Source organism: Erythrolamprus reginae, chromosome Z, assembly GCF_031021105.1.
Source record: "Erythrolamprus reginae isolate rEryReg1 chromosome Z, rEryReg1.hap1, whole genome shotgun sequence".
Classification (NCBI taxonomy): domain Eukaryota; kingdom Metazoa; phylum Chordata; class Lepidosauria; order Squamata; family Dipsadidae; genus Erythrolamprus; species Erythrolamprus reginae.
Genome location: NC_091963.1, coordinates 121,625,412 through 121,769,590, shown reverse-complemented (window position 1 = coordinate 121,769,590; position 144,179 = coordinate 121,625,412). Strand labels below are relative to the sequence as shown.

Below are 144,179 nucleotides of genomic sequence, written 5' to 3'. Positions count from 1 at the left end.
TCTTCTTTTTGGTATAAGTTTTTATAAAATTCTAATGCTATCTCCTTTTTCTCTGCAGTACCATGTCTGGATATACCTTTACTATTTTCTAGTTTTTTTTTTATTATTCTAGCCTCTTTTTGGTTCCTTAATTTATATGCTAGCCATCGACCTGGTTTGTTAGCATGTACAAAATATTCCTGTTTAGCCTGTTTAATTTTTTCTGTCAACTGTTCTTATTCTATTAAATTTATTTTGTGTTTAACTAATTCCCTTTTCTTTTTATTCTCGTCTTCGCCCTGACTACTTTGTGATGATACTTCTAAGGCTTTTAATTCTGCCTTTATTTTTTGGAGTTGTTTTTTTTCTCTTTGTTCTTTTTTGCAGTGTAGAATATTGTCAGTCCACGGATGTATGCTTTTGTTGTGTCCCATACATTTTGTGGGGAAGTATCTGTATTATTATTTAAGTTTAAAAAAATTCTAATTCTTTTTCTATCCAATCTTTATATTGGGGATCTCGCAAAATATTTCTATTCATTCATTCCAAATAATTGTTAGTGGATTATGGTCTGCCCAATTGTTTGTTTCAATTTCAATATTTGAAACATAATCAGAAATCTGGGTTGAAATCCATGCCATATCTATTCTAATCCAAATTTTGTGTGGGTTTGAATAAAAAGTATATGGTTTGTCTGTAGGGTGGCGATCTCGCCATATATCTTGCAATGTTAATTCTGAAGTCAATTTCCAAAATGTTGTTAGTTTTAGTATGGTAACTTTTAGAACCTGTTGCAGGGGAAATTTCGTTAGGAGTAAAGATGCTGATTTATTGCAAGCATACTTCCCATACATAGATAAGAATCACTTCAATTATTAAACTATATTAAAAATGGATTACAGAAAAAATACCACACTCACATACATTTACAAATGTTGAGACCCATAACAGGAACTGCCTTTTTTCTTCTCTTTTACAGAACAACCCTAATGCAGGAAGTAAGAGAAAATGAGACTGAAGTGACTGAATTTATCCTCATTGGCTGGTCCAATAGACCCAAATCAAGGATGATTTTAATACCAGTTTATATTGTTTCCTATTTTGTAGCAATTGCTGGAAATGGTCTCATTGTCTTAGTAGTCATATGTGATCCACGACTCCACAATCCCATGTATTTTTTCCTATGTAATCTCTCTTTTATTGATCTTGGATTCACAACAGCCATATCTCCTCAATCCATTTCCAATTGTTTAGTAGATAGGCCTGTGATGTCTCTGGCTAGATGTTATATGCAAATGTATTCTACTCTCCTATTTGGAACAACAGAATGTTTCTTCCTAGTAGTCATGGCTTATGACCGTTTAATTGCCATCTCCAGGCCACTGCACTATACTTTCATCATGAACAGCACGGTTTGCATTGTGTTGGCTGCTATTTCATGGTTTCTAGCCTTTCTGTTTACAGCGATTCCTTGCCTTGCAAATCCACCCAGATTTTGTGGAAACAATGAAATTGACCACATTGGATGTGAAGTTAAATCTATTATGAAATTGATTTGTTCTGATACCTCTTCAAGGCAGATACAGATTTTTTCCTTTAGCATATTTATTCTCGTTCTTCCCCTTGCCTTTATCTTTTTTTCTTATATGCGCATTCTTCAATCCATCCTAAGAATGCCTGTAGAAGGGGGCAGAATGAAGACTTTTTCAACATGTGGGTCCCACCTGTCTGTAGTGACTATGTATTACGGTTTTTCCATTGTTACATATCTTCTTCCTTCAAATGAGAATTTGCATGAGACTGAAAAAATACTTTCTATCTTTAATACTGTACTAATCCCCGTGTTCAATCCCTTAGTTTATACCCTCCAAAATCAAGAGGTTCTACGGGCACTAGGAAGAATTTTAATGAAGAACAAGTCAGACATGGATTTTTGAACTCTGATGTTGCTCGTTCAGCTGTCTAATTTCTTTGAAATTAATTTTACAATTTTTCCTTAGTTATCTGTTGATTACTTTCCATATGAGAAATGAGGACCTGGATCCTCATACGCTGGCTCTGTTAAAAAGTGCTATTGCTAACATATTGTAAGCTGCCCTGAGTCTAAGGAGAAGGGCAGCATAAAAATTGAATGAATAAACTCTGTTTCTGAGTAGTCTAACACATGGCAACTCCAAATCTCAACTGGCAAATGCTCTGTCCTACACATTGGGAAAAGAATCTGAACTCCAAATAGGAACTGAATAATCAAATTATCACAGATACCCCCCCCCCCCCCAGTTAAAGACCTTGGTATACTAACAACAAAAGATATTATTATTATTATTATTATTATTATTATTATTATTATTATTATTATTATTATTAAAAATTATACATAAATGGTAAAACAAACAAACAAGTAAACAGATAGACACAATAACTAAAACAAAACAATAACTAAAACAAAACATATACATAGAAACATTTTGGGGGAAAATGTTTCCCCACTATCTTAGAATGTTCAATCAGAGGATTTTTTTCTCATAACTTAGTATTCTTTTATTGACATATTGCTTTGCTTTACTTATAATTTAATCTGTTTTTTGAAAATTTACAATTTATTTGTTTTATCATTGTTCTTTTCTCTAACCAATCATAGAGGTTTCCCCATATCTTGTAGTATTCTGAGTCTCCTTTTCCTTCCATTTTTTTTGTCATCCTACCCATCTCTGCACATTCCAGCACCTTTTTAATTATCGTAGCTTCCTCTGGTGTTCCATCGAATTTCTACTGTTGTGCATAGGCTATCCTAGCAACTATCAGAATATGAATGGCCAAATATCTTATTTCTTTTCTATTTTTTTTTGTTGAAAATGCCCAATAAATATAATTCTGGTTTTTTTCCCCAAATTCTTCCTTTGTTATTTCTTTTAATCAATATGCTATTTTATTCCAATAATTTTTAGCCTCTGAGCAAGTCCACCATTGGTGGTAGAATGTGCCTTTTTCTTTTTTACATTTTCAACAAAGTGGTGAAATTTTTGGGAACATTTTAGAGAATCTTTCCAGTGACAAATGCCACCTGTAGAACATTTTACACTGGTTTTCCTTGAATGTAAATGATTTAGTCATCTGCCAATTGTAAATCCAGAGTTTTTCCCACTTTTCCAATTCAATCGTGTATCCAAAATTTCTTCCCCAGGTTATCATATTTCTTTTTACGGTTTCCAATTCTGTTTCGTAATGAATTAAATATTTATATATTTTACCTATTAGTTTTTCATCATTCTCTAAAAGTGTCTTGTCCAGGTCTCCCCTCCCTACTTGAAAACCATGTTCCCTTTTATCTTTTTGGTATGCATCTTTTATTTGTAAATATGTCCACCAATCTAATAATTTGCCATTTTGTTCTAATTCTTCCTTTGATTTTAAATTTGTTTGCTGATCTAATAATTCTTTATATCTAATTGTATTTTGAGGTCTAATTAAACTTGGATGATACTTTAATTCAATTGGCAAAACCCACTCTGATATATATATATATATATATATATATATATATATATATATATATATATATATATATAGTTTTGTTTTTTGTTGAATTTGAAAATTAAGGGAGACTAGGATAGATCTATTTTGGCCTATTTTGGCCTCATCAGCTAGCCATACCCTCACTGGGACTTGAACCTGCAACCTTTGCCTTGTAAGGCAGAGAATTAACCTCTAGGCTACAGTATCCAATCCTTTCAGCTCTGTACCAGGGAAGGGTTACATTTTGTGTCGAATCACCCTGGTATATTGAAGGAACATCACAGCTCCTTTTTTGCCTCTCAGCCCAACCCAGGGCCATTTCCAAGGCATTTAATTTTATTGATAGCCGACAATTCTATCTATATGTGTTGTTTTGTTTTTTGCTGAAATTGAAAATTAAGGGAGACTAGGATAGATCTATTTCGGCCTATTTTGGCCTCATCAGCTAGCCATACCCTCACTGGGACTTGAACCTGCAACCTTTGCCTTGTAAGGCAGAGAATTAACCTCTAGGCTACAGTATCCAATCCTTTCAGCTCTGTACCAGGGAAGGGTTACATTTTGTGTCGAATCACCCTGGTATATTGAAGGAACATCACAGCTCCTTTTTTGCCTCTCAGCCCAACCCAGGGCCATTTCCAAGGCATTTAATTTTATTGATAGCCGACAATTCTATCTATATGTGTTGTTTTGTTTTTTGCTGAAATTGAAAATTAAGGGAGACTAGGATAGATCTATTTCGGCCTTATTTTGGCCTCATCAGCTATATATATCATCATCATATATATAATGTTGTTTTTTTATTTCCTTCCAAGTTTGTATAAGAGAGTTTCTTAATGTATGTTTTTTGAAATATTTATGTATTTTGTCCCTTCCATACCATAGATAGGCATGCCAACCTAAACTTAAATCATGTCCTTCTATGGTTAGTATCAGTTTATTTTCTAATGTAATCCACTCAAAGTTAATGATGCATAATAATATAACTTAAAATTTGGTTATCCCAAGCCTCCTCTTTCTTTCATATCTTGTAGTGACTTCAATTTAATTCTCGATTTTTTTGCCTAGCCAAATATAATTTAGTACTATTTTAGTAAGTTCTTTGAAATAATTTTTGCCTGGATTTATAGGAATCATTTGAAATAGGAAGAGGTGCCTGGGCAAGACACTCATTTTGATTGAATTAATTTTCCCTAATAGAGAAAGTAGTAAATTTCTCCAATTTTTTAAATCAGTTCTAATTTGGTTCATTAAGTTAATGTAGTTATCTTCTTTTAATGTCGTCATTTTGGCTGTAACCCAGATTCCCAAATATTTAACTTTTTTGACTATTTTCATATTAGTAATTTGTTCCAAATAATTTACTTGTTTTTTTTGTGCAATTTTTAGTTATAATTTTTGTTTTTTGTTTATTAATTTTTAGTCCTGCCATATCGCCAAAATCTTCAATTTGTTTAATCAATTTAGGAGCAGTTATCAAAGGTTCCTCAATTATAAATACCAAATTGTCTGCGAAGGCTTGGACTTTGTAAATTTCTTTTCTTATTCTTAAAACTTTTATTTCTTCATCTTCTCTTATTTTTACCAGTAGAGTTTCCATAGTTAGTATAAATAAAAATGGGGAAATAGGGCATCCCTGCCTAACTCCTTTTTCAATTTTGAACTTTACTGTCTGTTCTCTATTGATTATAATTCTAGCGTCTTGCTTAGAATATATTGCCTTTATTAATTTAATAAAATTTTGTCCAAATTTCATCATTTCTAGTTGTGTTATCATGAATTTCCAATCAACATTATTTAAAGCCTTCTGGGCGTCAAGGGAATCCAGTGCCATCTGCTTCTCAGGGTGCTCTTCGTAATATTCTAAGGTGTTAATTATTATCCTCAAATTGTCTTTAATTTGCCTCTTGGGGAGAAAGCCATTTTGGTCTCGATGTATTAATTGATTTAATTTTTTTTAATCCATGTTGCATACATTGTAATAAATATTTTATCATCTGTATTCAGTAAAGATATGGGTCTGTAATTATGGATGTTTTCTTTTTCTGTCTCCATTTTTTCTTTAAGTGATATTAATGCTTCTGACCATGTTTGGGGTAGTTTTGCTTCTTGGGCTATTTGATTGTAAATTTCTAACATATTATGTTCTAATGTTTTTATTTCTTGTTTATATAATTCGGCAGGTAAGCCATCTGTACTGAATGCTTTATTATTATTATTATTATTATTATTATTATTATTATTATTATTATTATTATTTTGTTTTATTGTTGCCTATAATTCAACTAAAGTAATTGGTCTATGTTAATTCTTATTGTTGCTCCTCTGTTAGTATTGTCATATTTGATTATTCAATATACTTTTCTATTTCTTTTTATTTTTTCACATGCATATAGTTTCTTATAGAATTGTACTGCTATTCTTTTCTTTTCTTCTTTATCACATTTAATAACACCTTGTTCATCTGCCAATCTATCTATAATTTTTCTTTCTTTTTGTTTTCTCAATTTGTGAGCAAGCCATCTACCCGGTTTATTGGCTTGTTCAAAATATAATTGTTTGATTGCCTTGATTTTATCTTCTATTTCTTCCTGTTGTAAAAGGTTAATGACATGTTATTCATGTGTACACAGTATAGTTCATCTATTTCCAGATAGATCTCTTGTTGATCTTTATGTAAAATTTTCGCTAATAATTGTGCGATAACTTGCTCCATATTTTTGGTGGTTGTCTCTTTTTTTTTTTCTTCCACCCTTTCCACCTTCTTCTCTATTTTACCACCTTGTCTTCTATTACCTTTATATTTTGTTCATTTTCCTTCAGTATTTGTTGCATATCTACTATTCTTTCACCGATTCACTTAACCTTGTCTTTCACTTCTCCCATTTCTGTTTTTAATTCTTTGTGTTCTTTTTTAGCTTCTTCTCTGTTATTTTCTAATGCTTTTGTCATGATTTCCTGTAGTTGTATTAGCATCTCATGTATTGATTGTAAACTAGTTGAAGAACCTGATTTTTCTTTTTATTTATTTATTTATTTATTGGATTTGTATGCCGCCCCTCTCCGTAGACTCAGGGCGGCTAACAACAATGATAACAACAGCATGTAACAATCCAATCCAATACTAAAATAACTAAAAAAAACCCTTATTATAAAAACCAAACATACATACAGACATGCATAAATTGTAAAGACCTAGGGGGAAATAATATCTCAGTTCCTCCATGCCTGATGGCATAGGTGGGTTTTAAGAAGTTTACGAAAGGCGAGGAGGGTGGTGGCAATTCTAATCTCTGGGGGAAGTTGGTTCCAAAGGGCCGGGGCCACCATAGAGAAGGCTCTTCCCCTGGGCCCTACCAAATGACATTGTTTAGTTGACGGGACCTGGAGAAGGCCCACTCTGTGGGACCTAACTGGTCACTGGGAATCGTGCAGCAGAAGACGGTCCCTGAGATAATCTGGTCTGGTGCCATGAAGGGCTTTATAGATTATAACCAACACTTTGAATTGTGACCGGAAACTGATCGGCAACCAATGCAGACTGCGGAGTGTTGGTGTAACATGGGCATATTTGGGGAAGCCCATGATGTTCTCACAGCTGCATTATTTTGTTAACATAGTATCAAGTGTCTTTTGATGCATTGGTGAATCTAGATTCGTTGAAGATGTTTGTTTTTTAGTAGCCTTCATTGTTGTGGACATACTTAAATTTTTCCACAATAACATAAACTTTCCTCAATTTAATTAACCAAATTATGTTTTTCTTATAAAATTAATCAATGCTAGACAATTATACACTTTTATCAAATTAGTTAATTTACTTAAACCTCTTTGCTTAGACCTAATATATAACTTAAAAATTAATTCAACTTTTTTACAAAGAAGAAGAAAAAAGAGAAAAAATCGGGGGGGAAAGAAGCCAAATATAGGATTTATATAAGTTCTACTTCTAAATAATAACTAGACACTTGATATAATTAAATATAGTAAATTAATATCAATAAACAATCAATATACCATAGACAGTCCTAAATCAATCTTAACATACAAATTTTATATATTATTTAACTTATTTACTTATTTAAATATTAACTATTAGATATTAACTATTTTAACTTTATAATGAATATAGTGTATATATAAATTTATAATAATTTCTTAAAATAGTAGAGTTAGCAAGAAAAAATTGTGAAGATAAACATAAAAATTTGGGGGCAGCATTAATATCAGAAAGCCTGGAAATAAAAATCAAGCCGGGGAGGGGGAGGAAGAAAGTAAAATATTTTAATTACTCATAACATATATATACAGAGCTGGTACAGAGCTGGAGGGATCAAGGTCTGGTGGCTCAAATGCCAGATCGAATCCCAGTAAGGAAGGGTGTGGCAGGCTGATGAGGCCAGAATAGTCTCCCTTAATTTTAAAAATTTCAGCTAAAAACATTTGATACATATATATATATATATATATATATATATATATATATATATATATATATGTGTGTGTGTGTGTGTGTGTGTGTGTGTGTGTGTGTGTGTATGTATGTATGTATGTATGTATGTATGTATGTATATATGTATGTATGATGAGGCCAAAATAAGGCTGAAATAGATCTATTCTAGTCTGCCTTAATTTTCAAATTCAGCAAAAAAACCAAAAAAAAACAACATGTGACACATACAGATAGAATTGTCGGCTATCAATAAAATTAACTTCCTTGGAAATGGCCCTGGGTTGGGCCGAGAGGCAAATAAGGAGCTGTGATGTTCCTTCAATACACCAGGGTGATTCAACACAAAAATATGTAACCCTTCCCTGGTGCAGAGCTGAAGGGATTGGATACTGTAGCCTAGAGGATAATTCTCTGCCTTACAAGGCAAAGGTTGCAGGTTCAAGTACCAGTGGGTATGGCTAGCTGATGAGGCCAAAATAAGGCCAAAATAGATCTATCCTAGTCTCCCTTAATTTTCAAATTCAACAAAAAACCGTGACTGGACATATATATTAACTGAACCTCTGAATTCCTCCAGACTGAGGTGCTTTTTGTTTCCTTTCAGTCTGCCTTTCGGGGGGGAAAGGTCTCTTCCCCAATGGTTGGGCAATGGATTTGTGCAGCCATTTCTTTATGTTATGACCTTTTTGCTTTGTCTCATCCTGGAGGTATGGGGTCACGGTCCATTCGCTGTGTAGTGTAGAAACTTCGGCTGCTTGGACTGCTCCAGCATCGATTGAAGAGATCTGCCACCTGAGCCTCCCCTACTTCATTTGTCCACCATTACAAACTTGACTCTTTCACCATAGGTAAAGAGCAGGCAGTAATGGGCCACAGGGTTCCCAGACAGAGTTGAATGCCCTCCCTTGTTGGGCTGCTTTGGCATTTCCCATCTTTGGAGGCTAGCTCCACCCACTGTGGAGAATGAGCATTGTTACTCACCTGATACACCCATTCTCACATGGTAGAGCTAGCCTCCAAGTTCCAACTTTTTGGGGGTTTGCCGGCTGTAATTATTGTGTGTAGATACTATGTGTATATATTGTGTGTATATACAGTGGTACCGCTACCTAAGAACGCCTCTGCTTACAAATTTTTCTAGATAAGAATCGGGTATTCAAGATTTTTTTGCCTCTTCTCAAAAACTATTTTCCACTTACAAACCCAAGCCTCCAAAATTGTAACTGGAAAGGCAGGGAGAAGCCTCCGTAGGGCCTCTCTAGGAATCTCCTGAAAGGAAACAGGGCCAGAAAAGGCTTGGAGAAGCCTTTGTGGGGCCTCTCTAGGAATCTCCTGGGAGGAAAGAGGGGCAAAAAAGGCAGGGAGAAGCCTTCACGGGGCCTCTCTAGCAATCTCCTGGGAGGAAACAGGACCTCCACCCTCCCTGTGGTTTCCCCAATTGCACACATTATTTGCTTTTACATTGATTCCTATGGGAAAAAATGCTTCTTCTTATAAACGTTTCTACTTAAGAACCTGGTCATGGAATGAATTAAGTTTGTAAGTAGAGGTACCACTGTATAATGCTGTTTTTTCTGCTACGTGTTTGTTACTTTTGTTTTTTTGTTATAAAAATTTTATCTGTGTTGGAAGCTGCACATAATACTGAGTCTGTATTTCACCCTTCATCGAAAGAAGGGGAATCCGAGATGAGAATAAGATATTTATACATTTTCAGACTCAGTCTTGATTGCCTAACGGACAAGGCCAACCCATCCTTGGAAGAAAGCACCACCATGTGAGAATGGGTGTATCAGGTGAATCAAAACCCGTTCTCATTTTTTTAATTAAATGGTTTTTTTAAAAACCATATGTGTTTTAGGTTTATCCCCCCCCCCCCCCTTGAGTACATTATTAATAAAATCTAGAATGGTTTCCTAGGTTTGGTATTTGAAAAGGACAACTGACTAGGGGAAGTAGCTAGGTAACCCAATGAATATTATTGATTCAGCATTAAAGCTGTCTCTTTCTTCTACCATCCTAATTAGTTTAGTGTATTTATATTACATGCTGTCCCCTGAAATTTTGTTTGTTTGTTTATTTATTTATTTAAATAGAAAGGGACCTTGCAGGTCATCAAATCCAACCCCCTGCTTAAGCAGGAAATCCTACAGCACCCCAGCCAAATGACAGTCCAATCTCCTCTTGAAAATGTCCAAAGTTGAGGAGTTCACTGGCAGGCCGTTCCACTGGTTGATTGCTCTGACTGTCAGGAAGTTCTTCCTTATTTCTAGGTTGAATCTCTCCTTGGTCAGCTTCCAACCATTGTTCCTCATCTGGCCCTCTGGTGCCCTGGAAAACAGCATGACCCCCTCCTCTCTGTGGCATGACCCCCCTGGTCCTTCTTTTCTATAGGCTATCCATTCCATCTTAATTAAGATAGAAATACTTCATAGTCTTAAATATTTCAATATTAAATAATCTAATTTAAACACTAATTCAATCAAAAATTCTGTGAATCTTCTTAAAATGTATTTTTATAAAAGAAGTTTAACAAAGAACACACTGATTAAGAAAATGCCTCTTTATAGTCATGTCCAAATTTGAAGCAACTCTAACATAAATTACATTGGGAAACCTAATTACCAAAAGAATTGTAAACAAAGTTGTTAGCTAAAAACCTTTCAATTATGAAAGTATATATGAAACATATTAAAACAATATCATTTTTGCTCCTAAGAATAAGCTCTATTCAAAAGAATTGCATTTAACCAGACATGTACATATATATTATTCAGCAATTGAAAGGTTTCATTATAAGATCAGTAAAACCTTTTTTGTCTTTATACCTAAAATGTTAGTGACTTTTAGGAAATGTAGTGAATATTTTCTTCACTGCTCCCTTTACTTCCTTGTTCCTTAAACTATAAACAATGGGATTTACCAAAGGAGTAAGTAGAGTGTAGAACAGGGAAAAGAGTTTCTTTAGGTTACTCAGTGAACTTAAGTTTGGTAAAACATAAACTATTATAAGGGAGCCATAGAAACAACCTACCACTGTGAGATGAGAGGAACAAGTTGAGAATGCCTTTTGTTTTCCTTTTATGGATGGGATTCTCAAAATATTCTTAATTATGCAAATGTAAGAGGTCAAAGTTATAATAAATGGAGCCAGAGTTCCAATGAAGGAGATAATGAAAGCTGTAATTTCCACCAGTGTCGTAGCATCACACGAGAGCCTTATCAATGGAATCAAATCACAGAAAAAGTGGTTAATTTTGTTGGGTCCACAGAAATTCAGTTTAGATACAAGATATATGATAAAACTGATAAACAATGAACCACTTATCCATGACCCAGTAATAAGCAGGATGCAAGTTTTACTATTCATAAGCATTGTGTAATGCAATGGTTTGCATATTGCTAAATAGCGGTCATAAGACATTACCGCCAAAAAATAACATTCTGTAGTTGCAAGATACCCAAAGAAATAAAGCTGTGTGAAGCATCCTCTAATAGAAATGGTGTTATCTCCACTAAGAAACCTGACCAGAATCCTTGGCATGATAGCACAACTGTAGCAAGTCTCTAGGCAGGACAGGTTTCCCAGAAAAAAATACATGGGTGTATGAAGTTGTTGGTCGACAATCACTAGAAGGACAATAAGAATATTTCCAGTCATAGTTATAAGGTAGATGAGTAGAAAGAATGTAGAAAATAAAGGCTGAAAATTCCCAGTGTTGAAATCCAGAAGAATAAACATCATGGGAATTGTTTGATTTTCTCTGTCTGGATTACTTTTTACAGACATCTAAATAAAAACAAACAGCATAAACAAATTTAAAAGAATTATTTTAAATTATTTTCTAGGATTTTTACTTGAAAATATGCAAAGTTAGGTTGAAAGTAGTCAATAGTGATGCAATTCATTGTATTATTTTAATAAACTCTAACATATATACAATTAATTATTTTTTTCACTTTAAAATTAGGTATGAAGAGAATAAAAGCAGTTCTCTAAGGAACTCATGCATCTAGCATATATTTGAGACCAGGGCCAAACAAAGAATGAATAAATTGTTTCCTTAGCACAAACAATTGTTGGATCCAAGAAGCACAGACTGAATTTTATGTTAGGGCAAATATTGTTCTCCAAGATTTTATTTTACCATTTTCTGACTATTTATAATAACAAAAACATTCAATTTAGATACCATCAGTTTTTTTTAATGTGCATATTGACATCTCCACTCATTTTAATTTTATATATCTTGTACAGCTGCCAAAAAAGTCAACACAGCCTTAGGCTGCATTAGCAAATGGATAGAATCAAGATCACATGAAGTGTTAATACCACTTTATAAGGCCTTAGTAAAGCCATACTTGGAATACTGCATTCAGTTTTGGTTGCCACAATGCAAAAAGTATGTTGAGACTAGAAAAAAATGGAGAGAAAAGTGGGGAAATGATTAGGGGACTAGAGGCTAAAACATGAAGAACGGTTGCAAGAACTTGGCATGGCTAGTTTAATGAAAAGAAGGACCAGGGGAGACATGATAGCAGTGTTCCAATATCTCAGGGGTTGCCACAAAGAAGGAGCAGTCAACCTATTCTCCAAAGCACCTGAAGGTAGAACAAGAAGCAATGAATGGAAGCTGAACAAGGAAAGAAGCAATTTAGAACTAAGGAGAAATTTCCTGACAATTAATTAATAATTAATCAGTGGAACAGTTTGCCTCCAGAAGTTGTGAATGCTCCAACACTGAAAGTTTTTAAGAAGATGTTGGATAACCATCTGTCTGAAGTAGTGTCAGGTTTCCTGCCTAAGCAGGGGGTTAGACTAGAAGATCTCCAAGGTCTTCCAACTCTGTTGTTGTTGCTGCTGCTGCTGCTGCTGCTGTTATAGAAACATAGAAACATAGAAGATTGACAGCAGAATAAGACCTCATGGTCCATCTAGTCTGCCCTTATACTATTTCTTGTATTTTATCTTAAGATGGATATATGTTTATCCCAGGCATGTTTAAATTCAGTTACTGTGGATTTACCAACCACATCTGCTGGAAGTTTATTCCAAGTATCTACTACTCTTTCAGTAAAATAATATTTACTCACATTGCTTCTTATCTTTCCCCCAAGTAACCTCAGATTGTGCCCCCTTGTTCTTATGTTCACTTTCCTATTAAAAACACTTCTCTCCAGAACCTTATTTAACCCTTCAACATATTTAAATGTTTTGATCATCATCATCACCATCAACACCACCACCATCATCATCATTGCAGAGGACTATGTGGGAGATTATTATCAATTAGATGTTTACAGAGTTGCTGGATAAACAGATTCAATTGGTTGTGACAAGAATACTTCCTTCATAACCCTACCCCCTCCCCAAATCTGCAGGTAAGCTGTAGAGATATATGCCACTGTAATATAATTTCTTCTTTTACCACTTGACAATGCTTCCAATTGTTAAGATGGAAATCCTAGAGAGAAAAACTTGACTGTTTAAATAAATAAATAAACAAATAAATAAATTTAAGTGTTTTAAATTAAACAAGTAACTCAAGAAATATTTCTTTCTTTCTTTCTCTCTCTCCCTCCCTCCCCCCTCACAAACGCACATTACCTTAAAATCAATGTGTCCTAAAAAGTTGCTAACGTTTTACTAACTATAAAATATTAAGATTATAGAAAGAACTGGAAAATATGGTAATTTTGTGAAGTTTTTAACATACAGCTGCTCACTATAGAGGCTGCTAGAAACCATTCTGTTAATATCCACTCTGTATTGAACATCTACTTCAGAACATCTACCCCGCATATTCTTTGAAAATGTGTTTTTATCAGAATGTAGATGAAGATGTTCAGTGTCTGTTATTCAGTTTCTGTGAACTGAATAACATTCATTTATGTTTTAACACACATATCTATTAATCCTTTTTAAAAAAAACTTGGGAAACTTCCACATCATTAGTGTTAACTCCCAATGGTTTCATTAAGTCAAAAGGCATGAAATGCCTGTCTAAAAATGAATGGTTTGTTCATTTATTGTATTTGTATGTACATAGCTGTTTTATTTCCTCTTCTTTTGTATTTCCTCATATATGTCTCTGCATAGGGATATATAATCCAGATGCCCTGATATAAGCTGAGATTCACACAGGTGTAAGAAGAGAGTCCATGTCTGTATGCCTAGCCTTTTGGGTCTCTCTTGATTTCTAATAGATGTGATACTTGAAAGATCAAATTATGCTTCCGGACATTCTACAGTATTTACATTTGTTATGCCTTACTCAGTCATCAATTGCTATATAGAAAAAATAATGTCATCAAGATATCTAACGCCTTTTGCAGCAGGAAAAAAATGAACACATTTTCAACATCATGAATGTATTTTATAGAACTTCAAAAGTCATTTATTTTTGTAGGTACAAATCTTCTTTATACTAAGGGCACAAGATAAAAGCATAATTTATTAAGAATCAATATTGAAACTGAAGTTGTAAAGTGCCCAGCTGGCAACTTGTATGCCGCCCCAAGTCTTCGGAGAGGGGCGGCATACAAATCCAAATAATAAATAAATAAATAAATAAATAAATAAATAAATAAATAAATAAATAAATAAATAAATAAATAAATAAATAAATAAATAAATAAATAAATAAATAAATAAATAAATAAATAAATAAATAAATAAACAAACAAACAAACAAACAAACAAACAAACAAACAAACTTAACGCTGGCCAGGATTTGCGGCATGGACAGGGAAACGTGACCCTCGGCCTCAGCTGCCATTTTGAACGGCCGGGATCTCGTGAGATTTCGCGAGATCCTGGCCATGATTTGTCATCGGCGCTTGCCGATGACGTTGCCGGGGCGGAACCTGCCAGCCCTATATAAAGGGCTGCACAGGCTCGGGGCCTCCTTTTCACCCTGGACAACGAGCAGGCGAACACCTGGCTGGGGTTCACCGAAGACTGGGGGCCATTTTGACGGGCCTCGTGGTGTCGGCCATTTCATTAGCGTGAGGAGCATTGGGGCCTATAGGCCTTGCTGGGCATTCCTCCCGGTGGGGGCGAGAAGGGACTGGGTTTCCCCCTATATTGGGGGGGGGGAATCCTGTAGGCAGTAGGCTCCCTTTGCTGGGGCTGTAGTCTCTTTCGGCCTTCTCAGGCCAGAAAAGGGTGGGGGTGTTTTGGACAGGCCTGCAGGCCTTGCCATGGCCTGCGGCTTTGTGGTCTTTGGGACTAAGTGGGGTGCCACGGGGGACCCCCCCTTTGTCAAGGGTGTCAGAGGACTGTCATTTTGGTGCTCAATTTAAATAATAATAAATAATAAATAATAATAATAATAATAATAATAATAATAATAATAATAATAAATAAAGAGGATAAGGGTTGACATGGCTCCTAAGAGGCAAAAGGCTTCCCCTCCTGCCCCGGAGACGGTGGCTCAGCCTCGGAGGGCTTTGAGGCCCTCGGTTAGGGCCCAGCTGGCCAATGAAGAAGCCCAGAATAAGGCCAGGAGGAGGGGTAGGCCCCAGGATTTTCCAGCAGGTGATTCTAACTTGCCTGCTCATTCCTGGTCCAGGGTGATAGAACGCCTAGACGAGCTGGACATGCAGTGGTGGTCAGTATAAGGGCCGGGGGGCCATCCCATCAGCTCCTGTGGCTCTTGGATGGCGCTCCGAGGGAAGTGGCGGCCCAGACCAGGCAAGTGTCAATGGCAGCTGGATCAGTTGCCATGGGATCTCCTTGGATGACACCTAGTGCTATGGTGTCAGGTGAGGCGGTTATGCATCCACAATACACACTGCCCTTCCCTTTATCCGGGCAGGCTTTTATGCCACTGGTTTCAGGGAGTGGGGTCACTTCATACACCACGGTTAGTCCCACACTTACCTGTAATCAGGTGTGGGCTATCCCCGCTGCTATGGCGGCGGCCCAGGCCCCTACGGTGACCATGGGCCCCATGGTTGGGGTGGGCATGGGGACTGGGGTGGCAGCCATGGTGCCGGATCCTTTGGCGTCCGTGTGGGCTGTGGCCATCCCATGGGGGTTGCCTTCCACCCCTTTGGGTTTTCACTTGCATCCCTCCATTAGGGAGCAGATTTGGAAGTGAGAATATGTTGATTTGTTCTCCCTCCTTAATAGGGAAGTCCCTAAAAAAGAGAAGGGTGAGGAGGCAAAGACCGATAGGCCCAAGAAGGTCAAGGTTAATAGGTGCTTCAGCTCATAGCTGTACGTCTTTTTAACCTATATGTCAGTGGTCATTGAGAGGGAGCCCGCATGGGCTGCCTTTATGATCAAATACATTGACCTCATTGCTCATGCTCATTTTGAGTACAGGGGTACTGCCTGAAGGGAGTACGGTGAATCATTTAGAATGTGCATGGCATTTGAATGCACACTGCCTTGGGATATGGTGGTCCCTGATTTATGGTTCAAATCTACACAGCTTGCACGGGTTGATGGTGGTGACCGCACTGATAGCGGTCATTTCATGGAGGATATGCCGCCGGCGACGCCTGCGGCTCAGGCAAGTGGGGGAGCAGGGGCAAAGGCTGTCCCCCCGTGTCATGAATTTGTGGCCAAAGGGTCATGTTTTCATCCCTCATGCAGATTCAGACTTGCGTGTGGGAACTGTGGGGGCTCCCACACTACAAGCGCTGTCATCAGGCCCAGGGGCCACAAGGATAGGAAGGATGGCAGCCGCCCTCTGGGGAAAAAGGGCCCCAGCACAATTAGGCTTGGGGTATTGGAGGATATGCTTAAGGATTACCACCCACGCAGGAGCACGGCTGCGCTCCTGCAGGGCTTTACGGAAGGTTTTAGGATACCATATTTTGGGCCTAGGTAGGCCTTCATGTCCAACAACCTTAAGTCAATTGTGGGTCATGAAGATATTGTTAGGGCTAAAATTCAGAAGAAGGTGACCGAGGGCAGGGTACTGGGCCCCTTCCCATGCCCGCCTTCACCCACTCTGCGGGTGTCCCCTCTGGGGGTAGTTCCCAAGAAGGCCAGTGGTGAATTTCAGTTGATTCACCACTTGTCCTTCCCAAAGGGAGAATCAGTGAATAATTTCATTCCTGATGAACTTTGTTCAGTTTGCTATGCGTCCTTTGACGCTGCGGTGGTTAGAAAGTGTGGTGTCGGAGCTCTAATGGGTAAATGCGACATTAAGTCCGCATTCCAGCTCCTTCCCATACACCCAGATGATTTCAAGCTCCTGGGTTTTCACTTCGAGGGGGGCTACTATGTGGATAGAGCACTACCTATGGGCTGCTCCATATCATGCTCCCTGTTTGAGAGCTTCAGCACCTTCTTGGAGTGGGCTCTCAGGAGGCGATCCGGTTTGGATTCGGTAATTCACTACCTTGATGATTTCCTGTTGGCCGGGCCTGTGCATTCGGAGCAATGCTTGGCTCTGATGTCGGCCTTTGAGACACTTTGTGCTCACCTGGGGGTTCCTTTGGCCCCCGAAAAGTCCGAAGGCCCTGCCACCAGGATTACCTTTTTGGGTATTGAATTGGACTCTGTCGAGCAATCTTGTAGATTGCCCATAGAAAAGCTACTTAAGATTCAAGGTAGACTGGACCAAGTCTTACTTAGCCATAAGGTGACCCTTCGCCAGCTTCATGAGTTAGCCGGGCTACTTAATTTCGCCTTCTGGGTGGTGGCTCCTGGCAGGGCTTTTTCCCATCATTTGTATATGGCGATGAAGGGGCTTCGATTGCCCCATCATCGAACACGCTTGCATGCCGGAGTCAGGAATGACCTGCACGTATGGCAAGCCTTTTTAGCCCACTTTAATGTTCTGTCCTTCTGGAGGCACGAGCTTCTATTGGAAGCTGAGCTGCAATTGTGTTCGGACATCGTGGGGACCTGCGGGTTTGGGGTAATTTTGGGCGACCAGTGGTGCTATTCTATGTGGCCTCCAGAATGGAGGGCCTCTCCAGTTGTTAAGGATCTGACATTTTTGGAGCTCTTCCCACTGGTGGTGGCGTTAGACCTTTGGGGGGAGCAATTTAGGGACAAGACCGTGCACTTTTGGTGTGACAATCTGGCTGTGGTCCATGTTGTGAATGCCCTGTCTTCTAAGAATGACAGGGTCATGCGGCTTGTCTGCCATTTTGTGCACAGGTCCTTGTCTCTAAATGCATTGTTTTTGGCCCGTCACATGCCCGGGGTTGATAATGAGATCACTGATGCCTTGTCCTGTGGTCAGTTATCCATGTTTCGGATGCTGGCTCTGTGGGCTTGCGCATCACTGGAAGCCTTCCCTTGCCATCTGTGGAACCTGGGTGGGCTCAAGAGCAGTGGAAGATCGAAGCAGGCAGGGCTATGGCCCTCTCAGTAGCTCCCAGCACCTTGAGGTCGTATCAAAACTCAGATAAGGAGTTTTGGAAATTTAGACACTCTAGGAGTTATCCACACACCTGGCCCATCCCGGTTGATCACCTGATAGAGTTCTGTGTCATGCTTAAGCAATGCGGCCTATTGGTAAAAACTATTAGGGCTAGACTGGCAGGCCTGGCCTTTCTTTCCAAAGCCAGTGGATTTTCTGACTCCTCTGGTGATTTCCGCATTCGTAAAATGCTAGAGGGATAGGTTAGGGAGCGACCTGCACCCCCAGTAGACAGTAGACAGGCACTAACTGTACAGCAGTTGTCCCTCATTAATGGTGTATGGAACAGCCTGTGCGCCTCTCTGTACGAGGCCCACCTTTTTCAGGCGGTGGCCAGTGTGATATTTTTCGGGGCCCTTCATGTTAGCGAGCTTTGGCCTCCTCTTGTGGAGACGGGTCGCTTCAAGCCTTCCAGTTCTCGCACCATCAATTTGAAGGTACCATAATATCCCTATTAGTGAGACAATCTAAAACTGACCAGTTAGGTAGGGGGGTTAGGATAGTGTTGACAGCAACCGCTGATCACTCTGTCTGTGCGGTGGCGGCCCTCTCCTCTTTTTGTAGTCTGACAGGAATGGGACAGGGGTACCTTTTTAGTCATCAGGATGGTTCCCCACTCACTCGCTATCAATTTTGGGCAATTATGACCAGGGCACTAGTTGCGATTGGCCTTGAACCTGCCTGGTACAGAACACACTCGTGCTGTATTGGCGCTGCCACTAGTGCAGCAGTTTCTGGGTTCTCGGGTCACAGGATTCGGGAGATTGGTCACTGGAGGTCGGCAGCCTATTTAACTTACGTGCGGCCAGCTGATGTTGTAGGGCAGGATTTCACGCTCGGTAACCTTTCTCTGCCCTCTTCCAGATACCCCCGTGGGGACCCAGCTGTCTTTGGGCCGTTGGGTCAACATCACCTGGCTTGGAAGAAGAGGCTTGTGGTAGGAGGGGCTCCTCCCTCTGCTCCTGGGAGGGTGCCACAATGTGGTTGCACCCAGGTGGCTGGTCTTGCACCTTGGGGGCAATGACCTGTGTGTACTGGGTGGCCTGGCATTGATTTGTCGGGCCCGTGAAGACCCGCATGTTCTTCGCATGGCTTGGCCAGCCACGCAAGTGGTCTGGTCCGAAATCCTTCCGAGGATTGTCTGTAGGGACACCGTTTCCCTTAGGGCCATTCACAAGGTCAGGAGAAAGGTTAATAAGGCCATTGGCAAGTTGGTTAGAGAGTTGGGTGTGGTAGTGGTTTCCCATCCCAATATCACTATTGATCAACCGTGGCTTTACCACGCTGATGGCATTCACCTGTCAGAACAGGGGAACGTCATCTTTTTACAGGACCTGCAGAGGTCTCTGCGTGAGTTGTTGCAGAGAGAGAGGGGAGTCGGGGGGCCAAGATAGAGATCTGACCCCCCTCTGTGGCAGGTTAGGGGCGGAAATTGGGAGGTGTTTAGCAACTGCGTGTTCTCTGTTGGGCATCTTTGGGGATGATTGGCAGACTCTCTCCAAGGGCTCATGGTGGCTTTTAAATCGTCCTGAGCAATTGGGGAGAACCTGCCTCTGGGTCTTGCCCATTTCAATTCCCTTTCAGGAATTGGACGGCGAGACCTCCCATATGCATGGCATGGCTGGGATCCAGGTGAGGGCGCGGCCCCTTCACCTGGATCAGCATGGAGCTATGCCCTATGTTGCCCCGGAAGTTTTTATTATGTTATTATGCCCCGGAAGTATTTCAGTTGACCTCTGCAGGTCCATGTTAGGTTGAAGTAAATTAATTTTAATTTAATTAATAAAAATGACCCAGTTTTAAATCCAGCTCTGTGTCCGCGTTGTTATTCTGCTTCTGCTGCAATGGCCAGTCGGCGACTTACCGCCGGCCAGGATTTGTGGCAGGGCCAAGGATATGTGGCTCTCGGCCCAGCCGCCATTTTGAATGGCTGGGATCTCACAAGATTTCGCGAGATCCTAGCCATGCCTTGTCATCGGCGCCAGCCAATGACGTTGCTGGGGTGGGGCCTGACAGACCTTTATAAAGGGCTGCATAGGCTCAGGGCTTTCTTTTCAGCCCTCCCTCCCTATCTTTCAGTGTGCTACAGGGGTCGCCCTTAGGGGGCTGAATAGGAATTTTTGGTGGTCTCGGTATTTTCTGCAACCATTTTTTCACCTATTCCACACTGCGGTGCGGGATGGATGGTTAGGGGGTGCTTCGCTCCCCGATTAGTTCTAATTGGCTTACCTCTGGTCATTGGTTTGGCAGGTATGGGGTGGAAATTGGGAGGTGTTGAGCAACTGCGTGTTCTCTGTTGGACATCTTTGGGGATGATTGGCAGACTCTCTCCAAGGGCTCATGGTGGCTTTTAAATTGGCCTGAGCAATTGGGGAGAACCTGCCTCTGGGTCTCACCCATTTCAATTCCCTTTCAGGGATTGGACGGTGAGACCTCCCACATGCATGGCATGGCTGGGATGCAGGTGAGGATGCGGCCCCTTCACCTGGATCAGCATGGAGCTACACTCATATGTTGCCCCGGAAGGTTTTATGACGTCATTTCTGCCCCGGAAGTATTTTATTTGACCTCTGTGGGTCCATGTTAGGTTGAATTAAATTAATTTTAATTTAATTAATAAATATGAGCCAGTTTTAAATCCAGCTCTGTGTCTGCATTGTTATTCCGCCTCTGCTGCAATTCTTTATTGGCCAAGTAAAATTGGACATACAAAGAATTTGTCATTGGTGCATGTGCCTTTCAGTGTACATAAAAGAAAAGGGTACAATGTTAATATAAATAAGGATTCAGGCAACCAGTTACAGTCATACAGTCATAAGTGGGAGGAAATGAGTGATAGGAATGATGAGAAGACAAATAGTAATGCAGCCTTAGTGAATAATTTGACAGTGGTGAAAGATTTGAATCTGTCAGTTGTTGGCATAATGTAGACAAGCATTAAGGAACCATAGAAAATGGAGACTACAGGGAAATGGGAAGAACAGGTGGAAAACACTCAGACTGAATTTTCATAATTGCTTGGATGATTATTTATTTATTTTAAAAGATTTGTATGCCACCCAACTCCAACTGACTCTGGGCGGCTAATAACATATAAAACAGTATAAAAGTTACAATATCAATATAAAATATAATGACAATTAATAACCCTTTTAGTAATATTCATACAATCATTCATGGTTCCAGGCCTCTCAGAAAAGCCAGGTCTTAATGGTTTTAAAAACATAATATGTGACAGTTATAAAAAAAATGTAGGTATAATTCCTAGAGACGATATTATCAAAGCAATCAATCCTTCAAGCACCACTGCAAGAAAGTTGTATTAAGGGTGTGAAATAAAAAAAAAGAAATGGTTAATTTTGTATTGATTACAGAATGTAAGTTGAGTCAACAAGGATGTCAAAACACTGCTAAGCATAAATCCTATTATTCATGACATTGAAACTAGCAAAACACATGTTTTGCAATTCATAACCCTAACCCTAGTCATTAATACTTCACAATGCAGTGGTTTGAAAATTAATAAGTGACAAACTACAAAAGTTTACTTTAAAAAGTGACATCCGATGCACCAAAGGAATCAAAAGAGGCACAACTGGATTGAATAGTTATTTATGAATATTTATTTCTCCAGCAATAAATACATTAATATATTAATGACTAAGGGAAAACTGTTTCTAGAAATGAGTTGAAATAAAGCGATTTTATTTATTTTATTTATTTATTTATTTTGTCAAGTACATGTTTTGTCAAGTACAGATTGAAAGGAAACATTTTCAAACTGTATTTTTTGATGTTAATGAGTGTTGGAAAATTTCCCATATTTGAAAAATTCTTTTCTAAGGATTTCTTTTATGTCTTTATTTCGTAAACTGTAAATGAAGGGATTGACAATGGGGGTAAGAATTGTATATACAAAAGAAAAGCCCTTTTTCATATCTTCAAATTTTCCAGTGGTTGGCAAAATGTAAACAAACATTAAAGATCCATAAAAAATGGAAACTACAGTAAGATGGGAGGAACAAGTTGAAAAAACCTTTTTCCTTCCATCCAGAGATGGAATTTTTAAAATTGCTCTAATAATAAGTGCATAGGATGAAACAGTTATGAAAAATGTAGATAAAAGTCCTACAGATGATGTTATCAAAGCAACACGTTCAATCATCCAAGTATCACTGCAAGAAAGTCTTACCAGAGGTGTGAAATCACAAAAGAAGTGGTCAATTTTGTATTGAGTACAAAATGTGAGTTGGGTCAACAAGGATGTTAAAATTGTGATAAGAAATGAACCATTTATCCAAGATACAGTAACTAGCATGATACATGTTTTGTTGCTCATGATAAGGACATAATGCAAGGGTCTACATATAGCTAGATAACGGTCATATGACATTGCTGCCAAGAGATAACATTCTGTAGCTCCCAAAGTACAAAAGAAATGCATTTGTAAAATGCAACCCCAAAGAGAAATTGTTTTCTTTCCAGAAATAAAAATAGCCAGCATTTTAGGTATTATAACTGAGGTGTAGCAGATCTCCAAGTAGGAGAGATTAGAAAGGAAGAAGTACATAGGGCTGTGGAGATGCTTTTCTATCATAACCAATGTAATTATGAGAAAGTTTCCAGATAACGTTACAATATAAATTATTAGAAATAATATAAAGAGGAGAGGATTAAACTTTTTAGTATTCCCAAATCCAAGAAGGATAAATTCTTTTATCCTTGATGTGTTCTGCCATTCTATAGATTTTTCAGGCTGCATCTATTAATAAAACATCAAGCATTCATTATTTGGAAGTATATGAAACATATAAGCATACTGAAATATTTCTCAAGTTTGTATAAAGTCAGAACTTGTTTAATTCTATGAAACAATTTTTGCACGCATTTCCTCCCTTTTATGAATTGTAGCAAAATTTACATGGGTTCCACACAAAAATGTAAAACATTCATATATAAGAATAACTGAAATTATAGACAGGACTAAATTGATTTCTTTGTTTTGAAATATTGTCCCCAAAAATTATTTACAAATTCCATATGTGTTGGATTTAAAGGAAAATGTATTCTTATTGCAATATATGTTAGTAACATCTTAACAATTAACAAGAAAAATATATAAAATATATGCTAGTGACATAATAACAATTAACAGACACAAAAATCATTAATTTCATTGTAAATATTGTTGTTTTAAAATTAAATATGAGTAAATTACCTAAGGTTCTGGTTCTCAAATTATGTACCAATGTCCCAGTTTATATTTAAAATTAGTATTCAAAGATGTGACATTTTATTGGTTGTTTCTTTTGGTACACTATATTTTGTTCACCTCTGAAGCATCCTTCTTTTGTTCTCAGTGGTATGAGACTATACTAAATGCAAAACAACCAGAATAATCTCAAGAGGGTGAGAGAAATGCTTCTAGAAGATAATTGGCCTCATGGAAATGAAAGTTTGGAGAGAGACTTGGAAAGAGAGAGAGAAAAAAAAACCAGTTCTGATAATATAATTTTGCAGGAGACTTGACCAACAGCTGATAATATGCAAAATTCTCTTCTAACTTTTAGAACCTGATATTTGTCAGCAATAACACTCAAGCAAAAAGCAGGCCACAGGAAGGATTACTCTATCTCTAAGGATAGAGATAGAGATATAAATATTTAGGATGGCAGTACAGAAATTGACTTATGAGGTACTTATATCTTTGCCATAGTTTTCTCCTTAATTTGGGTTGCTTGTCTCCTTAATTAATTTTCATCTATTGCTTCTTGTCATTCCTTCATGTGCTTTGGAGAATAGGTTGATGCCTTCTTGTAGCAACAAATATTGGAACACTGCTATCATATTATTCCTAATTAATTAATTTATTTTTATTATTTAGAAAATTTAAATTGCTGCCTACTCACACATGGTAACTCTAGCGAGTTTACAGAGACATAAAAAGACTGCATAAAAGAAATAAAAAGAAAAATAATAAAAAAGAAAAAAGAAAAATAATAAAATAATAACTCTCTTACTCCTTCCTAGTGAGAACACACATTCATACCAGCCATTTAATGGGCTTCATCCCACTATGGATTCCCCAACACCACAGGCAAAACCACATCTTCAAGGCACACCAAAAGAGTTTAGAGTCAGGGCCAGTCTAAACTCTGGAAGGATGATTTTCAGAGAGAGGAAGCTACCATGGAGAAGGCTCTTTTTTGGGTCCCACCAGAGGTTCCATAAAATTCCTTGCATCACTATTCTAGTGGATCGGGTAAATATGATCAGCAAGAGATGATACCTCAGTTCAGTGATGGCGAACCTTTTTTTTCTTGGGTGCCAAAAGAATGTGCACATACGCTATTGTGAGAGCGCGAGTGCCCACGTCCATAATTCAATGCCTGGGGAGGATGAAAACAGCTTCCCTCACCCCTCGGAAGCCCTTTGGAGGCCAGAAACTGCTTGTTTCCCAACTTCTGGTGGGCCCAGTAGGGTCGTGTTTCACCCTCCTCAGGCTCCAAAAACTTTCCTGGAGCTGGGGGAGTATAAAAAATACCCTCCCCCGTTCCCTGGAGGTTCCCTGGAAGCCAAAAACAACCCCCCGGAGCCTCTGTGTGAGCCAAAAATTAGCTGACTAGCACACATGTGCATGTTGGAGCTGAGCTAGGGCAATGGCTCATGTGCCAGCAGATATGGCTCCATGTGCCACCTGTGGCACCTGTGCCATATGTTCGACATCACTGCCTCAGATGATCTGGTCCCAAGCCATGAAGGGATACCTCCATATAGAGGCAGTTCCATTAAGGGCCAGACATTAAATATTATTGGTCAACCAGTTACTAATCCATCTACAGTTATCGGTTTCTCATTTTTTTAATGTCTTACCAACTAGTGGTTATGGTTTACTTTATCAAATAGCTTGCTGAAGGCCGAGTAAATTATGTGCATAATATTTTGTTGGTCCACTGATTTAGTCTTCTAAATTTGTCTGGTATGATCTGTTTCTGACAAACCCATATAGGTTTCTGGTTATTACTTATTTACTTCTTGATGTTCATACATTGCTTGATTATCTTTTTCAGAATCTTCCCAGTATTATATGAGGCTGATAGGTGGATCCATTTTTCACTTTTTTAAAAAAATAGAAACTATGTCAGTTCTTTTCCAGTCCTCAGTTATGTCCCTGGTGCTCCAGGATCTTTAAAAAATATTGTTCAGTTATGTTGAGATCATGTCTGCTAATTCTTTCAGAATTCTCATATGTAAGCCATCTGCACCTGGTGATTTGAATCATCTAGAAGATGGATCACAGTGGTATCACATAATATATTGGCACACCTTTGGCTAAACTGGATGTGGGTATGGCCAGCACATAACAAATCCGGCCCATGGTCTAGGAGTTTCCTAACCCTGATCTAGAATGTATAGGTGTTCTCTAACCTTTTTCTTGCTTATTTTGACTTGGAATCCTGATCTGTCTTTTACAGTACTACTTTTAATATGTTGAGCAATTTTTTTAAAGTACTGTAGTTGCAAAGAATGGAGTTTCACTTTCTCCCTACTGTCCACCACTTCCTTGCCATCTTCTCCCATTATTTATTTATTTATTTATTTATTTTATTTATTCATTTGTCCAATACACAAATACCGTATATGTGCTGAAAAATCCAACCTCGTCTTATACTAGAGTCACTGACTTTCACTGACCTGAAAAATGTCCCAAAGCTCCACAGTTCCGATGTGAAAGGCAGGAAAGAAAGAAACCTCATAGCTGGCAACAGGAGGGTTTTTTTTCTTTCTGCTCTTGCTACCCCTCAGCTGCCTGATTGGCAGCAGGCTGAACCAATCACAGCTCCTTCTCTACACAGAAAGGAGGCACTGAGAGAACTATCTGATTGGCAGCAAGCTGTACCAATCACAGCTTCTCCTCTACAGGAAGCACTGGGGGAAGGGGCGGGAGGGTTGAAGAGACTTTCAGAAGGAAGGAACCATGGCTTTCTCTTCTGATCAAGCCAACAACGATATTTTACAAGTAAATAAAATGTACAAGTAAAATGTAAGTTACCCATTTAAATTTGATTAACAGGATAGGTTATTTTGTAAGAAAATGTTGCTTCAAGTGGGGATAACTCTGTGTAATTAAACTTTTTCTTCCAACTATACTTATCCTACCCAAGAGGATTATTAATGCTGACTTGTTTAAAACAATACAAAGGTTAGGATAATATAATAGTATGAATTTTGTCATTAATCATTTGTTCTACATAATTAATATGAATAGATTTACCTTTTTTTAAGAGTATGGTTTCTCCTTATGCAAGATAAATATCATGTAGAAGATTTTGCAATTAATGATTGAGTAACCCCCAATTGTTATTTACTGATCTATTGAGATAGTAATAATAATTTTAACTTATGAAATGCGTTTTAAATGGAAAATCTGAATATTTATCACATGGAAGTTTCATTTAAGCAATTGTTTTGAAAGAATATATGAAATCCCAATTATTAAGAAAATTATAATGATATTGTAATGAAGATTAAGATAACATGTTTTAAGATTAAGATAACATTCCTAAAGATATTTTAAGAGGTTTTTGGAATTTAAAAAAAAGAAAGATTTTGGAAGGGGGGGGGGGAAGAAAGATGCAATAAATAAAAAACATTTTGGAAGGAAAAAAGTTATATAATATAATAATAACAACAGGGTTGGAAGGGACCTTGGAGGTCTTCTGGTCTAACCCCTTGCCTAGGCAGGAAACCCTATACTACTTCAGACAAATGGGTATCCAACATCTTCTTAAAAACTTCCAGTGTTGGAGCATTCACAACTTTTGGTGGCAGGCTTTTCCACAGATTCATTGTTCCAACTGTCAGGAATTTTCTCCTTAGTTCTAAGTTGCTTCTCCCCTTGTTTAGTTTCCAGCCATTGCTTCTTGTTCTGCCCTCAGGTGCTTTGGACAATAGGTTGACACTTTCTTCTTTGAGGCAAACTCTGAGATATTGGAAGAATGCTATCATGTCTCCCATGGTCCCTTTTTTCACTAAATTAGATATACCCAGTTCTTGCAACCGTTCTTCATATGTTTTTTTATTCTCCTACAAAAACAATTTTAAGAAGCTACAATAGAAGAATATTCCATTTTTATAAGTTACCAGTAGCCACTGTATTTTCCACCCTGGACTTATATTCGAGTCAATAGGTTTTCTCAGTTTTTGTGGCAAAAACTGGGAAAACGGCTTATAATGGGGTCGACTTATACTCGAGTATATACGGTACATAGGAAGAAAAATAGATATGTGGTAATATATATAAGGGTAAAAGTGAACTTAGAGGAGAGGATATATGAAAAGAAGAGAATGTATGTGAAGCAATTGTTTCCTTAGCTTTTTTCTTATATTTCAACATCTGGAAATAAACTTTTTTTATTAGTATTGACATTTGTTGACAGCTTTAGATCATTCTGAGCCTTAACTTTCCTAACCTCATTTTTGCATATTCAGGCTACCATATTTTTTCAGAGTATAAGACACACCTGAGTATAAGACACACCTTAGATTTGGGGGAGGAAAAAGGGGGGGAAATATGCCTACTGGATATTCATCTGGCTAGCATCCTTAGTCTGGTCAGATCCAGCACAATATTTTATACCCTGGTTAGGGCTTTTTAAAAAAAACTTTATTTGGAGAGAATAACAATGAAAGAGCTTGTAAGCTGCTAAGAGCCGGGAACATCATTAACATCTGATTAGGGTTGGAAACAAACATTCTGAGTAATTGAAGCAATGGGGAAAAAAACCTGCACAGACCTAGGGCTTGGAAAGCATTCTTTGCAGAGAGTAACAATGAAAGAACTTGCAAGCAACTAAGAGCTGGGAACATCATTAGCATCTGGTTAGGGCTGGAAAGAAACATTCTGAGTAAGTAAAGTAATGAAAAAAACCCCAAACCCTGCACAGATGTAGAGCTTGGAAAGCATTCTTTGTAGAGAGTAACAATGAAAGCTTGCAAGCCACTAAGAGCTGGCAACATTATTAGCACCTGGTTAGGGCTGGAAAGAAATATTCTGAGTAAATAAAGCAATGAAAAAAACCTGCACAGACGTAGGGCTTGAAAAGCATTCTTTGCAGAGAATAACAATGAAAGATTGCAAGCCGCTAAGAGCTGGGAACATTGTTAGCACCTGGTTAGGGCTAGAAATAAACTTATTCAGAGCAAGCAGACCAATGGGAAAAAACCCTGCAAAATCTTAGGGCTTGGAAAATATTCTTTGCTGAGAGAAACAATGAAAGAGCCTGCAAGGTAAGAGCTGGGAAGATCCTTAGCATTAGTTAAGGCTGAAAAAATGGCTACATTTGAAGTATAAAACACACCTGAATTTTCAGCCTCTTTTAGGGAGTAAAAAGGTGCATCTTATACTCTGAAAAATATAATATATAATGGCATTCTGCATTATTTAAGTATCTATCCTTCAATTTTTTAAAATACTTTTTTTTGTCTTTCAGTTTATTAGAGAGTTTTTAATGTAACAATACTTATTTCTTCTTTGATGTCTTCTTCTTTTTTTCCCCAGCAGTAATGTGGAGGACTGGAATTTTAGAATTACATTTAGGGGACTAGTTTACAATTTTGAATCTACAATTAGGGGACTAAAAGCCAAGGCTTATGAAAAGAGATTGATGGAACTGGGCATGGATAGCATAGAGAAAAGAAGGGCCAGGGGGGACATGATAGCAGTCTACAGCAGTCCAGGGCACCAGAGGGCCAGGTGAGAAGCAAAGTTGGAAGCTGACCAAGGAGAGATGTACATAGTATGATAATCTATTCTGCTTCTATGCCTTTTTTGTATTGTACATAATGCCTCATTTCATACCTTCTTGAAGGTTCATTAAGAAAAAAAAACACTGAGTTGAAAGTTATGAATACTGAATCTTTTCCAGCTATTGCAAGAACTATTCCGTATTCAATTTTACAACATCAGTAAAATAGACTTCTAAAAAACCACATGTGACACTATGTCTGAAACCACAGGTATGTGACACTATGTGACTGTTCAACTTCATATGGCATTCTCAGATACTCTAATATTCAAATAAAAAATAAATATTCACAAACAAATATAAATTAATTACATTATGTTTATTTTGTATTGTATTTAACATATTTTAAAGATATTTTACAACATTAATTTATTATTAATATATTTATTAATTAAATTTATATGCACGGGGGACTCTGGGTGGCTAACCTTAAGTATCCTCCGTAAAAACATCTTTGCCTTTATTTCTTTTCTGTAAAAGTTATCTACAGAAGTGACAGCCCAAAGAAATGTAGAAAAATAGATTAAGTGCCTGTTTAGGGTTGTATTAGTGTGTGAAGTCTCCATCTTCAATTTCAACCATCTTCAATCTCAATAGGGCAGGCACATAGTTTCCTATATTTCTGACAATTCAGTGAAAGGAGATATTACATTTTTACCACTTGCATTTCTACACGTACCTATTTGACAGTGAAGATTGTTACACTAATTTGAAATAAACATGAACAGAAAAGAATCTTAACACGGAATCATACAAGTTGAAATCAAATAAGAAGCAAATTGTAGTAATTTAACTTGTTGAAGGCAAGAAGGCATTCCAAATGATCCAATTCACTGTAAATAAAAATCAGTTATTCATAGAACTGAATATAGCTACAATTAGAAGGATATTGATACTATATACCAATATACTGTATAATGATAGATATTTTGATAGTATAGTTAAGGATAGTATAATGGAAATTGGGAAAATCATTATTTATAGTCCGAGATTTACCAGGAAACAAGACTGACTGAAAGACAATCACACACACATACACACGCGCGCCGGGGGGGGGGGCGGCTTGGATACACAAATACACATACATAATTAATTAATTAATTATCTCCATCAAAAAAACTCCTTAGCACAGAGTGTTTCTAATGATTATCTTTATTTCTCTATTTCTTAAACTGTAAATAAATGGATTGAACATGGGGATTAGAATGGAATACATGAAAGAGAAGCTCTTATTCATATCTTTAAATCTGCCAGTTGTTGGAATAATGTAGACAAGCATTAAGGAGACATAGAAAATGGAGACTACAGTGAGATGGGAAGAACAGGTGGAAAATGCCTTTTGTCTCCCATTCACAGATTGGATTTTCATAATTGTCCGGATGATAAAAGCATAAGATGAGACAGTTATGAAAAATGTAGGTATAATTCCTAAAGATGATGTTATCAAAGCAACTCTTTCAATCACCCAAGTGTCACTGCAAGAAAGACGTATTAAGGGTGTGAAATCACAAAAGAAGTGGTCAATTGTGTATTGACTACAGAATATGTGTTGTGTCAACAAGGATGTCAAAACTGTGATAAGTAGAAATCCTATTATGCCTGATGTTAAAACTAGCAAAATACATGTTTTGTCATTCATAAGTGTGACATAATGCAAAGGTCTACATATGGCTAGATAACGATCGTAAGACATTGCTGCCAAAAGGTAACATTCAGTAGCTGCTAAAGTAGAAAAGAAATGCATCTGTAAAATACAGCCCCAAAGAGAAATTGTTTTCTTTCCAGATAGAAAGGTGGCCAGCATTTTAGGTATTATTGTTGAGGTGTAGCAGATTTCCAAACAGGCTAGATTAGAAAGGAAGAAGTACATAGGAGTATGAAGATGCTTCTCCCTCATAACCAGTATAACTATGAGAAGGTTCCCAGATAGTGTTATACTATAAATGATTAGAAATAATAGGAAGAAAACAATGTCCAAGTTCTCAGCATTCCCAAATCCAAGAAGGATGAACTCTTTTATCCTTGTTGTGTTCTGCCATTCTGAAGGTTTTTCAAACTTCATCTATAAGTAAAATGTCAACTGTTGTGGATTTGGTCTATATACAGAAGGTTCCTATGAAATGTGTTGCAATGTATGAAAAAAACATTTACAAATATATTCATTTTTCATGGGATAAGCAAAATTTGTATTAATTCAACGAAAAATGTAGATCTTTCTCCACATTAAATCACATTCACATGCGACCCACAGTAATTATGAAGGTCTGATAGCCAAAACTATGTTGATTTACTTTATTGTAAATATTTCCTCCAAATAAAATTAATATACATAATTGTTTACAAATTGCACGTGTGCCATGCAATTAAAAACAATAATTTAAAATTATTTCTTTCAAATATTAAAATTGTTTCATTAAAAATATTGTATTTTAAAACTTTCTTAGCTTAAATCTTGAAATAAAAACATATTTTCAATATCATTTCTGCTTATCAAAAGGATAAAAATATTATAATAATAGTGAAATACCTATGATTCTTGATTTGAATGGTGAAGTTCTAATGTTCAGGAGTCACAAAAATAACTCTTAAAAAGAATGCGTCATTTTAAAAAACAGACATTGTTGGCTACTAAATATAACCATTCAACTCAGTTGTAGCCTTTTTCCCCCCCAGTGGAATGAACCTACACTAAGGACAAAGTAATCAGAATGGTCCCAAGAGAAAAAATTGCTTCCAAAAGATAATTTGCCTAGTGGAAACGAAAATTTAGAGGAGGTAACAGAAAGAAGTAAGACAGCAATAAAAGTGTTCTTTTTTTGCTTCTGCCTTATCTACTTTTTTCCCTTAATATTCCCAGTAGAACCTGGAAATGTTAAGAAGGTTTTCAAAATGTAATATTTTCAATGAAACATGTAATTTTCAATTATGATTTTTATTTACAAATAAATAATAAATAATCTAGTCCATTAATTCTATTCAGAGAAAATATTTACAATAAAAGAAAATGTAATAAGAACAGCTGTAAAAGATTATTTCTTTCAATCCTGATGTCAGCAAAAAGTTTGTAGTGTTATTACTGCAATGCTGATCAAATAAACCAAATTTATGTCCCTCTCTTTTACTTTTAACAAACATAATAATTAATTCTTTATTATTGTAGGATTTTATTTCTCCTCCATTCTTTTTTATTTCACTTTGTAGGATTTTTCAAGGCTTTAACAGACACTTTTGTAGATTTAAAATCAAGTTGCTGAAAAGGAGTGGATACCAAATGTGAGTTTGGCTCAGCAACAGCAAGGGCAAGGATTTGCACTTGAGGATGCAGCTGGATTCATATCCATGAACATAATCAGGCTTGAAGCCAGGAGGTGGAGTGCTCCACTTACTCTTCCCTACAGCGAGGCACCAGGCAACCATGCCAAGAGCAGCCTTGGCAGATGCAGCACTGCCTGCAGCTGAGCTTGGTCTGGGGGGGACGGTAGGGGTTCCATAGGTGCCAGCAGCAGCAAGGGCAGCAGCAACACCCGCAGCTCCTCAGCCATCCCCGCCGAGCAGAAACCTCTCAAGCGGAGGGGCAGAAAGAGTGCATGTTAAGATACAGCACTGAGACAACGGACCTTTTGGCTGCACACTGCATTGCAAGAAATCTTTCTCCACTTTTGCTCTGAGAAGGCTGTAGAGGCGTGAAGGCTCATTTCAGGTGGACTTTGGGAGAAAGATTTCTTGCCTGCAGCCAAAAAGGTTCCTTGTTCAGGGGCTATATCTCCCCCACCTCAAGAGAATGAGGGAAAGAAGAAGGGAGGAAAGGCAGATGCTTTACCTCAGGCAGCCTTGGCCCACCTTCCTGGAGAATTTCTTCCCGCTGGTGGCTCACAGGCAGGATTGGCCACTTCCGCTACCTGCACGGCCAGAGGTGCCCTGTCAATCATGCCCAGAAGCCACCAGTGGGAATAAATCCTCCAGGAAGGTGGGCCCAGAAAGCGTGCGCTTTCTGGGCCCACCTTGCGGGAGGTGCTGTTGCTGCTGGCCAGGGAAACAAGATTCGGCTTCTGCACGTGCACAGAAGCTGAATCTCGTGTGTACTATGCATGTACTATGCATGCACTACGCATGCACACGCATGCATGGCCGGCAATGATGGAGCTGCGTGCGCAGCTTTGTTTTCGCCGGTGGAGCGGCGTTCCACGCCGTTGTACTTGCTGCCCAACCCTGCATATATATATATATATATATATTTGTTTTCATAGATATATATATATGTATACAGTATATATACACTTGTGTGTGTGTGTGTGTATTGAATATATATATATATATATATATATATATATATATATATATATATATATATATATATGTAGATTGTTCTGAGTTCGGGTTTTGCCCTGTGTAATGTTTTGCATGTCTATGCGACGTTTCGGCGAAATCACATTCACCATCATCAGGCTGAAGTTCCAATCTTTGTGTTGTTGTAAAATGGATCCATTTTACAACATTTTACAACAAATCCATTTTACAACAACACAAAGACTGGAACTCCAGCCCGACGACGGTGAATGCGACCTCGCCGAAACGTCGCACAGACATGCAAAACATCACACAGGGCAAAACCCGAACTCAGAACAATCCACATACATATACCCGTGAAAATTTACGAAAACAAATATATATATATTCACGGGTATATGTATGTGGATTGTTCTGAGTTCGGGTTTTGCCCTGTGTGATGTTTTGCATGTCTGTGCGACGTTTCGGCGAGGTCGCATTCACCGTCGTCGGGCTGGAGTTCCAGTCTTTGTGTTGTTGTAAAATGGATTTGTTGTAAAATGTTGTAAAATGGATCCATTTTACAACAACACAAAGATTGGAACTTCAGCCTGATGATGGTGAATGTGATTTCGCCGAAACGTCGCATAGACATGCAAAACATTACACAGGGCAAAACCCAAACTCAGAACAATCTACATACATATACCCGTGAAAATTTACGAAAACAAATATATATATATGTCACATGTTTAAGCTGAATTTGAAAATTAATATAATGTTTTTAGCTGTTTTTAGAATTATATATTCACTTGCTTGCTTGCTTGCTTGCTTGCTTGCTTGCTTGCTTGCTTGCTTGCTTGCTTGCTTGCTTAGTTACTTACTTACTTACTTACTTACTTACTTACTTACTTACTTACTTACTTACTTACTATAAATTCAGTATTATCAGTGTCTTAAAACATACCGCAGAGTAGTGGAATATTAGATATTAGATATATAACTATTGTGTAATGATTATTTTTAAGACATTTTATTACATATAGCTATATTTTCTTTTGTTAGTTATATTAATAAATTTTAAATAAATCTTAAAATAATTTGTAAAGTGTCAAAGGAAAATAAACAAATAATAAATGCCTGAAAAAAGTAAACATAATAATGCAAATAGAAACATATTCTTGTTTAAATTAAGAATATTAATGATAGCAGCACTAGTAACTATAGCCATCTTTCTAAAGACTATGAAAGTTCTTATATTTTTAATACAAGGAATTCTTCCAAGCTATGACATTCCGTTCTTGCAATATATTGTTTTCTAGCTATAATATTTAATCCCATCTGGTAATTAATCCCAAAAGCTTAAATTGTTTGTTTTTTCCCCTCCTTAATTCTTTTCCTATGACTATTATTCTTACAGAAAGTATTTAAAAAGCCTTGAAGTAATTAAATAATCATCATTTTAAAAAGGAAAGTATGGAAGAGGTACAGAAGAAAAAAATCACATGGGATAGCATAATTTATTATATTAAATACAGGTTTGTCCATTAAAGTGATTGTTGTTTAGGTTTGAAAAGTTTATGAAATTTATAGAATTGGCTTGTTCTGATGGATATTTTGGATGAAACGAAAGCTAGATCACTATTTTTCATTTGAAAGATTTTCTTTCTTTCTTAAGCTAAACCTCCTAATGATCTTGATGTTTTTTATCATTTCTATAATTTTTCAAACATAATCACAGCAATTTGGTAATACATAAACAGAGAGAAAGACAGAGACAGTGGTTGGAGAAGGAAACTTTATTAGTTCTCTCTCCCCGCTCTCTGTGTATCTATATATGAGTGTAAATATCTACTATTTCTTCAGATTCAGAAATCATTCACATAATATTCTTCCTCCAGACGCAGACTGGTGCTTTTGAAAAAAGAGAAAATGGAACATATGTTACCGAATTTATCTTACTAGGTTTGGGAAAACTTGAAGATTTTTCAGTGCTTCTTTTCTTTGTGTTTCTCATGATCTATACTTTGATTCTGACTGGAAATGTTTTAATTATTGTCTTGATTGTATCTGAGCAGAATCTTCATACTCCTATGTATTATTTCTTAGCAAATATGTCCTGCTTGGAAGTTTGCTACAGTTCAACTATCCTACCCAAGATGATTGCAGATTTTCTAAGTGATAGCAAGTCAATGTCTGTCTGGGGCTGTTTCATGCAATTATTTTGTTTTGGTTATCTTGTCATTGTGGAATGTTATCTCCTGTCAGTAATGTCTTATGATAGATTTGTTGCCATCTGCAAACCATTGTATTACTCCATGATTATGAATAATAGAGTCATTTTCATTTGCATAGCATCATCATGGTTGTGTGCAACATTAATTTTAGTGATAATCGTATGTCTGGTAGCACAACTATCATTTTGTGGGCCCAAGCAAATTGATCATTTCTTCTGTGACTTCAGTCCAGTACTCCAACTTTCTTGCACAGACACAAGTAATGTCAGACTTTTAGCTCTTATATTTGGATCAATTGATATTTTTCCTCCATTCATTCTAACCATTGCATCCTATGTTTGTATTATTACTGCCATTCTGAAAATTCCATCCACAACTGGAAGACAAAAAGCATTTGCCACATGTTCCTCTCATCTCATTGTGGTCACCATTTTTTATGGAACTCTGACAATTGTCTATATTTTACCAGACACTGGCATATTCAGGGATGTTAAAAAGATTTTCTCGATTCCCTACACCATATTAACTCCCATGATCAATCCTCTTGTTTACACTTTGAGAAATCAAGAGGTAAAGAAATCTTTGAAAAAGGCATTAAGTAATTTCATTTAGTTCAATGAAAAGAAAATATAAAATATTTGGATAATATCTGAACAAAGTTTTAAGGTATAATTGAAGAGGTTATGACTTTGATCTGCAAGAGCAAAAAAAATGCATTCACTAATATTGTCCTATCATCTCCAAATTCTATAAATTATATAGAGAACTTTTGCAACAATAAATGCTTGGAAAAACTTCAAAACTTTTTCATTCTGATTCTTTGATTGCAGAAAAGGAGAAATAAAACACAAATATTATTTTCATCCAATGTTTTGGCTTCCCTGAGTACACCCTGAAACATAACTTATCCGAAGATACTGTATGTTTCTCTTTTTACTTACAGTACATAAAGTTGTATCATAACTGCAATAAATTTCATTGGTCAAAAATTGTGATAAGGTTAGTTTATTTAATTGAAATACATTATTCTAAAATGTATTGAACAATTTCTTTGTTAATGGAAATCTTTCCCTATCTGAATTCTGCTAATCTATCATAAGACTGATTATACCAGAAATACTCATTCCCATGTTCTTCAAAATCTGATGTTAAGTTTGGATAATACAGTGTTTTTCAGCTATTTACTCAGTGACCAATAAAGTAATGATAAATATTCTTAAATAGCTTCAAAATCGTGCCTTCCTATTAATGTCTGATAAGATGTTAAATCTATTGATTTAATTGAATTTATTTCCACTTCTAGTATGGGATACTTTAATGCCTTCTAATAGTTAATGTAAAATTATTCTAGGATAAACTCTCACATACTATTAATGTCTTTTAATAGTTAATGTAAAATTATTCTAGGCTAATTTGTTTTATTTATTTTAACTCATTCATCTTTCTTATAAAGTTTAGCCTACATTATGAAGTCAATCAGTTTCATTGGTACAATCATCTGCTGCAAAAATTAAATATCTTATTGTATATTTCCAGTACTTTATTTGTTTTATTCAGTTTATACAACCCCACATATAGTGACTTTAACCAGCTAAGAGAAGGTGAAACACAACCAACAAAAAATAAGGACATAATTGTTACTAAAATATGATGAATCAAGTTATAGTTAACATAATGATGTAAAAGGGTCTAACTGACAATCCAAATTTCACATTTGAGAAGTCAACCACATTTTCAGCACCCTGCAGAAAGCAAGCATGGTGAAGGACAATCTAATCTTTGGGAAAATAGTGTTCCAGAGATCATACTGCAAATATGAAAAGTTCCAGTTCCTGAGTCCCACTGGATAACAGTTGGTGGAACTCATAATAAGTTTCTTCTGCCAGTTCTGATATGACAATCAGTAGGAGGTGACCCTGCTAATAAGTAATGGGGAGCTTTATACTTTTATGTGACAACAAAACCTACATAAACTTTGATAATACCCTAACCCTGATAGGTCTGAAGAAATTTTCCTTTGAAATTATGATTGTTAAAATGATTTAAAAAAAAAAAAAAGAATTGTTGCTTTCTTGCCGATTTGTGTATTGATTGCTGTAATAGTTTTCTGCAGGGACCATATGAAAACAGAAATGTTAGCAGACTTAACTATTTTTAATATTGTTCTCTACATTTCTCATCTTTTCTTAAATGAATGTGCTGTATGAATATTTGTAAAATCAATAAAAAAATTAGTCCAGTTTTCCCAGTGTTATCATTTTATCTTTAGTAAAACAAGATATGTCTTTACAAGCCTTGAAGCTTATTGGGTAACTTAGTGCTAGCTTTGTGCAACGGTCTTTTCTGCCCTCTAGTGGCCATCTAGATTTGTAAAGCTCAGGCATGATAGTCCTAATTATTACCTCCTTTATTCTGGATTATAATTAGGACTATCATATCTAATGCTCCAGTCGGTTGCAGTCAGTGTTAGTGGGGGCTCAGAGGTTGACCTCTACATCTCTCCCTTGTGGGATGCCTCAGGGGTCGGTCCTCTCCCCCCTGCTATTCAATATCTACATGAAACTTCTGGGTGAGATCATCCAGTGGCATGGGGTGAGGTATCATTAGTACGCTGATGATACACAGCTGTACATCTCCACCCCATGTCCAGTCAATGAAGCAGTGGAAATGATGTGCCAGTGCCTTTAGGCTGTTAGGGTCTGGGTGGGTGTCAACAGACTCAGACTCAACCCTGATAAGACGGAGTGGCTATGGGTTTTGCCTCCCAGGGACAATTCCATCTGTCCATCCATTACCCTGGGGGGGAATTATTGACCCCCTCAGAGAGGGTTCGCAACTTGGACGTTCTCCTCGATCCACAGCTTTCATAAGAGAACCATGTTTCAGCTGTGGCAAGGGAGGCGTTTCCCCAGGTTCGCCTAGTGCACCAGTTGCGGCCCTATCTGGACCGGGACTCACTACTCACAGTCACCCATGCCCTCATCACCTCGAGGTTCGACTACTGTAATTCTCTGTACATGGGGCTACCTCTGAAGAGTGTTCGGAAACTTCAGATCGTGCAGATTGAGAGAGCAATCATGGGCTTCCCTAGGTATGCCCATGTTACACCAACACTCCGCAGTCTGCATTGGTTGCTGATCAGTTTCCGGTCACAATTCAAAGTGTTTGTTATGACCTCTAAAGCCCTTCATGGCATCGAACCAGAATATTTCCAGGACTGCCTTCTGCCGCACGAATCCCAGCGACCGGTTAGGTCCAATAGAGTTGGCCTTTTCCGGGTCCAGTCGACGAAACAATGTCGTCCGGCGGGACCCAGAGGAAGACCTTCTATGTGGTGGCCCCAACCCTCTGGAATCAACTCCCCCCAGAGATTAGGACTGCCCCCACCCTACTTTCTTTTCACAAACTCCTCAAAACCCACCTCTGCCGTCAGGCATGGGGAAATTGATTCCCCTGGGCTGTTTCAACTTTATTTATGGTCAGCATGAGACGTATGATTGCTTTTATGTTAACGGTTTTAAAATGTTTTTTAAATATTGGATTTGTATTTTTTTTCTTGTTGTGAGCAGCTCCGAGTCATCAGAGAGCAGCGGCATACAAATCTAATAAATAATAATCAATAATAATAATGATGATGATGATGATGTCTGGGACAAGACTGCTTAGCTTAAAAATGTATACCAGAATTGATAGTTATTTCAAGACAATATTCAGTTGAAATTAGTCTGCAAACTAATTCTAGCTAAAGTAACAGGCTTGAAAACAGAAGACCACAAGTTCTAAATCCATTTTAGGCCCAAAACCAGAGGAGAGAGCTTGAAACAGGCATTTTCTACGGTCTTTTCTGCCCTCTAGTGGCCATCTAGATTTGTAGACCTCAGGCATGATATTCCCAATTATTACCTCCTTTATTCTGGATGATAATCGGGACTATCATATATAATGGACCTTTCTCAAATGTTGGAAAGGATCATAAAAAGAAAAAAAAGTATGCAAATTTCTTCTTTGAAGTTTGGTCATCCTGGAGTCAATGTCTGGGACAAGGCAGCTTAGCCTAAAAATGTATATGAGAATTGATAGTTATTTCAAGACTATATTCAGTTGAAACTAATCTGCAAACTATTTCTAGCTAAAGTAACAGCTTTAAAAACAAAAACCATCAGTTCTAATTCCATTTTAGGCACAAAGCAGATGAGAGAGCTTGAAACATGCATTTTCTACGGTCTTTTCTGCCCTCTAGTGGCCATCTAGATGTGAAAATATTCAGGTATGATAGTCCCAATTATTACCCCTTTCCTTCTGGGTGATTATTAGGACTGTCCTATCTAATGCTCCTGGATGAAAGGATCATAAAAAGAAAAAATAAAGGTATGCAAATTAAAACATTTCCTTCTTGAAGTTTGGTCATCCTGGAGTCAATGTCTGGGACAAGACTGCTTAGCCTAAAAATGTATAGACCGCAGAAAAGACTGTAGAAAATGCCTGTTTCAAGCTCTCTCATCTGATTTTGTGGCTATCATGGGATTAGGACTCATGGTCTTTTGTTTTTAAGACTGTTACTTTAGCTAGAATTTGGTTGCAGATTAGTTTCAACTGAATATAGTGTTTAAATAACTATCAATTCTCATATACATTTTTAGGCTAAGCAGTCTTGTCCCAAACATTGACTCCAGGATGACCAAACGTCAAAGAAGAAATGTTTTAATTTGCATACCATTATTATTTTTTTCTTTTTATGATCCTTCCATCCATTTGAGAAAAGGAGCATTAGATAGGATAATCCCGATTATCATCCAGAATAAAGGAGGTAATAAAAGGGACTATCATGCCTGAGCCTATACAAATCTAGATGGCCTCTAGAGGGCAGAAAAGACTGTAGAAAATGCCTGTTTCAAGTTCTCTACTCTGGTTTTGTGGCTAAAATGGAATTAGGACTCATGGTCTTTTGTTTGTAAGACTGTTACTTTAGCTAGAATTTGTTTGCAGATTAATTTCAACAGAATATAGTCTTGAAATAACTATCAATTCTCATATACATTTTTAGGCTAAGCAGTCTTGTCCCAGACATTGACTCCAGAATGACCAAACTTCCAAGAAGGAAATGTTTTAATTTGCATACCTTTTTTTTTTTTATGATCCTTTCAACGTTTGAGAAAGGGACATTATATATGATAGTCCCGATTATCACCCAGAATAAAGGAGGTAATAATTGGGATTATCATGCCTGACATTTACAAATCTAGATGGCCACTAGAGGGCAGAAAAGACCTTAGAAAATGCCTGTTTCAAGCTTTCTCATTTGGTTTTGTGGCTAAAATGGAATTAGAACTCATGCTTTTTGTTTTTAAAACTTTAACTTTAGCTAGAATTTGTTTGCAGATTAATTTCAACTGAATATAGTCTTGAAATAACTATCAATTCTCATATACATTTTTAGGCTAAACAGTCTTGCCCCAGACATTGACTCCAGGATGACCAAATTTCAAAAAGAAGAAAAATAAAGGTATGCAAATTAAACATTTCCTTCTTGGAAGTTTGGTCATCCTGGAGTCAATGTCTGGGTCCAGACTGCTTAGCCTAAAAATGTATATGAGAATTGATAGTTATTTCAAGACTATATTCAGTTGAAATTGGTCTGAAAACTAATTCTAGCTAAAGTAACAGTCTTAAAAACAAACGACCACGAGTTCTAATACCATTTTAGCCACAAAACCAAATGAGAGAGCTTGAAAAAGGCATTTTCTACGGTCTTTTCTGCCCTCTAGTGGCCATCTAGATTTGTAAAGCTCAGGCATGATAGTCCCAATTATTACCTCCTTTATTCTGGGACTATCATATATAATGTCCCTTTCGGGACTATCATATATAATGTCCCTTTCTCCAACGCTGAAAGGATCATAAAAAGAATATAAATAAAGGTATGCAAATTAAAACATTTCCTTCTTGGAAGTTTGGTCATCCTGGAGTCAATGTCTGGGACAAGACTGCTTAGCCTAAAAACGTATATGAGAATTGATAGTTATTTCAAGACTATATTCAGTTGAAATTGGTCTGAAAAATAATTCTAGCTAAAGTAACAGTCTTAAAAAGAAAAGACCAGGAGTCCTAATCCCATGTTAGCCACAAAACCAAATGAGAGAGCTTCAAACAGGCATTTTCTACGGTCTTTTCTGCCCTCTAGTGGCCATCTAGATTTGTAAAACTCAGGCATGATAGTCCCAATTATTACCTCCTTTATTCTGGGTGATAATCGGGACTATCATATCTAATGCTCCTTTTCTCAAATGGAGGAAAGGATCATAAAAAGACAAAAAAATAAAGGTATGCAAATTAAAACATTTCCTTCTTGAAGTTTGGTCATCCTGGAGTCAATGTCTGGCACAAGACTGCTTAGCCTAAAAACGTATAGACTGCAGAAAAGACCGTAGAAAATACCTGTTTAAAGCTCTCTCATCTGATTTTGTGGCTATCATGGGATTAGGACTCATGGTCTTTTGTTTTTAAGACTGTTACTTTAGCTAGAATTTGGTTGCAGATTAGTTTCAACTGAATATAGTGTTTAAATAACTATGAATTCTCAGCATACCTGAATTTGTTTGCAGATTAATTTCAACAGAATATAGTCTTGAAATAACTATCAATTCTCATATACATTTTTAGGCTAATCAATCTTGTCCCAGACATTGACTCCAGGATGACCAAACTTCAAAGAAGAAATGTTTTAATTTGCATACCATTATTATTTTTTTCTTTTAATGATCCTTCCATCCATTTGAGAAAAGGAGCATTAGATAGGATAATCCCGATTATCATCCAGAATAAAGGAGGTAATAAAAGGGACTATCATGCCTGAGCCTATACAAATCTAGATGGCCACTAGAGGGCAGAAAAGACCGTAGAAAATGCCTGTTTCAAGCTCTCTCATCTGGTTTTGTGGCTAAAATGGAATTAGGACTCATGGTCTTTTGTTTGTAAGACTTACTTTAGCTAGAATTTGTTTGCAGATTAATTTCAACTGAATATAGCCTTGAAATAACTATCAATTCTCCTATACATTTTTAGGATAAGCACTCTTGTCCCAGACATTGACTCCAGGATGACCAAACTTCCAAGAAGGAAATGTTTTAATTTGCATACCTTTATTTTTTTTCTTTTTATGATCCTTTCAACATTTGAGAAAGGGACATTATATAGGATAGTCCCGATCATAGTTCCCTCTAAGCTGAGCAGTGAGCAATCGCTCACTTAAAAATCATCATCAACTCAGAGTTTTCCAAACCTGCCCAGAAGCCGAGAGGGAAAGAGTGAGAGGGAAGGAGAGAGAGAGGAAGAGAGGAAGAGAGAGAAACAGATAGAAAAAAGAAAGGAAGGAAAAGAGCAAGAAAAAGAATGGGAGTAAGGAAGAGAGAAAGAAAATCAAAATCTAGTTTGAAACTAGCTCAACTATTTAAGTGGCATTTTGATATTGATAGAGTTGCCCTATTATGAGCTCACTGTTATAGACACACAGGACAGTATTTTATTTTGAAATTCTCTGAGGCAAAACAGGGTGGGGTTTTTTTTTTTTTTTTTTGTTTGTTTATTATTTCTGTGGCGCCCAGACCCAAAGGGACTGCCGCTCAGACACTATACTTTTCCGCCCTCCACACCCCCCAAAAAAAATATTAGAGGGAACACTGGTCCCGATTATCACCCAGAATAAAGGAGGTAATAATTGGGATTATCATGCCTGAGATTTACAAATCTAGATGGCCACTAGAGGGCAGAAAAGACCGTAGAAAATGCCTGTTTCAAGCTCTCTCCTCTGGAGTTGTGGCTAAAAGGGAATTAGAACTTTTTGGGTTATGTTTTTAAAACTTTCACTTTAGTTAGAATTTGTTTGCAGATTAATTTCAGCTTAATATAGTCTTGAAATAACTATCAATTCTCATATACATTTTTAGGCTAAACAGTCTTGTCCCAGATATTGACTCCAGGATGACCAAATTTCAAAAAGAAGAAAAATAAAGGTATGCAAATTAAACATTTCCTTCTTGGAAGTTTGGTCATCCTGGAGTCAATGTCTGGGTCTAGACTGCTTAGCCTAAAAATGTATATGAGAAATGATAGTTATTTCAAAACTATATTCAGTTGAAATTGGTCTGAAAACTAATTCTAGCTAAAGTAACAGGCTTAAAAACAAACGACCACGAGTTCTAATCCCATTTTAGCTACAAAACTATATGAGAGAGCTTGAAACAGGCATTTTCTACGGTCTTTTCTGCCCTCTAGCGGCCATCTAGATTTCTAAAGCTGAGGCACGATAGTCCCAATTATTACTTCCTTTCTTCTGGGTGACAATCGGACTATCATATCTAATGCTTCTTTTCTCAAATGTTGAAGGGATCATAAAAAGAAAAAAAAAGGTATGCAAATGAAAACATTTTTTCTTTGAAGTCTGATCATCCTGGAGTCAATGTCTGGGACAAGACTGCTTAGCCTAAAAATGTATAGACCGCAGAAAAGACTGTAGAAAATGCCTGTTTCAAGCTCTCTCATCTGATTTTGTGGCTATCATGGGATTAGGACTCATGGTCTTTTGTTTTTAAGACTGTTACTTTAGCTAGAATTTGGTTGCAGATTAGTTTCAACTGAATATAGTGTTTAAATAACTATCAATTCTCATATACATTTTTAGGCTAAGCAGTCTTGTCCCAAACATTGACTCCAGGATGACCAAACTTCAAAGAAGAAATGTTTTAATTTGCATACCATTATTATTTTTTCATTTTATGATCCTTATCACATTTTAGAAACAAAATCAGATGAGAGAGCCAGAAAGAGGCATTTTCTATGGTCTTTTGTGGCCATCTAGATTTCTAAAGCTCAGGCATGATAGTCCCAATTATTACCTCCTTTTTTTTGGTTGATAATCGGGACTATCATATATAATGCTCCTTTTCTCAAATGGATGAAAGGATCATAAAAAGAAAAAAAAATAAAGGTATGCAAATTAAAACGTTTCCTTCTTGGAAGTTTGGTCATCCTGGAGTCAATGTCTGGGTGAAGAGTGCTTAGCCTACAAATGTATATGAGAATTTATAGTTATTTCAAGACTATATTCAGTTGAAATTAATCTGCAAACAAATTCTACCTAAAGTAACAGTCTTAAAAACAAAAGACCACGAGTTCTAATCCCATTTTAGCTACAAAACCAAATGATAGAGCTTCAAACAGGCATTTTCTACGGTCTTTTCTCCCCTCTAGCGGCCATCTAGATTTCTAAAGCTCAGGCATGATAGTCCCAATTATTACTTCCTTTATTCTGGGTGATAATCGGGACTATCATATATAATGTCCCTTTCTCAAATGTTTAAAGGATCATAAAAAGAAAAAAAAATAAAGGTATGCAAATTAAAACATTTCTTCTTTGAAGTTTGGTCATCCTGGTGTCAATATCTGGGACAAGACTGCTTAGCCTAAAAATGTATATGAGAATTGATAGTTATTTCAAGATTATATTCAGTTGAAACTAATTTGCAAATAAATTCTAGCTAAAGTAACAGTCTTAAAAACAAAAGACCATGAGTTCTAATCCCATTTTAGCTACAAAACCAGATGAGAGAGCTTGAAACCAGCATTCTAATTCCATTTTAGTCACAAAAATCAGACCAGAGAGCTTGAAAAGGCATTTTCTACGGTCTTTTCTGCCCTCTAGTGGCTATCTAGATTTGTAAAGCTCAGGCATGATAGTCCTAATTGTACTTCAATTCTCATAACAGAAGTCAATTACAAAAATGGAAGAATGAAGAATAGGAGTCAAGAAACATTTCTTGAAAATCTTGCCATCCAAACCAGTTTAACTGTTGCTCAGAACCAACCTCATAAAAATATTATAAGAGTGGTACATTTAAAAACAGCAACACCTTCCTTTGTGAGTTGTAGGATGATAATGATGAGATGGAGAAGTTTTTTGTTTTGACAAGGAAAGATATAGTTCTATTGAAATATTTTAACACCAAGAATGATTAAAGATAAGAAACCTCATGATCAATCCTCTCCAAATTATCAATACGTTAAATTCAAAGAAAAAGTGGACCGGAGTATAATGGAAATCATTTCTTTGTTCCATCCATTTTCTAAAACCTCTATGAACCCAGCTGATTCTTTACCAGAATTAATAAAAGAAAATAATTTAAAAAATCAATATTTATGCAATTGCATATCCTGAGAGCAATTTTCATATGGTTAGTACAACAGTTATTGCAAATGAAATAATACAATAGTTCAGTAAAATTGGCATATCTAATAAGATTCCCGCACACCATATGACAAACATCCAATCTCTTTGGTTGAAATATTTGTATCTATGCAATCTATGGCTGTTTTGATTCACACCAATAAAGCAAAATAGTGCTACTGAATCATTTTTAAATACTGATATGGGAGAAGAGTCTAGAAGAAAAATAATCAAGCTCTGTTTTGCATTGCTAGGTTTTGATGTGCTGGCAAAATTTTGATTATTACTAAAGGATAATTAGAAACTACTTTTAAATATTCAATTATTGCTTTCCATCATTCCAAAAAAGGATCATCAAAATACTACCTCCATTCTATTTGTTTGTCCTATCTCTCTTCCTTTCTACCCCTATCCCTATTCATCCATCCATCCATCCATCCATCCATCCATCCATCCATTTATTTAGTTTGTTTGTTTGTTTGTTTGTTTGTTTGTTTGTTTGTTTGTTAGTCATACAAATATAGTATTGTATTGTAGTATGTTTAACATAATGTAAGTATAAAGTAGAGATAAAAAATATAAAAATATAAAAAAGACATTAGGACAGGTAGGCACAAAGATGTACTTATGCACACCCCTTACAGACCTCTTAGAAAAGGGGAAAGATCTATTGTAGATAATGAAAGGTTGAAGATTTTGGGATTGGGGGAAGAAACAACATAGTCCGGTAGTGAATTCCAGGCGTTGACCACTCTATTGCTGAAATTGTATTTTCTGCAGTCTAGTTTGGAGCGATTTACATTTAGTGTTTATCTATTGCATGCTCTTGTGTTGTTGTTGTTAAAGGTGAAGTAGTCACTAACAGGGAGTACATTGTGATGTATGATTTTATGAACAACAGTTAAATCAGTTCAGAGGCAGCGTAGCTGTAATTTTTCTAAACATAGTAATTGAAGTCTGGAGGAGTAAGGTAACTTGTTGCGTGAGGAGGAGTGGAGGACTCTTCTTGTGAAGTATTTCTGGACTCCTTCAATTGTATTAATGTCTGTTATGCAGTGTGGATTCCATACAGGTGAGCTGTATTAAAGAATTGGTCTGACAAATGTTTTGTAAGCTCTAGTTAGTAGATTGTGCTTCTAGAGAAGAAGCTGCGTAGAATGAAGTTTGTGACTCTTAGTGCTTTTTTGGCAATGCTGTTGCAGTGGGCTCTGGCACTTAGGTCATTGGAAATGAGTACTTTGACTGAGTGAGGGTCTTCTGTGAGTTCAGTTTGTCCAAGTGTGTATTTAGTATTCAGATTCTTTTTACCAATGTGTAGGACAGAACATTTGTTGGATGAGATTTGCAGTTGCCAGTTGTTAGACCATTCAGCTACAATGTCAAGGTCCTGTTGAAAGATAGAAGTATTATCAGAGGCATTAAATAGCTTAACATCATCAGCAAAGAGAACACAGTTGCTTTTAATATAGTCACAGAGATCATTTATGTAGAGTATAAAGAGAGTAAGTCCTAGAACACTGCCTTGGGGAACACCACTGTTAACTGGAGCAGAAGTAGACATGGCATTACCTATTTTGACCACCTGTTGTCTGTTTGACAGGAACACTGATATCCAATTGTGCAATGGTCCTGAGATGCCATCCATCCATCCACCCACCCGCCCAACCTCTTTCTTATTTATTTATTTATTCATTCATTTATTCATTCATTCATTCATTCATTCATTCATTCGTTTGTTTATTTGTTTATTTATTGGACACAAGAGCACATAACAAATTCAAGCTCAATATTAACCAATCCAAACTTGACTGTAAAAAATACCACTTTAGTAATAGAGCTGAAGCGTGGAACGCATTACCGTACTCCATATGGCGACCAAAACTGAATGCAGTATTTCAAGTGTGGCCTTACCAAGGCATTATAAATTGGTATTAACACTTCACATGATCTTGATTCTATCCCTCTGTTAATGCAGCCTAGAACTGCGTTGGCTTTTTTGGCAGGCTGCTGCACACTGCTAGCTCATATTTAAATGGTTGTGCAGTAGGACTCCAAGATCCCTCTCACAGTTACTATTGTTGAGCAATGTACCACATATACTGTATCTGTATGTTTTCATTTTGTTAGATAGCACCCAATGTTCAGGTTTTTCAAGATCCTTCTGTATTTTTTACCTAACTAATATCACAATGAATAATAATAACATAACAAAAATGACAATAGTGGATTATTCCTGGGGAACCCTGCCCTAGACCATAATAATATTTTGTTTTATATTATTCTTTGTTTTATATTATATTTGTTTTATATTTATTCTATCTATATTTCTTCATTAACTTTTCATTTCTCTTCTTTTACTAATTAGACTTTGCTTAGGTCAAAAGGGATTTCATAGTTTTATCCCCTACATTTCATCCCCTGTGATATAGTACCTGTTAATTAAAATTGTCTGTCAGAAAACTGACCATAAAAGAGCCTCATATAAAGGACTGCACTATTTCAGTGAATGCATTTACCCATTTGTATATATATTTCAAAGTGTCTTTGTAGAAATGAATAAGTTCTATCCTACATGAACTACTGAAATGTTGCAAGACGTACTACCTGATGTAGTACGTCTACCAAAAAATTAGTCTGGATTTTTTTCCCAAAATTAAAATTTTAGAATAGAATTAATGAACAAGGTAAGATAATCACTCTACCAATTTTAAAAAATCATGTCAGGTTTTTAAAATTGAAATAAAATAAATTGTTAATATTTGTTGGATGAAAATATAGAAAGGAGCCAAGGTAAAAATCAATGTGAATTCAAACAAATATTGTAACCTGATAAATGCTTTGAATTTTTATAATATAATTGATAACATATAGAAATTATTTAACAAGTCAAATAAGCTTTAATTCCTGCACTGATTAGTGAGTACTGTTTTATAATGGAATGGAGACAAAAACTGGGAAGCATCATACAATTATAAATTAATCTACTGTGTTTGCTATGAATTTATATTTTAAAAAATATTTATATTTATTACAAATTCTTTAATAGAGTACAAAAGAAACTACAGGAAGGAAGGAAGGAAGGAAGGAAGGAAGGAAGGAAGGAAGGAAGGAAGGAAGAAGGAAGGATAAGAAATTAAAGTTAAACATATAAGTAAATGAACTATTTCAATAGTTTCCTCTTAGATGGAAGTCCCTTCATCCCTCATTTAATACACACCTTTCTTAACCTTCAAAATATTTTTTTCATTCAGCAGAATAACTGTATAAAAGTTTCAATGTTTTAGGAAAGGTTTTTTGTCATTTTTTCCCTGATGAAACATGTCATTTTTGTCATTTCTATGAACTCTGGCAGTTTCACAATTCCTTCCTCTGTTTATCCATTAATTCCAATAAAAAGAAATCTAGTTTCAATGCCATTATTTATCTTTATAATCATTTACATGCTTATGTTAATCTGTATCTAATATATTTATTAATGATTAGGTCAGTAAAAAATGATGCTACAATATTTCTAAATATGTTTTTTTCACATTAATATCACACTACTGTATATCCAAATATGTTTTATCTACAGATGCAACTGCTAAAGAAAATTGGTATAGAAATGTCAACAAATGTTACCAAATTCATCCTTACAGGATTCAGGAATCCCCAAGAATTACAATTTCTTTTTTTCTTCTTCTTTCTTTTAATTTATATGATAACTTTGGCTGTAAATATTCTAATAATTGCTCTTGTTATAAAAGATAAACAGCTTCATACACCAATGTATTTCTTTCTTGGAAATTTTTCCTGCGTAGAGACATGCTATAGTTCTACTGTTCTTCCCAAAACTTTGATCAGTCTTCAAAGCGGGGACAGATCCATCACATTCCAACTGTGTTTTGTTCAACACTATTTCTTTGCCTCATTAGGAGCAGTGGAATGCTATCTCTTATCTGTAATGTCATACGATCGGTATTTAGCTATCTGTTATCCTTTACATTATGCAAATCAAATGAGTGCCAAATTCTGTGTGCAATTAGTTGGCAGCTCTTTTCTTAGTGGATTTTTGGCTATTTCTATAACAATTGCATTAGTGTCTAACTTAGATTTTTGTGGGCCAAATGAAATTAATCATTTCTTTTGTGATGTCTTCCCACTCATAGAATTGTCTTGCAGTGATACCCATCTTCTGAAAATTCTAATTTATCTCATTTCCTTTTTGTTCACTATACCTCCATTTTTGTTGACTATAATTTCATATGGTTGCATTATCTCTGCTATCCTGAAAATTACTTCCAGCAGTGGTAGACAAAAAGCTTTTTCTACATGTTCCTCTCACCTTATTGTGGTTACCCTTTTTTATGGCACCATAACAATTGTTTATATCTTACCCAATACTGATACACTGAGGAACCTTAATAAAGTGTTTTCTGTCTTCTATGCTGTTTTGACACCCATGGTAAACCCACTTGTCTACAGTCTGAGAAACACTGAAGTAAAGAAAGCACTGAGGAAACATACGTCAGTTATTTGTCAATTTTTTTCCACTTTCAACAAAGCTAAGTAGGTCTAATTCTTCTTTAAGAATTGTCTGTCTTCAGTATGATAACCAGCCCTTTTTTGGTTATTGATATTAATTTTGATAGCTAAAATAATCATATAGAAGGCTATCAATGTTGTGAAAAGTTAGCCCATCTATTTTTACACATCACTAGTAAGAGCATAGGGCTAGAGCCATCCTGTTTTAGAAATTGGTTATCATTTATTTTTGAACATTTCCCTTTATTTTGCTTTATCTCCATTCATAAGTAAAGTTAGGAAGGAAACATGGGCAAATTTGATTTTTTTTCCAGTTTTTCATGATATCTTGTTTTTGAATTCTGAAAAAAAGTCAAATTTATGTGCATCTTTGTGACTCTTTTTCCTAATATAGTTTATTTTTAAATGTTAGATGATTACCTGTTTTGTGCATCAATGTACACAGAGAGAAAAAATGAGGAGTATATTTTTGTAACACAATTCTTAATTATGGATTTTAGCTTCTTTCTGTTCTTTGGAAAAATAGAACTTCACAATTCAGAAACAAAGATGTGCATCAATTTATTCATGAAGGACTAAACAGTACTAAACTGTCTACTGAGGACCTTATGTGTTTCTTAAGGGGTCCTATTTATGTGTTTATGGCTATGTTTTGTTTCTTTATATCCATTTATTTGTGTCATTTTTTAATGTGTCCTATTTTCTTGCACTTGTTGACAAACAAAGAAATCTTCACATTAAATGTAAAAACATTTGTTGGTGTTAAAAGAGTCATTTAAAAATATCTGCATGTTTAGAGTTTTTCTCTTTCTGATATAAAAATATTTAATTAACAGTACAATCAGGCCAAAAATATATTAACAAAGGAGATCAGAGCAGCAAAAAGGAACTACTGTACTCTGAAAAGCTAAAGAATCAATTCTCAACAAATGAACCAGCAAACATGTGGAAGACTCTCAAAAACATCACCGGTTACAGCAAATCACCTTCCCAAGCTAAAGGAGATCAGCAACTGGCAGATGACCTGAATGTGTTCTACTGCAGGTTTGAAAAGAAACCACAACCACGTATCTGCACAACCACCATCCCAGACACACCAACAACAGCCAAGTCTTCTACAACTGAACCCATCCCATTGGGTTTACAACCCCTAGTGATCACAGAAAAGGAAATGAAAGATCTATTTCACAGACAGAAGCCTGGAAAAGCACAAGGCCGAGAGAAGATAACTGGAAATATACTGTATATTCTCTATGTGTACTTTCAATAAACTTGAATTTTCAGAATCCTGAAAATGTATTAAATGATTATTATAAAAAGTGAAAAAGTGTATGTTTTATCTTCTGAAATTCTTAATGGAAGATTTACCAAAGTGCATGTAGTATGTATCTGAGAACCTGTTCATATCACAACACCAGCAAAACCACCACACATATCTTTCAATGTGCCCCATTGCCAATATAGTTCCAAAAACTTTATTATACTATATTGATATCTGTTATAGATCATAATGAATGCTTTTGTCTTTTCTAAAGCAATTTTTATTTTATTAAAAAAATAAATACAAACCTAAAAATAATTACAGAGACAAACAAGACATTAAAAGGTGCCTTAAAAACACATATACACATATTGTTCCCTTAGTTGAATTCAGATAAATATATTTCAACAATATTAATTTCCCACCCCTTGAAAAACAATGCCCAAATATTTTTACACTTATAATACTATTTGCAAAAGATATGGAACTTTCTTTAAAAAAAAAATATTGGATAAATACCCAAAATATCCAAAAATATACTCCCTTTTTTATATTTATTTTCTGACTCTGAGGAATATTACATTAATGTTCCTTGTGTTCTGTCTATAAAGATTTTTTTTTAATTCTTCATCACTAAATTACAAAAAAGCAACAATATATCAATTTACAGATATGGAAATGTGGCTGGCATTTGAAAAAAGACCATTTGGTAACTTCCAAGTTGAAAACTTATTTTAAAAAAATTGGTAAAATGATAATAGTTACAAAAATATTCAAAGGCAAGTAATGATAGGTTAAATCAGATTTACAAAAGGAATTTGATTTGAAGATAACAGATTTGGTGAGTCATATCTAGTGAAAGTAAAATATATATTTAAATAAATCCTAGCACTTTTACTAACCAATAACTTGCTGTCAGTTCCTTACATAGAGCCACGATCGATGACGATGAAACCCAGATTCCCCCATCCTGCAGCTTACTGCAATGTAGAGTCTGAGAAGGAGGCTAGCAGGCAGGAGTCGGTGGAAGAAGATGACGAGGTGCTAGTTCCGACGTGAACTGAAGGCCAACAGAGGTCAGAGGAGGAAGAGGCTGTGGTAGTCCCACAGCCCCAGGCAGCCAGCAGAAGCAGAGGGGGAAGGCTGCAAACCCTGAGCACTGAGTCTCCGGGTACTACTGCCCACCATGTCCTTTTCCTATGCAAGACAAAGCCACTAGTGCTGACTCTTAATTTAATTTGTGGGCAACCGCAGGACCACCTTCTTTCTCTGCCTTTCCTTTTCCTACGCAAGACAAAGCCACTAGCACTCTCTCTAAATGTAATTTTGGGTCAACTGCAGGAACACCTCCTTTCTCTGCCTTTCCTTTTCCTACGCAAAACAAAGCCACTAGCGCTGACTCTCATTTTAATTTGTGGGCAACCACGGGACCACCTTCTTTCTCTGCCTTTCCTTTTCCTATGCAAGACAAAGCCACTAGCGCTCCCTCTAAATGTAATTTTGGGTCAACCGAAGGACCACCTTCTTTCTCTGCCTTTACTTTTTCTGTGTAAGCTGAAGCCTCAAGCTGTTACTACTGGTCACAGCGGCCAGAGACCAATGGCGCCACAGAGCGTATGGCCTTCCATCACACAGGATTACTGTGAAAACGGTGATGCCTGCGGCATATCGGATTGCTGGGTAAAATCTGGCGGGTGGCTGCTGTTGCCTCCTCCTGCTACTCTGTGTCCCCGTTTACCCTCCTGCAAATTTAATTTGTGTGGGCAAGCACAGGGCTGCGCTGCCTTCCACGGCTCTATTTTTTAAAGTTCGGATTCGGTTCAGGTTCGTTGTTCTGTGACGTCACCCAAATTTCTTGAAAAGTTCACCCGAATCCGCCAAACCCGAACTTCATTGGGTTCGGCCATCACTATTCAGCAGTCATCTTCAGAGCCATTTGTGGTCTTGATTTACTTACTTACTTACTTTATTCCTCAATTCCTTCCTTCCCTATCTATCTATCTATCTATCTATCTATCTATCTATCTATCTATCTATCTATCTATCTATCTATCTATCTATCTATTTATTAGAGTTGGGAGGGACCTTGCAGGTCATCTAGTCCAACCCCCTGCTGGTGCAGGAGATCCTACATCACACTAGTCTAATAGCAGTCCAGTCTTTTCTTGAAGGTCACTAGTGTTGGAGCATTCACTACCTCTGCGGGCAAGCCGTTCCACTGGTTGATCGCTCTCACAGTCAGAAAGTTCCTCCTTATTTCCAGGTTGAAGGTCCAATCATTGCTCCTTGTCTGGCTCTCTGGTGCTTTGGAAAATAATGGGTTCCCGTCCTGCCTGTGGCAGCCTCCCAAGTATTTGTAGACTGCTATCATGTCCACCCTGGACCTCCTCTTTGCTAGACTATCCATGCGCAACTTCTGAAACCTTTCCTCATATGTTTCAGTTTCTAGTCCCTTTATCATTCTGTTTGCTCTCTTCTGCACTTTTTCTACAGTATCAATGTCTCTTTTGTAGTGACCAAAACTGAATGCAGACGTGGTCTAACTAGGCCATTATAGAGTGGTATTACCACCTCCCTTGTCTTGGAGTGTATTCCTCTCTATGCACTTTAAGATTGTGTTGGCTTTTTTAAGCTGCCGCTGCACATTGTTGCCTCATGTTTAGTTTGTTGTCCACTAAGACTCCAAGATCTCTCTCACATTCACTGCTGTTGAGATTGTTTTCACCCAGTTTGTATGTGTGTTTTGGGTTTTTCTTACCTAAGTGTAGGATCCTACTTTTCTTTGCATTGAACTTCATTTGGGCCCATCAAACTAGTCTGTCCTCTTCCTGGCCACTTCTGCCAGCTTGGTGTCATCTGCAAATTTGATTAGTTCCCCTTCTACTCCCTCATCTAAATCATTAATAAATATGTTGAAAAGTACTGGGCCTAGGACTGATCCTTATGGTACCCGGCTACTTACTTCTTTCCATGTGGACATGAACCCATTTAGAACTACTCACTGGGTGAGTTTGATCAGCCAATTGCCAATCCATCTGGTAGTGTTGCTGTCTATCCCACTTTTCTCTAGTTTGCAGAGTAATAGATTTTGGTCAACCTTGTTGAAAGCTTTGCTGAAATCTAGATATACTAAGTCCACTGCATTGCTCCAGTCAATTGATTTGGTCACAGTATTAACGAATGAGATGTTGGTTCATCATGATTTGTTCCTGACAAACCCATGTTGGCTGTTGGTTATTATGTTATTTGTCACTAGGTGGTGGCAGATCTGTTTATTGGTTATTTTTTCCAGTATTTTCCCAAGTATTGAGGTAAGGCTGGTCGGTCTGTAGTTTCTTGGGTCTGTTTTTTTGCCTTTTTTATAGAGACCATGTCAGCTTGTTTCCAATCATCTGGTAGTTCTCCTGTGAGCCATGATCTTCCAAAGATGTGATAAAGTGGTTCGAGGATGACCTCTGCTAGTTCCTTCAGGACTCTGGGGTATAGTCTTTCTTGTCCTATCTTGTACATGTTGAGTTCTGACAGGTAGTCTCTTACTGTCTTTTTGCTAATGTGGAGTTGAGTCCCAATTCTATATCCTGCAGCTGTGTTATTGGTTTGTTGGTTTGCAGCTTCTTTTTGAGTGAAGACAGATGCAAAGAACGTGTTGAGTAGTTCTGCTTTGTCTGTATTGTCTGTTATTTCTTTGCCATCTTCTCCTTTTAGTAGACCAACAGTTTCTTTAGTTTTTTTTACTGTTTATGTGTTGGAAGAAACTTTTTTATTGTCTTTGACTTTTGTTGCTAGGCTTAATTCATACTGTACCTTTGCTCTTCCTGATTTTTTGTTTGCAGATTCTGGCTGTCTGTTGGTATTCAGTTTTGGTTTTGTGCCTTTCTTTCCATTTTTTGTATTTTTTCATTCAGTTTGTCCGTGAAGTCTTTTTTGGATTTCGTGTATTTATTTTTCATTGGGATGGTGTTGTACTGGGCTTCAATAATCATGGTTTTTGAAGTCTCCAAAGCTCCTTGTGTGGTTTTGCCTTTTAGGGCTTCTATCCAAGGACTGCTCTCAGGTTTTCTCTAAGTTTGTTGAAGTCCGCTTTTCTAAAATCTGGGACTTTAGTATTGTCGGGTCCTTAGATAAGGAATTGTTTGTTATGTCCCCTGTCCTAATGTTTCTCTTTTACTAGTATCTTGTATATAAATATTATTATATCTTTGCATGCCACCAATACATACTTGACAAAGCAAAATAAATAAATAAATAAATAAATAAATAAATAAATAAATAAATAAATAAATAAATAAATAAATGTATAATGTTGCTAGATTTTTACTAGCAGCAATTGAAATTTGCAGACAGATAATTAAGTGTTTTATGCATGGGCAAACTGCTGATAATTTACTTTTATTCTATTTTTATAGATATTTTTATAGTATTATTTTAGGAATTCTAATTTTTATTTTTCTTTAACCTCTTTTAAGTTTTAGTGGTATTAATAGATTAATCTATAATATATTGTTCTCATTTCAAAAAATTAAGGAAAGAAAAGCATATTTTTGCTGTACTCATTATGGAATAACAACCTCACCCATGAACAGTAAATTCCCATTGGATTTTGTAATTTCCCTTTCTACAGGCATGTTGAATTCCCAAGAAAGCACTTCTGTTGTTGAAAACTATACTAAAATAGAGTCTTGAAACATACATTACAACTCAATATTAATATAAAATAAAGAGTTGGTAGTTATTTTACCCATAGCTTTTTTTCTAGTTGCTTATATCCACTACCTTTTGTTGAAAATATACTAAATGTTTTGATCATTTCTCAGAAAACTTAGTTGCATCTAGGAATTTATTAGCAGCAACTGGCTATTAAATAAGTCGTGTGAAAAAGGAAAAGATTATGGTAACATCTAAATAAGCTTATTAAATAGAAATGTGATTTTGTCAGCCTACTATCTTTTTATACAATATGTTGAAATTTCCAAAGGGTAAAAAATAATTTCCACAGATTTTCAAAGTTTTCAGAAGTTGTCTTCTAAAATAATGGTTTAAAAGTATGCAAGGATTTTATTTATAATTCTAATGCTTTCTGCCACTACGGATGACAATGGCTCTATTTTTTTGTTTACAGATTGAAATTATGTTTTCTGTTAATCAGTAATGGAAATAAGAGACACGCTATGTAGCATTTGTAACAACTAAAGATTGCTATTCTGCTATTTTTCACAGATTCAGGTTGCTCAAGCTCTAGGACTGCAAAATCAAACTGTTATCAAAGAATTCATTCTGCTAGGATTTAAGCATCTTCAGAACATAAGGATTATTTTGCTGCTGGTATTCCTTATAATCTACATCATGACAATTGCTGGAAATGTCCTTATTGTTCTACTGGTGGCAACTGATCGACATCTTCATACTCCTATGTATTTCTTCCTTGGGAATTTATCCTGTTTAGAGTCTTTCTATAGCTCTGCTATTTTACCCAGAATGTTGGCTAGTTTCTTCAATGGAGACAGATCAATATCAATCAATGGCTGCTTTGTGCAACATTATTTCTTTGCATACCTAGCAGCTGTGGAATTTATCTCCTTTCAGCAATGTCCTATGATCGATATGTGGCTATTTGCAAACCACTTCATTATGTGTGTATAATGAATAGTAAGTTGTGTCTCTACCTGGCAGCTGGATCTTGGGTAATTGGATTCATTGCCAGTACTATAACAATTATATTAATGTCAGGGTTAGTCTTCTGTGGTCCAAATGAAATTGACCATTTCTTTTGTGACACCTACCCAATTATGCAGTTGTCTTGCAGCAATACTCTTCTTTTAAGAATCCTAATTTTAACTTTTGTATCTGTGTTCACATTTCCCCCCTTTACATTAACATTATTGTCATACACATTTATAATATCTACTGTCCTTAAAATCCCATCTACTATTGGAAAGCAAAAGGCCTTTTCTACCTGTTCTTCTCATCTCATTGTGGTAACTATTTATTATGGATCTATCACTGTTGCATATACCTTACCATATTCAAATTCCTTGAGCGACTGGAACAAACTCACATCTGCCTTTTACACAATCCTAACACCTTTGATCAACCCTCTCATATACAGCCTAAGAAATAAAGAGGTAAAGGATTCTCTTCAGAGGTCTGTAGTCATAGGATGGGTTGGAAATCAGATAAGTAGTTATATCAATATACTTCTGCAAACAAATATCACCAGGCAATTGGTAAATGTCTCAAGAAATAATTAAATATTTCTTGATACTTATTAAAATCAAATATTTGCTTATTGAACTCCATGTAAATAACAACATGATAATAATAATGTTGATACTGCTACTAAACATTTGTTTTCTGAATTTTGTTTTTAAACATAGAAAGTAAATACGAATAAGCTCCCTTACTCAGAAATTCTCATGCCAGAATAGGCAGATATTTACTTGTGGTGTCCATAAAAAATATGTTGAATCCCGCTATGAAACAGAAATGGAAATTGTAAAAGAAAATATGATAAGCTGGGGAATGAATTTTGGTTACACAATTGAAGTAGAAAAATGGGAAAAATTATGGACTAATAATTGGCAGATTACAAAATCGACAGCATTCAAGGAAAACCACCTAAAAATGTTTTATAGGTGGCATCTACCACCGGAAAGACTCTCAAAAATGTTCCCCAAAACTTCCCCATTATGCTGGAAGTGTAAAAAAGAAAGAGGCACATTTTATCATCAATGGTGGACATGTGTACAAGCAAAAAATTATTGGAATAAAATAACAGATTGGCTAAAAGAAATAACAAAGGAAGAATTTGAAAAAAAACCAGAATTATATTTATTGGGTATTTTTAATTAAAAAATGCCTTTCGTAAACTCCTTAAAACCCACCTCTGTCGTCAAGCATGGCGGAACTAAAACATCTCCCCCTGCCTATGTAGTTTTTTGTGTATGGTATGACGGTATGTATGTTTTTATATATTGGGGTTTCTTGTTTTTTAGATTTTTAAAAGGTATTGTTATTTTAGATTCTAACTATTAGATTTGTCATTATATATTGTTTTTATCATTGCTGTAAGCCGCCCCGAGTCTACAGAGAGGGGCGGCATACAAATCTAATAAATAATAATAATAAATAATAAAAAAGAGATAAGATATTTAACTATACACATATTAACAGCTGCTAGGATAGCATATGCCCAGAAATGGAAAATAGTCAAAACACCGGAAGAAAATATAGTAATTAAAAAAATACTGGACTGTGCGGAAATGGACAGAATGTCCAAAAAATTAGAGAGAAAAGAAGACTCAGATTATTATAAAATATGGGGGAAGTTCTACGATTAGCTAAATGAAAGAACAATGGAGAAATAATTAAAAGAATTAATACTAAGTGAAAACGGAAAGTTCTCTGATCAAACACTCAAAAAAGAAGTGGGGAAGCTTTCGTTTCCCAAATGTTGTATGTATATATTTTGTTTATGTCTTTTCTTTTCTGTTATATTTGAAAAAATAAAAATAAAATGTTACAAGGAGTTAATATATATATTATATATATATTTGTTTTCGTAGATTTTCACGGGTATATGTATGTAGATTGTTCTGAGTTCGGGTTTTGCCCCGTGTAATATTTTGAGTGTCTATGCGACGTTTCGGTGAAATCACATTCACCATCATCAGGCTGAAGTTATAAGCTTCGTGCTGCTGTAAATATAGAATGTTTGCAACTGCCATTTGTTCCTTATATATAGTGTTGGGGGTGGAGATTTGGTTTGAATGTAGCAAATAGATTGGGTGGTGGAATCACATTTAGTTGAAGGATTAACATGGTGATGATTATGATATGTTTTTTTGTTTAAGGCTGGTTTCCAAATCTCTGGTAGGCGGGACGTGTCATCTTGTTTGTTCATGCTGAGGGGGTACTTTTCTATCTCTGATACTTTGGTTCTAGTATAGGATTCCTCACAATCAGGTTTTACATCAAACCGCAAGCATAGGTGGTCACTGCAACCTAAATTTTCTCCCACCTTAACCTCTGAAACCCAATTCCCATTTGTAAAAACTAAATCTAGAATATTCTCCCCTCTAATCGGTGTCTTAACCAGCTATGCCAGGGCTGATCTTGTAAGGGCTGCTGCTATATTATTTCTTTTGCATGTAAGAGCACTAGGGATATTCCTGTCAACATCAGGCATGTTGAAATCACCCATAACCACAATATATTCATTTACTGCCATTTGGGTAGTCATAATCCTCAGATTGCCCTGGAGGCTTATAGATCACCCCAATTCTAATGAGAGAACCCTTTTTTAGTTTTCATGCAGAGTCTCCAGCTCTTTACATGTATTTTGGATTAGTGTTGTTTTTAGACTTTCCTTAATATAAATGGCTAATCCACCTCACCTTCTCTTTACTCTATCCTTCATATACAATGTATATCCTGGCATGGATATTTCCCATTCATTGGAGTCCTTAAATGGCATTCCTTAGATAACAAAGTCCATTTATCATTCAAGAATGAGTCAGCTCCCTGAGATCTTTTTCTGAGGCAGAAACAGTTTTTTGGAAAACTTTTTCAAGCACACTCCCACTCTAAAACCTCCATTGAATTGCGTTGAAACATCACAACCAATTACCCAAAATCCTTTGCTTTTATACTACCCGAAAGTGATATCACACCCCAAAGAGTCTAAGGTTGTAAGCTAACACCTTTTACTATGCAACTCTTCTCGCCTTCTCAGAAATCGTCTATAGTGAGGATCTATCCCCTGACTATCCATTCTAATGTCTTCTTCATCCTCTGACTGGGACCCCTCTCACATTGTTATATGTGCCCCCTGTAGTTCCTCAGGTTCACTCAGGTCACTTTCTCCCTCACTCTCATTCTTTGCATCAGCTGGCAACCCCCCTGGCCCACGGTATCCAGAGGGGCCTTCCTCATCATTCTTCGAATCTGACATGACCTGAGGCGGACAAGGAGCACTCACAACACTGTACATGTTTTTTGTGTTTATATATATGTGTGTGTGTGTATGTGTGTATGCACATGTGCATATGTAGGTTGGGATTTGTTGTTTATTGCTTTATGCTGCTCAAAGTCACATTGTTGAAGTTAAGCAATTTATTCATCTTTTAAATAAGTGAATTAATGTGTGCACTAATACAAGAAAAGATCCAGGTTGGCGCAGCAGGTAGAGTGCTGTATTGCAGGCCACTGAAGCTGACTGCAGATCTGTAAGTCAGCGGTTCAAATCTCATCACTGGCTCAAGGTTGACTCAGCTTTCCATCCTTCTGAGGTGGGTAAAATGAAGACCCGGATTGTGGGCGCAATAGGCTGTCTCTGTTAAGAAGCGCTATTGCTAACATGTTGTAAGCCACCCTGAGTCTAAGGAGAAGGGCGGCATAAAAATTGAATAAATAAATAAACGAACGAACAAACAAACAAATAAATAAATAAATCTTGCATACAGAAAATTCAATAATTCATAAATAAATAATAAATTCATAAATTCACATAACTCAGTCAACCTAGTTTTGTGAAATGTTTCATCACTGTACATGAATTTTTTAAGATAGCTTTTTAAAGGGTGAATTAAAGGCAAATAAAGCAAAACTGATTGTTCCAGTGGCAGACTTAATCCATTTGTAAGTCCTAGATGGTGAACCTTTTTTTCCTCTGAAAGAGGGTGTGCGCACACTATCACGCATGCACAAGTGCCCACACCCATATTTCAATGCCTGGGGAGGGCAAAAACAGCTTCCCCCCCCCCCAGAGGCCCTTTGGAGGGCAGAAATTGCCTGTTTCCCAATTTCTGTGGGCCCAGTAAGCAATATTTTTCTGTCTATAGATTTGTAGAATTAATCTGTCAGTGATTCTTATAATATTTTCTTCTCTCTCTAATTAATCCCTGTGTTCACTATGTCTTATGAGAATTATTGTTCTTATTATTGTTGTATCAGTGTATTTTGAATATATAAGCCAAAGGAGGAAAGATTCTGTGTTTTCTCCAGAGTTGATACATAAATAAGAAAATGATCTAAGAATGCTTGTTGATGCCATTAGTTATATGAAGAAACATTAATAGAGATGTAATTTGATGTAATTACAGATGTGACCAGAAATATTTCCTTGATTATATAAACATAGGTAAAATGTATTTACTCTGGTTTTGTTGAAGAATATGAAATTGTAAAGAAATATGCTAATAAAATGTTAAAACAAATACCAAACATTAATTTCTCAAATTATTTTATTTCAGTGTCAGATATGATTTGTGGTTGTGCATTGCTGGATATTGTCTAAAATGTTAACATCACTAGGAGAGTTTAAACACTTTGAGGAGGAAAAACACTATGAAAAATATACATAGCAAGAATCTTCTGAAGAATTTGCTTTACATTCCTAACTTTACTCTGAAATGATGATTATTCCATCAAAGGTATGTAACTATTTTTATTGTTATTATTTACTGCTCATCACACATTATCATTGTCTGGACTGTGGCCTAGAATTATTTGCATGTATAGATGATGGATTTCAAGGGCAGCAGTTCATATGTACTGTGTTTTGTTTTGCTTGTAAAGACATGTGAGTTTCAATTTCTTTTAGTTCTCACACACTGACTGAAAGATTCCATTACTTTTAAGTTTCCAATCTATGTCCCAGGAGCATAAACTTCTTTTAAAAACCCTGCTGTTCCCCTCAGGTCTAAAAGGACCTGAAATAAAGTTTGAGATGTGGTAAAAACTTTTCCTTGCATATCTGAAACTTGAAATTCCATGACTTTGTCTCATATGAGGAGTTCCTTCTAAGTGTGATGGGGGGGGGGGTGTATAGTTTTTGCTGGGTCCTTTTAGACCTGGAGTATAAAAAGGTTGGTTCTAGCTACTGGAATGGTCTTTTTGAATACTTTTTTCACTAGTATACTAATTTGAACATTTCTGAACACAATGATATGAAAATTGAAATGAAAAAAAATGCTTATTTGTTTATTTTGCTCATAAATCTCCGCCACCACCATTTTTGTGAAACTTTGTTCATTTTCATCTTGATTAGGCTGCAAAATCTTTTGACCCTCTTTGGCATTGGGAAACTAATCTGAACATTTCTGAACATAATGAAATGAAAATTGAAATGAAAAGAATGATGCTTATTTGTTTATTTTGCTCAGTAAAGGGCCTCCCCCCCCCACAGCTGTCTGCACTTTTTTCAATTTTAGATAGAATAGCTTGCCAAATCAGAATTTTTTTATCATCTTTGCCATTGGCATACTAATTTGAACATTTCTGAACATAATGAAATGAAAAAAATTATGTTCTGTTCGCAGAATATACACGTTGGTTCTAGCTACTGGAATGGGTTTTTTGAATACTTTTTTTGCTAGTATACTAATTTGAACATTTCAGAACACAATGAAATGAAAATTGAAATGAAAAAATGAATGCTTATTTTGCTCAGAAAAGCCCGACCCCCCTGGCTGTGTGCAATTATTTCATTTTATAGATAGATTAGCCTGCAAAATCCATTTTTTTATTTCATTTTTCATTTGTTTGTGTTCAGAAATGTTCAAATTAGTATACTAGTGAAAAGGGTATTTTTAAAAAATCATTCCAGTAGCTAGAACCAACCATTTTTTACTCCGGGTCACATATGACCCTGAGGAACCTAAATGTACAATCTTTGTGAAAATCATTTATTTTTCCATTTCATTTTTCATTTCACTGTGTTCAGAAATGTTCAAATTATTATGCCAATGTCAAAGATGGTCAAAAAATTCTGATTTGGCTGACTAATCTAGATAAAAATGAACACAATTTCACAAAAATGGGTGGCGGGGTTTTATGAGCAAATAAACAAATAAGCATTATTTTTTCACTTCAATTTTCATTTCATTGTGTTCAGAAATGTTCAAATTAGTATACTAGTGAAAAAAGTGTTCAAAAAGACCATTCCAGTAACTAGAACCAACCTTTTTATACTCCAGGTCTAAAAGGACCTGGAGGGTTGCAAGTGTATAGTAAATGCGAGGAGACTAGCAGGGTTAAATCAAAGACATAAATCAGATAATTTTGCTGAATGTTTAAACTATTTTCATTTATGACACTGAGAATATTGAGTCAAATAATCTTTTAAACCATGTCCTCCCAAGAATTAATTCTTTCATAAAATCAATCCTCTATCCACTGAGATGAATAAGGGAGAAAAATACATGAGGCTGCACTGTAAACATGGAAAATTGTCTCAAAAGTTTCCATTTCTTCCTCCATTTAGCTCCAAAATTAAACCTGACCTCCTTTTGTTGTTGTTTGTGTTGTTGTTGTTGTTGTTGTTAAGAAAAAAAGCATAGGCTAGCTTTAGATTACACATATGGGCTGTTTGCTGAATCCACCCATTCTATGAGTTTCCACAATACAATATCTTATTTATAGAAGCAGCAACCACACTGTTTCTCTCTGCTTCAGAAACTCTTTTCAACACCCTTCAAGATTTTGAAAATACTGACAGGTACTAATCAAGATCACATACACACACACACATACACACACCATTAAACCCACTGGCACTTGCCAAAAAGTAAAAGAGGCACTCATTTTGCAAATGTCAGAAGTGCCAATAGGACTTTGAAGTCTTCTTATAGAATCTTTCATTTCTTCGTAAAGCCAGAGTGTGGTGCCAAGGCAAAAGCAACTAGTGAAAACAAAAAAGAAGGAACAGTACACAGAATAGAATGGAATGGAATGGAATGGAATGGAATGGAACGGAACGGAACAGAGCAGAACACAACAGAACAGAACAGAATTCTCTATTGGCCAGTGTGATTGGATACACAAGGAATTTGTCTTTGGTGCATATGCTCTTAGTGCACAAAAAGAAAAACTAAAATACATTTATAGGTTTCTAATAAGCAATCAAATCGTATTAGGACAAAATAAAACAATATAAATTGTAAAGATAGAAGCAATGGCTATAGTCATAAGCGGGAAGTAATAGGTACTAAAAAGGTTGAGAAGAATAATAGTAATACACACTTTATAAATAATTTGACAGTATTGTGGAACTTAGTTTTTTAGCAAAGTAATTGCATTCAGGGGAAAAGCTGAACAGCTTTAAGACTAATCTAAGATACTATGCACAGAATTATTGAATGATACAAAGTATTCTGTATTGGAAAAGAATGATAAGGTAAAATTAATGTTAGCATATTGTATCAGTGAAAGTCTTTGTTCCTTGACTAACCTAGATGAACATGATAGAGAAACCTAGATTTTATTAATTTGCAATTTTGCTGAAATGTTCACATATGTTGTATTATATTTATTGTAGTTCATAACCATCACTATAAAATTGGGAAGAAAATAACTTCTGGGAATGTCATTATTTTGACTGTGTGTCTGCCTATCTCTAATTTTAGCGTTATCCTTTTATCTATCCATTATTTTTAAAAAGAAAAAAAGAAAAATATATTGCAATGCTTTTTCAGTTTTGCTTCATAACTTTCATAAACAAAAAACATATTAGCTCAATATATATTACAGTACACAAAATACATTCTAAGCAAAAGGATACCTTTTTCTGTGAAAGAAAGGCATCACATTTTTAAAAAATATTAAAAATATTCAGATTCTCAGCTGTATCTAGAGACTGAATTAGATATATAGCAGGGTCCCTTATAGTAGCTTCACTTATCATCAAAAATATGTACATGTATGTATACATATGTACATGTATATATACACATACATACATACATATATGTACATACACACAAAAATTGATATATTATTTCATAAAACAAAAAAGCAAAATTGCATTGAAATAAGATTTTTTTCTATAAGTCAATTTGAGATAGGACACAACAATAACCATGATTTACAAGTATTTTTTTTTTTTACAGGTGCAGTTATTTGAACATTCAGAAGTGGAAAATCAGTCACATGTAACTGAATTCATTTTGTTGGGATTTGGAGAATATAAGCTTCTTCATACTCCTCTATTCACATTGTTCCTTCTCATTTATGCTATTACTATGGCTGGAAACATCCTCATTATTCTACTTATTGTCATAGATCATCACCTTCATACACCCATGTATTTTTTTCTTGGGAATCTCTCATGCTTAGAAATTTGTTGCAGTTCAAATATCTTGCCGAGAATGCTTTCCCATTTTATTACAGGGATTAAGTCTATTTCAATCAATGGGTGCTTTGTGCAAGAATTTCTATTTGGTTCTTTGGGAGCTGTAGAGTGCTGTTTATTATCTGCAATGTCCTTTGACAGATATTTGGCTATATGTAAGCCATTATATTATGTCACCATAATGAATGGAAAGTTGTGCTTCCTATTAATTGTCATATCATGGATAAGTGGCACTTTTGCGAGCAGTTTGATAATTATCATAATGTCCAAACTCAATTTCTGTGTTAACAATAAAATTGATCATTACTTCTGTGATACACTTCCAGTTATAGAACTATCTTGCAGTGGCACATATGTATCAAAATTAGCTCTCTATATTATTAGCTCTGTAGTCACATTTCCTCCTTTTACATTGACTTTAACATCATACATTTATATCATTGAAACTATAATGAAAATCCCTTCTACCACAGGAAAACAAAAAGCATTCTCCACCTGTTCTTCTCATCTTTTGGTAGTCACCATTTTTTATGGCACGTTGATAAGTATCTATGCAATACCAAATGCCATAAAAGCGAATGGTCTTCATAAAGTGTTCTCTGTCATCTATACCATCCTAACTCCTATGCTTAATCCTATTATCTATACCCTGAGAAATAAAGAGGTGAAAAATGGTTTGAGGAGGTTGTGTTACAGTTTTGTTCATATTTCGAGAAGCTTTTATTAAAAAAATAAAGCATATCCATTTTTAGTGTATTTTATAATAGGAAGTTCAATTGTTGAAATGCAATATCCCTCTTAGAAGACTCGTAGATTTCATAGATTTCATAGATTTTCATAGATACAGGTATGAATGTCTTGGCATATTCAGGTTTCTTCCTGTGTAAGTTTCAGAGATTCCTTTTCAGAGATTCCAGGTGATGTTTCGATGAGGTCTCACTCATCATCTTCAGGCTGGTGCTTTGGCTTTGTACTAGGGTCACTTTGCTCACCCTAGCACAAAGCCAAAGGCACCAGCCTAAAGATGATGAGTGAGACCGTGTCGAAACATTGCCTGGAATCTCTGAAACCTACATGTGAAGAAACCCAAATATGCCAAGACCTGTGTGTGTGTGTTTGTGTGTGTGTGTGTGTGTGTGTGTGAAATTTGGATGGGCCAACACCCCCAACAATGGCTGAAAATTGTTCTTGTGTGTCACATCCATAATTATATTTTTCTCTTTCTTGTATAGTAAGCAGCTGCAATGTATAAAAATATGCCAGAATTCTCATAAAATGGTTGTCAACGATGCATAAACCCAAACTCATGCTTCTTAGAAGGATTGGATCCTTACTGATCTCATAGACAGTAGATAAACATGAAATTAAAATAAAGAAAATTGAGGATACAACAGAAGAAAATAAAATAAGATTAAATAAAAATGAAGACAAACTCAAAAAGGTAAATAAAAACCTAGAGGCAGCTATATTTTAGTTAGAATTTGAAAAAGCTTCCTTTTATTTATGATTGCAAAATGTACAAGAAGGAAAAGGGGAGAATTTATTTGGGATAGTTGCCAAAAAAAATTCAGAGGAATTGAAAATTGATGAGGATGACTTAATTAGACACATAGATGAAGTATATCAAGTTCAGACAAATTATGCGAGACACCATAAACTCCCTAGAGAGATCCATATCAGATTTACTAAGAAAACCTTGAGGGATGAAATATACAAAAATATGAGAGATTTACTGTCATATAGAGGGAAATATATCATTGTACTGAAACAAATACCCAGAAGAATTCAGAAGAAGAGAAGGGACTTGCATTATTTTATGGCTAAATTAATAAGAAAAGAAATTCAATTCAGATGGTTAGTGCCGGAAGGGGTAATGGTTACTTGGAAGAGAAAAAAGGTTACAATTGAGATGACAGGCCAAGCCGACCAATTTATCACTGAACATCTAAACAAAGAAAGAGAAAGTAGTACTAATTCAGAATTTTTAAGTCAGGAAGAAAGAATTAGAAGAAGGAGTCAATAAATCAAAAAAAGGAAAAAGAAAAGGAACAGAATCCAATCGTGAATTAAGGAGCAGTAAAAGAATGAAATAACTAGATTACAAAATGATCCAGAGAATGTGAAAATAAAAGAAGAGAAGGAATTGTTAAAACAAAAAATAAATCTTTTGGTACAAGAGGAAATAGCCCAAAATATTAAATTAGAAAAACAAAATTACTTCAAACAGGCCGACAAACCCGGTAGGTGGTTATCATATAAATTGAAAAAAGAAAGAGAAAAAAGATCTCTACAACAATTGGAGGATGAATTGGGGAATAAACAATTTGATTTAGAGGGGGAAAAGTATTGTTATTTTTTAAAAAAAACTATATAAAAGAGATTAAATCGATGAAGAAGATATACAAATATATTTAAACCAGTCCAAATTACCAGAAATATCAGAAACCAGTTTAGACAGGAAGGAAGATATATCAATGATAGAATTAGAAAATGCAATCAAGAAAAAAAACAATAGCAAAACTCCAGGGACTGATGGGATCCCAGCTGAATTTGGAAAAATACTGTAGTTTTTCAGTCCAAATTAATGGTGATGATTAAAAAAAAAAAACTGTGTTGCCTTGGCCAGGAATCGAACCCCAGCCTCCAGCAAGAGAGGCAAAAAAATCTACCACTGAACCACCAAAGTTCTCCTAGTAAAGTATTGTTCCCATCCAGTACTGTAAGCTGAGAGCTTTACTTACTTTTTTCCCCTTCCCTAAAAGTTTTCTTTCCACTCTTCAGTTTTTCCCAATTCAGCCTAATGATCAAGTCTTCTCAAACTCCATGCCTGCCTCTAATTGCAACGTTTCACAAAGGGGAGGCACTTTTAAAATAGGGGTGAACTTCAACTCCCAGAATTTACCAACCGCCCCACCCACCCCTAAAAATGCAAAGCAAAACTGGCTGTAGGGAATTCTGGGAGTTGAAGTCCATCCCACTTAAAGGGGCCAAGTTTAAAAAAAATAAAATCCCAAACCCTGCCTTTAATTGGCCGGGTGGTGGTGGGGCTTCTTACACTGCTTTGCGGGGGATGGCAAAAGACCCCCCCAGCTCTTTGGGGGCAAAAAGGAACCTTCCCTACATGCCCATGGAAATAATAAATGATGATGATCGTGATGATGATGATGATGATGATGATATTAATAATAATAAATAAAATAAAAAATTAAAATAATAATACTTACATTGATTATCATGTCCATATTAGCTTTCTGCAATAATAGAATTGATCATTTCTTTTGTGACACCTTCCCAATTATAGAATTATTTTGTAGGACACATATGCTTTCAAAATTTTTCTTTATGTTTTAAGCTCAATATTTACTTTTCCACTATCTATATTAACTCTAACATCTTACACATTTATCATTGTAGCCATAATATAGGGAAACAAAAAGCATTTTCCACTTGTTCTTCTCATCTCTTAGTAGTGATAATTTTTTATGGAACTCTGATGAGTATATATGTAGTACCCAATACTAAAAAATTGTATGGTCTTCGTAAAGTATTCTCTGTAATCTACACCATAATAACCCCCATACTTAATCTTATTATATATAGTTTAAGAAATAAGGAAGTGAAGGATTCTTTGAGAAAACTGTTATATTTTGTTCAAGTTTAGAAAAATATAAAAATCCAAGTATGTTCCTGTTTTATATTTTTAAATGAAATACTTTATTTTCTTCTCACAGTTTAGAGAATGTTTCATTTATTAATTGTTCTGTCTTCAAAATCAGTTCTATAGAAAAATATTTAATCAGAAAAAAATTAATTTACTTGGATGTTACTTTGGAGATTTTTGAATTTTCCCATTTGCATTTCTTCATTCATTTGTTTGATTAAATATGTTTAATTAATCCCCCAGTGTTGAAAACTTAGTATTTATCATAGGGTCTGTTTGAACCTGTATGGGGATCAATCTTCACTGTTTGTGAACATTTTATCTACTTGAGAAGTTTATATCTCTAAATATAGGTTTTGAATCTGACATTGAAAGAAGTATAGGTTAAGTTGTAAATTATATTTTTCTTCACATGTAATATGTTATATATTATAGATTCAAAGAGGGAAGAGAATAATTACTTACAGTTTATACTTATGAGTATAAAGATTAAAACATGTTGATTTGACCATATTTCTAATCTGCCATATATTTTTAACAGCTTTACCATTTAAGTTTACTTTATTAAACACACATGGAGCTGGATTTCAGGTATTTATTTTCCATCCCTATAGACTGTTATGTACAATATTAAGATGTGAAACAAACAGCTTCATGCAATAAGAAAAAAATAACATTAAAATGGTCTCATGCAAGGTTATGGCAGGATATAGTAATAAATTCTAGGCTTTTTTAATGGGAAAACAAAAGTGAATTCCAGAGCTGTTATTATATTGTAGAATGGGAAGTCAGAAAAGACAACTTATTTTTGAATTATTGCCAATAAAAATATATGATTACAGTATACGTAGGTAATCTATATCTTTTTACATCTTTAATATACATTATTTGACTAGTATCACTGAATAAAATACATGATAATAATGATGAAGATGGCTGCTGAGAAGTATTTATTTATTGTATTTATTTATTTATTTAGTTTATATTTGTCAAACAATTATAGGATGGTAATTTGTATAAATACAATATTAAAAAAGTAATGAAAAAAAGTAATGGTAGAAGACAATAGAACAGTAGGCACAATGGTGCGCTTATGCATGCCCCTTACAGATCTCTTAGAAAGGGAGAGAGGTCAATTGTAGATAATCTAAGGTTTTGGGGTTAGGAGTAGAAACCACAGAGTCAGGTAGTCAATTAAGAGATTTTCTTTCTCTTATTCACGAGCTGTTGTGTTTGCTGCCACAGCTGGTTCTTTGACAGTTTTGTCCCCTGAAAGGGGGAATCTTGAAGACTGTTCCTTGTGGCAGCAGCTGAAATGTCAATTGGTGTTTATATCTCTTTCCACCAGAACATTAGTATAAGCATGCCTAGGATTATTTTTTAAGGATGCGGAGGAAGACAACAAAATGTTTTCAGCTGGAATTCCTTAATTTAAATAAGGAACTGCCATGTCATTGTATCAGTTTTATGCCATGAGTGACAATGGTTCTTATAACTGTTGTTAAAAGTTTGCATATATGAGAAGCATAGCTAGAATTTGAAGAATGATGATATTATTAAGATGAATAAATCTTTCATTCTAAGACGAAAAATCCTAGATATAGCAGATAACTGTAATGGAGATTGCCATTCAACTGCTGACCATATTATTAAGTGCATATATTCTTTCACATTCATATTCTATATATACAATTATATACTGAATACTTTTAGATCTTGAATCAGTTCTTTAGGAGGAATCTTTGTTTTCTATAGGCTCTGCAGCTCCTTGATAAAATCTAGAAAACAACCCATAGAAGACAGAGAAGACAATAATCGAACAGTAATAAAGGAATTCATCCTTTTGGGATTTGGAAATATTTCTGATTTTCACATTCTTATTTTTCTGGTGTTTCTAGTTATCTATCTTGTGACAATGCTAGGGAATTTTCTTATTATTGTCTTAATTGTAGCTGACCATCACCTTCACACTCCAATGTACTTATTCCTGATAAATTTGTCTTGCTTAGAAGCCTGCTATATTTCAACAATTTTCCCCAGAATGCTTGACAGCTTCATAACTGGAAATCAATTGATGCCATTAAATTCCTGTTTCATACAGTTATATTTCTTTGGGGGATTGGCTACAGCAGAGTGCTATTTACTTGCTGCCATGTCTTATGATAGATATTTAGCAATATGCAAACCACTGCATTATGTCACTATTATGAGTACGAAAACCTGTTTGCAGTTAGCAGGTTGCTCTTGGATTATTGGGTTTCTTGTAAACTCTGTGCCTACCTATTTAATAAAACAGTTAATATTTTGTGGACCTAATGTAATTGATCACTTTTTCTGTGATTTTACACCATTACTACAAGCATCCTGTAGCAACACCATGAAAATCCAACTTCTAATATTTATTCTGTCAGCTCTGTTTGGATTACTTCCTTTTCTTTTAACTCTTGTTTCTTATGGCTACATAGTAAAAACAATTTTAAGGATCCCATCCACCTTAGGAAGGAAGAAAACATTTTCTACTTGCTCATCTCATCTCACTGTGGTTACTCTCTTTTATGGAACTATAGTGATAGTATATGTGTTGCCAAAAACCAGAACCCTTAGGAATCTTAATAAGATCTGCTCTGTGTTCTATACCATTTTGACTCCCTTAATAAATCCTTTTGTATATAGTTTGAGGAATAAAGATATAAAATTAGCTTTGAGGAAAGCTATCAATCATTTTTCTGTTGGACTGTAAGCAACTGTCTATCCTACTTGCCACTCAATCCTTTTTTTAATGGTACAACAGATATAATCCTAATGTTTCTTTTTTACTAGCACCATGTATATAAAGATTACTATATCTCTGTATACCAATACATATTTGAAAAAACAAATAAATAAAATAATAAAATAAATATTTGGTTTGGTTTCTGATAGTTGTCTTAAGAGATGAGTCTGAATTTACAGTTGGTGATGAAGAAATGACATGAGAAAGGTATCATCTGATTAACTTGAATCCTGTTGATTCATAGTATCAAGGGTTTCAATTTGCTTGTTTTTATAAACACTTATAATGATAAAAATAATAGTTATGCACTAAGATTTAGAATACCTTTTGTACATTATTCTGAGTGATGACTCACTAAGACCACCTCCACTTTACAACCATTTCTATCAGCTTGGAGTCTTTGAAAGCAGCTTGAATACCACCTGTATTGAACCCTGAATAGAGAACGTACAGAGAATACCAATCCATATTCAGTGCTCACCTCCTCAGCTCACAAAAATACTAGCCATATACTTGTAAGCTATATAATACATCATAAAATGTAATAAGTATTTTTTTTAAAAAAAATCTGTAAAATAAATTGAAAAAAACCTTGTTTTATTAATAAAAGAAGTAAAACCTGATTTCTCTTGCTCTACACATACTTTATTAAAGAGTGGCCCTGCCATCAAAATAAAATGAGAGGGAGAGGGGCAGGATCTGGTGGCCGTGGCAGCAGGAACCTTTCCTCTCCCTTGGAAAGGTTCCGAATCTGCACTGCTTGGGGGTCCTGGCCCTTTTGGAGCAAACCGGATCCTTCCTGAAGGGAAGATGATACATAGGATGCTTCCTGGGGTCTGGTAGAGGCTGGCATGCCCCACTAGACAAATTGGCCTAGTCTCGCATCAGCTATGGTGTGAAGCCGTGCAGGCACGATTTGATTACAACAGAGCTAAAACAGGCCAAAATGGAGGCAGGAAGCAGCTATTTTTGCAACAAGGCAAAGGGCGATACCATCAGTTTTGTCTATTCCGCGAATAGATACCAGTTCTTAAATTGTGTGATGAGACCCCATCTTTTTATTCTTTCCATGAAAGCTTATTAGAAATAAGGAACTGTAATACTTGAACTAATCCTGAATTCGTCATAAATTTTGGTCTCTTGTGCTATAAGCAAGTGAAACATTGATATTTAAACAGAAGCCAATATAATGAGATGTCTTATGGATGCACAAGATTTCTAAGAAAGTCTTGATCACATTTCTGATATTCTATATGTCATGCATACATTTTATTGCCTTTTAAATTGAAGAGATGACAAGGGCATTGCATGAATTTTACACAACTGCCTTCTCACTTATCACAAATCTTCATGATCCTAGAGGAGTGATGCCAGGAGTGTGTTTTAACTTACCCCACTGGCGGTTCATATCCTCCCATCCCACATGGCCATACATGAACAGTGCTGAAAAATGGCAAAAAAAATCCAAAAAAAGGGGAAAAAAGCTGAAAACACAATGGTGACCTATGTGCTCTGCTGAAAACTCAGCTTCTGTGCATGTGCAGAAGGAAAAAACCCTGGAAAAATTATTTTTTAAAAAAACATGATGGCATTCATGGACAGGAACCAGCAGAACTGGTTCCATAACATCACTATGATGTCACCGTTTTGCTACTGGTTCTATAGTACTAGTGAAAACCGGGAGGAACCCACCTCTGAGTGATATCATACACAAAGAGTGAATACAACCAAACACTTGATTTCATATTTAGGGATTATACTGTTGCAGTATAGGCAGTAGGGCAGACTCATTTCTCTGGCTAAAGTTTGCCTCTGCAAATATTCACCTGGAAACTGTGTTCAGATTAACTGTTCCCTACTAGGTAAAGTGATGGTTATTATTATTATTATTATTATTATTATTATTATTATTATTATTATTATTATTATTATTTATTGGATTTGTATGCCGCCCCTCTCCGCAAACTCGGGGCGGCTAACAACAGCAGTAAAACAGTACAACAAAATCCAATACTAAAAAAGCAGTTAAAAACCCATTATATAAAGACCAATCATACATACAAACATACCATACATAAAATTGTGAAGGCCTAGGGGGAAAGTGTATCTTAGTTCCCCGATGCCTGGCGGCAGAGGTGGGTTTTAAGCAGCTTACAAAAGGCAAGGAGGGTGGGGGCAATTCTAATCTCTGGGGGGAGTTGGTTCCAGAGGGTTGGGGCCGCCACAGAGAAGGCTCTTCCTCTGGGCCCCACCAAGCAGCATTGTTTGGTTGACGGGACCTGGAGAAGACCCACTCTGTGGGACCTAACCGGTAGCTGGGATTTGTGTAGCAGAAGGCGGTCCTTGAGATAATCTGGTCCGGTGCCATGAAGGGCTTTATAGGTCATAACCAACACTTTGAATTGTGACCAGAAACTGATCGGCAACCAATGCAGACTGCGGAGTGTTGGTGTAACATGGGCATATTTGGGGAAGCCCATGACTGCTCTCGCAGCTGCATTCTTTTGTTAACATAGTATCAAGTGTCTTTTGATGTATTGGTGAATCTAACTATTCTGTTTTGCTTCTGTCATACATTTATCAGATTTCATACTAAATTATTAAATCTAATATTGTCTACTAGTTTGAGGTTACAAATTTACCATTGGGCTGTTTGTGAAAATAGTCGTTATTTGCCAATTATACATTCAAAATTACAATAGTGTTGGAAAAGAAGACTGAAGAATGGTCTTTGAAGTTGCAGCCATTTCAATAGCCCTGCTGTTAGTGATCGTGTTTTAAGAACTGGATCATAATTGTGCATTATGTATTTATAATGGCTACAGTGTGCTGTAGTCACAAGATCACCATTTGTGACTTCAAGAGGCAACAAGCAAAATAAACGGGGAAGCCAACAGTACTTTACTGGTCATAGTCACTGACTATAGATGATTTGCTAATATCCATAACCAGAACTTAAGTGGTAAATCAGACATGGACACATAATTTTTCCCTTTACGTGACACAGTTGACAGTGCTGATTGCAGTTGGTAAGTGAGAATTACATGTAATTATCACTAAGGCCATATGAATGTGAATTATCATGGTTGATACCATACCAGAGGGACCTTCATTATACATTTCAGCAAATATCATGTTGAAAGTTGACTATGCAATGTTGTGCTTTTATTGCTTTATTTAAAACATGGATACAGATTGTTTTCAATAGTAAACTAATGAAGAAGCTTTACAGATATTTTATGAGATATAAAATAAAAATAATACTGAAAAAATAATTACAAATGAAAAAACGGAAGCAAAGAAAAATATGATAAGATATAGTTTAATGAACTTTTCTTATCAAATGATCTTTACAATTAAGTCCAGGTTTCACAATTATGATATAACACTTTGGGGGGAAAATGCAACCCAGTAATCCTGCACCAGAGGCCAAGATACAAAATATTTCTACAGCAACCATGTATTTTCCTTTGGTGCTTAAATAAGTGGGAACAAAGGAAACCCAAACACTACAAAATACCAACAAACTGAATGTAATGAATTTGGTCTCATTAAAGCTATCAGGCAGGTTCCTTGCAAAAAAAGCTACAATAAAACTAACAAAGGCTAAGCAGCCCATATAACTAAGGACACAATAAAACATGGCAACTGATCCTTCACTGCATTTAACTGTGACTTTTGTCTTCTGGGATGTGAGATCCAAATCTGGAAAGGGAGGACTAGTTGATAGCCAGGCAACACAGATTACAAATTGTCCAAGGAAGCAGAAAAGCATAATAGAGTTAACCACTTTTTTCTTCAGCCAGTTTCTCATCTTGCTTCCTGGCTGTATAGCTTTGAAAACTAAAATGACTGTGATGGTTTTGGCCAGTACAGAGGAAATGGCAGCAGAGAAAATGAGGCCAAACATTATTTGTTGAAAAAGACAGGTCACTCTCCTTGGCTTTCCAATAAAAAGCAAGGAGGAAAGGAAACAAAGAAGAAGCAAAAACAGCAGGGCATATGTGATGTTCCGGTTGTTGGCTTTGACAAGGGGAGTTTTCCTATGTTTAATAAAGGTAATGAGTATAAGAACTGTGATGAAAGACAAAATGAGAGAGGAGGAAGCTAGCAGAATTCCCAAAGTCTCAGTATAAGAGAGAAAGTCTATTGATTTTAGAATACATTGATCTTGTCCTTGATTGGAATACTCATCATCTAGACATTGACTGCAATATTCTGCATCTGTGGGAGCAGGGAGAGAGGGGGGGAGGGAGGGATGGACAGAGGGGCAGAGAAGAGAGAGACAGAGAATAGTATTTAAAATTATTTCCCAGTCTATTTCACAAATAAATAGATATGGAGGATTGCAAACAATATAGTTCCACATTTTGTAGTAGTTTTCATAAATTGTTGAAATTTGAGCTTGTTGCAAGTAGTCAATACTTTAATATCTTAATTTTAATTTCAGGTCTGCCATTTATATTCTAAAAATTGAATCCTAACTAAAAGTGCACAGTAAAATTACATGCAGATGTGGATGGTGAAAAATGAACCCAATGGGTTTACCTGAAGTTCAGAAACAAAGTTCCAATCAGTACGTTGTGCCACTTTTCGCCTTTCCCAGGCTTCAGAAAAGCCTCCTGAAGCCTGGAGAGGGTGGAAATAGCCTAATGGCACAACCAGAAGCCTGCCATCCACAGGCTCTGGAGGCTTTCCTGAAGCTTAGAGAGGGCGAAAATGCCACCAGCCTCCTGAGGGAAATCAGCTGGCCAGCATGAACATGCATACTGAAGCTGACATAAGGCAATGCCTACCTTGCCATCACTGCCTTAGGGTATTTATTCATTTTGCTTCAATTCAAGGTAGATGTTATGTATGCATTTAACTATGTTTGTTCTATTCTTAACTGTGAGACCTTTTTATATTTTCTTTCCATATGTACCTGTTGTGTTAGAAATCAGGTCCTCAGGGCATGGAATACAATCATAACAGCAAACAGGTTCCCCCTGTCGAAGCTGTCTGTAGTTTCCAGTTTGGCAATTTTCAGTGCAAGAAGAATGGGGCTTTGTCTAAATAAAAAAGGTAAGCTATTAATTTTTAATAACAAATCTTCTCAATGTCTTTTGATCTCAAACCTGATTTTCAGATGTCTGCAACTCAGATGTAATTATAAATAGACCTTGCTTAATGATAAGCATTTTCCAACTTATGGTAGCTCTTCCCAGAGCCAGCCTGTTGCCCCCACAAGGTCCTCATTTTACCCACCTCGGAAGGATGGAAGGCTGAGTCAACCTTGATCTGGTGATGAGATTTGAACCGCTGACCTACAGATCTACAGTCAGCTTCAGTGGCCTGCAGTACAGCAATCTAGCTGCTGCGCCACCCCAGCTTATGATCTTTTTCATAAATTCCTATGGAACACCAAATACAAGCTGAACAAACAAGACCTTATAGACAACCCCCACTGCGTAAAAGAACTTGCCTTCTACAACTTTGTTAACAATAAACTCAAAAACTCTAGACCCATCCCACCCCTTAAAGGACCAAACAACATAGACCATAATGATGAATCATTCAAAGCCAACCTCTTTAACACCTTCTTCAGCTCAGTCTTTGTTAACAACAATGGCTCATGCCCAACATTTCCTAATCGCACCACAAATAACCTCAATGATCTTACACAATTTGGTTTTACAGAAGATAATGTTAGAAAGGCATTACACAACCTAAAACCATCTTTATCTATTGGATCAGATGGACTATGTGCATACTTTTTAAAAAAGCTCTCCTCTACCTTGGCTAAACCTCTGAGCATATTTTTTAATAAATCCTTCAGTACTAGCTCCCTACCCACACTATGGTCACTTGCCACAGTCATCCCTATCTTCGAAAAAGGAGATCCAAGCAACGTTGAAAATTACAGACCTATCTCCTTGTGTTGTGTCACCTGCAAAGTTATGGAATCAATAATAAACCAATCCATTACACTCCACCTTGAAGCTACCGTATTTTCGCTCCATAAGACGCAGTTTTTTTCCTCCCAAAGTAGGAAGAAAAATCAGCCCCGTCTTATGGAGCGAAGATGCAGGCAGGGAGGGGGGGAGGCTGCGAACTCGGAAGCGCCATCCCACCGGCTGGCTGGCTAGCTGCTGCCTGGCCCCCTCCCTCCCGGAGGAGGGTCTCCCTCCGCACCACCAGCGGCGCTCCCCCCGCCAGCCAGCCAGCCAAGCCCCGCGCCCGCCAGAACCGGCTCCTCGCTCTCCCCCCGCCGCCCGCCGCATTTGCAGGAGGTGGGGAGGGTCGGGCAGCCCACCAAGGCCAGGAGGGATGCCGCTGCCCCCCCTCCCTCTCTCCGCCGAGAGGAAATACCGGCAAAGGTTTTTCTCAGCGGAGGTCTTCAATGTCGGGGGCGCACGGGCGGTTGCGCGCGCTCCCTATCTCCCTGCTAGCCCACTCGGAATATTCAAAATAAGAAAAGCCTTTGCCGGCGAAGGTTTTTCTTATTTTGAATATTCCGAGTGGGCTAGCAGGGAGATAGGGAGCGCGCGCAACCGCACGAGCGCCCCCGACATTGAATATCACCTTCGCCGGCCCCGCCTCTCCTGCAACCCCCTTGCTGAGAGCCCGAGGCGAAAGTGCTCTCGGCAAAGGTGAGGCGGGCAGGGCGTGCGCACGTCACTGCTGAGAAGAACAGAGAGAGAACGAGAGTGAGTGAGAGCAACAGACAGCAATATAGAGAGAAAGTGAGAAAGAGAGAGTGAGAGAAAGGGGGGGAGAGAAAGAGGTAGCAAGAGAGAGAGAACAAGAGAAAGAAAGAGCGTGAGAAAGAAAAAAGAGAGAAAGAGTGATAGAGAAAGCAAAAGAGACAGAAAGAAAACAAGAGAGAGAAAGTGAGAAGAAGAGAGAGAAAGAGGGGGAGAGAGAGAGAAAGAGAGAGGGGGAGAGAGAGAAAGAGAGGGAGAGGGAGAAAGAGAGTGGGAGAGGGGGGAGAGAGAGAAAGAGGGGGAGAGAGAGAGAAAGAGAGAGGGGGAGAGAGAGAAAGAGAGGGAGAGGGAGAAAGAGTGGGAGAGGGGGGAGAGAGAGAAAAAGAGGGAGAGAGAGAAAGAGAGAGGGAAAGGGGGGAGAGGGGGGAGAGAAAGAGAGAGGGAGAGGGGGAGAGATAGCAAGAGAGAGAGAGAAAGAGAGAGGGAAAGGGAGAGAGAGGGGGGAGAGAAAGAGAGAGGGAGGGAGAGAGAGGAAATAAAGAAAGAGGAGAGAGAGAAAGGAAGAGAAAGAAAGAAAGAGGGATAGAAAGAGAGAGAGAGTGAGAGATGCTCAGTGAGCCTTTCTTTGAAGTTGCCTTTCTTTCTTTCTCTTTTTCTTTCTTTTTCTCTCTTGCTCTCTTGCTCTTTCATTCTTTTTTCTTTCTCTTGCTTTCTTTCTTTCTCTTGCTTTCTCTCCTTCCTTCCCTCCTTCCATTTCTTTCATTCCCCCTCTCTATTTTTATTTCTCTTTCATTTTCTTTCTTTCTCTCTTTCTTGCTCTTTTTCTTTCTCTCTTTTACCTTCCCTTCCTCTATTTCTTCTTTTCTTTCTCCTTCCTACCTTCTTCCCTCCCTCCCTCCCTTCAGTCCTTCCTCTCTTACTCTCCCCTTTCATAAGTTTCCTTGCTTCCTTCCTCTGTTCCTATCCCTTCCCCCTTTCTTTCTTTCTTTCTTTCTTTCTTTCTTTCTTTCTTTCTTTCTTTCTTTCCTTCCTTTCCTCCCTCCATTTCTTGCTTTCCTTTTCCTTCCTCCCTTCTTTCCTCCCTCACTCCCTTCTTTCACTCCTTCCTCTCTTCCTCTCCCCTTTTTGGCTCAAAATATTTTTTTTCTATTTTCCTCCTCTAAAATCTTGGTGCGTCTTATCAGCAGGTGCGTCTTATAGAGCGAAAAATACGGTAATAACCTACTTTTCAATAAACAATTTGGTTTCAGAAAAAATATATCCTGTAATCTACAACTCTTACACTGTAAAAACATTTGGACCGCTCAACTTGACCAAGGTAATCCAATTGATGCGATCTATATCGACTTTTGCAAAACCTGTGACTCAGTTGTCCATGACAAACTTCTTCTGAAACTCAAATCCTTCGGCATCTCTGAACTACTACACAATTGGTTAACAGCATTCCTATCTAACAGACAACAAGTGGTCAAAATAGGAAGTGCCACTTCTCTTCCTGCTCCTGTTAACAGTGGTGTCCCTCAAGGTAGTGTTTTAGGACCCACACTATTGCAGAAATCCAGCTTATTGTTGAACCATGTAAAATAAAGAAAGAATTAAAATTTAGTATTTAAATTAAAAGGGGAACTAAAATCTCACCTGATTGAACCAGTTATTCCATACAATTGCATTATCTTTAAGAGTGAATACCAAATTTTTCAGACTCTGCTGCTCCACCCTTCCAACTTTTTCCTGAGAAAAAGATTCATTTGGGAAGACAATGCAATTCACAATGTCATAGCCACCTGTAGATTCTTGGTCCTCATTAAAATAAATTTCATCGCCAGCGCTATTGTTAAATCGAATAGTTTTCAAAACATGATGAAGCTAGATGAAGAGAGATTTAGTTTTACAGTACTTAAACTATGATGAATATTCTTAGCATGTTTTGCAAATTAATACTCTGAAAAATAACAATGAACATCCATTCCTTTGATACACCCTTTTGTGGAAGCGGGGCTTGGAAATCTCTGATGATTTTAAGAGCTATCCGGTAGAAGTTTATTCTACCAAAATGCTCATATATGTTAGATTGGTCTTAACAAAAAAGACAGATTAAGCATATTCATTAAGTCATTTAATATGATGACAAAAAAAATGAATCCTGCATTGGGTCAGTCATCTCAGGCCAACAAGGACTGAGTCAGATATAAGACTTCCTGAGCATCTGTCAACAAATGGACAGTGCAGAAGCTTCTGTACATGCACAGGAGGGTTTTTTGCTAGTTGATTACACAAACCAATGCCAGAGAACTGGTTTCAGAGTCTGGCAAGGCAGCCATCGCTGCTGGTTCTGTGAGCAGGGGAAAATTTCCACCATCAGTACAAGAGAACTGGTCCAAACCAACAGCAACCCACCACTGCATTGGTCCTTATCTGGCACTAATTTCATATTGAATTTGGTTAACTAAATTCTTGAGTATAGTTTTGAACATATGATTCTGGTCTTTTGTGCCTGACAATTGCAGTCTTGAAATACTTGAAAAGTTGTCACAGGAAAACAAGCACTGATTTATCTCCATAGAACCTAAGGAAAAGACAAGAAACAATGGTGGGAAGATTGTCAGAAAGACACAAGTTTCTGGAAATAATTCACTGCGTATAAAGTTCATTTTGTATATGCAGTTATTATTAATGCTCACTTGTAAAAATCTAAGAATTGGAAAAAGGAGCTTAGAACATTTGGAAGGAAATATTTAAACTTCATGCTAAATTCTTTTAATTGTTTTTATTTAAATTGTATAACAGTTCAACTCAAACAAGTGACTCTGGGCAGCAAGCAAATATAAAATAATTAAAATACCATATTTTTGGACTATAAGATGCACCATTATATAAAATGCACCACGATTTTGAAGAGGCAAGTAAGAAAAAAAAAGTCCCCAGTTCCCAGGAGCATTCGGCAGACCTCCTAAATTCTCTGCACATTTTTGTAGGGGGCAGGGCTTTAGGGTACAAAATATGACTATATTCGGTGTATAAGATGCCTCAACATTTCCACCGTCTGTTTGGGGGGAGGGAAGTGCAACTTATACTATGAAAAATGTGGTATAAGTGTTTTTTATAGTTAAATAAGATATACAGTAATACCTCATCTTACGAACCTAATTGGTTATGGAAGGAGGTTCGTAAGGCGAAAAGTTCGTAACACGAAACAATGTTTCCCATTAGAAACAATGTAAAAGCGATTAATGCGGCCTCGATGGCCTCCGGAACCTGAACCCGAAACCAAACTTTTGCCAAACTTCCGGGTTCGGGTTCGGGAGAATGCCGAGAAGCTCCCCTGCTGTTTAAGAAGGTTACAGGTGGGTGGCGGCGCTTCTCGGCGGCCTCCCGAACCCAAAAAGTTCGGGTTCAGGTGAACGGCGAGAAGCCCCCCGGCTGTTTTAAAAGGTGACAGCCAGGCGGTGGCGCCCAGCGGATCACCATTTTGCGATCTGCGGTGGGTTCGTAAGACTAAAAAAGTTCGTAAGAAGAGGCAAAAATTTTCTGAACCCCGGGCTCTCCAAAATTGCCCTTATTTCATATGTTCTTCCTTAGAACACACAAACACACTGGTCTTTAAAATGTTTTCTTTGTTTATTTGGAGAGAATAATTGCATGTGCTAAATGCTTTTGTAACAACAGACATATAATGTCAGTATTTTGAAAATAAAAAAATATTAAAGAATAACTTACCTCTGCTGTGCATCTTTTCCAAAAATGCACTTATTTCATATGTTTTTCCTTAATATACATAATATTTTTGCTGGGTTTTTTTACATAATTTCATCGGCTCTCTGTTTTCTGTTTATAACAACAATTTCAACATTGGAGAAAATACCTGCCACTGTTGCATGTTCAGAAAACTTGATCCATCCCATTTTTCCAGATGTCTATACTTAGAATTATAGGAAGAGATTGCATGGGAAGCTTGGGCTAGTATATGCACAGAATTATAGGTACTGTAACTTTGCCCTGACATGACCCTTTCAAAAACAGCTCCTGGCAGGGACTTCATTTTTTCTTTTCCTCTGCAGTTTATTTCATATTTGACAGGATTCCTATCCTGATTATAGAACCCCTGGTTAAAAACCGAGTGACAAAATTCCTGAATGAAGATATCACCTTTAGGATAACGATAATCCAGTGAGTCAAGAAAATCCTGGAATCCCGGCACATTGTTTGCGTGAATTGTAAAAGACAAAGCACCATGGAAAGGTTTCAGAAACCAGAGCCCTCTGGAATTTACAGCAGTAAAATCCCACTGAGCAGTCATGATCAAAACTTTAGTTACAAAAGATTTTTTTTTATAATAGGCATTACAATCCATCCATATTGTGAACATGAGGAGGTCTCGGGAATCTCCACTTACAACTACCACATTGGCACTGGTTTGAGAATATGAATTCTCAATTTTATCTAATTCAGTTTTAATTTCTGTTTCAGAAGCAGTTTTTGTTGCCAAAGTCTGAGTGAACGACACACAAATATCATGTTTTGAAAGCATTGTGGTGAGGAACCTCAAAAACATTTCTCCCTCATTATTATCTGGTGCCATTATACCTATCCACTTCCATGAGAAATGAAGAAGTAACTGAATTATTCCTTTAAATTGTAATGATTCACTAGGGATCATCCGGTAGAAGAATGGGAACCGGATTTTATCACTCAGCACAGCATCAAAAGAACCATAACTGATCTAGAGAAAAACACATGAAAAATCTAAGGAATATTAATAACAATTCAAAATACTTTCTTCACTATGCAATTTATTAAATTAAATTAAATGAAAAATATTTATTTGCAAAATAAATGATTAACATTTCACCACTGATTTCATCATTTCATCACATCAATATAACATTTCTATATTTGTAGGATACATTGTGAAATACGTTGTCACAGTAAAAGTAAAACTCCATTTAATTGTTCAATGATAACATTATGGACATTATTAATGTCAATCAAGATATGGATAAAAATCAATTATCCTAGTTAATGATCACTTTTAATATTGAAAAATAAATATTTGCATATGTTGTTTATATCTTTGTGAGATTTATATCACTATAAGGCTTAGAGAAAAGAATGTGTAAGAAAAAAGTGTTGCTAATCTATTGGAACCTAGCTGGGTTATGTAATGTTGTAACAAGAAAACAGACAAGTTGACATAGTACCAAAAACCATTTCTCCTCCAATTTCATGTAGTATCATCTGTCAGCTGAATATTCATAGAAGGTAACATAACTTATCTTTCTGAATATTCATACCTGTGGTAACTTGTATATGCCTACAATATTTGAAATTTGGATAGAATTTTCAGAGCCAAGTCCCCCAACAACGGCCAAGAGTTGTTCATCACATCTATACTTATAGTTTCCTATTTCTTGTGTAGTGAGCAACTGCAATGTATACAGATAAGTCAGAATTCCCGTGTAATAGTTATCAACTATTCGGAAACCCAGAGTGATATTTGATAGGAGCATAGGATCCTTGTTGATCTCATGAACAGCAAACACAGCAGCCAAGACATGCTGATAATTCTTTGGGTGCAGTCTGAAAGTTGAATCACATTATGATGTTATAATATGGAAAGTGATACTTTTATTAATAAAAACTGAGAGATGACAATATTGCTATTTTATATCTCTTGGTGATAGAATTACTTAGTGGCAATCAGCTTATATTTATTTCAGATTCAAATGTAATCAAATACCTTAATTATTTATTTCAGAACTATTGGGAAAATATAGCCCATCTGTCTGGAACTCACACCACATATTGGACATAAATACAGTAGAAAGTGTCCAGAGATACTTTAATAGAAGAGCGATCCACTCCTCTACTAGCAACAGAATATCTTACACATCCAGACTTTTAGCAATAGAGTGATTAATACCTGGAACTCACTACCTGACTGTGGTTTTGTCAGCAAACCCCCAAAGTTTTACCCTTAGATTGTCCACTGTTGACCTCAACTGATTCCTAAGAGATCAGTAAGGGGTGTGCATAAGCATACCAGCATGCCTACCAGCCCTGTCCAATTATTCCCCCTTATCAGTAACCATCTTATGTATATAAACAATATTATAACTATGTATATTACAAATACCTACTTGACAACTAAAAATAAATAAAATAAAATAAAATAAGTGATATTTGTTTGTTTGTTTGTTTGTTTTTCATTTGTTCATTCATTCATTCATTCATTCATTCATTCATTCATTTAGATTTATAAACAGCCTATTTCCTGGCGGACTCAGGGTGGTGTGCAGCAATAAAATCAAATACAAAAGTTAAAACCCCAGGACAGCATACAACAATAAAATAAAATACAAAAGCTAAAACTGCAATATTAAAAAGACATTATCCATCTATCATTCATACTCCTGGCCGTAGCAGTGTATTATCGCTCAAAGGCCCAAGGCTTGCTGGCACAGCCATGTTTTTAAAGCCTTTCAGAGGGCCAGGATGGTGGGAGTGGTGCGAATCTCTGAAGAAGTTGATTCCAGAGGACCAGAGCTGCTATGGAAAAGGCCCTTCCCGCGGTCTTGCCAGTTGGCATTACTTGGGCAATGGGACCTAGAGAAGGCCAACTCTGTGCGATCTGATCGGTCACTGGGACATGTGAGGCAGAAGACAGTCCCATAAATTTTTAAAAAACATCTTCTTTTCTATAGGATTTTGTTGAAAGCCTGAAAGGTTTTTGGAAAGTAATGAGTGCTTGTGAACTCATTACAAAAAATAAGTAGCAGAGAAAATAATCAATTTGGATAGGAGAAAAGACACACACAAAAATAACATTGTAATACATTAAACTCCAATTGTGTTATGCCACACTCAATGCTTTGATGAAAAAATCACGAACAATACATTCAAGAATCATGTCCTTCTTCCATTGTGGATATTTTGTCCCAGTCTGAATGTCTCCAGAAATTGAAAAATGTAGTTCTCTGAATGAATAGAATAGAATTCTTTATTGGCCAAGTGTGATTGGACACACAAGGAATTTGTCTTGGTGCATATGCTCTCAGTGTACATAAAAGAAAATATAGATTTGTCAAGAATCATGTAAAACACTTAATGATTGTCATAGGGGTCAAATAAGCAATTAAGAAACAATCAATATTAATAAATATCTTAGGATACAAGCAATAGGTTATAGTCATACAGTCATAAGTGGGAGGAAATGGGTGATACGAATGAGGAGAAAAAGAAATAGAAGTGCAGACTTAGTAAAAAGTTTGACAGTGTTGAGGGAATTATTTGTTTAGTAGAGTGATGGTATTCAGGGAAAAACTGTTCTTGTGTCTAGTTGTCTTGGTGGGCAGTGCTCTGTAGCAATGTTTTGAAGGTAGGAATTGAAACAGTTTATGTCCAGGATGGAGGAGGGGGCAGTAAATATCTTCACAGCCCTCTTTTGGACTTGTGAAGTATACAGGTCCTCAATGAAAGGCAGATTGGCAGCAATTGTTTTTTCTGCAGTTCTGATTATCCTCCGAAATCTGTGTTAGTCTTGTTGGGTTGTGTTATGTTTGTACCTTTAAATAAAGGTAGAGGTGCAGATGACAGACTCAATGATTCCTCTGTAGAACTGTATCAGCAGCACCTTGAGCTTCCTGAGTTGGTGCAAAAAGAACATTCTTTATTGTGCTTTTTTGATGATATTTTTAATGTTCGGTGACCATTTTAGGTCTTAAGATATGATAAAACCTAGAAATTTGAAGGTCTCTACTTTTGATACTGTGTTGTCTAGTATTGTGCGAGGTGGAAGGATGGAGGGGTTTCTCCTAAAGTCTACCACCATTTGAGCCGCCGGGGGTCTCCGGAAAGGGGCAGCATAAATGTCTACTAATTAATTAATTAATAATAATAATAATAATAATAACAACAACAATAACAATAATAATTACTACAGTTTTGAGTGTCTTCAGTTCTAGATTGTTTCAGTCACAGCACAAGGTTAGTTGTTCAATCTCCCCATCGGTATGTGGATTCATCATTGTCTCAAATGAGTCCAATCACTGTTGTGTTATCTGCAAACTTCAGTAGTTTAACAGATGGATCGTTTGAGATGTAGTCATTGGTGTATAGAGAGAAGAGAAATGGTGAGAGTACCCAGCCTTGGGGGGGGGGGCACGGCTGTGCTAATTGCACAGGTATTGGATGTGATTTTTCCTAGCTTCACAGTGCTTCCTAGCTTCATGGTGAAGATAACTTTAGGTTAAGATAACTGTAGGTTAAATCTGCTCAACCTTTTTACTGAAAGTGGTATCTTAAATAATATTGAGTTATCATTTGGTAATTATATATCTGCTATTATTCTGACTTTGTGGAAAAAAAACCCTGGTATTGTCATTTTGAGGAGATACAATATATATATTGTATCTCCTCAAAATGATTTCTGACAATGCCAGGTTTTTCCCCCACAAATATATATATATTTAAGGTCTGGAAATGTAAGGATTGGTTGTTTGAAATTAAGTATTTAAGATCACAGTAATGCATGTGCTATACCCAGAAAAATGCAGATAATTATGCTTGCAATATTTCTGTTGCTTCAATTGGATTATAATAATAATAATAATAATAATAATAATAATAATAATAATAATAATAATATTCTAAATCTAATTATTAATTTTGTAAGCTAAAATCAAGATCCTGAAAGCTTTACAACGAGACTCCATTTGGAAATTGAATTTGAAGATTAAACTCTTCTGCAACAGTATTTTTGTGCTCAAGGAGGTGCCTGAAGATTATTCAGTTTAATTTGAATCAAAAGAGCTGCTTATTCTTTATGCTGAAATCAGATCAATCTGTGAGGTTGTCAATTAATTGTACAATGTATCACTGGAAAATACCATTTCAAAAAATGCCATGCTTATAAAAAAAAATATGACTTGAAACTATGCATTTATGACTGGTTTTAACTGTTTAAAATGGTTTGCTCAAAGGCAAAACTTTCAAATTTTATAAAAGGAAAAGAATGATAATAAACCTTACCTTGTTCTAATCAAATTAAAGAACAAAGGAGGTTTTATAAATATTCTCTCACCATAAAAAGCAGAATGCATAGAAAAAATCCCACCAAAAATATAGTCCCCCATCAAGTAATATTCAGGAAGGTGATTGTCTGCAGCATTGCTAATTGCTAGATTCCTGGAGATAGTATCAGATGGTAAAAGTACCAACAGAAAAAGAAGTATATTCATTATGTGAACAAGCAATATATTTTAACTATATTTTAACTGCTTAAGAAATTTAGCAGAGAAAGATAAAGGTAGAAAAGTACCAATATTTTATAGTACTTTGAATGTCATCCATTATATTTTAGCTACAGGTTGTTCATTAGGAGCAATGTTTAATTGTCATCCTGTGCAAAATGATCTACATTTCTTTAAATCCATCTAACAAATATCAGAGGTATAATAGACTTCAGTTCTATTGCTGCCATTGTAATTTTAAATCTCTTAAGTTGTATGCAAAAGCTAAATAATTACTGTAGTGAATGCATGATTCAATAAATGTCATATGCAAATAATGTTAATCTACAGGGACATTGAACATATGAAAGTAAATCACTGTTATTTTAATAATTGTAGATGTTCAAATACCAATCTGATCCTAACAAAGCAACTTCATCAGGGATGGGGAAAGTCTCTCTATCAGGAAAACAAGAAATGTTTACTACGGGGTAACTCCATATGACATCACAGATTAACTAATGTAATATAGCTGTGAGAAGGGGAAAATTGGGGTTTAATTATAAAGGTCTCAGAAGGAAAGCAAGACCCCAAAAAACTACACAAACCAAAGTTTTAGATACAAATATTTCAAAAGTGTATCAGAATTATTTGTAACCTTGCTGAGCTGTTGCTATGAAATAGCGCCAGCGACTTACCGCCGGCAGCGTTTTGTCGGAGGGTCGGGGGAGACACCGGACTCCCCATGATGAGATTTCGGCCGAGAGTCAGGCCTACATGGCCTGACATGCTGCGTGGTCCGGGTGGGGCTTGCTGGCCCTATTTAAGGGCTTGCAGGCCCTGGGCCAAGCCTGTTCGCCCGGACTCGCAGCCTGAGCAGACACCCACCCGCCCTCCCTATTTTGCAGTGTGCTATTATGGGTCACCCCTAGGGGGGCCGAATGGGAATTTTTTGCGGCTTTGCCCCTTAGGCCGGGCCATTTTTTCGCCCATTCCACACTGGGGAGATGGATGTGCGGTTAGGGGGTGCTTGCACCTTTTAGGCTGATTGGCTTACCTTTGGTCATTTGGGTAGGCAGGTTAGGGGCGGAAAACTGGGTGGTGGTTTAGCAACTGCGCATTCTCCCTTGGGCATCTTTGGGGATGATTGACAGGTTCTCTCCAAGCTTGTGGTGGAAGCGACCTGAGCAGTTTGGGGGAACCTGTCTTTGGGTCCCGCACCTTTAAGTCCCCGGGTAGGGGTTAGCCGGCGGGACCCCCCTCATGCAAGTGCATGGTAGGGTCTCAGGTGAGGGAGTGGTCCCTCACCTGGACTAGCATCGAGATACGCCCATATGTTGCCCAGGAATGTTTATTGCTACGTCATTTCCGCCCCGGAAGTATTTGTTTGACCCTGCAGGTCCATTGTTTGGGTCATAGTTAGTTATGTGGTTATGCTAATTTATTTAAATTAAATTATGCTAATTTATGTTAATAAATATGAAAGTAAATCACTGTTATTTTAATAATTGTAGATGTTCAAATACCAATCTGATCCTAACAAAGCAACTTCATCAGGGATGGGGAAAGTCTCTCTATCAGGAAAACAAGAAATGTTTACTACGGGGTAACTCCATATGACATCACAGATTAACTAATGTAATATAGCTGTGAGAAGGGGAAAATTGGGGTTTAATTATAAAGGTCTCAGAAGGAAAGCAAGACCCCAAAAAACTACACAAACCAAAGTTTTAGATACAAATATTTCAAAAGTGTATCAGAATTATTTGTAACCTTGCTGAGCTGTTGCTATGAAATAGCGCCAGCGACTTACCGCCGGCAGCGTTTTGTCGGAGGGTCGGGGGAGACACCGGACTCCCCATGATGAGATTTCGGCCGAGAGTCAGGCCTACATGGCCTGACATGCTGCGTGGTCCGGGTGGGGCTTGCTGGCCCTATTTAAGGGCTTGCAGGCCCTGGGCCAAGCCTGTTCGCCCGGACTCGCAGCCTGAGCAGACACCCACCCGCCCTCCCTATTTTGCAGTGTGCTATTATGGGTCACCCCTAGGGGGGCCGAATGGGAATTTTTTGCGGCTTTGCCCCTTAGGCCGGGCCATTTTTTCGCCCATTCCACACTGGGGAGATGGATGTGCGGTTAGGGGGTGCTTGCACCTTTTAGGCTGATTGGCTTACCTTTGGTCATTTGGGTAGGCAGGTTAGGGGCGGAAAACTGGGTGGTGGTTTAGCAACTGCGCATTCTCCCTTGGGCATCTTTGGGGATGATTGACAGGTTCTCTCCAAGCTTGTGGTGGAAACGACCTGAGCAGTTTGGGGGAACCTGTCTTTGGGTCCCGCACCTTTAAGTCCCCGGGTAGGGGTTAGCCGGCGGGACCCCCCTCATGCAAGTGCATGGTAGGGTCTCAGGTGAGGGAGTGGTCCCTCACCTGGACTAGCATCGAGATACGCCCATATGTTGCCCAGGAATGTTTATTGCTACGTCATTTCCGCCCCGGAAGTATTTGTTTGACCCTGCAGGTCCATTGTTTGGGTCATAGTTAGTTATGTGGTTATGCTAATTTATTTAAATTAAATTATGCTAATTTATGTTAATAAAAATGACCCAGTTTTAAATCCAGCTCTTGTGTCCGTGTCGTTACTCCGTCTCTTCGACAATGTGATTTTGCAAAGTACATAGTTTTGAGATATATTTGGAATCAGAACGTTGAAACTATGGGAAATGGGGAACTGAAAGTAGCCAATGGATAGAGATTTGAGATGTACACATGTATACGTGGGGACTGTCTGTCAGTAAAAGATAAGAAAAGGGAAATAGGTTGTGAAATGTATGCATAAAAGTATAAACAGAATGTCTTGGAATGAATTCAGGGCCACTGGCCTTAGCTATTCCTTGCTGGCCTTAGCTATCAAACCCTGGACCTCATTACAATGGATTATTAATATGAGTTGTATTATTAAGGTTGTTCATGTTCCAAATTGCTCATGAAATAAATTCTTGAATCTTAAAGTAAGAATTATTATTATTATTATTATTATTATTATTATTATTATTATTATTAATTGGATTTGTATTCCGCCCATCTCCGTAGACTCGGGGCGGCTCACAACAGTAATAGTACAATATATAACAAATCTAATAATTAAAAGTCACTAAAACCCCTTATTAAAAAGAAACATACATACAAACATATCATGCATAAACTTTATAGGCCCAGGGGAGATGGCTCAGTTCCCCCATGCCTGGCGGCAGAGATGGGTTTTAAGAAATTTACGAAAGGCAAGGAGGGTGGGGGCAGTTCTAATCTCCGGGGGGGAGCTGGTTTCATAGGGTCGGGCCACCACATAGAAGGCTCTTTTCCTGGATCCCGCCAGATGACATTGTTTAAGAAGGCCAACTCTGTGGGACCTAACCGGTTGCTGGGATTTGTATGGCAGAAGGCAGTCTTGTTTATTGTATTGCTGTTTCCTGTTTCTTTTATTGGGGGTATTTCTATATGATAACATACATGAAATTAGTATAAATTAGGAGTTTCCAGAAGCTTCAACTTCCTGATAACAGAATCAAAACAAGTACATATTTGGCATTTGATGTATAAAGACTAGTTAGGGCAATACATTATGTGTTCTAAACATTATATTATCTTACTAGCTGAAGAACTAAGTAGCTCATTAGGAAAAATCGTGTCAATGGAAAATATCATCTTAAAGAACCTCAACTATCACAGGACCATTAATAGACTATTTCTAGAATTATCCACAATACTCAATGTATGATCTCACAATAGATGCAATATCATCAAAATATGGTTCTGTTGTGAGTTTGCTTTCTAGTGATTTTGAGAATGGAATTCACCTTTTAATTGGTAGATCCACTTCAGCTTCAAATTTTTCATTGAGCTGTCCATTGTCACTCCAAAATCCCTTCCTTTCCATCTTACAGATATATACAGTCACTCACTCACTCACTCACTCACTCACTCACTCTCTCTCTCTTTCTCTCTCTCTCTCTCTCTCACACACACACACACAAATATACATATGTGCATACATAATTTTGTCAAAAAGTTTCTTCAAAATTAAATCAGTTTTTAAAAATTATTTATTAGATTTGTATGTCGCCCCTCTCCGGAGACTCAGAGCAGCTCACAAGTTTCCAATTTATGATATGGTTATCATAGTAATTTTTTCACAAATCAAATAATATTAATAATTCTTTTGTAAATTTACTTAACTCTAGGAAAATAGTTTATCTTTTAGATGTTCTAATCTTGACACATTTCTCTCCATGCAACCATATTTATTTATTTAATAGAATAGAATAGAATTTTTTATTGGGCAAGTATTATTGGACACATAGGAATTTATCTTTGGTGCATATGCTCTCATTGCACATAAAATAAAATATACATTTGTCAAGAATCATGAGGTACAACACTTAATGATTGTCATAGGGATTAAATAAGCAATGAGGAAACAATCATGCAATCATAACTGAGAGGAAATGGGTGATAGGAATGATGAGAAAAAACTAGTAGTAATAGTAGTGCAGACAGTAAATAGTTTGAAAGTGTTGAGGGAATCATTTGTTTAGCAGAGTGATGGTGTTTGGGAAAAAACTGTTCTTTTGTCTAGTTGTGTGCAGTGCTCTGTAATGACTGAGGGTAGGAGTTAAAATAGTATATGTCCAGGATGTGAGGGGTCAGTAAATATTTCCATAGCCCTCTTTTTGACTGATGCAGTATACAGGTCCTCAATGGAAGGCAGGTTGACAGAAACTGTTTTTTCTACAGTTCTGATTATCCTCTGAAATCTGTGTTGGTCTTGTTGGGTTGCAGAACCAAATCAGACAGTTATAGAAGTGCAGATGACAGATTTAATGATTCCTCTGTAGAACTGTATCATCAGCTCCTTGGGCAGTTTAAGCTTCCTGAGTTGGCACAGAAATAACATATAATCACCAAATACTGTTTAAAAATTAACAACAACAACAACAACAACAACAACATGCTGGTCTGTTAAAAAGTGCTATTGCTAACATGTTGTAAGCCGCGCTGAGTCTAAGGAGAAGGGCAGCATAAAAATCAAATGAATGAATGAACAAACAAACAAACAAACAAACAAACAAATAATGTTTCAGTAACATTAGGAGTAATTAAACAAATTGAACCAGAAGAAAATGTGGAATTTTTTCAAGAATATGAAGGGAGACAGAACTTGATGTCTTTGTTGAAACACCAGGAACACTGACAACAAAGCAACAAGAACTGAAAGATAAATTCACAGCCTAAGCTGCATCAAATGTAGTAAGAAGATGGAATCCAACTTTGAAAACTGTAACCAGAAAATGACTTACACCACTGATGAAGGATGTGAATACTGTAATCACTTCTGTCCAAATAACATCCATTGAACAAATAAACCAGCTTGCCTATAGTACAGTAGTAATAGTAACAGAAGACCTTGGGCTGCCACAGCCACTGCAGCCTCCTAGAAAATCAACTGGAAAACCAAAATGAAAGATCAGGTTGGAGTTGAAAGTCAAAAGTTTACGATCAGATGTGAGCAATTTGAAGAGTATGAAAGACAAAAAACATCAAACAAAGAATAAGAACATCAAACAATAACTGATCAGAAAGTCTTGGCTGTAAGGCATCTATCTTCTACAGTTGCAATTCAAGAAAATATTAAACAAAACTAAAAAATGGGTGAAAGGTAGAAGAGATAGTGTCTACAATATAGACTTCACCCAAGCCTTTGAAGCAGCAGAAAATGGGTAATGGAAAATGGATAAATATCAATTAAAGAAAAAACTTCAGTAAACAACTCTGATCCTACTTAGCCTGCAGATAGATATGAAATTAGAGGAATGGTCCTCACGGCTTGGACTGGTTCTATAGAACTATTAGTAAATTGGTGGTTACTGAAACCGTCAGCAAGCCAGGCCTGCCATGCCCCTAAGCCAGTTCTCTCTGCAGCGCCTGTGGTACCTATTAGTACTGAGCATGTGCAGCAGGTCATTTCTGGGAAGTGATGCAAAATGTGTACTTTCATTGTGATGCAAACCAGTGGGGAAGATAAATAGAACTCACGCCTGCATGAAGCATATGACATAACTTTATAACTCTTTGGAATGGGATTTACAAAAGAAATTGAATGTCAACAGTTTATAATTTTCTGTGGTAGAAAATGCTTCCACACCTATTTGTTCAATAAGTGTGTTGCTTATGCAAGATGGGGATTGAAAAAGAGAAATTGTTACTGGCTACATAATTAGGAAATGCCTGTTCAATGATATAGATCTCCAAACTTTTGATGTCAGTCAAAAACAAGTTGACCTAATAAAAGGGTTTATTTTGTAAAATAAACTGACTCACATAAAATAGTGGATACCTGTATTCACATCAATAAGCAAAGTCAGCTAACAGGGAATTTGGAATGACCTCAGTTACCCATCTGTTAGACAACAATGTAATAATCATGGATAACTTAATTAATTCACAAGAAAAGGGGGTAGCAATTTATTTATTTTTTATTTTATTTTATTACATTTATATGCTGCCATTCTCCTCAGGGGCTCAGGGTGGTGAACAACAATGAAAAATAGAATAGAATACAATCAAAAAGATACAAAAGTTAAAACCCATGATAAAAAACATCCATCCATCCATCATTCAACAGTTAGGCTGGAGCAAGGTGTTGGTGCTCAACAGCCCTCCCCTCCCAGGCCTGCCAGCAAAGCTGTGTTTTTAGGGCCTTTCGAAAGTCCAGGAGAGTAGGGGCGAGTGGTGCAAATCTCTAGGAGAAGCTAGTTCAAGAGTGTTGGAGCCACCACAGAGAAGGCCCTTCCCCATGGTCCCGCCAGCCAGCATTATTTGGCTGATGGGACCCGGAGGAGGCCGACTCTGAGGGATCTGATTGGTTATTGGGATATGTAAGGCAGAGGTTATAGGTTACTATAGGTAATAACCTATAAAGCAATGACATAAATATCTTAGTAATATTTCTTCTAAGGGACCTTTTTCAAAATATTTATGGCTTATTTTTGCTTGGGCACTGGAAAAAAGCCATCATATTTATATTATCATTGTAGATGGACATTGGCTGACTTTTGTTTGTTATCACTGCATTGAACAAATAATTTATTCCAAGGAGAGCAATTAATGTCTTGCTTATTTTCCCCTTGAAATGATTTGATGCAGAGGGACTAAGATAAATAAGGGACTTGGTAAGTGCACTATTTGTGATCTGTGGTGGTGTTTTCCACTTGACTTTGGCAAGAATTCAGAGATAACTGTATAAATGCAAGTATGAAATCATATATGGGTTAGTGACTTTTCCTAACTAGTATGGTAAAGGCTTTTCTTTAGTCATGAATAAAACAATCTTCCAATTTGTTATTTCTTCATTTGTTCAAAAAAAAAAAGGTACTGGGTTTCTGAGCATTTTTGTAAGTAGAATATACAGTAATGTGATTTATTAAGTTTAATGTGTTCACAATTGTCATCCAAAACAGATTAAGTATACATGTTGAAAATGGTAAAATTTACTGAAAGGGAAAATAAAGAATTGGAATGCAAAATATGCTTAATAAGAAGCTTTTTCTAACGAGAGAAAGAAAAGTGGACAGAAGGACTCAAATTATTTTTTATATTTTATATATTCAGCTGAAGGTTTTAATTGTCCTTTTAAAATAACGTTTCCTATTTCTAGTATCCTAGAAATAGGTGTGGTGATAAGAATTATCTGTAATATTCCAAATGTAAGATCACTATAGATTTTATAACAGTATCATAATATTGTGATTTTCCTTTCTAATAATTTCAAGAATGGGAATTATCTTTTAACTAGTAGTGGCATAATGGCTTCAGATTTTGATTAAACTGTTCTGTCACTCCAAAACTTTCTGCTCAATCACTGACAGCTTAGTTTCCATGATTTCTGTCTCTTTCCTTCCTCTTCCTCCATCTCTCTCTAATATACACACAACCATGTAGAAACACACAAACTTAAATTCACATATAATTTTGTTTTTGCAGTGAAAAATCAAAGTAAAAACATTTGTCCACAATTTAATTTCTAACATAGTTCTCACAAGAACAAAACCAAACAGTATTTAAAATTCTTCCAGAAATGTATAAAACTGTTGAAATTCATAGTTCTAGTCTTCACTCATATTCGCTCACACAGTCCTTCCCCCCTTCCATTTCTTTTAATATAAAATTACCAAATTCAGAATTAGCAATAGCAGTAGTTAAGGCCAAATTTCTTTCTATATTTTTCAGTGTTTGAAAACAAGACGAATGTGGATGAGTTCATCCTTATGGGCCTGACTAACATCCCTGAACTTCAGACCTTTTTCTTCTTTCTTTTTTTGCTACTCTATTTTGCCAGCCTCTTAGGAAATACCACCATTTTGTTCATAACACTGATTGAACCACGCCTTCATATACCTATGTACTTCTTTCTTGTAAACCTCTCTTGCCTAGATATTTGTTATTCTACAGTCACTGTACCAAAGATGTTGATTGGTTTTCTTACGGGACATTGGAGAATCTCTTTTATTGGATGCCTAACTCAGCTTCATTTTTTCCACTTCCTAGGCAGCAGTGAAGCTTTATTGCTGGGTGTCATGGCATATGACCGCTATGTAGCAATATGCAATCCACTCCGTTACACTACAATCATGAATAAGACTAGCTGCATTAAAGGAGTGATAATTACCTGGGCCACTGGGTTCTTACATGCTTTAATGCATACAATTATGACTTCTCAGATACATTTTTGTGGTCCCAATACAGTTCAACATTTCTTCTGTGATATTAAGCCCCTCTTGAAGCTGGCATGCTGTAGCATCACATTGAATCTCAGCCTTCTCAATATTATCACAGGTTTAATTGTTTTGCTTCCTTTCATTCTGATATCTTTGTCATATATCTATATCATCTCCTTTCTCTTTTTAAAAGTTAAGACAAAGGAAAGTAGAACAAAAGCTTTTTCTACATGTGCATCACATCTCACAGTTGTAACTCTTTTCTATGCAGGAGCCATTTTGACTTATGTCCCTCCCTCTTCTGGACAAACATTACAGCAGGAAGTAATGATCACTCTTATGTACACTATTGTTACTCCAGTCATGAATCCCCTGATTTACACTCTTAGGAACCAAGAAGTGATAACTGTTATTAAGAAATCAATATCAAGCATTCAGATATTGTTGAACTGAAGAAATTATTTTATTGAGTTGTAGAAATTATGGGAGGATATATTTTATTTTAATATAATAATACAATGATTTCCCCCCTAGATTTCCCTGGTCCACGTTAGGTTTTGTGGCCAACAAATCCATGAAAATTGACATAAGGTCAAAATTATGAAATATGTCATTATATCATCATGCAAATACTGCAGTTATATGCTTGTGCTACAGCAGTTAATAGAAGCACATAAATAATATTTAATAATTTAATTCAATTTAATTCTATGCTGCCCAATCCCATAGGACTATTATTTGCACAATAGGGTCATGTTTTGTTCTTCTGCCCCCACCTTTTACCTAAGAGGTTCAAACTGTGTGGATTCTATATTATAGCTATTCAGAACATAAGGTGTTGCGTTTAGCTACTTCTGTTCAGTTTTCTCAAAAGACACCTTACAAAATAATACTATAGAGGGATATAGCATTGCTTCCAACTGTACGGATTCAGCTCCAGTGATCTTAGAAGCCGATGTCTTAGAAGAACTTGAACGATTAAAGATAAATAAGGCAATGGGTCCAGATGGCATCCACCCCAGAGTTCTTAAAGAACTCAGAACTGTCATTACTACCCCCCTGACTGATTTGTTTAACCAATCGTTGTTAACAGGAGAAGTTCCTGAGGATTGGAGAATGGCCAGTGTTGTGCCTATTCACAAGAAGGGCAGTAGAGAAGAAGCTGGTAACTACAGGCCAGTTAGCTTGACATCAGTTGTAGTTAAAATGATGGAGACTCTACTCAAAAAGAGGATAAATCAGCACCTAAAAAACAATAACTTATTGGACCCAAATCAGCATGGCTTTACTGAAGGCAAATCATGTCAGACTAATCTCATTGATTTCTTTGACTATGTCACAAAGGTGTTGGATGAAGGTGGTGCCGTGGATATTGCCTACCTGGACTTCAGCAAAGCCTTTGATACGGTTCCACATAAAGAGCTGATAGATAAATTAGTGAAGATTGGACTTAATCCCTGGATAGTTCAATGGATTTGCAGCTGGCTGAAGCGTAGACGTCAGAGAGTTATTGTTAATGGCGAGTATTCTGAGCAGAGTCAGGTTACAAGCGGTGTGCCACAAGGGTCTGTTCTGGGTCCTATTCTTTTTAATATATTTGTGAGTGACATAGGGAAAGGTTTGGTAGGGAAGGTTTGCCTATTTGCCGATGACTCTAAAGTGTGCAATAGGGTTGATATTCCTGGAGGCATCTGTAATGTGGTAAATGATTTAGCTTTACTAGATAAATGGTCTAAGCAATGGAAACTGCAGTTTAATGTTTCCAAATGTAAAATAATGCACTTGGGGAAAAGGAATCCTCAATCTGAGTATTGTATTGGCAGTTCTGTGTTGGCAAATACTTCAAAAGAAAAGGATTTAGGGGTAGTGATTTCTGACAGTCTCAAAATGGGTGAACAGTGCAGTCAGGCGGTAGGGAAAGCAAGTAGGATGCTTGGCTGCATAGCTAGAGGTATAACAAGCAGGAAGAGGGAGATTATGATCCCACTATATAGAATGCTGGTGAGACCACATTTGGAATACTGTGTTCAGTTCTGGAGACCTCACCTACAAAAAGATGTTGACAAAATTGAACGGGTCCAAAGACGGGCTACAAGAATGGTGGAAGGTCTTAAGCATAAAACATATCAGGAAAGACTTAATGAACTCAATCTGTATAGTCTGGAGGACAGAAGGAAAAGGGGGGACATGATTGAAACATTTAAATATATTAAAGGGTTAAATAAGGTCCAGGAGGGAAGTGTTTTTAATAGGAAAGTGAACACAAGAACAAGGGGACACAATCTGAAGTTAGTTGGGGGAAAGACCAAAAGCAACATGAGAAAATATTATTTTACTGAAAGAGTAGTAGATCTTTGGAACAAACTTCCAGCAGACGTGGTAGATAAATCCACAGTAACTGAATTTAAACATGCCTGGGATAAACATATATCCATCCTAAGATAAAATACAGAAAATAGTATAAGGGCAGACTAGATGGACCATGAGGTCTTTTTCTGCCGTCAGACTTCTATGTTTCTATTACTCTCCAGTTTATATTACTGCAATAATATTATTTGGCATTACACAAAAGGATGGATTTTATTCTAATATTTTTCACAGATATTGTTCATTTGATACTTACGGTAAATTATTTGACTGATTTTAGTAGTAATGTTTGAAGATATTCTTGTACACTGATTATTTTCCTTTAATTAAAGTACCAACAAGAACATGAATTAATTAATTAATAAAATTATCTGATATATAATTTTGTTGTGTTTGTTGAATTCTGGGTAATTTCTCTGAGGATTCTTTCTCCTGATTGCAATTCTAGTAATTATAGCAGTTATTAAGTATATAAATAATACCCGGGAAAATACTACTAAAAATAATCAAGAAACAGATCTGCCACCACCACAAATAACATAATAATCAACAGCCAACAAGCATTTGTCAGGAAAAAATCATACCAAACCAACCTCATCTCCTTCTTCAATACTGTAACCAAATCAATTGACCAGAGCAATGCAGTGGACTTAATATATATGGATTTTAGCAAAAACTTTCAACAATGTTGACCACAATCTATTACTCCGCAAACTAGGGAAAATGGGATAGACAGCAACACTACCAGGTGGATTGGCAACTGGCTAACCAACCACACCAGTGAGTAGTCCTAAATGGGTCCATGTCCACATGGAAAGAAGTCAGTAGCAGGGTACCACAACTTCCACAAGGATCAGTCCTAGACCCAGTACTTTAAACATATTCATTAATGACTTAGACGAGGGAATAGAAGAGGAACTAATCAAATTTGCAGAAAACAACAAGCTGGCGGGAGTGGCCAATACCCCAGAGGATAGGCTCAGGATACAGAGGGATCTAGATAGATTAGTGCAATGGGCCCAAACAAACAAAATTAAGTTCAATGCAGAGAAAAGTAGGATCCTACACCAAGGTAAGAAAAACCCAAAACACACATACAAACTGGGCAACAACACTCTCAACAGCAGTGAATGTGAGAGAAATCTTGGAGTCTTAATGGACAACAAACTAAACATGAGCCAACAATGTGCAGTTGCAACTAAAAAAGCCAACACAATCTTAAAGTGCATAAACAGAGGAATACACTCCAAGACAAGGGAGGTGCTAATATCACTCTATAATGCCCTGGCTAGACCACACCTAGAGTACTGCATTCAGTTTTGGTCACCACACTACAAAAGAGACATTGATACTGTAGAAAAAGTGCAGGAGAGAGCAACCAGATTGATAAAGGGACTAGAAACTAAAACATACGATGAAAGGTTGCAGGAATTGGGCATTGATAATCTAGCAAAGAGGAGTTCCATGGGAGATATGATAGTAGTCTACAAATAGTTGAGAGGCTGCCACAGGGAGGAAGGGGAAACATTATTTTCTAAAGCACCAGAGAGCCAAACAAGGAGCAACAGTTGGAAGCTGTCCAAGAAGAGATTCAACCTGGAAATAAGGAGGAACTTTCTGACTGTGAGAGCGATCAACCAGTGGAACAGTTATCCCACAGAGGTGGTGAACGCTCCAGCACTAGTGACCTTCAAGAAAAGACTGGACTGTTATTGGACTAGTGTGATGCAGTTTCTCCTGCACCAGCATGGGGTTGGAATAGATGAACTGCAAAGTCCCTTCCAACTCTAATAATAAATAAATAAAAATGTTGCTGTATATTGAACTATTGAACTCTTAAACTTGATGCAAGCAGTTATAAATCCAGGTTTATTCATCAAGAAAGAGATTTGTTTGTTTGTTTGTTTATTGGACTCAGGGCAGCTTACAACATATAAAGAAACAATATAGCATCCTAAATCCAATTAATTAAAATTAATAATCTATGAAATCTAAAACCAATTAAAACTCTCATTCCCATTCAGTCAACTAGCTCACAATACATTTGCTGACCAGGGAGCAGTGTCTAGTGACCCCAAGCCTGGCAGCATAGAAGAGTCTTCAGACTCTTACAGAAGGTAAGGAGGATGGGGTTAGTACAAATCTCTGGGGGGAGCTGATTCTAGAGGGCCGGGTCCCCCACAGATAAGGCTCTTCCCCTAGGTCCTGCTGAATGATGTTGTCTAGTTGATGGGTCCGGGAGAAGGCCGACACTGTGGGACCTAAGTGGTCACTGGGACTCATGTGGCAGAAGGCTGTCCCACAAGTATTCTGGTCCGATACCACGTAGGGCTTTGTAGTTCATAACTAACACTTTGAATTTGTGAGATACTAAAACTTTTTAGAAATTGTTTTGAAGGAATGTTCCCATGTCATCTTTATGGGCCATAGTTGGACCTTTTTTCACCAGATATAAGCAAGAAAGTGCCCATCACTTGGAATTTAAAAACAAAGATTCCCAAAACATTACATCTATGTGTTTATAGAAGCCTTTAATGTGTTGTTGAAACTTGAAAAAAGTTAAATAAAAAATTATGGTTTTTTCTATTTTCATAATCTCATTTTTCTGTCACAAAAGTTCTCTCGCATCTATTTACAAAAGTCATCAGTAAAATTTTATGTAAAACACCGAAGTCAAATAAAGCTTCCCAAATAACACTAAACTATTCCTGCCGAATTCAGATTACATAGAATTAGTAAGAAGCAATGGCAGGAATTATTTCTTCCTTTCTTCTTATTCTGGTATCCTTTCCTTATTCCCCTACTTTTTATTGAATATTTCTTCCACTTGAAATCTGTCTTCTAATAGATTTCCAAGTTCCCTTAACCATACACTACTTCATTCATTGTTGAAGAAATCTGTTGTTCCCTTGTTATTTCCTATTTATTGGTTTATCGCTTCTTCGATTTCTTTCAAAAGTTCTTGAGATTTTCTTTTTCAATTGACAGTTCATCTCTCCTGTTGACTTTGTTGCCCCTTTTAATTAAGATTCTGAGTAGGATAGAGCAGTCTTTCACATGTTGAAAGACATCTGGATGGCCACAGCACCATAATGCTCTTGCCAGATTTGTCCTCATTATTTATTACCTTTAGATATTTCTGTCCCAGTTGACTCTTTGGACTATTGATACAAACTGTGCTGTTCTGATTTCACTAAATTATTTTTGATCTCCTCCCCACCTTTCTATTGCAGTTAAAAGAACACAATGGATAGGATATAGGGTGAAGTTGTAATTGAATATTACCAGTGAATCTAGTAATAAAAAAGGAAAGAAAAGGAGAAGAAAACTATTCTAAATAAAAGTGTTACTTGTTACAGAGGTAAGTTCTAACTTACCTCACTGCCAGTTTGCTTCTTCCTGCGCACATATGTACAGTGTTGAAATATCCAGGAAAAAAAGCCAAAAACAAGATGATGACCACATCCGCAGTGCCATAGGTGACCAGGGAAGACTTCTGGTGATGCGCGAGCCCACGGAGCAAGCATCCGAAACCTGGACAACTGACCACGGGACAAGGCATCAGCGATCCCATTATCAAGCCCGGGGACATGCCAGGCCAGAAACAATGCATTTAGAGACAAAGACCTGTGCACAAAATGGCGGACGAGCCGCATAACCCTGTCATTCTTAGAAAACAGGGTGTTCACAATGTGGACTACTGCCAGGTTGTCACACCAGAAGTGCACAGTTTTGTCCCTAAATTGCTCTTCCCAAAGTTCCAAAGCTACTATCAGTTGGAAGAGCTCCAAAAATGTCAAATCCTTGACCACTGGAGAGGGCCCCCATTCCGGAGGCCACATAGAATAGCACCACTGGTCACCCAAGATAACTCCGAACCCGCAGGTCCCTGCGGCGTCCGAACACAAGTGCAACTCAGCTTCCAATAGAAGCTCGTGCCTCCAAAAGGACCGACCGCTAAAGTGGGCTAAAAAGACCCGCCATACGTGCAGGTCATCCCTGACCCCAGAACGTAAGCAGGATCGATGATGGGGCAAACGGAGCCCCCTCATCGCCGTATACACACGCCAGGAAAAAGCCCTGCCAGGGCCTTACAGATATGTTGTCCTGGAGAAAATAGGAACATTCACTGCCTTGAGTTATGTATAAAAACAGTATGGGAGTATGTGTGTGTGTGTGTGTGTGCTTGTGCACGTGTGTGTATGATTGTGTATCTTGTATGTATGTGTATGTATGTATGTATGTGCGCATATATATATATATCACATGTTATATATGTGTGTGTGTGTGTGTGTGTATGTATGTATGTATGTATGTATGTATGTATGTATGTATAAATGAAAATCCATGAAGTAGGATTTCCACTTTTAATACCCCCCACATTGTCCCTCACTTCCCACAGTGGTCACCTCCTGCACCCGGAATACCTGTAGCCGCTCTCCTCCATACTTGTCAGCTCCATTGAGGTCAGTGTCAGGTCCGAGCCTCCTTTTGCCTGCCTAGCTGGGCCTCTTTTTTTTGCCTCTCGGCCACGCACACTTCCAACTCCTTGCCTAGCTGCTTCCCTGGGCTACAGCGCTTGCAGAGTCCAATCTGGCTCTCCTTCCTCCCCCCCTTAGTTCAGGGATCTGTGCTCCCTGCTGCCTTCAAGCCAGACTGATTTGGCTGGCCAGCTCGTTGATGGCAGGGATGGGGGGGACGACAACGAAAGAAAGACACAGCAGAATTAAACTGCAGAACAAAGTTCAAAATTGGGGAAGGCACTGAAAAGCTCGATGCATCTTTCTTTCTTTCTTTCTTTCATCTCCTCCCCCTGGAGTTCACATTGGCATGGAGGAGAGCGGCTGCAGGTATTCTGGGTGCAAGAGGTGACCACTGTAAGTGCTCAGGGGAAAAGCCTGGGTAGTGGCGGGGGGGAGAAAGATTTTCCCATTGGCTCACTTCCCCTTCCTCACCCCAGTGTTGTAGGACGGCCATAGTAGCAGCGGTGGCAGCAGCAGCAGCAGCAGCAGCAGCTGCCACCCGTACTAACTTCCGGTTCCTTCAGCAACTCACAATGCACTGAAGCTGGGGAAGTTGAATTGCGAAGTGGCGAGGGATCACTGTATATATACACATACATACATACATACATACATACATACATACATACATACATACACACATGCAACCAGTGAAGGGCTACCAAAATTTTTACTACCACACTGTGGGTATGGTGTATGCATTTTCTTTCAGCATCTTTCAGTGCAAATTGGGTGCTTTGGGGTGGAGCTCCATTTTTGCTATGCCACTGCATTCCCCCCAGTCTGGGCAGTAGCTCACCCCTGCATACATCCATAGAAATCTGGCAAATATTCTATGATATATTAAAGGCTAACTTTTTTCAATTACATTTTTATGGAATATATTCTATTAGAGGCTAGTATCCCAGAAATAAAATTTGTAAATAACTTGTGCTATTTAGCTATGCCCTTTCAATTATTTCTCAAACTTTTATCTTATCTTTCTTCACCCATGCCTATCCTGGAGAATGCAACAATTTGCTTCTATTCAGATCCTTGGTACTTCCTTTTTTTCTCATTTTGATGTACTTTAATTATAATTTTCTCCCCTGAGTTTTAATCAGCTATATTTTCAAAACCATTATGGACTATCTATCTATCTATATATATATATATATGTCCCAAGACTCAAAAAGCTATGCTAAATTAGTGTTGTTAAAAGATATTGTAGACAATGAGTCTGGCATATTTTTTTGGTATATGATCAGAGGAAAACATTTTGATCATACTTATCTGCAAATATGGGAATGGCTACATTCAAAAGATCATGACTTTTCCCGGTAAGAGTTGAAAATTCTACCTATTCTTCAGGTTCATATAATTGTAGTTGCCTTGAGTATGACCAGTATGTAGACTGTTTGGAACTGCTAAGAATCATGTATGTTGCCATATGTCCCAAGTGAAAGAAGGGGCATGAATATTGTAAATTAATAGATAAATATTATTTCCTTTAAATTTTATCTGATAATTCATTCATAGTATAATATCTACTGAAAATGGTTGGAAGAATATACCTTGATGCATAATATGCAATAGCTGTTACCAAGAAACAGAGAGTTATCCTTTTTTCTACCTGAACCACAATTGCTAACAGATTAGAAGAAAGATGGCAGAAATAGTTGAAGTTATTATATCTATCTAAATGAATTTAACTCCTGTATTTTAAAAAAATGTAAATAATAAGATATAATCCTTGCATATCAGCATCCCGTAAGGTAATAATCCTTGAAATTGACTATAAAAATAATTATTACTGAATTTTACCATTTGTTGTAAATCCACTTGAAATACATTTTTATTTATTTTTGTCATGAATTAAATTCTTTTTTTCTTTTAAAACACCATTGCTTTCTTTTTCCTTTTTTATCTTCAAATACAATCACTGTCTTTCTTCACTCTCCCTTTGCCTGAGCTTCCTTTTATTTTACAGTCTTAATATCTTAATAAAATGAAGTCCTCATCTTCTCTCTGTTGCACTCACAAGAGTCTACGGAGAGGGGCGGCATACAAATCTAATAAATAAATAAACAAACAAACAAATAAATAAGTGACAAAAAATAGAAAGCAAATAGGTCACTCCATTCAATTTTGTTAGTTAATTTATAATAGAGACACACAAAATCTATAGTACAATTCTATTGCATTAAACAGACACAGACACAGATACAGACAGACACACACACACAAACACACACACACACCAAATCTAAGAGTAAATGTATGAAGCATAAACTTTTGTACAGAATGAATTTGAATCTTTCATGGTCTCAATTTCACAATCTTAATTTTGGTGATAAAAAAATCTGAATAAAATGAAATCTTCTAAGATCTGTACTCTTCACTCATAAGAAAAGAAAAGAAAAGAAAAGACAAAAAGTCAAATTCAAGCAGGTCACTTCCTCCAATTTCTAATAAATATTAGATATATTTTGTTTGGCGTTAAATTCTTGTTTGTTTGTTTGTCTGTACTGTAAAGTAAACAAACAAGAATCTAACCCCAAAACAAAATAAATCAAACGTATGAAAATGTAAACTTTTTGAGGACAGTGAATTTTAATAAAGTGTGTCAAATACTATTTAGAACTTAGAACACTGTTTTACAATGCTATATCTAGCACTGTCATGCTTTCTCAAACCACTATTATTTTCCTGTTTATAGACATGAAGAACTGGACAGAGGTGTCTGAATTTATTCTCCTAGGTCTAACAAAGGATCATAGGCTGCAACAGCTCCTTTTCACACTTTTCGTACTTCTCTATGTAGCTTGTTTATTAGGAAATGGTACCATCCTGGGAGTTGCCCTAGCTGAGCCTCGGCTCCACACTCCGATGTATTTTTTTCTGGGGAACCTTTCTTGCTTAGATATATGCTACTCTACAGTGACTGTGCCAACAATCCTAAGTGGCTTCCTTAGAAAGCATCAGTCAATCTCCTTTACAGGCTGCCTCACTCAGCTGCACTTCTTCCACTTCCTGGGCTCTAGCGAGGGTATACTTCTGGGCATCATGGCATGTGATCGTTATGTGGCTATCTGTAATCCATTGCATTATACTCTCCTAATGAATAAATCAACTTGTCTTACACTGATTGGGGCCATGTGGGTAGTTGGCTTCTCCTATGCCTTGATGCAAACAATGGTGACCTCAAAATTATGTTTCTGTGGACCTAAATTAGTCCCACACTTTTTTTGTGATATCAAACCACTCCTTCAATTAGCCTGCAGTAGTACAGCACTCAATTTTATTTTGCTGAATTTTGCCACTGGTTCATTTGCTCTCTGTTTGCTCTTTTTCACTCTTCTGTCCTATTTTTACATAATCTCCTTCCTCTTTCTCAAAGTCCAGTCATGGCAGAATCGTTGGAAAGCCTTCTCTACCTGTGCGTCTCACTTGACAGTTGTTGCAATCTTCTACATCCCAGTACTGTCTAACTACATGCTTGCTTCTGCCAGTGGATCTTCTGAGAAAGACCTTATCATCTCTTTGTTATACACCATACTTACACCAGTGTTAAACCCTCTGATTTACTGTTTGAGGAATCAAGAAGTCAAATCTTCTATAAAGAAAATTCTAAGTCAAAATACCTTATTTTAAAGGATGTGAATATTTCTAGTTTTTGAGAATATAAGAAATGGTGATGAGCATCTTCAGAGCAGTTTAATTGCTTTGTGGCTCCTTTCTACAGAGACAATTAGAATCAGCGTTAATAAGGAGTGATACGTCCATGTCAATATTGTCACTGCACATTTTTAACAACCATGACATAGCAACCATAACAACCATAACATAATATGATGACTATGGAATGATAACACACAGCTTTATATCTTCATCCCTGGTGACAATAATAATGATGTGTTTTCCCTTTCTCAGTGTGTGAAAGATCTGAAGGTTTAGATGAGGAACAATAGGCTTAAGTGGAAAAAAACCAGGCAAGAAATTGGTGCAAGACCCAATGTATAACTAGATTTACAACTCATATTCAATTTAAATTCACAATAGAGTTGGAATGGACCTTGGAGGACTTCTTGCCCAACCTCCTGCTCAAGCAAATCATTTCAGACAAGTGGCTGAAAAATCTCCAATGATGAAGAATCTACAACTTCTGAAGGCAAGCTGTTTCACTGGATAATCCTCACGCTAACCATCTCTAACTCCAGATTTTTCTTTATATTTTTAATTTGCATAGTTTTAATGTTTTTTATTGTTTTCCTATTTGTTTTTTTTTATACTCTACAAGGCACCCAGAATGGCTTTATAGGAGAGATGGGCAGCATTAACATTTAATATACAATAATAAACAAATACTGTTAAACATAATATATTTCTTCAGAATTCCTATTTAATAGTAAAGGTATTTTGTTGGTAATTCAAGAAAACAGATATCTTAAATTGTAGAATATTATTGTGAAATCTAATATGCTTTGATTCTATTTGCTTGAATTTAGGGACTGAGACATAGAAAATCAAATATACATAAAATGTGTTCAACACAGGAGAATTTTTAAAAAAAGAAATTTTATTTATTGAAAAAGATGTAATTATAGCTATCAGTTCTTTCTCTGGGGTTGGCTTTCATATGTAACAAATACTTCCTAATAATCTAGATGGGATTAGTGTGGAATAGAATTATTGGATATGAGACAGACAATAAACAAAAAAATAATGTCTTGGATTCAAGAGATTGGCCTTTTCTTAGAAGTGATTGAATTATGCAAATGCTCAGGTTTCACATGTGTCCAGATTATTTTGGTATGGCATACAAAGTTCTGATAACCACAGAGACTATCTTGGTTGGTTTATGCATTATTTTTTTAACTTTCCTGGTCATGATATTTTGTGATGCTCTCCAATTCTTTGTTTTCTCTTGATATTGCCACATCAATTTTGAAACTTCATACAAATACACATAACAATTCCAATAAAGTAATAAAACTCTGTTGTGTTTATATTCAAGGTTGTCCTTTTATCTCCTCCATACCCCTCACTCTTTTCCATATATTTCCAAGAACACAACCCTTTTATTTCCCTCATCTATTGACTGACTGACTGACTGACTGACTGACTGACTGACTGACTGACTGACTCACTCACTCACTCACTCACTCACTCATTCACTCACTCACTCACCCAATGGGCCTCCCCAGGTTTGTCCATGTTTCCCCCCGCACTCTGCAGACTGCACAGGTTGCCAATTGGTTTCCGGACACAATTCAAAGTGTTGGTTATGACCTATAAAACCCTACATGGCATCAGACAAGATTACTTGTAGGATTGCTTCCTGCCGCATAAGTCCCAGTGACCAGTTAGATCCCACAGAGTTGGCCTTCTCAAGGTCCCGTCAATTAGACAATGTCGCTTGGTGGAGCCTAGCAGAAGAGCCTTCTCTGTGGGGGCCCTGACCCTCTGAAATCAGCTTCCCCGTACTGCCCCCAACCTCCTCGCCTTCCACAAGAATCTCAGGACTCACTTATGCCACCAGGCTTGGGGCCATTAGACAGTAGCCCCCTGGCCATATGAATGAAATGTATGTTTGTTGTGTGAATGGCAATGATTGATTTTAATACTACAAGGATTTTAGATTAACTTTTTGAAATTAATTGGATTATGATGTTGCATTGTTTTCTTATATGCTGTAAGCCGCCACAAGTCCTTGGAGAGGGGCGGCATATAAATACAAGCAAGCAAGTAAGCAAACAAACAAACAAATAAGTCTGCCTCTCAGGATCGTTGTGGGGAAAGAAGCAAGAAGGAATAATTAGTAAATTTTCCACTTTGAGGAATGTATTAAACTAAGAAAGGCAGAGGAAAAATCAATCGATCAGTCAATCAACATATGACTCAAATATTCACCTGACATATAGATTATTTAATGTTTTAAAGGTTTGACAATAGTTCTGTGATATATTAAAAACTAACATTTTGTCCACAAACATTGCTAGTTTTTATGGACTAAAAACTGCAAGAGATTAGTATCTTTGAAATAAATATATGTATATATTTCATCTCCTCATTTTTCCTTATCATTTCCTTATATCCAAACAGATATTAGATTGCAAGCAGAGGGTAGCCATATTTCAACAATATATATCCTGTAGGTTACTGCAATTTACTTCCATTCAGATCCATTTCCTATACTGTATCAGAATACTGTAGTTTAATTATCTCCAATGAGATTTAATCAGCTACATTTTCAAAATCATTATAGCATACATATGTCACTCATAAGAGATATGGGATATTATAACTCAACACTCATATCTCCTGAATAACTTCCTCACGTGAAATAACTTGGGGGGGGGATTCTGCTACATAAGTGCTATTAAAAAGATATTTGGAAAATGACTCTGGCATATTCTTTTGGTATATGAGCAGAGGAACATTTTGATCCTGCTTAACTGCAGATCTGGGAATAGCTATATACAGAAGACCATAAAATATCCAGGTAGGAGCTGCAAAATCATTAGCATTGTTTTGTGTCTCTAGGGAAAGACGGGGCATGCATAGTATAAATTAATAAATATATGAATACTTTTTCCTTTAAAAGTCATGTGATAATTCATCTCTATTTAAATGGTTTCTCTAGAAGGCATCAGTCAATCTCCTTGACCAGTTGCCTTACTCAGCTGTGCTTCTTCCACTTCCTCGGCAATAGTGCTGAGTGTCATGGCTTATGATCAATATGTAGTTATTTGACATCCTTTGTGTTACACTATCATCATGAGCAAATTGGTTTGTATTACTCTAGCTGGAGCATCATGGACCATTGGATTTTTTGTGCCTTGATGCATACAGTGGTGACCTGTCAGCTATGGTCTGTGGCCCTAATCTTATTGCATACCTTTTCTGTGACAAGTAATAAGTCACAGATCATAAATCACAGTTACCATCATTAATCATATCACAAACAACAATTATTGCCCTAGGGAAGACAACAATTTGCTTACATTCATCACAATTTTCTTGTAATTCCCATATTTCAACTATTATCATCATTGCCTCTCCTGAGGTTTAATTGTCATGATAGCATGAACATGTCCCAAGATTCACATCTCCTGAATTATTTTCAACATAAAATAACTTCTAAAAATGTGGCCCTGCTAATTTAGTGTTGTTATAAATGTTTTATAAAGAATGGCTGTGGCATATTCTGGTGGTATATAAGTGAAGGAAAACATTTTGAGCCTGCTTAACTGCAGATCTGGGAACGGATGCATACAGTAGACCATAATCTATCCAGGTAGGACATGAAAATAACATTTTAAAATTGTACATGTTCTTCATGTGCATAGAATCATATGCCTTCCTGTTTTCATCCTGTACTTATTGTGCCTGTCAGCGGCCTGTGCACCTGGTAGCTGATTCTGATAATGAGGAGGCTGATGTGATGGTTGATGAATGAAGTTGAATTAACAGCCGTTGTTCAGAAAAGACTGGTTTAAACTGTATTTTGAACAACTATTAAGAAAGCTCATTAGTACCCCTTAATTAGTAAACCAAGGTGTGCTTTGTTCTTTGGGTCAGCAGCTGGGCCAGAGCAGTACACAGTACACACACTAGTACCTCTAAAAAAGATAACATTTGCCTTACCTGAAGGAAAGATGGCATATGTATATTACCATTTTTTGAATTTCATCTAATAATTCATACACAGTATCTTTTGAAATTTGAGAAATTGAGTGTCACCTTTTTTACTACCAGATCTGACATATAAGTTACAAAGAACAGTTGTAAAAAAAAAGTTACCAAAACTTCTGAATTTTAAAGGTTACTAATGCAGACACTGCTATTCATCAGGCAATACACAACTAATAAGTCTGTGATATAGTCATTGGTATTTACATCTCAATACAGTATCCCATTCAAGCTGAACATTCTGATCCTTAAAATAGACTACAACAATAGCAATAGTAACAGCACTTAAACTTTTATATTACTTCACAGTGCTTTATAGCCCTCTCTAAGAGTTTTATAGAGTCAGCATATTGCCCCTAACAATCTGGGTCCTCATTTCACTGCCCTCAGAAGACTGGAAGACTGAGTCAATCTTGAGTCTAATGAGATTCAAATTGCTAAATTGCAGGTAGCCAGCAGGCAGCAGAAGTAGCCTACAGTACTGCATTCAATCCACTGTGCCACTGCAGCTCAATAACAAAATCATTATTTTCTTTTACTACATTTCATTATTTATCAAAAATCCACTTTAAAAATGCTTTTGTATGTCACAGACAATAAAAACAGATTCACATGTAACCTTAGCAAATCAGAACTGCAAGTTTGAAAAACAAATAAAATAAACAATGAAGCAAAAAAATGTCTTTCTCTAAATATCGGCTCTTTTTAAAAAAATTCATATGTAGTTGGGCCAGTGTCTTGCCAGCAGTTTATAATTTTGATAAACCATAATTTATAAGATTGAGATAAACAAAAAATGCTAAATATTAAATATGATAAACTAGTTTATTCTTGTTTAGGTTCCACTTATTGTTTCTCTTGCTTCTGACAATTCTAAAAACCCAATGGTGCACTTATGCATGCCTCTTACAGACCTTTTAGAAAAGGGGAGAGGTCAACTGTAGACAATCTAAAGTTGAAGATTTTGGGGTTTGGGAAAGAAACAACTGACTCAGATAATGAATTCTAGGTGGTTGATCACTGTATTGCTGAAGTTGTATTTTCTGCAGTCTAGTTTGGAGCAGTTTAAATTTTGTTTGAATCTATTATGTGCTTGTGTGTTATTTTACTTGTGCATTCCTTGACATAGCTAATACAATGAAACATCAATTGTTTTTAAAGATTGAGTGTAAATTATTCATGAGTGAATGCAGAAAACAAAACAAAAACAAACAAAAATAAAGAAACACCCAGAGCACGGCTATCCAATTTCCTACTTGTGCATTGGCATGCATAAGTACACCAGTGTGGCTTCCATCCACTGTCCTAATGTTTCTCTCTTACCAGTATCATTATATTTTTGTATACTTCCAATATGTACTTGACAAAACAAACAAACAAATAAATAAAATAAATCTTTGTTTCCTTAAAGACCAGCTAACTGACTGCTTACTTTTTTTTCTGTGTGTTTTCAGAGATGAAAAATTGGACAGAAGTGTCTGAATTCATTTTTCTGGGTCTAACAAAAGACCATAGACTACAACTGGTTCTCTTCACGCTCTTCCTGCTGTTCTATGTATTCTGTTTATTAGGAAATGGGGCCATCCTGGCAATCACTCTTGCTGAGGCTCGGCTTCACACTCCCATGTATTTTTTTCTGGGAAACCTCTCAGGCTTGGATATATGCTACTCTACAGTGACCGTGCCCCAAATGTTAAGTGGCTTCCTTAGAAAACATCAGTCCATATCCTTCACTGGCTGCCTCATGCAGCTACACTTCTTCCACTTTTTGGGTAGTACTGAGGCTGTGCTGCTGGGTGTAATGGCATATGATCGATATGTAGCTATTTGTCATCCTCTGCGTTATAGTATCATCATGAGTAAATGGGCTTGTATTACTCTAGCTGGGGCCACATGGACTGCTGGTTTCTTTCATGCCTTGATGCACACAGTGGTGACCTCTCAGCTATGGTTCTGTGGCCCTAATCTTATTGCACATTTTTTCTGTGACATCAAGCCACTTCTTAAATTAGCTTGTAGTAGCACAATGCTCAACCTCATACTACTGAAATTTGTCACTGGTTTTATTGCTCTGAGCCCCTTCTTTTTCACACTTCTCTCCTATTTTTACATCATCTCCTTCCTCTTCTTCAAGGTCCAGTCATGGCATAACCGTTGGAAAGCTTTCTCCACTTGTGCATCCCATCTGAGTGTGGTGGCCATCTTCTATATCCCAGTACTTTCCAACTATATGGTTGCTTCTGCTAGTGATTCTTCAGAAAATGATATGATCATTTCTGTACTATATAGTGTAATCACACCAGTTTTAAATCCTCTTATCTACACACTGAGGAATCAAGAAGTCAAATTTGCTATAAGAAAAATTGTAAACAAAAATGTTCATTTTGAAAGGGATTAAATGCATGTACTTCGCAACAAGAAACTACCTTGTCTTCCGGTCCAACAGTGAATGCCGCAGAGGAGGTAGAGTAACTATATTCTACAAAAAGTCACCAAACCTAAAAAAACATCCAAGTTGCACATGATCTTACCTTCCCCAAAACCATTGTCTGTGATCTATCCCTAAATTCCAGACTTTGCTTCCTACTTTGTTACAGAGCCCAAGTCTACAACATCACCCATTGCGAACAGAGTAACCTCACTACTAATGTCGGCAGCCTCCTGCCCATATCCCCTTATCTTCCTTGGTGACCTCAACCTACCCTCCATTAATTGGACCCTAAATGAATGCACAATGAAACCCATCCATACAACCCTATACAATTCTGTTACCAATCTGGGACTCGATCAACTAGTAACCAACAGTACAAGACTGCCTGGCCTCATATTCTGCAACAGCAAAAGCGCAATTTATGGACTAAAAATAAAAGAACAATTTTCCAACAGCAACCACAGCATGATTAACTTCAGTCTCAACCTACAGCACTCCAAAAATCACCTTAGTAATGTGACACGCAAGTACAACTTTAAAAAAGCCAACTATGAACTCATAGACGCCAATCTCTCAACACTTGACTGGCAAACTCTCTTCTCTGGCTGTAACACTGCCAATGACCTCTGCAACATATTCTTGCTTGAAGTCAAAAGAATCATCAGACTATATGTACCACTAATAACTACCATGAGCAAGAAAAACAACTTACCCATCTCAATAAGAAAAATATAATCCCCCCCCCCAAAAAAAATCTCTCTGGCGGAAAAACAAAAAAGTCTATGTAGCAGTTGCATTCTGCATGATCTGCAGTTTCTGAACACTCTTTAAAGGTAGCCCCATGTAGAGAGCATTACAGCAGTCGAATTGAATTTACAAACCACTACTGATTTATATGTTTTAAAAATTAAAATCTAATTATAATCCATTGAATGAATGCATGAAATATTTGAATGGACTAAATTTAAATATAAGATTCAGATCTGAATGCTTAAATGATGTATGAAAAAGGCTAAGTCATTTACTTAGCACTATGAGATTCTCTCAAATCACTCACTTTTTTTCCTATTGGTGGAGATGAAGAAGTTGACAGAAGTAATTTATTCTCTTGGGACTAACAAAAAAACCACAGGTTACAACAAGTTCTCTTCCCACATTTCCTGTTCCTCTATATAAATCCAATTAAATAAATCTGACATATAAATCCAATTAAATAATTAAACAAACAAACAAACAAACAAATAATATAGCCTGTTTATTGGGAAATGGGGACTTTCTGACTGTCACTCTGGCTGAACCTCAACTTCACACCCCCATGTATTTTTTTTTTCTTGTTTGGATATATGTTATTCAACAGTGACTGCATAAAAAATGCTAAGTGAATTCCTTAGAAAACATCAGTCTATCTTTTTTAATGGCTGCCTCATTCAGCTGCACTTTTTCTACTTTCTAGACCAGTGATGGCGAACCTTTTTTCCCTCAGGTGCCGAAAGAGCATGCACACACTATTGCACATGTGTGAATACCCACGCCCATAATTCAATGCCTGGGGAGGGTGAAAACAGCTTCCCCTACTCCCAGGAGGCCCGCTGGAGGCTGGAAACAGCTTGTTTCCCAACTTCTGGTGGGTCCAGTAGGTTCGTGTTTTACCTTCCCAGGCTCCAAAGGCTTCCCTGGAACCGGGAAAGGATAAAAATGCCCTTCCCCATCCCCCTGGAGACTCTCTGTAAGCCAAAAACGCCCTCTCAGAGCCTCTGTGTGAGCCAAAAATCAGCTAACTGGAACACACATGCACGTTGGAGCTGAGCTAGGGTGAAGCTTGTTTGCCAGAAGATATGGCTTGGCGTGCCACCAGTCATACCCATGCCATAGGTTCACCATCACTGTCTTAGACTGTAGTGAGGCTGTGCACCTGAGCATCATGTCATGTGGCCAATATGTGGCTATATGCAATTCATGGTGTAATACTCTGATCATGAATAAATGAGTTTGTGATACCCTAGTTGGAGACACATAGATCATTGGATTCTTTTATCCCTTGGTGCACACAATTCTGATCTCTCAACTGTGGCCCCAATCTGTTTTCTGTGGCCCCAATCTTATCCCACATGGGTTTTTTTGTGATATCAAACCCCTTCTCAAGTTAGCTTGCAGTAATACAATTCTTAGTTATGTCCTCCTGAATCTTGTTACTGTTTCAGTTGCTTTATGTCCTTTCTTTTTCACTTATATCTCCTATTTTTACATCATTTCCTTTCTCTTTCTCAAAGTCGAGTCATGACATAATCAGTGATGGGCTCCTACAGGAACGACCAGGAATGCAGTTCTGGTAGCAAAATTTGGAGCTCCACTCCACAGCACCCAATTTGCACTGAAAGATGTTGAAACAAAATGCATAAGCCATGCCCACAGTATGGTAGTAAAAATTTTGGTAGCCCATCACTGGGCATAATCGCGTTGATGGATGATCTCTGGCAGGCTCAGGACAGGGGTTTATCATCTGTCCTGGTGCTTTTTGACCTCTCAGTGGCTTGCGATAGTGATATCGACCATGGTATCCTTCTGCGCCGGCTGGAGGGGTTGGGAGTGGGAGGCACTGTCCTTCAGTGGTTCTCTTCCTATCTCTCCGGTCGGTCGTGGTTGGTGTTAGTGGGGGTCAGAGGTCGACCTCTAGGTTTCTCCCTTGTGGGGTGCCTTAGGGGTCGGTCCTCTCCCCCCGGGTATTTAATATCTACATGAAACCGCTGGGTGAGATCATCCAAGGGCATGGGGTGAGGTATCATCAGTATGCTGATGATACCCAGCTATACATCTCCACCCCATGTCCAGTCAACAAAGCAGTGGAAATGATGTGCTGGTGTCTGAAGGCTGTTAGGGTCTAGATGGGTGTCAACAGACTCAAACTCAACCCGGATAAGACAGAGTGGCTGTGGGTTCTGCCTCCCAAGGACAACTCCATCTGTCCATGCATTACCCTTGGGGGGATTATTGACCCCCTCAGAGAACACAACTTGGGCATCCTCCTTGATCCACAGCTTACATTAGAGAACCATCTTTCAGGTGTGGCGAGGGGGGCGTTTACCCAGGTTCGCCTGGTGCACCAGTTGCAGCCCTATCTGGACCAGGAGTCATTACTCACAGTCACTCATGCCCTCATTACCTCAAGGCTTGACTACTATAATGCTCTCTACATGGGGCTACCTTTGATGACTGTTTGGAAACTTCTGATCGTTCAGAATGCAGCTGCGAGAGAAATCATGGGCTTCCCCAGGTATGCCCATGTTACACCAACACTCCACAGTCTGCATTGGTTGCCGATCAAACTTCCAGCAGACGTGGTTGGTAAATCCACAGTAACTGAATTTAAACATGTCTGGGATAAACATACACTATATCGATCCTAAGATAAAATACAGGAAATAGTATAAGGGCAGACTAGATGGACCATGAGGTCTTTTTCTGCCGTCAATCTTCTATGTTTCTATGTTTCCATAGATAGATAAATCAAATCTAATCTAAACTAAACTAAACTAAATTAAACACAAGAACAGTTTTTCCCCCAGCTCCATCACTCTATTAAATAAATAATTCACTCATCACTGTCAAACTATTCACTAAGACTGCATTATTATTAATTCCTATCACCCACCTCCTCCAACTTATGACTGTATGACTGTAACTTGCTGCTTGTATTCTTATGATTTATATTAATGTTGATCATTTCCTGACAATTTGTATCCTATGATAATCATTAACTGCTGTACCTCATTATTCTTGACAAATGTATCTTTTCTTTTATGTAGACTGAGAGCATATGCACCAATGACAAATTTATTAGGTGTACAATTACATTTGGCCAATAAGGAATTCTATTCTATTCTATTCCATTACATTCCATTACATTCCATGTTGGTGGGAGGAGGATGGTGAGGCATAACAGGCAGTCTCTTGGACAGAACATCTAGATACATAATAGTTGCCATATGTTGCATTAAATCTAGGCCTGAGGCGGTTGTTTCCCCAAAGTAAACTATGATATGCCCAGTGATACACAAAATATATTATGTAGTAATAGTAGCATGTATTGAGAGGATAGATACTAAATTAGTAGAATATCTAGATCATTTGCCACATTCCCTGTTTTTAAACTTTAAAGATTAATTTTAGTTATTACTGGATTATCATTGGATTTTTCTGTCTCCGTATTCCAAAATAGTGGGGATTTTTTTCCCTCTTGAAATTATAATTGAGTAATTGACTCCATAAATTATGTGAATCCTCAAAACAGACAAATGTATCCCCATATGACCAATTAAGAATTCTATTTCATAGATTGCTTTTTCCCTAATGACAGGAGATAATGTTTTATAAACTAATCACATTTTTGCAAAAATGCATTCCAGATGTCTTTTACAAGGAAGGTTGATTACTTGCATCCTTTTTAATTACCGACAGGTAATTTTTTTTTAACCAAGCCATTTTATTATCAGTGATATTTCTTCATATTTTAGTAGGAAAGATGTGGTATGGTCATCAAGGTATGAACTGTCTAACTATGTAGCAGATATAGATGTTAAACTTGAAATTAATTCATTTCAGGGGATTTTGATTGATACTTTCTTAACTTACTCTTTGGTAATACAATATAAAAGTATATATTTTCTGTGGTACATAATTCATTTTTTTCAGAAAATTTCTATGTTATACTTTCTTTACCTAATGTTTAGTAATATATATACATATGTTTTCTGCAGTATGTAATGATTAATCTATATGGGTAGGGGAAGGGGGGATAAAATTATTGCTCATAATGGTATTCCAAATATAAATCCAGAGAGTTGTAATCTGCTTTGACCCACTCAGAAAATTTGAAAAACCTAACTAATTTAATTGACTTCTATGCCGCCCAGTCCCAGTGGGAGGCTTACAACGATACATAGTACATACAACAAACAAGTCAAATAATTAGTAACAAGCACAGTAAAAAACCCGTAATAAACCAAAAAAGAATTAACCAATCAAATCCACAATTATACAGAACAATTGCAGTTGGATGTGATAAGATGTTACATTCATGGCCCCCAGGCCTGGCCACACAGCCAAGTTTTCACAGCCTTTCGGAAAGATAGGGTTCCATAACTGGTTCCATAACTTTGAGGCATTCAAAAAGAATGCCCTTCCTCTCGGGCCCATCAACTTGCATTATTTAGTTGACGGGACCAGGAGGAGGCCAACTCCCTGTGATCTAATTAGTCTCTGGGAGGTATATGGTAGGAGACAGTCTCATAGATAGGCTAGTACTAAGCCATGTAGGGCTTTATAGGTAATAACCAACACCTTGAATTTTGACCTGAAACCAATTGATAGCCAGCGCAGCATGTGGAGTGTTGGTGCTATATGGGTGTATCGAGGAACACCCATGACAACTCGTGCAGTTGCATTCTGGACTATTTATAGTCTCCGAACACTCTTCAAGAGTAGCCCCATGAACAGCATGTTGCAATAATCTAGACAGGAGATAATGAGGGACTGAGTGACAGTGCACAGAACCTCCTGGTCCAGATAGGGCCTCAACTGGTATACCAGTCAAATCTGGATCACCACCATTACTAGCTCTGGCCACAGCTGAGAGGTTGTGGTCAAGGTTAAGCTGTGGATCTAGGAGGACACCCAAGTTACTGAGGGGGTTAAATCCCCCCCAGAACAATTGATGGACAGATGGAATGGTCCTTCGGAGGAAATGCCCAGAGCACTCAGTCTTGTCAGAGTTGAGCTTCAGCCTGTTTACTCCCATCCAGACCCTTACAGCTTCCAGGCACCAGCACATTACATCAATTGCTTCACTGAATTGGCATGGAGTGGAGATGTATAATTTGGTATCATCAGTGTACTGATGATACTGCACCCCATGTCTTTGGATGGCCTCATCTAGCGATTTCATGTAAATGTTAAAAAGTAGAGGGGAGATGACAGACTCCTGAGGCACCCCACAAAGTAGGGGTCTAGGGGTGGACCCCTGCCCTCATTAACACTGACAGTGAATGACTAGAGAGATAAGAGGAGAACCACTGTAGAACAATGCCGCCCGCTCCCAACTCCTCGAGATGTCAAAGAAGGATACCATGGTCAATGGTATCAAAGGCCACTTAGAGGTCAAGAAGCACCAGGATAGAGGAATAACGTTTATCGAGGGCCCACCAGAGATTATCAATCAGAGCAACCAAAGTGGTTTCCATGCTATGACCAGTCCTGAAACCAGACTGAAAAAGGTCAAGATAATCGGCTTCATCCAAAGACTGCTGGAGTTGGAGTGCCACCACCTTCTCTACAACCTTACCCAAGAAGGGTGTGTTGGAGACTGGTCTAAAATGTTTCAACTTGGCTGGATCCAGGGTTGGTTTCTTGAGGAGAGGATGCAAAACTGCTTCTTTTAGTGTTTGAGGAAAAGGCCACTTGCTCAAGGAAGTGTTAATCAACGTCTGGATTAAACCACATATCACTTCTCTGCTTGATGAAACCAGCTAGGAAGGACATGGGCCCAGTAAGCAGATGGAGGAACTCAGAGCTTCCGTGGCCTTGTCCACTTCATCAGGCATTACCAAGTCAAATTCATCCCATAAAACAGGACTAAGACCTGTCCCTATCATCTTGTTCTGAATTGCCCAATTGGAGTCCCGGTCAGTTTGAAATTGAGTGACTTTAGCTGCAAGAAACTGAACAAATTCCTCAGCTCTACCCTGTAAGGGTTCCGCCATCTCCTTGTTTAGAATGGAATGGGTCGCCTTAAGCAGGGCAACTGGGCAGGAATATGCAGCTGCAAGAAGAGCAGAATAATGTGCATATTTTCTTGCCTCTATCATCACAAGATAATTCTTAATAAAAGGTCTTAATTATGTTCAGCCTGATTCTTACTAAAGGATCTGCCTTCTCAGTTTTCCTGCCAAGAAAAAATATTTTAGGTAATAGTAATGATTTAAATCACAACATTGCTATTTATCATCCTAGACCAATAACAGTAATCTATCATGTAAAGATATATATATATATATAGCATAGATCATATTGCAGTGAACCTGCTTTAAACTACAGTATGCTACTGCCCTTGTTATATTCATGGATACATACTGGCAGTTTTGCTGGTAAGCAATTGAGGCAGAATGTTAATTTAAATTCTTTTTATTAGAGAATGAAAGGTGGCGTATTTTGAATAGTAAAGTGGGGACTTTTAAAAAATCCTGAAGGATTTTGGGAAAAAGAAATGGAAATAAGAGATAACAGCTGGTAGATATGATGATTCACCGCCAGCATTCCAGGCCATAATCGCACAGAATATATTTAAAAACAAGAATAAGTATGTCTGTTCTTCTCCAGAGGCAGAAAGTGTGGATGGGACATTGAACAGCAATCTATACTGAACACCTGAAGGAACATTTAAAATGACAGATAATGCTAGAATTTGATGACATACATCTTTGTAATTTGGAAAAGGTAAAGTGAACTCTAAACACTCATATAATTTGATTGAAAAACATCTAGATATTTTTCTTCATCTAAAGTTCACTGAAGCTTCTGCATGAATATCTTCTCTACAACCTTCCTTAGAAAACAGAGATTGGACACTGGATAAAAATTGTCCATTTACATATACAAAATATACTATAAATGGCATTTACCCATAGCAAAATTGCCCAAAATGTACCCTTATTTGACACCAAAATGTTGGAAATGTGGCTATAAAAATAGGACCTATCATATGTGGCAGACCTGTCCAGAGATACAAAAAGACTATGTACAAAGTAAGAACATAGTTAAAAGAAACAGCTAAACAAAAAGTTAGAAAGAAACCAGGTAATCTATACTGAACACCTAAAGGGACATTTAAAATAAGAATGTGGTTAGAAGAAATAACTAAACAAAAATTAGAAAGAAACTAGAAGCATTCCTCCTTGGGATACTAGACCAAAACATAGAAAACAATACTATTTTATTACACATTCTCACAACTGTAAGAATCATCCTGGCATAATACTAGAAACAAGAAGGGGTACCAACCAAAAATGCTATAATTAAAAAGATTTTGGATTGCACAGAGCTAGATAGATTGATGATAGAACTGAAAGAGAAAGAATATTCAGAATATTGTAAAACATGGAATTTATTGGTGGCTTCATAGAAGGAAATAAAGTAAGATATTAATCATTATGATATTGTTATTAAGATTGTAAGAACAAATGAATATAATACTTAATTATATATATCACTCTGTGAGCTGCATTGGCTATTGATTGGTCTCCAAAAGCAATTTCAATTGTTGGTTATTACCTATAAAGTCCTACCTAGCTTAGGACCAGATTATTTATGGGTCCGTCTCCTGCCTCACATATCCCAGTGGCTGGTCAGATCCCATAGGGTTGGCCTTCTCTGGGTCCCATCATCCAAGCAATGTCACATGACAAGGCCAAGGGGAAGGGCCTTCTCTGTGGCAGGTCCAGTCCTTTGGAATCAACTACCCCTGGACATTCACACTGCATCCAACCTTCTGGCCTTTTGTAAGGTTCTGAAAACACATCTTTCCCGGCAGGGTAGGGCCATTGAGCGTTGACATCCTGCTCCAGCCAATAGTATGATTGATATTGGATGAGTTTGGATGAATGTGTTTAATGATGGGAATTTTAAGTCTCGAGTTTTAGGGTGGGGGTTCATAATTTTTCCTGTAATTTTGTATTGATTTTATTCTGTAAGGTGCCCTGAGTCCCCTGGAGAATTTATTAGATTAAAAAATTAAATTAAATTAAATTTTAGGGCATATATACAGCGTAAAATAACCTTAAAGGTATAAATGTATGTATAGATGTTTCGATTTTTTGTTTGTTTGTTTATTGGATTTATATGCCACCCCTCAGGGCGGTTTGCAACATATAAAGAACAATAAAAATATCCTAAATCCAATATTAAAGTTAAATTAACTAATATAAAACTTGAGTTCCTTAAAATAATAATAATAATTTATAATAATTTATTAGATTTGGATGCCATCCCTCCATTATGGTAGGATTCTGTAATGCATTATCAAGAAGGGGAATGAACTTATGTCTTCTTAAGTAGTGAAGAAAAACTGTCTCTTTCGAAGATGAATTATTAATTACCAGAACTCAATCACATGTCCCCTTCAAGGCTGCAAACAGGCAAGGAGAGTCATTATTCTAAGGGGCAGGTGATATGGTTTGCAATCAGGAGGACCTTGTCCACTTCCTGCAGCCCAATATATTCAAACCATTCCCATGTAACAGGATCTGACTATGCCCATATTTGGAACTTCACTAAACGAGTATCCAATTGGGATTGAATTTGAGCAGTTTTGTCCAACAGATGCCAGAAAAATTCTTCTTTCTGTCTTTGTAGGTGAATCTCTCAGTTCCCTTGTTCAAATGGGCTTAAATCACAAAAAGCCAATAGATCTATAGATACAATAAGGATAGAGTATATACTGTGCTATTCTTACCATCACAAGATGGGCATTAGTAGCTGCTGCTACCCATGCTTGGTTATATTCATCCTTTATTGACCTCAGTGAAGCTCTGAACATCTCTTCAGCCATTTCATCTCTTTCAGAAATTCTGTAAACCATGGAAAGCAATGGAATCCATAGCAAAAGAATAATCACTCAGGAACAATATGATTCAAGGTCTCTGTCACCCTCAAAACAAAACTTCCAGGATCTTAGTTCAATAATCATTTAGGGGCCTGAAATTCAAAGGATAGAATTCAGGAGTTCATTGTTATTTTTTTTTACTCATTGTTATTTTATGTCTGTATGGTAATTAGAATCAAGTTTACATTTTATAAAATTAACTCAAGAGGCAATGGGACTTTCTAGTTTTTCTTTGAAGATGTTTCAATTCTTACCCAAGAAGCTTCTTCAGCTCTGTCTCATCTTCAAAGAAAAAACAGAAATTCCAGTTGCTTCTTGAGAAACAATATTTGGGACAACTACGATCTGGTTGACCAAGAATTTCCCTGGGTTCTCTGCTTGAATGGTTTTGTCACTATAGTTATGTCACTGTGGCTCAATAAATAAAACTCTTGTCATTATTTATCCAGATCTCCATGTCCCAAAATTATCTTGCTGTTGTACTCAGACATTGGATATAGTTTGGGTAACTAAGTACATAGTTTATATATGACTTATTAACATCTGATTTATCTGGCATAATCTTTTTTTCTTTTTTAGTGATGGAGAACCAAACAGAGGTGAGTGAATTCATCTTAATGGGACTGACAAATCTCTTTAAACTTTACAATGTACTATTTACAGTCTTCATTAGTAGGGAATGGTGCTATAATTATTATTATTTTAACTGACCCACATCTTCAAATTTGCATGTACTATTTCTTCGTATTATTCTGTTTCTGCACAGTGGCAAAGGAAAATACACACTTTTAAAATACAATTTAGGATGGCTTTATCATTTTGCTATTGTAGATCTGTCACTGCGGCATCAGCAGCAAAATTGTATTTGTCTTTATCTGCATATCTATGTCCTATCATTCTTTCACTGTCACGCTCAAAAGTGGGATGGAATTAAAATAGCTGAGATTTAATGCTCCATAAATATTTATCTGGAGTTAACATCTAATTTTTTTATGTCGTTTTCTTTCTTTTTTAGTGATGGAAAACCAAACAGAAGTAAAGAAATTCATCTTAATGGGTTTGACCAGTAACTCCAATTTTCAATATCTTCTATTTACAATCTTCCTGCTTTTGTATCTGGCTACATTAGTGTGGAATGGTGCTATTATTGTTATACTTTTATCTGTACCACACCTTCACACTCCCATGTATTTTTTCCTTGGAAACCTTTCCTGCCTTGACATTTTCTTTTCAACAGTCACTGTACCAAATATGCTAGCTGGATTTCTTTCAAATCTGCATACAATATCCTTCAAGAGCTGCATGGTCCAGCTACACTTTTTTCATTTCTTGGGAAGTAGCGAAGTTGTTCTCCTTGGAATCATGGCCTATGATCGCTATGTTGCAATATGCAGTCCTTTGCATTACACTCTCATCATGAGAAAAGAGGTTTGTTTTCTAATGGCAACAACTGCCTGGTGCATTGGATTTTTCCATGCTTTGATGCATGCAATAGTGACTGCTCACCTCTCTTTTTGTGGATCAAATCATATTGAGCACTTTTTCTGTGACATCAAGCCTTTGTTGAAACTGGCCTGTGATAGCACATACCTCAACCTCATGCTCCTCAGTACTGTGACCACTTGTATTGTTATGGGTCCTTTTATTTTCATACTCATCTCCTATCTTTATATTATTACTTTCCTTCTTGTAAAGGTTAAGACCCAAAGTGGTTGGCAAAAAGCCTTCTCTACCTGTGGATCTCACCTAACTGTGGTGGCTTTACTTTATGTACCTGTATTGTTTAATTATATGATTCCCACTGTGGGTAATTCATCAAAACAGGATATGATAATAACCCTCATATATAGTGCAATTACCCCAGTTTTAAACCCACTTATCTATACAATGAGAAATCAGGAGATTAAACTAACAATGAAGAAATTGTGGAGAAAAAAGCAACCTTTTTTTGGTAATGGAAGTTTTGGAAAGCTATTGCAACTATGATCATCTGATGTCACAAGTGTACCTTCTATCAGTTCCCAGACTTCTACTTTTCAAATAAGCTCTTTTAGCTATTTGAAATTCCTAATGAATATAAGATTCTCAAAAGCCTCATTTCTTAACCAGTTTTGAATACATTTACATAAAGCAAAAGGTACATTTCTGAGGATAAAAATTTCACTTGGTGAATTGTTTTTTTCTGAATTAAAAAGACATAAAAAAAGACCTTAAAAACATTTGTCAAAAAGGCTTAAATATCATTTAATGTAAGAAAATGGAAGTTAAGAGTCTTTATTTCATAAAAGTTTTTTTACTTCTCTCTCTCTCTCTCTCTCTCTCTCTCACTGCATACATCTTCAATACAAATAAATATGCATATATTATCACTTAAAGACAATAATACATTACTATTATTATTGTTGTTGTTGTGATTATGGTTGTGGTTGTTATTGTTGTTGTTATTATTATTATTATTATTATTATTATTATTATTATTATTATGTCAATACAACACAGCAAACGAGATCACTATGCTGGATTTCGTATTTCATCACCAATCGGGCGCTTCCCAAGCACCTAGGACTGTGTGATGTAGCGGTGAATTATGTTTGCCGATCCCAATAAAGTGGCCTTTTGCAATTGACAGATGGAGATTTTGTCAATTCCAATCATTTTCAAATATCCGCTGAGATCCTTTGGCACTGCACCCAGCGTGCCAAGTACCACTGGAATCACATTCACTGGCTTATGCCAGAGTCGTTGCAGCTCGATTTTTAGATCTTTGTATTTCACTAATTTCTCTAGCTGCTTCTCTTCAATTCTTTTTCTCCACAATCAGGATGTCTGGTGTGTTATGCTTCAGAATTCGTTCAGTCTGAAGTCGGAAGTCCCACAGTAGTTTTGCTTGCTCATTTTCGGTGACTTTTTTGGGCTTATGATCCCACCACTTCTTTGTCACTGGTAAATGGTAGTTCCGGCACAAGTTCCAGTGGATCATCTGTACCACAGCATCATGTCTATGCTTGTAGTCAGTCTGTACTTTGGATCATCTGTTGATTTTTCAATTCTGGCTTTGATAGCATTTGTTCTAATGGCCTGCTCTTGTGCCGCCAGTATTACTCCTTCTGTCTCCTTTTTGAGTGTTCCACTTGTAAGCCATGACCAGGTCTTTTCTTTATCCACTTTGCCTTCAATCTTCTTCAAGAACTGGCCATGCAATACTTTGTTCTGCCAACTGTCCATACAACATTGAGTTACAATTTTTCTGTAATGGTCCTTAGTTTGCTTCACCTTGAGAAGCTTCCTACTGTTGACAAAAGAAAAAAGAAACGTTTAAAGCTACAAATTAATCTGAATAGAACTACAGTGATCCCCCGCTCGTTGCGAGGGTTCCGTTCCAGGACCCCCCGCAACGAGCGGGTTTTCGCGAAGTAGCGCTGCGGAAGTAAAAACACCATCTGCGCATGCGCAGATGGTGTTTTTACTTCCGCAGCGCTAGCGAGGAGCCGAAGATTGGGGGCGGCGCGGCTGTTTTAAAACGTCACCGCCAGCATGGGGGGCTTCCTAGCAGCCCCCCAAACCCAGGTTGGGGGTCCGGGGGGTGCTGGCAAGCCCCCCATGCCGGCGGCGATGCTTTAAAACAGCCACGCCGCCCCCAATCTTCGGCTCCTCGCTAGCGGGCAGGCAGGCGGCGGACAAGCCGTTCGCTGGCGCTCGCTCTCGCCGCTTTCCAGCTGAGTCCTGAAGCGAACGTCTTGTCCGCCGCCTGCCTGCCCGCTAGCGAGGAGCCGAAGATTGGGGGCGGCGCGGCTGTTTTAAAACGTCGCCGCCGGCATGGGAGGCTTGCCAGCACCCCCCCCAGACCCCCAACCCGGGTTTGGGGGGCTGCTAGGAAGCCGCCCATGCCGGCGGTCACGTTTTAAAACAGCCGCGCCGCTTTCCAATGAGTCCCAAAGACAAACGTCAAACTTCCGTGTTTGTCTTCGGGACTCATTGGAAAGCGGCGCGGCTGTTTTAAAATGTCGCCGCCGGCATGGGCGGCTTGCCAGCACCCCCCCGAACCCGGGTGGCCGGGCGAGCAGCGAGCGAAGGGCGGGTGGCCGGGCGAAGGGCGGGCGAGCGGCGAAGGGCGGGCGAGCGGGTGCTGGGGAGGGCTTCTAGCCCTCCCGCCAGCAAGAGGGGGAGCGAACGGCGTGGGCAGGCTGCGGACAAGCCGTTCGCTCGGGCCGCTTCCCAGCTGAGTACTCAGCTGGGAAGCGGCCCGAGCGAACGGCGTGGGCGAGAGAAGGGCGCGCGAGCCCCGGGGGCGCGCGGGCAGGCAGGCTGCGGACAAGCCATTCGCTCGGGCCGCTTCCCAGCTGAGTACTCAGCTGGGAAGCGGCCGAGCGAAGCGGCAGCAGTGAGGAGTTTGCGTGGGCGGTGGGGAAACTCCTCGCTGATGCCCGCCAAGAGGGGGAAGACCTAGGGAAGCCGCCCAGCAGCTGATCTGCCCGGCGCCATCTACGCATGCATGCCCATAGAAAAAAGGGCACGCATGCGCAGATGGTGTTTTGACTTCCAGGTTGAAAAATCGCAAATTAGCCTGTTCGCAATGGTCAGGGACGCAATAACCGGGGGATCACTGTATACCACCCCACTTCTTTTGTTAATTTTGAATTCCTCTTCCAAGAACATTAATGCCATTGCACTTTTTTTTCCCAGTTAAGTTTCATCACTTTCATTTCAAACATCTGTAGTCTTCTCTATAAATAGTATCATGAAGCAAAAGTCAGTGGGGGGAGGCCGGGAGGCATAACAGGCAGTCTCTTGGACAGAACATCTCGATACATAATAGTTGTCACATGTTGCATTAAATCTTGCCCCCAAAGTGAACTATGATATGTCCATACTGATACCCAAACTATATTATGTAGTAGTACTAGCATGCATTGAGAGGATGGAATTAAATTAGTAGAATATCTAGATCATTTGCCACATTCCTTGTTCTTAAACTTTAAAGCTTAATTCTCCATAGTGGATGGAACTATCATCCAGAATGGGTTGACCTTGTCCAATCAGATAAGAACTGAGTCTGTTAATTTAAATACTGGGGGCACTTCTGCCTTCCTCCCCCAGTTACAATTCAGTTCTCAATCTGGACAGACATAGTCTAGTTCCATCCTAGGATTGATAGTTTAATTGGCTGATATTTTGAGATTTCACCATTTTAATCAAATGTGAGTTTGTTTTCATCTGGTCTGCTGGAAATTATAAAAACCTTACTGGTTCTAGCAGGGCAGCATGAGAAATAAGGGATCTTGGCCCTGCCCTAGTCCTCAACAGACTGAAGGAGGACTACCCGGGGCCTTCTTTCACCTTAAATTTCACACACCAATTACAGGAACTAGTACACCCCACCTTTCCCATCAAATTGCCTCACTGACAGCTGCCTCAGAATGAGAGGGGGAGTGTTAAGTCACTATGGGAGTCTTTAAAAAAAATTTTCCTTGCTCCAGCACAGGCAGTCTCTAACCTTAGATTAGAATCAGACTGCTTTTGGCCATTTTTGGGTGGTAAAAATGCTAATTCCCAATCAGAAGCACTGCACTGAGCAGCAGGCTTTACTGTCACCCTCTGCTCTCTAGACATCTCCTGGAAAGCACAAACAGGAATTGCAACATTATTCCCTGCTCCATTGCTTCTCCAATCATTTCTTCCTGCCTTTGCACAAGAGAGAGTGAAAGCAGAGCCAGCTGACCATGTGTGTAAGAGGAGTCAGCCGAGCTGCCAGCAGACAGTGTGCATGCGCAAAAGCAGACCCAAAAGCTGACAGTCAGCTGGGATCAATCAGGGATCAGAGCAAAGGTTGAGCCACCAATTCTGATTGGGCAAGCACCTTGGCCCCTTCATCAATCTCTTCAGTTTCCTGGGACACACCTTACAGCTAGGCAAGCTACTTGTGGCTCAGTGAGGTATGACAAGCCATTATAGGGCTCTCTCAATCCTGGCCGACATTTTATTTTATAGTTTTAGGCCCTACCTCACTGTCCTAGGCCTGTCTAGGCAACTGTGGTCCCTGTGATTGCCTTTAAGCAGGATCCTGATCAGTGCTTCATAGTCTTTCACTGTTAATAGCTGGTGACCTGATAGAGCCACCATCCAAGAAAAAGGCCAAAGTTAAATCCTAACCTCCTGAACCTTCTTCTAATATTACCTCACAGCAGCCAGGGTCTGGGGTGCCCAAGAAATCCCATCCCTCACTATCCAAGCTCTCTGAAAAAGAGGAAAGGAGGAAGCATAGGCAGAAGCAGGGCAACACCATACAGCATACACTCTCCAACTCTTATCCTGCTGCAGTGTATCAATTTTTTTCAGGAGACCTTCTGTCTCTCGATAGGTCTCAAATCCTCCAGCCTGACAGGAACCTCTGGGGACAGACTACACAGTCTGCTATGGCTGTGCCAGCTGTGACACTGCCATCTGAGATCTCTGACATCTGAAGCCCCCATGGTGGAACAACACCCAAGCTTCTCAGGCTGAGCAGCCCCTGAAGCATAGTTCCCTCTAAGCTGAGCAGTGAGCAATCGCTCACTTAAAAATCATCATCAACTCAGAGTTTTCCAAACCTGCCCAGAAGCTGAGAGGGAAAGAGTGAGAGGGAAGGAGAGAGAGAGCTCACTGTTATAGACACACAGTACAGTATTTTATTTTGAAATTCTCTGAGGCAAAACAGGATGGGGTTTTTATTTGTTTGTTTGTTTGTTTGTTTGTTTGTTTGTTTGTTTATTTATTTATTTGTTTGTTTATTTATTTATTATTTCTGTGCCGCTCAGACACTATACTTTCCCGCCCCCCCCCAAAAAAAAAAATTAGAGGGAACACTGTCCTGAAGTCACCACTACTATGGGCCATGCCCTCCTTATACAGTTGGGGCATCTAAAACAGCAGTGGTCCAAATTAACAAGGCTGATCTATAGGCCATGCTTGTCTCCATGGTCAGCCCCTACTTGATATCAAGGCCATCCAGCAGGTGCTGCAGGATCAGGTTGGATTAGGGTACTATTCCTTCTTGTTTGTAGTACCAAAACCTTGGAGAGATGGAAGGCAACCCTTGATTTGAAATGGTTGAACTCTTATCTTAAGTTTCAAAATTGTTAAATGCACTTCTTCTCCACCATCCTTACTGAAGCCTAACTGCACATCCCCATCCATCAGGATCACAGGCAATATCTGCAATTCCATTATGCAGATAGGCATTTTCAGTACTGGGCCCTCCCCTTTGGCCTTTCCTCTATCTTCATGAAGGTTCTGTTGGTCCTGGCAGCTCATCTAAGAACTCTAGCTGTCAGGGTTCACTGTTATTTAGAAGACATCTTGGTCCTCGCTCCTTCCACCAATTGGCCCTGCACCACCTTCATCTCACAATGTCTATTCTCACTTCTCATGACCTTTCCATCAATATAGCTAAGAGTCACCTTGAGTCCTCCACATCTATCCTCCATCTGGGAACAGTCATTGATTACCTAGAATGTAAAGTATCCTTGTCTCAAATAGGCAAGGCAGTTTCAGTGAGCTTGCTACCCAGGTTCGGAATCTGAGAAAGGTGGCAATTTCCCTCCTATCCACCTCACTAAGGAGAATGGTATCTGCTACCTCCATCACCCCATGGGCATGTCTACATTCTAGGGAGCTATAATGGCTTCTTTTGCCCTTTCAGAAATCCATTCACAGCAACTCCAATATCCAGATTCTGGCAACCCCAGCTGATGGAAGTTTTCTGCCATATCTCAGGGCTGTCTATTTCAAGACCTCATCTCACCTTCAAGAACCTCATCCTAGTCACCACAGATTATTATTATTATTATTATTATTATTATTATTATTATTATTTGTTGTCTCAATCAGATAACTATTGACCCGGTGGAGTGGTAACTGCATCCAGCCATTTTCCAGACTCTGACCACCAGTTTGATCTATTTGCCTCCCCCAAGAATAGACAGCTGCCCAGGTACTTCTCCCGGGGCAGAGGCCATTAATGCCCTGTGAATTTCATGGCCCAAACTCCTCCTGTATGCTTTCCCTCCCTCCCCTATCATCAGTAGGGTACTTCAGAAGATATTGCAGAAGGGGGCAGAGGTCATCTTGTTGGCTCTACATTGGCCCAGGTAGTCATGATTCACTGATCTGAAGGTGTTATCGGTGACTCCTCCATGAGCCATCCTGCTAGAGCAGGACTCCCTCAGCCAGGGCTGGATCAAACCTCTGAACCTGGTGTGGCTGAGACTGAGCACTTGGCAATTGAATGACACTCCTTGATACTCCAACATTACTGCCCCAGGGTCATCACTGCTATGAGTGGCTCACAACTAGCTCAGCTGGTCATGGGCTTTGAGAAAGTTGAGCTGGGTCCATTGGGCATCCAAGGCCAGTGTTTTTTCCAGAGGAGTCTGAGAGTGAGAGTGAAAGAGATTTAGAACCTGGGGGACTGTCAAGTTGGCTTTACTCAGAATTCAAGAAAAATAAAACTCAGAGTCCATTTTGAACTTCAAAAGTGAATTTTACTCAGACGCAAAGCAAAGTCTGAAGAAAAAGGCGCAATTGTTGCCCATATCAAAGAATCCCACTTGCCCCCCTTTGGAAAATAGCCAATCCCCATTGTCCATATCTGTCAGGTGGATACATCTTTACTCTCACATCATGCTTATGGAATGCAGCTTCTAATGGACTTTCCTCTCACCTCTTCTTAAGGAGAATCGAAATTTGCACCTATATTAAGTGCACTGTACACATTAGATCCACTGAATCAATGTTTGTGTCCTTCCTACCTGCTTCTTCAGGACTTAAGGTGTCAGCATCCACTATTGGTTGCTGTCTCTGAGCTGTCATCGTGGCACCTTACACCTGTCCTTGAAGTCCCGTCCTACCACAATCACTGCACCCTCCACCAGAAGTTCAGCCCCATCAGTGTCGCTGGAGAAGGTGTGCTATATGCTGCAGTGTGGGCTTCTCTGCTGCAATTCGTGAAACAGTACAGAATATGTCATAAGTTTGCATCTGCAGAGATGTCCTTTGGCCATAGAGTACTCCAATCTGCCTTCCGGCCTGACACTTGAATGTGTATCTGTGCTCCCCCCCCCCCCAGGAAAAAAACTGCTTGTGTATGTCACATTCTGGATTAGTTCCACCCACTATGGGGAAGGGGCATTGGTACTAACCTGATATGCTCCTTTTGTAGGATGGAATTATCATTCAGTCCCACCCTGGCTAGTTGTACATTGGATATTGGGTGTGGACAGCATAGTGGGATCACTTCTTCCTTGCATTTTTTCTTCTATGACCGATTGCTCTGCAGCTTCTTTTGTCTACTTTTGAGCATGTTTTACCTAGGCATAGACTTCACAGGTTCCTGATTTTGAATTACCATGTCAAGTCTGTTTTCCTTCGGCATTTGGCATAACTGGGGTGGGGGAGGCAGAAGTGCCCCCAGTATTTAAATTAACAGACTCAGTACTTATCTGATTGGAAGAGGTCAACCCATTGTGGATGATAGTTCCACACTACATGAAGGAGTGTATCAGTTTAGCACCAATGCCCCTTTCTACTGGATTATCACTGGATTTTTCTGTCTTCATATTCCAAAATATTGGGAAAATATTTTTTCCTCTGGAAATTATAATTGAGTAATTGGCTGCACAAATTATGTGCATACTCAAAACAGACAAATGTATTCCCATATGGCCAATCAAGAATTCCATTTCATAGATTGCTCCTTTTTCCCCAATGACAGGATATGTTTTATAAAGTAATCACATTTTTGCAAAGATGCATTCCAGATGTCTTTACAAGAAAGGTCGATTACTTGCATCCTTTCTAAGTACAGACAAGTGATATTTTTTTATTGAGCTATTTTATCTCCAGTGACCTGAGTCGGAATTCATTCATTTCAGGGAATTTTGATTGATCTTTTCTTCACTTACTGTTTGGTAATATACAAGTATGTATTTTTTGTGGTACATAATTCATTTTTTTCAGAAAATTTTTATGTTATACTCTCTTTACCTAATCTTTAGTAATATACAAGCATATGTTTTCTGAAGTATATAATTATTAATCTATGTAGGGAGAGAAAGGGGAGAGAAAATTATTGCTCAGGATGGTATTCCAAATATAAATCCAAAGAGTTGTAATCAGCTTTGTCCAACATAGAAAATTTGAAAATTCTAACTAAAGTATCTGCTTTCCCAGTTTTCCTTCCAAGAAAAATATTTTAGGTAATAGTAATGATTTCAATCACAAAATTGCTATTTATTATCCTAGACCAATAACAGTGATATATTGTGTAAAGATATATATAGCATAGAGCATATTTTGGTGAATCTAGTTTAAACTACAGTAAGCAGCCAATTCTGTTAAATCTATACATACATATTGACAATTTTGCTGGTAACCATTCTGGTGAGATTTTTTTATTTTATTTTTATTTTTTGTTACAGAGGAAAGGTGGTGGATATTGAATAATAAAATGGGGACTTTCAATAAATCCAGCAGGATTTGGGGAAGAAAAAAAACTTCAAAATAGGGAGAACAGCTGGTGGATATGATAATTCACTACCAGCATTCTAGGCCAAATCCCACAGAACAGATTTAAAAACAAGAATGAGTACGTCTGTTCTTCTCCAGAAGCAGAAAGTGTAGATGGGACATTGAACAGGCAATCTATACAGAAAACTTGAAGGGACATTTAAAATGATGGCTAATGCTAACATTTGATGACCTAAATCTTTGCAATTTGGAAAAGGTAAAGTAAACTCCAATATAGTTTGATTGAAAAACATCCAGATTATGTGCTTCATCTAGAGTTTATTTATTTATTTATTTATTTATTTATTTATTTATTGTTTGTTTGTTTGTTTGTTTGTTTGTTTGTTTGTGCTTTGTTTGTTTTGTCAAGTACGTATTGTTTGTATGGTGGTATACAAAGATATAATAATATTTATATACATGATACTAGTAAAAGAGAAACATTAGGAAGGGATAGAAGACACTCTGGTACACTTATGCATGCCCCTTACTGACCTCTTAGGAATCAGGAGATTTCTATTATTATTATTGTTGTTATTATTATTATCATCATCATCATCATTATCATCATCATCATTATCATTATTATTATATAATCAGAACACTTTACAACTTTTCTTAGAAAAAGGAGATTGGACACTGGTTGAAAATTCTCCATTATGGTGGGATTCTGTAATGCCTTCTCAAGAAGGGGGAATGACTGTTTCCTTAAGAAGTGAAGAAAAACTGTCTCTTTAAATATGAAGGATTAATTGCCAGAATTCAATCACAGGTCCCCTTCAAGGCTGCAAGTTAGCAAGGAGAGGCATGATTCTAAGGGGCAGGTGATATGGTTTGCAGTCAGTAATCTCCACTTCCCGAGGCCAAAACGATTCAAACCATTTCCATGTAACAGGGTAAGACTATACCCACATAACTTCATCAGAACATCACTAAACTGGTATCTAACTGGGAATGAATTGAGCAGTTTTGTCCAACTGATGCCATGAAAAATTATCTTCCTGGCTTTGTAGGTGAATCTATCAGTTCCCCTTGTTCAGATGTACTTGGGTCACAAAAAGCAAGGCCAGAGGATAACAATCTATAAATACAATAAGGATAAAATATATAGTTACTGTGCTATCCCTACCATCACATATCGGCATTAGTAGCTGCTTAGCATTAGTCACAGATGGGCATTAGTAGCTGCTTCATCCTTTATTGACCTTAGTGATGCTCTGAACATTTCGTATGCCTTTTCATCTCTTTCAGCAATTCTGTATATCATGGAAAGCAATGGAATCCATAGCAAAATAAAACTCATTCAGAAACAATTCAAGGACTTTGTCACCCTCAAAACAAAACAAAACTCCCAGGATCTTAGTTCAATAATCATTAAGGGGATTGAAATTCAAGGGATAGAATTCTGGAGGCCATTGTTACTTTTTTTAGTCATTTTTATATTATGCTTGTACGTTAGTCAGCATCATATTTACAAAATATAAAATTTTATAAAATTTACTCTGCCTAGATGTCCCAAAAGTGCTTTTTCAAGAGGCAACTGGACTTTCTAGTTTTTCTTTGAAGATGTTTTGCTTCTCATCCAAGGAATTTCTTCTCATTGTCTCCTCTTCAAAGAAAAACCAGAAATTACAGTTGCCTCTTGAGAAAGAATCTTTTGCACAACCATAATATGTATGACCAAGAATTTTCATAGCTATTCTGCCAAGATGGTTTTGCCACTCTAGTTATGTCACTGTTGCTCAATAAATAAAACTCTTGTCATTATTTATCCAGATCTCCATGTCCCAAAAGTATCTTGCTGTCGTACTCAGAAGTTGGATTTAGTTTGGGTAGATAAGTATGTAGTGTATATAGCTAAACATAACTTATTGCCATCTGATTTATATTGCATAATCTATTTTTTTCTTTTTTTAGTTATGGAGAACCAAACAGAGGTGAGTGAATTCATCTTAATGGGACTGTCAAATCTCTTCAAATTTTACAATGTACTGTTTACAGTCTTCCTGTTGTTATACTTGGCTACGTTAGTAGGGAATGGTGCTATAATTATTGTTATTTTAACTGATCCACATCTTCAAACTCCAATGTATTTTTTCCTTGGAAATCTTTCCTGCCTTGATATCTTCTATTCCACAGTTACTGTTCCCAAAATGCTGGCTGGGTTTCTTTCAGATCTACACATTATTTCTTTCAAGGGCTGCATAGCCCAGCTGCATTTTTTCCACTTCTTGGGTAGCAGTGAAGTCATTCTTCTTGGAGTCATGGCCTATGATCGCTACGTTGCAATATGTAAACCTTTGCATTATGCTCTCATCATGAGAAAAGAGGCTTGTGTGTTAATGGCAGCAGCTGCCTGGTGCACTGGATTTGTCCATGCCTTGATGCATGCAGTGGTGACTGCTCGTCTTCCCTTCTGTGGACCAAATCAAATTGAACACTTTTTCTGTGATATCAAGCCTTTGTTGAAACTTTCCTGTGGTAGCACATATCTCAACCTCATGCTCCTCAGTTTTGTGACCAGTTTTGTTGCTCTAACCCCTTTTATCATCACAATAATTTCCTATGTCTACATTATCACTTACCTTCTCTTCAAAATACAGTCTCAGAGTGGTCGACAAAAAGCTTTCTCCACCTGTGGATCCCATCTCATTGTGGTGGCTTTACTTTATGTTCCTGTGCTATTTAATTACATGCTTCCCACTGTAGGTGCCCCATCACAACGAGAGATGATATTAACCCTCATATACAGTGCAGTTACTCCAGTTTTAAACCCACTTGTTTATACATTAAGAAATAAGGAGGTTAAAACATCAATGAAAAAAATTGTTAAGAAAAAGATTTTCAGTTTCTCATGAAAACAAAGCTGAAATGATATTCTATCCATGATTGTTCAGCTTGACAAATGAAATTTCAAATTTGTCAAAGCTGGTATTATTTCAATCTGTTCAATTGATTGAGTGATTGATTGATTGATTAATATTATTACATAAATCCACCCAGACTTGTTTCAATAACAATATCTTCTACTGTGGCCTAGAGGTAGAGGTGAATTTAATCCTAGATAGATGCTGATGTAGGTTCTCCTGCATGGGCAGGGGTTTGGACTAGATGACCTGCAAAGTCCATTCCAACTCTGTTAATATATTAAATTGCATCATATGTTAAATATGTAATGGGTAGCAAATAAATTTAATAAATAAATAATCATCCCATCTTCTTTTTAACATTTTATATCACAAAAATAATTGATGTGACATTGAGGCAATATGCTGTTTAGAAGAAAGAAAGAATGAATCTGATCAGTGCATTTTTATATTTATGGGCAAAGTTGTTTATGATCCCAGTCCCATTTCTGTAAATTGATCCTTAAACAATTTTGCCCCTCTCATAAACATAAATTCTCCTTATTGATCACACTATAACTTATGGGCCCTCCTCACAAAATTAAACAGAATAAATTATATTCCCTTGAAAAATTCTTTTAGCACTTTTGAAAATCTTGCTGAGGAGCTATTACAATGTCATCTATACATCTGGATGAGTAGAAGTATGTGTCAATGTGTGCTAGCTAATTGGTTCCCTGGGAATATAATTATCTTGACATGTGTCCCAGTTCAAAGGGGGATCTGGAATTTAGGATATTGTGTGAAAAATGATTTCAGAAATTATTACATAGAGAAAAAAAACGTTGTCATTATTTTATGTTCTTTCATTTTATAGTATAAAATCATTCAGAATTTCTATGATTTCTTACTTAGTAAATATATTCCAAACACAATTGGAAGCAGTGTTTTCTACCTTTACCTTAAGTTCTTGTAAGTATAAATACATTACTTTTCTTTAGGTCTGAAATGTATTTTCAGTTTATCTGTTTTAGTTACATAAAGATAATTTTTGAATACAAGATTTGGTATGTGTGATTTTTATTCTGAAAATCCAATAAAAGTTAATGTCCTATTTACTGAAACCAGCATCTTGAATTGGGTTCAGAAGTAAATTGGAAACCAATGTTTCTTATGGAGCAGAGAAGTAATTTAGAGGCACACATGCTCACGCTGCCAAATTCTGTACCAGTTAGCTTCCATATGTATTTCAAAGATAGGCATATAGAGAACATTGATTTATTCGACTTCTATGCCGCCCAATCTGTCTGAAACCAGAATCTAAAGTTTTCAGGGTTTCATAACCTTGCTGAAAGTTTAAGCCCTTGTCCCCACACCCACAAGTTCATCACATTCACCAATTTGCAAGTGTCATGCTGGCAGATTCTATCTATCTCCTTCCTTGCAGGCGCAGAAGCACAGAGGCAAAGGATGACCTTGGTTTTCTAGAAAGGAATTTGTTATGGCTATATTTAATATTATTTTTATATTTATTTATTTATTTATTCATTCATTCATTCATTCATTCATTCATTCATTTATTTATTTATTTGATTTGTATGCCGCCCCTCTCCGCAGACTCATACTAAAAACCTCATACTATCCAATTCCCATTTTCCCACAATAGAAAATGCATAATAGAATAGTACATAATGTGGCAGTCCAAATAAAATGGCTTTGGCCTGACAGTCAGATGGATCAGCCAATCAATGGTCTCCATTTTCCTGCTTCAATAGTGGACCTTAGAGAGACGTGGCTAACATCATGGCACCATTGATGTTTTCCTCAGAACTTCCAATGGAAACACTGAATTCCCAGAGCTGCCCTGGAGGGGCAGTAGAAAGGAGACCACAGGTCGGTGGCCCAGGGGTAATCACAAACCCCCCCCCCCAGGAGCTGGAAGCAGTCTCCTGACCAACAGTTGAGGAAAGACAACTCATGTCACCATTAGCTGGGGCAGCCACAACAGAATGGTTGGAACAAAGAAAAGGAGAAGTCAACCTCGGGGAGATGATTTTTGAACTGATTGAAGGTCTATTATCTGGAGGAGGAGATTGTTGAAATGGGTAGAGGAGAGAAAAGAAGTTTGAGTTTGGAATTGCAAAGAGGGGAGAACAGTTTTAACTTTTAAACGACTCCCTTTCTGGATTTAACAGTGGGGAAAGCAGAAAGAGAGAGAGAGAAAAGGCTTTGATTCAATGGAAGTGAGAGCTGTGTTGTAAAGTTACTTAATAGCAGGAAGTTGGAATTATATTGTTTAAGTGCCTGAGTGTTTGTTATCCCATTCCCCCCCCCCCTTTTTGTTTTTGTTTTTTCCCCTTTCTTTTTTACAACTAGACTATTTGAATTACTGGATCACTTTTGTTTTATTTTGTTTTTTAATTATTTTAATTATTTTTAGATTCTGCTTTTTCTTTGTTATTTTTCTTTTTTCCTTCACACTGGATTACAAAATATTTAAATTATAAACAATGGAAAAGATGAAGAAGATAACAATACATTTGACACCCGCACCTATTATTGCAACACAAAGTTCAGCGTAGAAAACCTCAGATACTTCAGCACAAGCAGATTAGTCTAATACCATGGAATGAAGAATATGATACAAGCTTTATATACAGACTTTAAGTAAAGTATTGCAGAGTGGAAGAAAGTATTGGTAAAGTGAAAGAGGAATTGAAGGAAGTGAAAAGATTGATGGAAACAAATGAACAACCAATACAGAAAGTTGAAGGGAAAATTGGTGCAATTGAGAATAAGATGGAGGAACTGGATGACAGACTTACACAATCAGACAAAAGACAGGAGATGTCAATTATAATCTTGGAAATAGATTGAGATGAATTTTATTTATAATTCCAAAATGTGGCAGAAGACAACGGAAAAAAACTTGGGTGAAATGATAGAAATCCTGGCAGAAGCAATGGAGGAAGAAAATATATTTAATGATATTGATGAAATTTATAGAGTTTATATTAAATATGTAGTATAAAAATAAACTGCCTAGAGAGGCTCACGTAAGGTTCACAAAGAAATAATTTAGAATAGAAATGCTGCAAAAGTTAAGAAATACTAAAATACTAAAATTAAAGAAAAGAAGATAGTAGCATTGAAAGAAGTTCCAAAAAGGGTGAGAAATTGGAAAAAGGAACACCAATTCTGCTGAGCTGAGGAATAACACAGAATATTCTGTAGCAAACATTGGATATATTCTTAATGAATGTGGTTCACAGATTATTATAGTCTCTAGTCCTTAATATTATTCATGATTTTAATTCAACACTCATAAAGTATACATTGCAACATAATCTCCAGTTCTGACTGTTAACACAGAACTCATTTGTAATCCTATTTCAATTCTTTCGAGAGAAATATATTTGCTATTAAACATACAGGTAAATTGTCTTAATTGGTCGATCAAATAGTTTATTTCTCAGACTCAGAAAACATATTCCCAGAAGAACTCACTTCTTCATGGATTGTTCTGTTTTCCCCAAAGGCAACCAATAATACTTTGTAAGCCAAGAATATAATGCAAAATTACACATATATATATTCTACTAGGAGAACATATTTTTGCATTCTATCAAAATTCATGGATTACGTCTGGATTTTAAATGATCCTTATCTTCAATTATTGATCTTACCTGAGGAAAGGGGATTCTCAGGGTAAGAATCCTCTGAAAATTAACGAATAGATATTATATGGCATCATATTATATAGAGCATTTATTTAGAATATCCATTCTGTCTTTGAAATGCATGGACAGTTCTTTAGTGCCTTATAATATCTTTAAATAAAATACTCTGAATTTTTAGATGGGAAATTAGTGTCTGTTTTTTATTACTAATGTGTACCTTATTAGGGAAACTCATTTACATTTTCCATATCACAATTTCACTTTTTCATTTTTTTAACCTTCATTATCACATATATAGACTTTCCTAACTGTGAATGGTTATCTCTCTCCTAATTTATCACTCTCTGCTTCTATTTTAGTAATGGGGAATCAAACAGAGATGAGTGAATGCATCTTGGGCCTGAAAAATTATGTAGAGCTTCAATATATAATCTTGAAGTCATCTTTCTTTTTTAGTAATGGAGAACCAAACCAAGGTTGGACAATTCATCTTGTTGGGTTTGAACATTGACTATGAGCTTCAATACATCATCTTTGTAATTTTCCTGCTGTTGTATATGGCCACATTAATAGGGAATGGAGCTATTGTCATTGTGGTCTTAACTGAACCTCATCTTCATACACCCATGTACTTTTTCCTTGGAAATCTTTCTTACATTGACATTTTCTATTCCACAGTAACTGTTCCAAAGTTGCTACAAGGATTTCTTATAGACGTACAAATCATCTCCTTCAATGGCTGCATGGTCCAGCTCTTTTTTTTCTATTTCTTGGGTAGCAGTGAAGGAATCCTCCTTGGACTCATGGCCTATGATCGGTATGTTGCAATATGCAACCCCTTGCGCTATACTGTCATCATGAGAAAAATGGTCTGTGTCTTAATGGCAGTAGTTGCCTGGTCTATTGGTTTTTTCCATGCCTTGATGCATGTAGTGACAATGGCCCATCTTTCCTTCTGTGGACAAAATCAAATTGAACACTTTGTCTGTGACATCAAGCCTTTGTTGAAACTGGCCTGTGGCAATACACACCTAAATCTCATGCTTCTCAATGTTGTGACAAGCTTTGTTGCTATTGGTCCTTTTATCTTCATACTTTTCTCCTACCTGTACATCATTACTTTCCTTCTCTTTAAAGTACAGTCCCAGAGTAGTTTGCAAAAAGCCTTCTCAACTTGTGGATCCCACTTAACTGTTGTGTCTTTGCTCTATGTTCCTGTATTGTTTAATTACATGCTTCCCACTATGGGTACTTCCTCTAAACGAGATGCAATAATAACTCTCATTTATAGTGCGATTACTCCAGTTTTGAACCCACTTATCTATACACTGAGGAATGAGCAGGTTAAAATGGCAATGAAAAAGATGTTGGTAATAAGATTTTCATTCACTGATGAATGGAAATGTTGAAAATATATCCGACAACAATTCATGTAGCAATTACTATTAAAATTTAGATGGATGTTTTTTAGTCTTTCACTGACTTATTCATTTTATTTTAATCACCAGATATATTGAAATGCTATCTTTTAACTTTTAATGACTCTTGTCATCACTCTTTCTATTATAATTTTTGAGGTAATCGTTTGAGGTAGAGCCTGGTAGAGCCTCTGAATGAGCCATCCTGACTGAAAGTGGATTTGAAATAAGTCTCTCTGGTCCTAGTCTGATATATCCATCCAGCAGTGGGTTGCTCATGGTTTGGATCGGTTCTTAGAACTGGTAGCACGAGTGATGGGAGCCTCTGACAACCCATCTGGGCTGCTTCTATACATGCAATTGCACACAAACAGGTAGTAAACCAATAGTTTTAGAATCCTTTACTGTATTCATCACTACCATACACAAACTCCACTACAATACTTATTATTTCTCACTTTAAATAACAAGGATAGGATTTTTAATTGGACTTTCCTCTTTGAATGATTAATAGTAGATAAAAATTGGGATGGGCTGCCAAAATTTTTACTGCCACACTGTGGGGTTGGTTTAATTATGGGTGTGGCTTAATGTTCATGTGACTGGGCAGGAGTGGCTTGCTGGCCATGTGACCAGGTGGGAGTGGCTCAACAATCATGTGACCAAGGTGACTTAAAAGTCATGTGACTGGGTGGGAGTGGCTTACCGACCAATATATGTTTTCAAATAAGTGCTTGGACTCTTTTTCAGTTGATTAAGTCACATTATTTGAATAGCCACATAAAGGACAAATGATAGACAGCACACAAGGTTCAGTATGATAACAGATTAGGCAAGTAGCTCAATTTTCTTTAATTGCTATAAAATTCAGTTCTAGATAATGATTAAAATGATTAAAGCATTTATGAGTAAAAACATACTATTTAATTATTTCCTATTTTAAAAGTAATTAAGGATCATACTAAGGCACTAGAGAAGGAAGGAAGGACAATTGAAGAAACCCAGTAAATATTTGATAAATAGTGCATAAACCTACTATTCCTACTGCGTCAACCCCTCACCCGACCCCCAGTGGGGACAGCAGCCCATTACTGTTCTGATAATGTAAGCAAAGAAATCACAATCCTTTCTTGCTGATCTCAACATTACCTTTGAGGAAATATTTTTTTAAAAAAAGTCTAAAAGCAGTATCTCTTGAAATATACTTTTCTTTTCAGTGTGGCTGGTTAAGGCCACAGGCTAGAAAGCAGGACACAATGAGTTCTAGTCCTGCCTTAGCCATAAAAAGACAATTAGTGCATCTTAGGGCAGACATTTACTCTCGGCACAACTCACCTCATAGAATACAGTAGAGTAGCATAGAGTAGATTAGATTAGAATAGAATAGAATAGAATAGAATTTTTTATTGGCTGTGTAATTGAACACACAAGGAATTTGCCATTGGTTGTTATGCTCTCAGTGTACATATGTGTTTGTCAAGAATCATGAGGTACAACACTTAATGATTGTCATAGAAGTCAAATAAGCAATCAGAAAACAATCAATATTAATAAAAATCTTAAGGATACAAGCAACAAGTTACAGTCATACAGTGATAAGTGGGAGGAGATGAAAAAATAGTTTGACAGTGTTAAGGGAATTATTTGTTTAGCAGAGTGATGGCATTTTGGGAAAACTGTTCTTGTATCTAATTGTCCTGGTGGTGGGTGATCTATCTATCTATCTATCTATCTATCTATCTATCTATCTATCTATCTATCTATCTATCTATCTATCTATCTATCTATCGTTAGAGTTGAAAGGGACCATGCAGGTCATCAAGTCCAACCCCCTGCCTGAGCAGGCATCTTAAAGCACCCCAGCCAAGTGGCAGTCCAATCTCCTCTTGAAAGTGTCCAGAGTTGGGGAGTTCACAACCTCCGCAGGCAGGTTGTTCCACTGGTTGATTGCTCTGACCTGCAGGAAGTTCTTCCTTACTTCTAGGAAATATATATATATATATATATATATATATATATATATATATATATATATATATATATATATATATGTAGATTGTTCTGAGTTCGGGTTTTGCCCTGTGTAATGTTTTGCATGTCTATGCGACGTTTCGGTGAAATCACATTCACCATCATCAGGCTGGAGTTCC

The 144,179-nt window shown here is 37.2% G+C and overlaps 14 protein-coding genes across 14 annotated transcripts; 11 read left to right on the top strand and 3 right to left on the bottom strand.

Annotated features, from left to right (window-relative positions):
- Positions 1-10,784: 10,784 nt before the first annotated feature.
- LOC139153313 (olfactory receptor 6B1-like) lies at positions 10,785-11,738 on the bottom strand. The gene has a single exon (XM_070727063.1). The coding sequence runs from the start codon at positions 11,736-11,738 to the stop codon at positions 10,785-10,787; it is 954 nt and encodes a 317-aa protein (XP_070583164.1).
- Positions 11,739-22,135: 10,397 nt separating this feature from the next.
- Positions 22,136-23,101, bottom strand: LOC139153952 (olfactory receptor 2AP1-like). The gene has a single exon (XM_070728378.1). The coding sequence runs from the start codon at positions 23,099-23,101 to the stop codon at positions 22,136-22,138; it is 966 nt and encodes a 321-aa protein (XP_070584479.1).
- Positions 23,102-30,270: 7,169 nt separating this feature from the next.
- Positions 30,271-30,840, bottom strand: LOC139153951 (olfactory receptor 6C2-like). Its single transcript, XM_070728377.1, has one exon. It carries the CDS (start codon positions 30,838-30,840, stop codon positions 30,271-30,273), a length of 570 nt encoding a protein of 189 aa, XP_070584478.1.
- Positions 30,841-34,889: 4,049 nt separating this feature from the next.
- Positions 34,890-36,262, top strand: LOC139153950 (olfactory receptor 5AP2-like). Its single transcript, XM_070728375.1, has 2 exons — positions 34,890-34,898; positions 35,315-36,262. Exons 1-2 carry the CDS (start codon positions 34,890-34,892, stop codon positions 36,260-36,262), a joined length of 957 nt encoding a protein of 318 aa, XP_070584476.1.
- Positions 36,263-49,812: 13,550 nt separating this feature from the next.
- On the top strand, positions 49,813-51,663 carry LOC139153949 (olfactory receptor 5P81-like). The gene is made up of 2 exons (XM_070728374.1): positions 49,813-50,332; positions 51,230-51,663. Exons 1-2 carry the CDS (start codon positions 49,813-49,815, stop codon positions 51,661-51,663), a joined length of 954 nt encoding a protein of 317 aa, XP_070584475.1.
- Positions 51,664-52,596: 933 nt separating this feature from the next.
- Positions 52,597-65,827, top strand: LOC139153948 (olfactory receptor 6B1-like). Its single transcript, XM_070728373.1, is given in 6 exon segments — positions 52,597-52,695; positions 53,209-53,334; positions 56,872-57,220; positions 57,223-57,878; positions 65,541-65,734; positions 65,821-65,827. Coding segments are annotated over 6 exon segments (1,431 nt in total).
- Positions 65,828-65,909: 82 nt separating this feature from the next.
- On the top strand, positions 65,910-66,509 carry LOC139153947 (olfactory receptor 1468-like). Its single transcript, XM_070728372.1, has one exon. The coding sequence runs from the start codon at positions 65,910-65,912 to the stop codon at positions 66,507-66,509; it is 600 nt and encodes a 199-aa protein (XP_070584473.1).
- A 5,086-nt stretch (positions 66,510-71,595) lies between these two features.
- LOC139153946 (olfactory receptor 11L1-like) lies at positions 71,596-72,183 on the top strand. The gene has a single exon (XM_070728371.1). It carries the CDS (start codon positions 71,596-71,598, stop codon positions 72,181-72,183), a length of 588 nt encoding a protein of 195 aa, XP_070584472.1.
- Positions 72,184-96,419: 24,236 nt separating this feature from the next.
- Positions 96,420-97,349, top strand: LOC139153945 (olfactory receptor 12D1-like). The gene has a single exon (XM_070728370.1). It carries the CDS (start codon positions 96,447-96,449, stop codon positions 97,347-97,349), a length of 903 nt encoding a protein of 300 aa, XP_070584471.1. The 5' UTR covers positions 96,420-96,446.
- Positions 97,350-106,486: 9,137 nt separating this feature from the next.
- LOC139153944 (olfactory receptor 12D1-like) lies at positions 106,487-107,419 on the top strand. Its single transcript, XM_070728369.1, has one exon. It carries the CDS (start codon positions 106,487-106,489, stop codon positions 107,417-107,419), a length of 933 nt encoding a protein of 310 aa, XP_070584470.1.
- A 5,497-nt stretch (positions 107,420-112,916) lies between these two features.
- LOC139153943 (olfactory receptor 12D2-like) lies at positions 112,917-113,858 on the top strand. Its single transcript, XM_070728367.1, has one exon. The coding sequence runs from the start codon at positions 112,917-112,919 to the stop codon at positions 113,856-113,858; it is 942 nt and encodes a 313-aa protein (XP_070584468.1).
- A 10,266-nt stretch (positions 113,859-124,124) lies between these two features.
- Positions 124,125-125,529, top strand: LOC139153942 (olfactory receptor 12D2-like). Its single transcript, XM_070728366.1, has 2 exons — positions 124,125-124,206; positions 124,643-125,529. Exons 1-2 carry the CDS (start codon positions 124,125-124,127, stop codon positions 125,527-125,529), a joined length of 969 nt encoding a protein of 322 aa, XP_070584467.1.
- A 10,475-nt stretch (positions 125,530-136,004) lies between these two features.
- On the top strand, positions 136,005-136,943 carry LOC139152890 (olfactory receptor 12D1-like). The gene has a single exon (XM_070726257.1). It carries the CDS (start codon positions 136,005-136,007, stop codon positions 136,941-136,943), a length of 939 nt encoding a protein of 312 aa, XP_070582358.1.
- Positions 136,944-141,069: 4,126 nt separating this feature from the next.
- Positions 141,070-142,020, top strand: LOC139153941 (olfactory receptor 12D2-like). The gene has a single exon (XM_070728365.1). The coding sequence runs from the start codon at positions 141,070-141,072 to the stop codon at positions 142,018-142,020; it is 951 nt and encodes a 316-aa protein (XP_070584466.1).
- The last annotated feature ends 2,159 nt before the right edge of the window (positions 142,021-144,179 follow it).

Excerpts from the sequence above, each read along its gene's own strand:
- LOC139153949 (XM_070728374.1), top strand. The coding sequence starts at position 49,813 with ATGTCATACGATCGGTATTTAGCTATCTGTTATCCTTTACATTATGCA. Across the intron at positions 50,333-51,229 it reads GGTAAACCCACTTGTCTACA|TACAATCAGGCCAAAAATAT; the intron begins GTCTGAGAAACA and ends TTTAATTAACAG.
- LOC139153946 (XM_070728371.1), top strand. The coding sequence starts at position 71,596 with ATGTCTTATGATAGATATTTAGCAATATGCAAACCACTGCATTATGTC.
- LOC139153941 (XM_070728365.1), top strand. The coding sequence starts at position 141,070 with ATGGAGAACCAAACCAAGGTTGGACAATTCATCTTGTTGGGTTTGAAC.
- LOC139152890 (XM_070726257.1), top strand. The coding sequence starts at position 136,005 with ATGGAGAACCAAACAGAGGTGAGTGAATTCATCTTAATGGGACTGTCA.
- LOC139153943 (XM_070728367.1), top strand. The coding sequence starts at position 112,917 with ATGAAAAATTGGACAGAAGTGTCTGAATTCATTTTTCTGGGTCTAACA.
- LOC139153942 (XM_070728366.1), top strand. The coding sequence starts at position 124,125 with ATGGAGAACCAAACAGAGGTGAGTGAATTCATCTTAATGGGACTGACA. Across the intron at positions 124,207-124,642 it reads TTACAATGTACTATTTACAG|TCTTCCTGCTTTTGTATCTG; the intron begins TCTTCATTAGTA and ends TTCTATTTACAA.
- LOC139153951 (XM_070728377.1), bottom strand. The coding sequence starts at position 30,840 with ATGTCTTACGATCGTTATCTAGCCATATGTAGACCTTTGCATTATGTC.
- LOC139153952 (XM_070728378.1), bottom strand. The coding sequence starts at position 23,101 with ATGCAGCCTGAAAAATCTATAGAATGGCAGAACACATCAAGGATAAAA.
- LOC139153944 (XM_070728369.1), top strand. The coding sequence starts at position 106,487 with ATGAAGAACTGGACAGAGGTGTCTGAATTTATTCTCCTAGGTCTAACA.
- LOC139153947 (XM_070728372.1), top strand. The coding sequence starts at position 65,910 with ATGTCCTTTGACAGATATTTGGCTATATGTAAGCCATTATATTATGTC.
- LOC139153945 (XM_070728370.1), top strand. The coding sequence starts at position 96,447 with ATGGGCCTGACTAACATCCCTGAACTTCAGACCTTTTTCTTCTTTCTT.
- LOC139153313 (XM_070727063.1), bottom strand. The coding sequence starts at position 11,738 with ATGTCTGTAAAAAGTAATCCAGACAGAGAAAATCAAACAATTCCCATG.